The 143,647-nt window shown below is 44.5% G+C and overlaps 4 protein-coding genes across 10 annotated transcripts; 2 read left to right on the forward strand and 2 right to left on the reverse strand.

The window, feature by feature from the left end:
- The first annotated feature begins 4,968 nt into the window (after positions 1-4,968).
- Positions 4,969-12,838, forward strand: PLEKHF1 (pleckstrin homology and FYVE domain containing 1). Of its 3 annotated transcripts, XM_049806676.1 has the most exons (3): positions 5,001-5,056; positions 9,887-9,961; positions 10,501-12,838. In XM_049806676.1, the coding sequence occupies exon 3, from the start codon at positions 10,513-10,515 to the stop codon at positions 11,332-11,334; it is 822 nt and encodes a 273-aa protein (XP_049662633.1). In that variant the 5' UTR covers positions 5,001-5,056; positions 9,887-9,961; positions 10,501-10,512; the 3' UTR covers positions 11,335-12,838. The 3 variants fall into 3 exon arrangements, with proteins under 3 accessions (XP_049662632.1, XP_049662633.1, XP_049662634.1); XM_049806675.1 differs by lacking the exon at positions 9,887-9,961 and having other exon boundaries at positions 4,969-5,056; XM_049806677.1 differs by lacking the exons at positions 5,001-5,056; positions 9,887-9,961 and adding an exon at positions 5,356-5,889.
- A 16,242-nt stretch (positions 12,839-29,080) lies between these two features.
- Positions 29,081-52,641, reverse strand: C7H19orf12 (chromosome 7 C19orf12 homolog). 3 transcript variants are annotated; one of them, XM_049806681.1, is made up of 4 exons: positions 41,427-41,445; positions 38,039-38,202; positions 33,159-33,335; positions 29,081-30,480 (listed from the first exon to the last, which is right to left on the reverse strand). In XM_049806681.1, the coding sequence occupies exons 3-4, from the start codon at positions 33,316-33,318 to the stop codon at positions 30,215-30,217; spliced, it is 426 nt and encodes a 141-aa protein (XP_049662638.1). In that variant the 5' UTR covers positions 33,319-33,335; positions 38,039-38,202; positions 41,427-41,445; the 3' UTR covers positions 29,081-30,214. The 3 variants fall into 3 exon arrangements, with proteins under 3 accessions (XP_049662638.1, XP_049662639.1, XP_049662640.1); XM_049806682.1 differs by lacking the exons at positions 38,039-38,202; positions 41,427-41,445 and adding an exon at positions 52,558-52,641; XM_049806683.1 differs by lacking the exons at positions 38,039-38,202; positions 41,427-41,445 and adding an exon at positions 40,985-41,043.
- LOC126041256 (uncharacterized protein F13E9.13, mitochondrial-like) lies at positions 42,124-88,641 on the reverse strand. Of its 3 annotated transcripts, XM_049806673.1 has the most exons (9): positions 88,584-88,641; positions 88,297-88,372; positions 87,000-87,082; positions 79,687-79,867; positions 71,966-72,116; positions 69,657-69,784; positions 63,448-63,543; positions 62,482-62,598; positions 42,124-44,622 (listed from the first exon to the last, which is right to left on the reverse strand). In XM_049806673.1, exons 2-9 carry the CDS (start codon positions 88,367-88,369, stop codon positions 44,582-44,584), a joined length of 870 nt encoding a protein of 289 aa, XP_049662630.1. In that variant the 5' UTR covers positions 88,370-88,372; positions 88,584-88,641; the 3' UTR covers positions 42,124-44,581. The 3 variants fall into 3 exon arrangements, with proteins under 3 accessions (XP_049662630.1, XP_049662631.1, XP_049662629.1); XM_049806674.1 differs by lacking the exons at positions 42,124-44,622; positions 88,297-88,372; positions 88,584-88,641 and adding exons at positions 53,849-54,774; positions 87,508-87,880; XM_049806672.1 differs by lacking the exons at positions 42,124-44,622; positions 62,482-62,598; positions 88,584-88,641 and having other exon boundaries at positions 62,652-63,543; positions 88,297-88,453.
- A 636-nt stretch (positions 88,642-89,277) lies between these two features.
- Positions 89,278-102,066, forward strand: CCNE1 (cyclin E1). The gene is made up of 11 exons (XM_049806671.1): positions 89,278-89,362; positions 89,476-89,566; positions 89,833-89,901; positions 96,494-96,636; positions 96,717-96,852; positions 97,675-97,821; positions 98,664-98,759; positions 99,129-99,263; positions 99,355-99,466; positions 99,552-99,709; positions 100,528-102,066. The coding sequence occupies exons 1-11, from the start codon at positions 89,349-89,351 to the stop codon at positions 100,648-100,650; spliced, it is 1,224 nt and encodes a 407-aa protein (XP_049662628.1). The 5' UTR covers positions 89,278-89,348; the 3' UTR covers positions 100,651-102,066.
- The last annotated feature ends 41,581 nt before the right edge of the window (positions 102,067-143,647 follow it).

Here is a 143,647-nt window from a genome sequence, read left to right on the forward strand (position 1 = left end):
AGCCCAAAAGATGTAGTACTCTCTCACACCATGCTGCAAAATGCTTTCAGCAGCTTTTTTAGACACTTTTTTTTTTCCCCACATTAATTTCATATGTTTTTTCCATTAATATTACAGCCCTTTCTGCACTGAATACCTGCACCTTCTCACAGTTCTGGCATTTCATACTCTCTTACCTCACCTCCTTCTCACCTTCCCCTTCCATATTTTGACTAGAACCTGCTCCTATTACTGGGGAACACTACTCAGAAATAGTGGTCTGGCAGCATGCCAAACCTACCGCTTGTTTGTCAGTGCATACTCACCTGTCCTGCTCCTCTGAAGAGAACAAAATTCTGAGCTTTCCCTGTCGTATGTCCCCATACTGGGCAGTTCTTGGGTGCAACCTGGAGACTCACAGCAACTGACCCACTTGATCAATCCACTCAGAAAACAAACACAAAGCTCATGCTGTTAAGGATGAAAGAAAGCATGGGTTAGTGACACAACGTGAAAAAAATGAGACTAGGTAATCCGGATAAAAAACCAACCCTTTTCCACTGAAACAATGCAACTCCTTCCTTGCTTGGACCTGCTCACTTTTCAGCCACAAAATGCCCTTGCTACCTTCACCCCAACAGCCTACATGGGAGAAGACACAGAGCTGTCATTAGGCACGTGGCATTGGTGCTCTGGGAGGCAGGGAAAAGGCTGCCAGTGTGGGACAGCAGGGGTGTTTCTGCACCACAAAGCGAGCCGCATTCACTGTCCTGGCAGCAGCAGCTTCCCACTCACCATTTCACATGCCTAGCACCAGAGGTCCAGCATGCCCTCCTGACATCCACCATGCTCCTGGACACTCTGTGCTTGACCCCATGAGCGTAAATCAGTGTATCTGGTTTGCTCATGGTTTTAAGTTTCAAGTTTTATCGTGTCTCCTGCTCACAGTATACTCTATCATGCAGAATGGTACAAACTGATGACATCATACAAAGAACACTGCAGTGACAAAATACCCGGAGTATTTTACAGTTAAGAAAGGGGATATAAATAGAACTACATGCTGATCCAAAACAGAAATTAAAACTCTTACCAAGCTTTGGATCAGATCTTCTAACCACTTCTGTGATTAGAGTTACAGACCACTGTGAAGAGAACAAGCTATTAAAACTGAAATTGGCTTAGCAGGGAAACCCCTAGCATTCCTCTCTCCCACTGTATGTTTCACCACTGCTATTTATCACTGAAAATTAAGAAGGAACAAGCAAAATACCTTATGCCTTCTCAGCACTGAGATCCACAGACAACTGCCAAAGCTTAACACAAACACCAGCATACAGCCTAAAGATAACATGGATTTCAAATCCTTGCTCGTAGTGCTGACAACCACACGCGTGTTTTTTACTGGGGAGAATACATCCTCTTCCTTATTTTTCCTAGAACCCAGAGCAAATATTTATTATGTATTTATACACAGCATTTAAAGTTAGCCTCTGCTGTTTACCTTCTTGGTCATTATTGGTGTTCAGGACTTCAGTTTCAACTCTACCTAAAGGCCATGCACAGCACTGCACATATGTGACTAGAACAGGGCTGAAGGTCTGAACAGGGAAGGCAAGGCACAGCAAACACAAAGGCTCCTACAATGGAAACTTTCAACTTTAAAATCTGCAAGCACTAGTGGTTTTATGCTCCTTGCACGACAGCTTTTGTAACAATCACTGAGATTTCTGAACTGGGACACGACCCTGTGGTGAGACACACGGGGCCGTGAGTCAGGAGCTCTGGGGGATGTTCCTCAGCCTCCCAAGTGACTCACTCTCAGCCAGAGCCCGTTGCTGCTGAAAACAATAGCAAATAACCCACTATTCCTATTTCAGTGATCAAGCTGCGTACCACCACGTGTAACTCTCCAAGTTTCAGTTTTACTCTCCCTGAGAAGGGTACAAACCCTCACACGGTTATTAGAACTTATGCTGCACTTCAAGATTCTTAGAATAAAGTGCTGCACACATGCCAAGGACAGCAATGCCGTTGCAAAAACAAAAGCACATTGACTGCATATTGGTTCCTTATGCAAAAGGCAGAGAAGCAAGCAGGTCGCAAGGTTGCTTTCAGGAATATTTTCATCACTGTGACAATTGTTTTGCAGCCAGGCTCCCAGGAACAACTCAAGAAGTGGGTAACTTCCCACACATGGGCTGAGAGAAGCCCTGAGGATGCAACAATCCCCTGAAGCAGGTTTGTCCGGCAGCGGTTTCAAGGCGTGTGGACTAGTAGTATTTTGGAACATGACATTCTGAAGTTTCAGTCTGTACTGACAGAGCCGAGCAGAGCTCCAATTTCTGCATCATCAGACTTGGAAGCACCTCATTTTTAAAGCACACAAATGATGCTGGTAAAGCTTCAGGGACACAAATCAATCATGGCAATTCATACATTTCTAAAACAGGCTGATGAGCTGAATCCACCGGGAGCCAGATCAAGCAAACATTCATCCCTCCATGCACACCGCACTCTCCCAGAGCATAGGACAGAAGTTATTCATGCTTACAAGTAACCTGTACAATAAGTGAATAAGTCGACGTGCGTTCATTAAGTAACAGGCATATTCCAAGCTCAGTTCAGTAAAATCTCCATAGCTAAGAGCTGCTTTGTCCACTCATGAAATGCTCCATGTAGTCAATTAGTTAAAATCACCGTCTATCCTATGATCACGATGGGTTCCTAACATCCCAAACTGAATCTCAATATTGAGTTTTATTCAAAATAATTTTATCAAATGTCTGGGTTTTTTTTAAACATGCACTAAACATACACCGAGCTCAGAATTTAACAGATGTTTTTGTTACTATTATAATCTGATCTTTTCCTGCAGGCTGTTGTAGTAATTTTGCCACTAGAAGATAATAAAAAGCCATTTTCTCCCCTGCAGAGCTTACCTTTGGCTGACTCAGCTGAGCAGCTGCAGTTTCCTTTACTTGCTTTGAAATTATTGCATCCCAGTTGGGCAAGATACTTCTGCTACTGAGAAACAAGTGGTTTTGGAGAAAATGCCAGAGGCAACAGATCAGACAAAGTCTCTTTACCTTGCTCCAGTTGCATTAAAAGCTGGTAATTTGGGCTCAACACTTTTTCAAGTGGTCCCACAAATGTTTTGCTTTTACAGCCAGGAAAAAAGAGCTCCTAAGCCTGCCTATCAAATAGCTCTTAAGATTACTGGTTAAACTCTGAGTTTGTATCTCATTCAAACAAGGCATTCAAACAAGGATTTAACAGCTTCCAAAACAAACAAAATACCAACAGAAAGTCAGCTCTCAAGTGCAACTGCTTAATACTTCACTGCACGCCCAGCGTGTACCTCGAGGCTTCCCTTGCCTCGTGCAGCAGTTGCCTGAGCACACCTCTGCTTCTGACTGAAGAGGGGGAAAAGTAGAAACAACCTTCAAATCCCAGGCTGTTTGGCTAACCCAGTGCTACATTTGGCCGACATGTAATGATTATTGCCCAGGTAAGCATATTGAGAAACAACAACAAAAATAAAACAAAGTACTACATCTCAGTGATAAAGACTATGGATAGGGTAACATGAGAGGAAATTCAGAATAATTTTAGCATGTAGGGGAAAAAAACAGTTTAAGAGTAATAATCTGTGGCTGGTTAGATCTGAACTATTCTGGCAGCTGAGACAAACTGACATACTTAGTTCAGTGCTTTGTATATTTAGTTAGCTTTACCTAAAACAAGCATTTTGTCGAGGACTAATTTCTCAGCTGGGCAGATGTCCCCAGACCTAGAAGACTGCTCGCAAGGCAGCCAGGACGGAGGCGGCTAGTGCCCAGGCTCAACACAGAACAGCTCCCAGTTGTGAGAAATGCTCTGCAAAGGCTCTGCCCCTCCTTCCACCGACAGATGACTCAGTCCTGCTCTCACACAAGGACAGAAAAGACCCCATGCTAAAGCCCAGCAATAACCTGAAAATCACTGTTCAGTCCAGCAGCCCGCTCTCTGCAGTGAGCTTTCTTCTCCCAGGTTTTCAAAAGTCTGTTGACGACCCGATGGACCTCTCTGTAACCCTCCCTCATACACTGCCAGGGAGCCACCTACTGCAACTAACTTAGTCCACGTCCTCGTCCACCTGCTCATCTGACACAAACATAAAGCATGAAAAAATAAGGTCTCGTGGAAACTCTTGTGACTGCCCAAGCACTTTAGCTCTAAAGCGCACCACGAGCTTCCCAGCCCACATTATTATTACCAAAGAAAACGAAAACCTGGGAAAAAAAAACACATTTCTAATACCTTGACAGGTCCATCAGTTCCCATTAAAAATAGAAAAGCTATTACAGAAAGTGAGCAAGCACCTGAATTATAGATCAGCGCAGGCCCGGGCAGGTGGGGACTGTTTTACAGCACCAGGCAAGGGCCAGAGCTCGTCTCTCCCACGCCTCTGGCTGGGGACACCCGCCGAGGAACGCCCACGGCCTCTGCTCTCCCGTCCCGCCACCCTCACGCCAGCGACACGCAGGAGGGGCGCTCGGCGGCCCGCGGCAAAGCAGCCACCGGGGAGACACGGCCACAGCAAGGGACGCCCCGGGAGTATCCCCGCCGGGCCGCCAGCCCCAGCGCTGACGGGGCGCCGCCCGAGGAGAGGCGGCAGGAAAGGCCCAAAGGCGCCTGAAGGGCCGCACGGCCCGCGCCGGCCCTCTCACAGCCGCTGAGGGCCGCGGGCGCCGCGAGGCAGCCCCGGAGAACGTCGAACAGCCAACGGCGCTACCCGCGCGCCGCGCCCCGCCCCGCCCCGCCCCGCCCCGCGCGCCCCCTGGCGGCGCCCTGCTCCGCCCTCCGCCGCTTGCCCCGCTCCGCCATTGGCCGCCGTCCAGCGAGGGGGCGCGGCCTCCCCCCCCCACCCCCCCACCCCACGGCACGCTGAGCCCCAGCGGCGCCCATTGGCCGTCGGGCGCGGGGAGAAGGCGGGGCCGCGGGAGCGCAGCCCGGGACGGCGGCGGAGCGGAGCCGCCTGGCGCGGGGCGGCCGGGGAGCGCTCGCCGGAGGCGGCCGAGGCCCTTCGGCGGAGGTACGGGGCCGAGCGGGGCTGCGGGGAGGCTCGGCGCGGCGGCTGGGCGGGCAGCTCGTGCGGAGGGGGAGAGTTTTGGAAGAGTCGAGGGTTTCCACCGCCGGGCCGGCGCGGCGGGAGGGGAGCGGTCTGGCGGCTGCGTTCCGCCGGTTCGCCGCTCCGCCCGCCGCAGGAGAGAGGGGTGGGGGAGGCCGTGCTCGCCGCCGGGAGGGCTCGGCCCTGCGGGGCCCGCGGCGTGCTCGGCCCGCCTGGGACCTGCGCCCACCCGCGGGTCTCCCTGCTCGCGGGGGAGCCGGTCGGCACCGAATCGCCCGCCGCCGCTCTGCAGCACCCTGATGTCTGTGCATGGCTTAAGTGCCGGTTAGAGTGACGATTTTGGGGTTTTTTTTAGAAGGCACTCTTTAAGTTACCGAGTTTGACGCTGTACCAAAGCCACAGAAGTTGATCCCGCTGCCGAAGTGTAAGAGGAATCGCCCAGCTTTGGCCCTGCATCTCTTCCAAAAGGCACGGGCGCTTGCAGGCGTTGGGAGAGACACAGAATTAACCTCTTCCCTTGGTGATTACCCACCCTCGCCAGCGAGCCTGTGTACGTCATTTGTCATGAGCCCTTGTCCAGCCCGAGCGTCTAACGGGTGGCCTGACCAAATGCTGTTACGTTAGTCCTGTCGCCTCCAGCCCCAACTCCCGAGAGTTCCTTATGGAGGTCTCTTCCCTATGGCTGCTCACCAGGTTGATGCTGATGAGCGGCAGAGCGGGGAGCAGGAGGTGCCTGTGGAGTACCACCTTGATGCGCTGCCTGAGGACGTGTGTGTGCGTGGACGGAGAGGAGGGGGGTGAGGCTCATCTTTAGTTTCAGGTTTTCCTTCTGTACAAAGCTGCTTGGATGCCTCTGAGCCTGGGTGACACATGCAAGAGCCACAACTGAGCTTGGGCTACCAACTGCTGGTTTTGGTAGCATCAGGCTGAGCTCCTCAAAAGCCACTACTCGGCTGTCCCCTTGTTCTGGCCCTACGTGCCGCAAGTCCTGGGCATGCTGAGCAACAGTGGCAAGAAGCTCAGTAGCTTGGTTAGCCCAAATCCCGCCGGGACTGGTGGCATTTCTCAGTCAAATGCCTAACGTGACAGTCAGTCCCAAAGTGTACATGTACTGAGTTGGGTTCCTCATGAGCACGGCTGGAAGGGGCTTGCCAGAGCCTGCCCCTCTTGCCCCCAGTGGCCCAGCGGTTACAGCATGCTGGGAAAGAGGGAGAGGCAAGTTGAAATCCCCTCTGGGAGGAAAAGGAGAGGAACTATGTTTTTCTTGCTCTAAATGCCTGCTCAGGCTAAAACATGGCTACATCTTGCTTACTGTGCTTGGTGAGGAAGAGCTTATGCCAGCTGTAACTCCAGGAGAGACTTCCCAGCTGAGCAAAGCAGAAAGAGCAAGTAAGGGCGAGCTGCAGAGAGAGATGAGGCTTCGGGCACTTTCTGCTGGCAGACCTCAACAGTCAGATCTCAGTGCGCCGATACTCATGGACCATCCTTGCGTGGATACCAAGACTGTCAGTTCTGTTTGACAGCAAGAATGCTAGAATCAGGTAGAACAGCTCACTACATTGCTATGCCTAAGCCTTGGATCCATACAGACTTGAAAAACATACCCTGGACTCGTTGACCCAAGAGCTTAAGTTGAAACGCTTTGCCTGGCATGCATCAACATGGCTGTTTATAATCACAAGTGAACAAGTGCTCATTGTTAAAAGATGTGGCTTGCTTACCTCTGGAGTGGAGTGCCAAATAGCATTTTTTTTTTTCCTTTGAATATCAGTCGTATTCACTGAGTATATATTCATTGCATAATATTTGATCACATGCAGAACCAACAGATCTTGATGAAAAAAACAACCCCAAACTTTGCCATGCCAAAAACTCCCATGAAGAGTATCACGCCACTAAAGTACATCTTCCCGCTCTCATTTCAACTGTGTAAGCTTCTGCAGCACGTGGCACACGTGCAGACGTTTCACTTGGTAATAAGCACCGTGACCCTGCTGACCCAACAGGACAAACTTGAACAAACAGGAAAAAAATATTTACCAAAATGAATAAAATAGATTAGAATTTATATCCTCATTTTTATATCTCATCACTGTTGTTCCAAAGGGCGGGGCTCTCACCTCCCAGTAAAGGAGACTTTACCAAATTCACATAGTACTTCCATTCCAAAGCCAAACTGAGTATTATTTGCAGTCAGTCACAATATTAACATTAAATTGGTTTGTATGCCGTTACTCAAGCTGAGCGCTATCTAGAACTCGGGGCAGGATTGATCTTGCATGTGGTGCGATGAAGCAAGTCACCCTCTGCAGATTGATGCTCGTCTCCCCACTAGCGGGAAAGGGAGCTCATAGAGGGATAGAGTTAGTTGTCCAAGTCTAAAGGTGGGCGATGTGCATCCCAGCCCTCCTGCTTTTTTACTGCTTAGTATGTGTTTGTGCTGTTCTCTGGCCATTTATGCTTGACAGGAGAGAGATGGAAGAAAAACGCTCTGCTTTTGCCTCTCCGGGAAAACTCCTTCAGGAAATAACCCTGGGCTAGAGCAGCAGCTGACACTTTTAGTCTTAGCAGGGAAGATTTTCCCAGAACAGAGTTAGCTTTTCTTTGGTTAACTCGTGGCATTTTAACAGGGTAACAAACCAGAGGGTGGAGGAATAAGGACATACCCTGCAGCTGGAAGCGTGATGGGTAATGAGAGCTCACTTTCATTTCTTTCACGTTGCAGGATTGTGTCCGTCCCCCATACAGGCCCTTCTCCCTTTGCTCCATGCAGCAAGTCCAAGTGCTTGCTGGCCTATGCAGGTGCCCAGATCAATGCAACAGCTAAAGCTTTCACAGCAGCAGGGCTTGCACTCCTCTTTGAAAATGAGCTTATGTTTCCTGGCTCTTTGCCGGCACCATCTTTATATCTGACAAAACGTTTTCATCTCCACTGGGATCCGGTACATGGAGATCCCTAGAAATTACGAGTAGTGTCAGGTACCACATTTGCTTGAGAGGTTGGACCATGCTTCTAAAATACATAAAATAAAGGTAAAGGAAGCAGGCTAAGAGCTGGGGCTCCATAACCCAGACACATGAGGAAGCAAGACTGGTGGGAGCAGGATTAACTGCGTTGGTTTATCCCACTTTGGTACCAAAAATTCTTGACGGTATTTTGTTGCATTCACACCAAACTTCCCAAGCTGTAATTTCGGTTTTTCTTTTTCCTTTATTATTTCGTGTGCTCATCTTGCTGTTTCACTCAAAAGCTCCTCATCCACGGAGTTGTTTGTAGGAAACCCTGAGAGACCACATCCCAGGATAGGTGAGACTCCGGGTATTCGTAGTTAGGGAGTTTGGTGTTCAGCTGTGGACGACCGTATGCCCTGCTTGTTTGTTCTTCAGCCTAATTTGTGTATTTAAGAGGGAGAGAAAAAAACTACATGCTGGCGTTGTTGTAATTCGGAATAGATTGGAATGTAAGTCCTGCAGCAGAGCAGCTCCCTTCCATGTGCAAGCCCACTTGGGCTGACAGATGAGGGAGCAAGTAATAAATCCCTTCGCACACCTTCCGTGCGTCCGTACTGAAGCGGCAGGTTGGCTGGGGCATTGCCTCGGCCACGGCTGATGGTGTCAGGCCCCTGGATTCCCACCAGCTGGCTGCAGCACATCCCCCGGCCGGAGCATTGCAGTTAATTGTAAATTGCCCTCCACGCTGAAGTGAGTGGATGTGCTTACCACTGTCCAACTCCATCAAATCCATTCCGGTGCTGCAAGGCCCTGAAGACAGGCATCCTTCCAGAAGGAAGCTGGAGGCCTTGGAACCCTCCCTCTAAGTCTGAAGCCAGCTGTTCGGGAGCACTGGCCACTCCACACTTCTCTGTGAAAGCTGTTTCTGCAGGGTGGGTCACTTCAGTTAGGTCTTCCCGGGGCTGAACCTGCATCTTAGCTTTGTGCCTTTGTACCCTGGCCCGGTCTAGAGAAGAAAATTCTGGCAGCTCAGAAGAACTGACCGGTCTGTCTGGCAGATAGCTCAGGTAAGAGTTAGATGGCACGTAGCAGCCTTGAGCAGCGGCTCTGTGGTTTCCCTTCTGGCGTGGTGAAGGGCAAGGGCAGAATGTGAATCGTCATTGTCCCAAACACACAGGACCAGGCGTGCTGTCCTCCTCCCTTTCCCCTCCAGCCTCCATGGCTACAGGGACTATGGACAAGGAAAATGGGGAAAATGGTGGAGGGCAGCTCTGCATTAGCGATTCTATGTTCACTAGCGATGAACTGCTAACAGCAAGCAGGACCGACACACATCCCTGTGATCTCGGAGCTGCCTCGTGATGGCTGAGCTACCTCGCTGGAGGAGGAAATGACTCACGTTCCCGTGGCCGGCCAGCCTTGGGGCAGCACCCCAGTGCAGGAGGGGCTAGGTGCAACGAAAAATCGAACTTACGGCACGGAGCGCTTTCCTTACTGCAAACTACCAATAGCGAACGTTTGCTTTTGCTTCAGAGTTACCCTTATCTAGGTTTTCCTATTTAAAAAAAAACCCAAAAACCAACAGACTATCGAAACCCCAGATTGTATGAGGAGAGCACGGAGCTGGGGGGAGGGATGAGCGTGCTGCCTTCCACTTCCCCTTCAGCAGAGGTCAGACTATTTTCAGAATGATGTGGCTTGTAACTGGAAGCACCGGCAGCCCCGGCTTAACTGCGGTAATAGAGGAAGCGCTTGGTTTGTGTGGGTTTATTCACGTAGCGGGTGCTTTTTTACTTTTTTTTTTTTTTTTTTTTTTTCCTCCCCCCCCTTTTTGTCACACAGCGAGGACCAGTGGGAACAAGTGATACCGTGCTATTTTGTTCCTGCCTCAGCTGTGGCCCAAAATGGCATTGTGAGGTGCGTGTGTCTGTAACTAATCCTTGAGAAAGCAGGTGTGCAGTCAGAAGCGGGAGGCTTGCTCCCAAGACCACAGATATCCTCCCTGAGCCTGTGTCCAGCCCAGCATCAGTTAGCCCCCAGCATCAAGAGGGATAGAAAGGGAGGGGTCCTGGTACCCTTCAGCTGTCACAGTACGGTTACTCCTGAACAAGTACTTATACCCACCTAAGAGCAGGTTCAGACTAACTGGCTTCCTTTACAGTGGGCATGCAGTTATACTGGTAAAAAGCACAGCTGTAATGGAAGAGCTGGCTCTGCCTTCAGGGGCTTCCATTGCTGCGAACCAAACTATCCCAGTATAGACCGGGCTGTTACAAAGTGGGGTCAGAAAGTTTGAAAATATAATTTTAAAAAGTAGCAAACTAAAGTGAGGAGTGGTAAGGAGATTACTCCTAACTTTAGGTGGCATTAGGAGCATCTCACCTGTGCTACTCGGCCTCACCCCAGTGCAGATGTTTGCAGCTTCACCACTTCCTTCTTTATTTTCCTCTCTTCAGAGCAAGCTGGAGATGGTGGACCACCTCGCAAACACTGAGATCAACAGTCAGCGCATTGCTGCTGTGGAAAACTGCTTTGGGGCTTCCGGACAGCCCCTAGCCGTGCCGGGAAGGGTCCTTCTAGGAGAAGGGATTTTAACCAAAGAATGCCGCAAGAAACCGAAGCCTCGCATATTCTTCCTTTTCAACGACATCCTTGTCTACGGCAGCATAGTCATCAACAAAAGGAAGTACAATTCCCAACACATCATTCCCCTTGAAGATGTCACTTTGGAGACACTGCCAGACACCTTGCAGATGAAGAACCGCTGGATGATTAAAACCTCCAAGAAGTCCTTTGTGGTTTCCGCGGCCTCCCTCACAGAAAGGAAGGAGTGGATCAGCCATCTGGAAGAGTGCATCAGGCACCTGCTGACGAAGACGGGCCGGCAGCCCTCCACGGAGCATGCAGCCCCCTGGATCCCCGACAAGGCGACGGACATCTGCATGCGCTGCACGCAGACCAAGTTCTCCACGCTCACCCGAAGGCACCACTGCCGCAAGTGCGGCTTTGTCGTCTGTGCAGACTGCTCCAGGCAGAGGTTCCTGATGCCCCGACTGTCCCCCAAGCCCCTGAGGGTGTGCAACCTGTGCTACAGGCAGCTGCTGGCGGAAAAGAAGAAGGAGGCGGAGGCAGATGGCAGGCAGCTGGAGCCGATCCGCTCTGCCATCCCGGGCTATGAACCCTCCAGCGGCGATGACAGCGACAAGTCTGACGACGACAAAGCTGACCAGTGGCCAGCAGACACAGCGTTTTATACCTCAGAAGTATCTTGGTCATCTTTCCATAGCTGACCTCCCTGGGAGTCGGTGGCATTTAGACATTAGGAAGCCAACTTCTGGCCTCCAATGCCTGTCCTTCTTGATGTTTTCTCTGGAGGCCGTGCCTAGGAAGGCGGATCTTGGCCCAGGTGTGTGGTGTCTGCTTGGGGAGCAGAGATGGGCTTACCCCTCTGAGAACGTGTCTCATACAACGCGAGCACAGAGAGCAACAGCTCAGCGAAGAGCACGGACTGGGACAGAGACCTGCGGATCAGCCTTGGCCAAATGAGCTCACCCTTCAGTGCCTTAGTCTTTCCGTCTGCAAAAACAGAGCAATACAAACTTCTTTTCTCAGGTGCTTTGAGATGGGCTCTTGGGAGAACAAGGAGCAAGAAATCCTGGGATTAAACACGCTTGCCCGCTAGCGGTGCGTTCCTCTGTCATGGCAAGAGGCACTCTGGATGCTGTTTTCCATCAGCATGGCATCTGTGTCAGAGATTGTCATTGCAAGCGTGCCAGCCTGTGGGGACAGCTGCTTATCCCTGCATGGTAAAGTCGGCACAGGCTTCCCTTTCTGCACCCAGGTCTCTCAGCTTTGGAAACACTAAGGGAATGGTGGTCAGAATGCAGGGAGCTCGTACGAGGCTCGGTGTGAGCAGCCTTAGCAAAGCACTGGAGCATTCAGCACTCTCGCATGGAAAGAGGCCATTTTGGTGGTACTGGGCCGGGAGGGAGGAAGGAAGGAGAGGGGAACGCAACAGGTAAAGTTATACAGAGGAGTGAGATAGGAAGGGAGAGACTTACTGCAGTTGACTCAACCAAGTGCAGAGCCCCAGATCTCAAAAACAGGCCGTTCCACCAGATTACCAGCAACTTGATGAACTCAAGCCTACCAGGTAAAAGGACAGCCCAGGGAAGACTCGTTAAAAGTCTTGAAAAATCCAGGAAAATGCTCCACATTAAGATCCTGTGAAGTACAGCACTTCCACTTCCCTCCTGAGCAGGAGCCCAAGGCATTGAACGCTCACTTGTGGGCTCACCTCGTGTCTATCAGTCTCATGAGTCCAAAGTTAAGGTCCTTTATGTACCTCCAGGACTGCAGCCCAAGGCTTTACTGTTAACTTGAGATCAACTTTGAAGTTCAAACTAAGTTAGAAATAAACCATGTTTATTCAAGTATTCTATCATAATGTAGCATGGGAGTAAATATACTGAAAATCAGACAACAGCAATTGTTTTGCAGCAGACATTTCTACAAACTCTGTTACTACTTTTAGTATATTTTTGTACTGTGTATTTTATGCTCTGGAAAAGGAACACGGCTGGAAGTACACTGCCAAAGTTATACACTGTTTCCCTACCTTGACCTGTTCCAAACAGTGTATTGCCTGCCAGATGGCCAGACTTAGTGTTTTTTAAATGTCAGTTAAAAGTAATCATTCTTAACTGTCTTTTGTAAACTGCCACAGTTCCAATGAATTTGTATTACTTGACTGTGTGTGAATAAAGATATGGCCAACAGGAAGAAGCCAGGAAAGTATGACAATAAAGCGTGTTGTTATTTAACAAGAGTCTTAAACGAGAGCTGGGATTCAGGCCTGGCCAGCCAGTGTGAGTTCTGTCTCCTCAGCCGTGGGGTGAATGCTCTGGGTTTCTATTTACTGCTTGAAGGTAAGCGCGGGTGAAAAAAAAGTATGGCCAAATCTGATGCTTCCTTTCTGTTTATACCATGTTATCATCTGACTGAGTTTTCCCAAGTCTTTCGCAATCCCCTGCGGTAGTCTGTATTAATTGAAACGGTATTTTTCCGGTGGGGGCACAGCTTAGAGTGGGTCAACAAACCTTATGACCTAAGCAGATGTTTGGGGGTTTTAAAGCAATAAGTACACCAAGTTCTGTTTTCTCCATCCTTCTCCAAGCTTAGTTCATAACTCTGTGCAGCAGTGATTGTTTTTATAATGCCTCCCACCCACCAGAAGGGTGTACATGCTACGCAAACACAAAATGACCTTAAAAATAAACAGCCATTAGAACGGTTCACAAGCCAAAAATAGCCCAGCTGCTGAATCCATGTCCATAGCTGGCATTTCAGTTCCCTGCTCCTGAGGTGAAACTCCCAATTTCTTCCTAGTAACTGGCTCCAGAAATGTGTTCCAGTTTTGAACCTACTCCTTAGTTCTCTTAGAGATCAGCTTTTCTTTATCTTAGTGTCCAAAGGTCTTACTATTATCAGCCCTGAAAGAGTTATGAATTGTTTTTATCCGCTAATGAAGGACAGACACGCCTCTAGCAAATGCCTTCTTGTTGAGAAAGAGCTTTTCTTGATCACAGCAGGAAAAAAAAACCAAAACACAAAAAACAAACAAACTCCACCAAAAACAACCCAGCCCCTTTCTTTGGCACATGTTGTACTGTAGTTGGTGGCCTTTCTGGAAACGTACGCACCTTCCGGCAACTGCTGCATCCCCATTCTTTACAGGAGGTGGGTATGGAGAAGAGTCAAGGGTGGAAAAGCTGCAACACCCTTGTGAATAATTGAGAATCAGGGTGACTCGCATCACATACACACACGGCTATTTTTAAACACGGTGTTTTGGAGCTGAGGAAGTACGCATGAGCACTTGCACTTCCAGAGGCTTCTTACGTGCACGCTGCATTGTGTGCGTTACAGTGCCTTCTCCCAGAGCTTTCCCTATTGCTAGCCAGTTGCTCGGTGTTGCTCCCAGCTCTCCAGCCGCGCAGGCAGCATCAGTATCGTGCCGCAGATGCTGCCAAGCCGGGAGACCCGGAAAGGCTGGAGCTGCCACAGGTTCGAGAAGACATTTCGCATGGAAGCCCCAAGTAACCTAGCGACTCTTAAACTGTTAATGCATATGGTAAAAGGAGCCTGCCGAGGAAAACATGGGGAAATTTAAACACAGCTTCTCCTCCACCTCCTGTACTTTTATTAGCCAAGCTGGGGAGCTCAGCACTGGGATTAGAGCCTGGGGCTCTTGGCGTCTGGCCTGCTAACACATGGGTTTTACATCACGAGCTGTGCTGTTACAGTCTGGCCTGGAGTCTTCCAGCCAGATTCTATCTCCAGAGCTTTAATGGGGCATTTCCTGATGGTTTGGGTTTTTTCTTTTTTGAGCTAAATAAATGTCTTATACCAGGGATTCATTAAAGTTTGCAAACCCGTGCAACTAGAAAGAGCAGTAGCTTGGCTGCTCACTTCGGAAAAACATCTGCAGGCTGGGGATTTTGTGGGGGTCACATCCTCCTCCTGAAAGGCTCCCAAACATGATGTGTGGGGATAGGTTGGCAGAAGGGGTTCCTTGCTCAGCCCCTGCCTGATGGTGTCACGGCACAAAGGGCAGAGCACCGTGCAGCCGCACACCAGCCTTGGCACTGCCTGACCCCGGGGTGTGCTGGTTCAGGAAATCAAACTGGCCAGAAGCTGCTCCTTCCATTCCCTCAAGCAGAAACTGGAGCCCAGGCACTTTTAGAAAAATGCAAACGTTTTTTGGCCCTCAGCAAAATGGTTCCTTTTAAGCTGCGCATACAAGAGCCAGGGGACAGTCCCAGTAGGTGTCAGGAGCGAGAACACTAGTGCACTGAACGTGGAAAGCAAAACTTGAATGTTAGCATCAGACCTGCTGAAACTGCTGGGGATTCTCCAGCAAAGAGACAGGAAAACAGAATTAAGGGCAATGCAGTGAGGCAATTCTCTTCTGCTCTCCAAAGTCAGTAGGAAGATGAGGAAGAGGATAGCCCTGCTGTAGCAGCCAATCACAAAAGTCAAAGGAGAGGTAACAGGGAGATTTGCTCTGTGAATAAGCTGAAAAGAAAGGATCAAGCAGGTTCAGTGAAACACGTGCTCCACCATCCAGAGACGCAGCCAGGGCACACCACCAACTCCAGAGCACGGTGCTGACTCAGCAGTTCACAAGCTTCGGCGGCAGCAGGGTGAAGCGAGCCAGCTTCTCAGTTGGAGTCTTGCTCCCAGTTACTCAAACACTCAGTTTTTATCCAAGCAGGAGTTCTGGCTCTGCCACAGCCCACGGCCTCTTCCGACTCACTACTGTGGCAAGGCAGTTTCTCATGTTCCTCAGCCTGGGATTTTTGGTTAGCAGGAGGAACTGAGGAGCACAGATGGTCCCAACTACTGCTGAGCTTTGAAGCGGTGTGTCTCCAACAAAACATACAGGCTTCTGTTTCTGACTCTTTCTACTCCGGGCCATGGATCTTTAAGAAAGGTGTTGGCAGGAAGAAGATGTTACACTCCTGTCACTTCCGTGGTGACAATATGGCAAAAAAGCTCCAAGAAACCCTTGCCTGAGACCGGAGCGCCAGAGATGCTCTCCAGAGCACGAGGGGAGGAGTGCTGCACTCCAGGGAAGCACAGGCTGCACACCATGGTATAAAGCACTGAGCAGGGCAACACACAGCCAGGTCTGCTTTATGTTGCGTGTCACAGGCAGGAGAAACCCCAGTGCTACACACCAGTATGGGAAGGAGCCTCTCCTGCCCACGCACTTGTTTGTAAAACCTCTGAACAGACCCAGCAGTCGGTGCCGCAGTCCCGAGGTGGCAGCTGGAGGAGACGAGGCAGGCAGGGAGGCTGTGGTTTTGAGTACTGGCAAACACTGAGCGACTCCCTTTGAAGTTGGCATTTGACTTAATTTCCAGTAAGGCCTAGAAATGCAAATAAACGATAAGCAGGTTTTCCATAAACCTCTTATCGAGAGGTTCACGGCCACGAGTGAGTTACACAACCTCCCCCGTTTGCTATTGTAGGAAGGGCTGAGAAAAAGGAGGTGGAAAACTAGATAGGAGGTTTTGCTTTAGCAGGGCATTCTCATGCAGTGCCCTCGCTTGCACGGTCAAACTACCCTGGGGCAGAGCATCTGCTGCTGGCAGTGATCCTGCTGCCTGTGATCCTGCCGCCCGGCAGTGATCCCGCTGCCTGGGCTGCCCCACGGAGCAAGGGGACGCTGCGCCCCTGTTTGAGCTTTGTCTAGCCTCTCATTTTTTTGTCCTAAACACAACGTGTTTGGTGAGAACCTTAGAAAAAAAACAGATTTGAGAAGGAAAAAGCATTAACTCAGGGCTAGACAGGCCTCTTTAACAGACAGCAACAAGAAAAGAAAAAAAAATCACACGTGGTTTTTATCAGAAGAGTTACGTATAAGGTAAAACCAGACTGTTACGGTTTCATATACAAAGAATCTTCCAGAGACACCAGGGGGAAAAGTGTGATACCGAGGCCTCTCTGCGGATTTGTTCTCCCTCCCGTTGAAGCCTGCAGGAGGAACCAGTCCCCTAACACACGTCGCCACATCGGTATTAGCCTGTGATGACCGCCTTACGGAGCACGGCCCAGCTGCGAGAGGGCAGCGAGGGCAAGCATGTGTGCTGGGAGAACCTCTCGGCAGCCTGGCTGAGCTGCACGTCACCCTGTGTGCGGCACACCGGCTCTGCACAGCGCCGGAGCTGCAGAGCTAGCCCCGTGCCCTGAAGCGTGCGCAGGAGAGCAGCGCTTAAGGGAGCACCCCTTACAGTCGTCCTCAAATGGCTTGAACGGCTCATACTGTGGTGCGAGCTGGCAAACCAAAACCACAAACCAGAGCCACCAGCACCCAGGTCACAACTGCCTGCTTGCCATCAAAGTCTCTGACTTGATGAGCATTTGCTCAGCAGCAGGTTTCAGGCAAACCAACTTGAGACCCTAGCTCCTTCCAAAAAAATGGCCTTGAGCACACTTGTTTACTGACCAGCCTCTAAGAGCCAGGCAGCTCAGCAAAGTTTCACTGTGCGTGGCTTGCTTAGTCCAAAGGTCTTTCATACACTCCCCTGAGACTTCACATGCCCCTTGCAGCCCAGCTGTGCTCCTCAGCGGTGCCCAGAGCAAAGCTCTGCAGTCCAGCCCCTATGGCTGGGCGCACAGAAGCAGGGGAGCTGCCCCAGCATCTTCCCCCCACACAGCTCCGGCGGCAGGAGGGAGCCTCACACCACTTGCAGGCGTGTCTCCTCTGCGAGGAGAGGCTGTTTTTCACCGGCTTGGCAGGATCCAGCTGCTCTCCCTGGCGCTCTCCTAACACGGCTGACTTTACTGTATCACCCCAGCAGAGCAGCAGGAGGAGCGCATTGACCCTGCAAGAGCCTCTGCAGCAGAGCTTTCCCCTGCAGTTCATGCAGGGGAGACGTCTTACCCCCCAAAACCTCAACAGAGACAGGCTGGTGTCAATCAAGCCCATCCCATGGCTGGGGAGGACTTGTCCCGCAGGGTATCAGGCTGCAGCTGCGTTTGTTCATCTTACTGGTACCATGTTCAAGGCAGATACAACGCCAGCAGGCTGAGCAAGCCGCTGTATCTGTGCTGGGTCCCAACAGGCACTCAGGACATCACACGCTGCAGCCATCTGTTTGCAAGGAAACAGCCTTCACGACGAGAGGTTCTACAAAATCCACTGGTAAGGAGCTACGGTGTTGATCTAGGGAAGATGACAAATGGAGACTGTCACACTTTGCTATTTCAAGACTTCAGCAGTAGCACTGCTGTCCCTATAATACAGCAGTTAGAGGTACGTTACCTGCATAAAAACAGGGTCTGTAATGCAAGCTGGTGTAGCCCCCGAGCAAGGGCAGCCCCTCACAGCACGCCCCGGCGCCCAAAGCCAGCCCCTCCTGGAGCAGCAGCGCTGCAAGAAGCCTGGCAATCACTAAGCAAGCATCCCTCGCGCCAGCTGACGTTCTCTCTCCTCAGGGACGTGCAAGAGCCAAAGCCCAGCACACGGCTGTGTCACAGAAGGGATTCTAAAGGGTATGTTTGCTGATTTAGTCCTTACAAGTTAGAGACAGACCGGTAAAAATAGGGTTACTCCTCCACACAGCTTCCCCCTGTTTCAGCACCCTCACCGCTCGGGAGAACCATCCGGGCAACCCATGAGCCCCCGGGCTTGCAGGTCCCCTTCCCCTTGGGAGATGGGGGAAGGGTCCTGCATTAGAAGCAGGCAGAGGAACTGGTCGTTACCCGAGCATGAGCAATGCCGCTCCCCAGATGCAAGCTTTCACAGGCAGCTCCAGAACCAGCTGTGGTGTTAACAGCTGTTTGGAGCGCAGCAGGCTGATGACCTCCAGTACAGCTCTGCCTCCCACCCAGCAGCACTTGAACTTTCTCCTCCCTGCTCATCCTCCCCCACCAGACTTCGTCTCTCATGTTTCGGAGGCTAGGTTTTCCTGGGGACTGCTGGCCCAGCTACGCCGGTGGGATGCACGCTGCGACGTGGGGCACGCCGGAGCTGCCCGACCCACAGCACAGCGGGCAGGGCATCCCTCTCAGCTGAACAGCCCTGCGCAACAGGTACCTCTGCAAGCTGGGGGTTTGCTGGCTGCAGGTTTGGGAAGTACAGTGAGATAGGGGAAGAGAAGGAGCTTTTTTTTGTATATAAAGTTTAAATCAGTTCTGTGAGAACACTTAAACTTTCAAAAAGAAAACGCGAGGAACTTTTCAATCGGCATATGGCCCATGTAATCTCTCTCTGTAAAACAACTTTCCCTTCTACAAAACAAAGCAATATCATGACCGTATCTTAATACAAGTTCCACTGTACGTGGGTGTAAATAAAGGAGATTTACATTTCCTTCTTTAAAAATACTGTCCAGCGATTTGGATTCTGGTGGCACGGAGTCATCTTCTGCTTGGTGCAAGCAATAAAGACATTTGGTTTAATTTTTAAGCTGATATTGCAATTCTGAGAACATGAAGTAACTGATTGCAACTGATGGACCAAGAGAGATGAGGGTTTCCTACCCCTGCTTAATTACTTGTTTGTACACGGGAAAGCATTCAGGGAGGAAGGCTCCACTCCTGAGCGGGATAAGAGGCACAAAGGCAAATGGGCAGGTCTTCCCCTGTCACAGGAAACCCCTTTTGTACAATACAAAGCGTGCCACACTGTTTTCAGAACACGATTGCTTTGGCAGCACATACGTCGTATTTTACTAGCAGTAGCACATATGTTGGCACAGCACTGCAGAAATTATGTGCTGCGTGTGCTTGGGATAACATAAGAAAGCAGTCTTAATAAAACAGAGCCAGAGTTCACCTACCCCAAAATCATGAGGAACGGCGTGTAAGAAGCACTTACAGAGCGACACTTCCACTGCTTTAGTCTCTTGTCAGCCCATGGTGAGAAACTTCTCGAGGCAGTGGTTGATTCTGGACCAGTGCATTTAATGGTCCTCGCTGCCATCAATCTGCCTAATCGCTTTCTGAACACACTTTTGTTTTGGCACCTAGAGCATCCTGTGCCAATTAGCTCCACAATTCCCCGTTACACTGTGTGAACAAGCACTTCCCTTCACCTCTGCCGGTTCGGTGGGTGCACCCTGCCTTCTGTGCCATGGCACTGTTCCTCCTCTTCATCTCTGCACCATTCACAGCCTCGACCAATGCTCTCCCCATTAGTGTCTTTTCCAGGTTGAACAATTTTAAACTAGCCCATCTCCCTTTACACGGATGCCCTCCTATACCGCATTATCCTCTGTATCCTTCACAGCTCTCCAATGCTCTTTTTGGCTCCAAAAGGACTAACCAGAGTGGATTGACCAGGCTGCACGGACTATTCCAGATGTAGCTGCTACCTGGATTTATTCAGTGACCTAACAACGTTTACTGCCGCCTTCTCAGTTTCCTTCCTCATCTGTCCTAACCTTCTTGTTGCTTTCTGACCTGCTGCCAAGCACTGACCTTGTATTGTCAGAAATCTGTCCACAGTGACCTCAAGCTCTTTCCTGAGAGAAAATAGGTCACTTGGAGCCCAGCACTGTGACTATATAATCAGGGTCATCTTTCTTCTGGTGGCATTTACCGATACTAACCAATACCTACCGTTCTACTGACCACTGGCTCGCTCACATCAACGCCAGCAGCTGACAGCAGGCGCAGGAGTGCTGCGGGCAGGTGGCTTCGCTGCCCGGAAAGGCTTTGAAACCTTGCCCATAAAGTAGAGCATTTGCTCTATTCCTCGACGTGTCAGCACAGCACGGTGTGACCTTGGGTCCTGGTTTCAGCTGGGATAGAGTTAATTTTCTTTCTAGTAGCTGGTAGAATGTTTTGGATTCAGTATGAGAAGAATGTTGATAACACGTCAATGTTTTCAGTTGTTGCTAAGCAGTGTTTAGACTAAGTCAAGGATTTTTCAGCTTCTCATGATCAGCCAGCAAAAAGGCTGGAGGGACACAAGAAGTTGGGATGGGACACAGCCAGGACAGCTGACCCCAACTGGCCAAAGAATATTCCATACCATGGGACGTCAGGCCCAGCATATAAACTGGGGGGGAGTGGGGCCGGGAACTTTTGCTGCTCGGGAACTAACTGGGCATCGGTCGGCAAGTGGTGAGCAGTTGCATTGTGCATCACTTGTTTTGTATATTCCAATCCTTTTATTAGCATTGCCATTTTATTATTATCATTATTAGTTTCTTCCTTTCTGTTCCATTAAACTGCACTTATCTCAACCCATGAGTTTTACCTTTTTCCTTCCGATTCTCTTCCCCATCCCACTGGGTGGGGGGGAAGTAAGCGAGCAGCCACGTGGTGCTTAGTTGCTGAGTGGGGTTAAACCACACCACCTTGCTTTCATTTGCGACCGACACACACCAGTACAATACTGTAATTACAACACTGTGCCAGCAGCACAGAAACTGGGACTCTTCAGTTAAGCACAGCAGTGCCTGGGTTTAACTCAGTGGCACTGGGACTGCATCCTCCGGGCAGGGTTAAAAGGCGGTGGAGGCCATAATATGCAAGGATGGAAACTGAGCTGCTGCAAAAAACACTTGGCACAAACACTTGGCATCGTGCTGCTTTGCATGAATATTTGAGGTTCCCAAAGATGCGCCAAGGCTAACCAAAAGACACGGGGCAGCTTTGAAGCTGGCTCAGTTGTGGGGGTGTGAGCGGCCAGTAGTTAGTGAAATGATTTCCTGCTTGCTATCTGAAGACACCATCCAATTTTGGTTTATTGCATAACAATACAGTACAGTTAAATTATGCACAGTAGAAATACATACCTTTGTCGCAAGGCTGCGTGGCAGCTTAATTAGTTAGTATCAGCAGAGCACTTTGAAGACGTAAAGCACTATGAGAGTGCTCCTTATTATCCTCATTGCTACTTATCATTAGTGGCACAACGTGAAGGCTAATCTTCGCCCTATACTCATGGGGGATGTGCTGCTGCCATTGTCAGCAGCCCCAGTCCCGTGGGGCCGGGCTGGAGACATGAAAGCCTGAAATTAGGATTAGACTCAGCTGCAGTACAGGCTCCTGCAGAGTTAAACTTCAGAGACGACAGAAAGCCTCAAGTATGCAGGCAGCTGCCAGGCGATGGGAGGCTGTTCACTGTGGTTATGGAACAAATATTTTTATACACAGATTCCTGGAGAGAATGGCTGGGAAAAAGCAAGCAAACCCCTTTTATGGAAACCAACAAAATCAGATCCAGGACCCTGCCTCGCCAGTGCCCTATTTAGCTTTTTATTACTGAATTTGTTCCTGTATAAGCAATTAATAAACTGCAGTTTGGTCAAAGTCTGCTGCGTGAACTTTAGCTCGCCGACAGGCACAGAGCAGGCAGCTAACTCCTACTGATACTCCAGCAAGTCTTTCGCTTTAACGTAGTATTTGCTGAACTGTTTTGCCCTGTCCCCTGCTTGAGTAATTTGAAGCAGTTGCTCTTGCACTCCAACTCTCCCAAGCCCAAATATTACATTCAGCTGCTGTGTCTTTTGTATCCTTCACTGCTCTAAAAGGGAGCAAGTCTTTAACTTAGGATTTTGAAAATCTGGTTATCTAGGACTTAAAATGAACCTGGAAGGGCAAGGTAGAAAAGTTAGGTGGCCCCCTCATTCTGGCCTGAAAGAGTAGGATTCTTAGAGCCAGAGAGGTCTGAGTAAATGCAGATGGCAGTCAAAAGTCAGAGTTGCCCTGGCCTCCTTTCTTCTTGCAGAAGACTTCCATTGGTATCAAGCAGAATTGCCTGCTGGGGAGAGGGCAGAAATCTAGAGGAACTATCCATTAGCATAGTTAGCTGGGCAAGAACAGAAAATAACGTTGGAAATCCACACAAATATCAGAAGAATGAGCTTACCTACAGTTCTGCACCCAGTTTACCCACTGGATCACACACTTCAGCAGCAGACATGGATCTCCTTCAGCTGGGAGGGAATGCTGATGCCTGGGGAAGTATAGTGGAGGCTAAACACACACCTGCCCCAGCTCCGTGATCTCTCTCACTGGGAACCCTCCTCTCTCTGTAAGTGTTCAGGAGCTGATTCTGACTCAGCTGGGTGAGTCTCCAATTATTTTGTCATAATAGCTCAACGCAAGGAGCTGTGGAGGGAGCTGCAGTGGGGTGAGGTAAAGATAAGACCTTCGAAGCTTTTGTTAGATCAGTTTTGACCCCAAATTACAAAGATTATTCCTCACATCTCATTGACTGATATAGAAATAACAAACCCTTCATGCTGTCTTCAGATTACACGTACAAGGGAATATCTGAGAGTGCTCTACTCCGAAGCAACATGTCAGAGCACAGGAAAGATTTAATTTCACCCTAAATCACTCGTGCCTGCTGAGGCTGAGCAGGAAATAAGGAATACAAAACATTTGCATCCTGTTAGACACTCCTGTGCAGGGTCTAATTAGTTAAGGTCAACCACCAGTGTAAGTCTTTCATTCCCCTGCAACAAAGAAAGTAACTACATTTCACAACCTAGCAGTATCTCTTCATCCCGATTGCTGTGAACCTGTACTAACATTTACTACCTTCTTCCTTCTTCAATGCTCATGTCCTGACTGCAGGATCAGAGAGTGGTTAGCTGCATAATAGTGCTATTACATTTTTGTAACACGCCATTTCCTATGGATAGATTGCAAAGTGTTTAACAAAAAATGCATTCAGGAACGAGATGGGAAGTTACTCAAGGTCACCCAGCAAACAAGCCGAAGAGCCAACAAAGGCGATACCTCTTTGGAGACCCAGCAAAATGGGCTTTCCACCAAGCCATGCTGCTGTACCTGCTGACAGCTGAAGCTTTGTCTTTGTTGGAAGATCAGCAGTGACACTAGTTGAAACCACACCATTTTGAGAGAATTGCAAAGGTACAGATGTTCAAATGCAGCGTCTTTACCAAATGTTCAAGGGTGTAATGTTCATGTTTGCCTAAATCCTTCTTGCTGAACAGTCATCCAAAGAAATGAATGCCTTCATTTTTGCAGACTTCAGAATAATTTTATATATTTACCTCTTAGGCTCTTCTGGAATTCATAAATCACACTTAATGAGAAATATTAGCACACACTTACTGCAATTACATGATGAATGTTTGATTTCTGGCTTAGAGCCTGAAAAATACATAGATTTCTGTGATCTCTAGAAAGGTAAAGATGAAACCTCATGTTTTAATTAGGAGCTAATAGTTTTAGTTCACTGCAATGCAAAGGCCTTTGGTTTTTTAAAAGCTTTCCAACCCAGCTCAAAGTCTGCTATTCAATTAGTTTGGAGTTATACATCAGCTGGTCAAGCAATGACAGCCTTTCTGAGAACCTAGTGCTTTCTCCGTAAGAGCTTTTGCATCTTCTGGGTGCACCGGTGCTGGTGGAGACTGAGCCCAGCAGGTCCTACCGCTGCAGCTAGGCAGGATTAAACCCTTGAGTCTGCCTGTATTTCACTAGTGAGCACTACTGGAGCTGCTGCAACAGGAAAAACTGAATTTCCACATGAATCAGCATAGTTTTTGACAGAAATTTTGACTGGTATAAATGCTGTATGACCAGAGGTATGTGTATGTGAAACCACCAGAACAATTAAAGAGAGGTGATACTAAGGGATACTGTTTCATCAAGCAGAGGAATGTGTTGCTGCTGTCAAGCCCTGGAGGCCCCATGCTGGCAGCAGCAGCCTACAAAGGAATGGCAGCCACTGGCTTCCCCTGGCAAGTAAGGACCCCTGTACAAAGGGTTGCTGTATTGGGTTTGTGCGGCAAGGTTTTGGTAGCAGGGGAGCTACCGCGGTGGCTTCTGCGAGAAGCTGCTAGAAGCTTCCCCTGTGTCCGACAGAGCCAATGCCAGCCGGCTCTAAGACAGACCTGCTGCCGGCTAAGGCTGAACCCATCAGTGATAGTGGTAGCACCTCTGGGATAACAGATTTAAAAAGGGAAAAAAAGTTGCAGGGGTCGCAGAAACGGCAGCTGGAGAGAAGAGCGAGAACATGTAAGAGAAACAACCCTGCGGACACCAAGGTCAGTGAAGAAGGAGGGGGAGGAGATGCTCCAGGCGCCGGAGCAGAGATTCCCCTGCAGCCCGTGGTGAAGACCATGGTGAGGCAGGCTGTCCCCCTGCAGTCCAGGGAGGTCCATGGTGGAGCACATCTCCACCTGCAACCCATGGAGGACTCCATGCTGGAGCAGGAGGGTGCCCGTAGGAGGCTGTGACCCCGTGGGAAGCCCACGCTGGAGCAGGCTCCTGGCAGGATCTGTGGAGAGAGGAGCCCACACTGCAGCAGGTTTTCTGGCAGGACTTGTGACCCCGTGGGGAACCCGTGCTGGAGCAGTCTGTGCCTGAAGGATGGAGCCTGTGGGAAGGACTCATGTTGGAGAATTTTGTGGAGGACTGTCTCCCATGGGAGGGACCCCACGCTGGAGCAGGGGAAGAGTGTGAGGAGTCCTGCCCCTGAACAGGATGAAGCAGAAGAGACAACATGTGATGAACTGACCGTAAACCCCATTCCCCATCCTCCTGCACTGCTGGGAGGGGCAGGTAGAGAATCTGGGAGTGAAGTTGTGCCTGGGAAGAAGGGAGCGGTGGAGGGAAGGTGTTTTGAGATTTGGTTTTATTTCTCATTACCCTACTCTGGTTGATTGGCAATAAATTAAGTTAATTTTCCCCAAGTAGAGTCTGTTTTGCCCATGACAGTAATTGGTTGAGCGATCTCTCCCTGTCCTTATCTCGACCCACAAGCCCTTTGTTATATTTTCTCTCCCCTGTCCAGCCGAGAGGGGGTGAGTGATAGAACAGCTTTGGTGGGCACCTGGCGTACAGGCAGGGTCAACCCACCACAGTGGCACAGCACCCCCTCCTGCCAGCAGCCCACAGAAGACCTCCTTGAGAGAGATGGAGACTGTCTCCTTTGGGAATGTTCTTCCCCAGCAAAGCCCTCCATCGGTGTGGGTGTGCAGCCCTGGAAGGAGAGAGGCTGTCCTTAGAAAAACTGCCCGCGTAATGCTAATCCGTGTTACTTTTCATACTGCAGTAAGAGGTGAGAGCTGATGTGACAAAGATGATGTAAACAGGCTGAGCCACAAGCCACCAGACACTCCTTTGTGGCGACCTCAGCTCTGAGGTTCAAAGCAGTTCTCTGCCTGACCACCTTTCGGACAGATTACCGTGGCTGGCTAGGTTCTCGCTGCCAGCTGTAAACTCAACATCAGCCAGTTAACGGGACCTCAGGACTGTTCTGCTTTTACAGTTCTTCGTGCACTCTGGAGTCAGTGGGTCAATACAGAGAACCCTCTTCCACAGCAGGATCTCACCAAAACCCTGTAAAACCTCCAGTTAACAAGAACTATAGCAACTAGTTAGCCAGTGTCACAGGCACTGTGGTGTGCCACCGTGGTGCACCACCCTGGCACCCTGCTCCCCACCCTTAGTTCAAAGCCTCTGTTGCAGTTCTTCTGCTCCCCGAGCGGACCAAGCCTGGGAGCCTCTGCGATGCTGTTGGGAACGGGACCTTTAGGCAGTCTGTGCTGTGACAGTGACTAGCAACTTTTCACAGCCAAATACTCCTTCGTCCTGCAGGGTCCGCATGTCCGCGTGAGCAGCAGTTACACGTGGGCCAGTCGTACACGAGAGGTGAGCACCGCTCTAAAGGCTGCGCAGGTAGAGCTACTACAGGTGCAGACTTGAAGGTGATTGAACAAAGAAATGCAACCTCCTAAAAACCAAGCAATTATTCTTTACTGGCTTGCCAATTCACCTGTGGTTAATCAGTCCTTGCAAACTGGCTGCTGCTCAGCTCACAAAATCCACTTGTCCTTCAGTAATCATGAGGGTAAAACTGCCCTCCTCTGCCTGATTGTGCATTTTCTCACTATAATTAAATGTGACATGCAGCTGCAGTAAATATTTGTGCAGTCACAGCTCACATATGATAATCACCAAAAACAACTTCATCAGGGAATGTATATGAATTCTATCTAGTCTGTAGCTAGGCTGATATTTGTAAATTCATTAAAGCCAGGAATTTAACAGACCACTAGCAAAAAAAGAAGTTACCCCTACATTTAATGGAGAAAGATAACTGTTATCCACACACTGAGGCAGTCTCAGTAAAATGAATTTAAGAAATAATCTCTTTGCCACTAGATGGCATATCTCAATTACTAATCTATGTCTGAATTCAGGATTGCTTTTTTTCTTTAAAAAAATGCCCTCTCTTTGCTAACACAACACTTTACAATCATGCTTGCTTTCTATTTTTAAATCAGACAGCTTAAAAAAACCAAACCACCCCACCACATAGGAAAAAAAAAAGAATTTTTAACTAAAAATACACCATCTGCCAATGAAAATCTAGCTTGATTCTGTCACATCTATAACCAAACCAGGTTAATAACCAGAATCACAGATGGTTTCTTTATATAAATATGTACATCTCCCCATAGTGATTCTTTCAGCTGCTTCCCAAAACTGCTGGCACAGTGTTACCTCGTTTCCTAGGCAATAGCTGTGCCTTACACTCAGCCCTGACATTATGCAGCTGGAATGGATTTCAGAAGATGCCATCCCCTGCCTGTGGCTGTTTCCAGTACCAACAAGGGATGCAGCAGCAGTGGACAACCATGTCTCTTACCCAAGAACAGCAACAGATTGATATTAATACATTGTCATGCAGCTGGTCTTTTCCTCAGATGATCAAATCTGCTGAAGTGTTCTTCTAACTTGCCCAAATCCCTGCATAAGGCTACAAACCGAATATCCTGGTGATCTCGATACAATAGCATAGGGCTGTAGCCAGAGCAATAAAGGTGGAATTTGATCCTTCTGCACCATTCAACAGTATGAACCGACAGAAGCCACTAAAACACAAACAAAACCATTGTGGGGTGCCACGATCATTCTTCCCCAGTTGTTATGTATTGGGGTCTCCTCAATCAGAAGTGGTTATTTCCCAATTCTCCTATGTCCAAACTCACTTGAGATGAACACTTGTGCTGGGTTCTGTTCTTGTTCTACTACCAGCAGTGAAACATGTTTCAGACCAAACTGCAAACCTATTGCTATCACTTTGAAAATAGGTACGTGCCATCTGCCAAGAAGTTCCATGATCATCAAATCTGTTAAATAATGATACACAGAACAAACAGTTCAATTCACTTCCTGGTTCTACTTCAGTCATCTGAAAATCTATGGAAGTTAAATTTATTATAATGACTAAAAGCATGCTACTCTGTGGCACAGAGCCTAAAGGTTCCCGGGAGCTCAGGGACAGCAGGACTTAACATAAGCTAGACTGGCCCATGCAGAACTCTGAATTACTTGGACCAAACTTCTATTGGTACCCATATGACACCAGCCCCCTTCATAAAACAGTAAAGTCTGAAAGATCGTAATTAAAACCAGTTTATCATTTCTAAGCGTGTAATAAAAAGCATTTGAAAGAATACCCTAAGAAAAAGAGTAACGTAAGAGTCCAGGCCTAGGACTCACATAGTTTAAGCTCCATTCATGGCTATGACACTGATACGAGTGATAAAAATCAATTCATTACCTACATTTGAGCTCCAGTTTATGAATACCTGTAAAGTAAGAGTCACGATAGATGTCTGAAACCACTGTGAAATCTGCTAATGATCTGTTTAAATACTGGATACTGTCATAAATTCATTGAAACCAACATCTTTCCTATGGCCTCCTTTACAATCAGATGTCAGGTTCTTTCATGGCTGGGTTCAAACAGCTGACTATAAGAAGCAGGCTCCATCCTACTGTATCATTCAATCATCTGCTGCTGTTAGCAGTGTGTTATTTTGGAAAAAGTGAATTTAACTTGTGAAATAACCAGAAAATTGCCAATAGAAGTAACTGCCTTCATAAAAATAGTATTTTAAAATGGACATACAGAGTACGTAAAGTCTTAAAAAGCCAGTTGCAGTGTGTGTAATCTGTCAATGAAACTGAACAAACACTGATCTCAATCATAGAATGGTTTGGGTTGGAAGTGACCTTAAAGATCACCTAGTTCCAACCCCCCTGCCATGGGCAGGGACACCTTCCACTAGACCAGGTCGCTCAAAGCCCCATCCAACCTGGCCTTGAACACTTCCAGGGACAGGGCATCCACAACCTCTCTGGGCAACCTCTCTGTTCCAGTGCCTCACCACCCTCACAGTGAAGAACTTCTTCCTTACATGTAATCTAAATCTACCCTCTTTCAGTTTAAAGCCATTACCCCTTGTCCTGCCAGGCCTATTTGAGGCTTGCCATTATGAAACTATGACAGGGTAAGGAATGCGCACTTACCATTCACTTCCATCTGTCTTTCACGTCACTGAAAAAGTGTTTTCAAATGATGAGAAGAACAATCACTGCCCTGCACTGCAGGCAGGAAAGTACACTGAATTCATTAATGGCAAATTGCACCTGAAGAAATAAATTAATCAAATGTATACAATAGCAACTTCTGAGTTTAAAGCTTCACCTTTTAAAACTCAACTTCGAGAAACCTCACCACACACACACACAGATAGGTCTTTATTTCAGGGGAAAAATTAAATTATCAGAGCAGTTTCTTGTTTTTACATGCAAAAGAAGGCATACCTGCACATTTTTCTACTTACAAACTTGTCTTACAAGTGCCTTGAAACAAATGGTGAACAACTGGCTGGGATATTCAGCAACATTGCATTTGGAGATAACAGTGTTAACTGCAGCCAGCATGTCATCCCACACCACCATGACCACTGCTGCCAATTGCTGGCTGACCAGTACAAAGCTGCCTTCTTCCCCAAACTTCAGTACCCAGTTCTTAAAGAGTTCATTTACTTTAAAGCAAAACACAGGCCACTATGATGCTCCTTACGAATATTTTAATGAAAACAGAGGACCAGCTGTTCAGATTCAGTCAAGAAACCAATGCTGAAATCACAACCCTAATCCTAGGGATAGTACAAAAATGGCAGACTCAGCTCCACATTTTTTCATTTTTTTGAAAGTGTATTCTTGCCATGCCTTCCCATTCGAGGACACCAGAAGCTACTGATTGTGCACAGTTTGTTTACTTGTTGCTTTAAATCTTGTTTAGGCATTGGCTTCACTTCTTACAGAAAGGAATTAAATAACTCAAGAATTACAATAAAAATGCAACAAATAATAAAGTAAGGATTGAGATCTTTGAGTTCACAGTAGAGTAACACACTTTCTTATAACTTTCTTTTACAGGACTGAAACAGACAGTACGTAAAATTCTTCAAAGTGCCCTAGCTACTTTGGCACCTATATGTCATTCACAAAAGAAAATTAAAGCACTTGGACAAACAGGATTAGATCTCCTAAATAAAACACAATTACTTTGAAAATTTAGTGATACATTAGTGTAAGAGAAGCATAATTCCCTTCAGTGATTTTTAATTCAGTCCTAGTGCAGAGTAATTCAAAATTACATAGCAAATCAGTGTCAGGTTAACACAGTAATCTAGCACTATCCTTACAAAACAAAACAAACAAAAAAACCCAACCCCTAACCCCAAAATAATACTTAGATCTGCCCACATTCATAATTAGTACCAATAACTAATAACTGCTATGTTGAAGAATCACAATTGTCAGAGTAAAATTCATTACAGTGTAAAAAGCCTGCTCTGGAAAGGTTTATTCTCCATATTGTATATCTGCTCTCAGCTCTTTGGAGAGGTAATTTATCAGCACTGCTGTCAACTTCTGCTGGAGACTAGCATTTCCCATTACAAGAGCAGTCAGCTGAGCAACATCAGTCCAGTCTAAGCGCCTGAGAATAACAACGGCTTCATCATAGAGTTTCTGCTGCTCAGCAGGAGGCAATTCCAATAAAATCTGAGGCACTGGCCTGAACTGTCCAGTGGTCATCCAGGCACCAAGCAATCCACCAAATGCTCCTCCTAGAAAAGACAGAGAGACGTTGCACTTCACCAGTTAATGTTTAAACCTGAAATTCTATCCACAGCCTTCATCAACAACGTTCCCACCTTTATTAGAGATCAATGCAGAGCTGCATAAGTGTCTACTTTAACTAGGCTTATACAGGGCGTTCAAAGCACCAAGAAGGATTTTTAAAGCTTTTTACATCCACAGCAACCGCAAAGGAACTCTTTACACAATCAAAGCTAATAGCTTCAAGCTAGAAATCAGCAACAAAACAACACTCCTTAGGGCACTGGTCTCTTTAGGATAAGCTCCACTACTAAATAAAACCATGCCCAAGGAAAACACCTGACCAACAATTGCCTTGTCAGTGCCATTAACACATAATCTCTGGCGAGAGATTCCCAGACTGATCCAAGCTTTCTGCTTCTGAAGAGCCACACATTTGCAGCCTCCTGCTCCCACGAAGTCCACTCCTCAGAAGTTGCTCACAGTGACCAAACCCATCAGCTTCCTGGGGTTAGGCACATTCATGCTTTCATCTACCAAATCAACACCCCAGCCAGCCAAGAAATGCTCTGGTAAATAGAGTGGCTCCACGTCATCAAGATAACACCAGAGCGATCCTCTACAGCTGACATGATTGTGGCTGCTGCTGAGAAACCAGCCTTGCAGTCCCACAGGGCTGTTGTCTTTCAAAGAGTTACCAGTCTAACTTGCAATACAGCGCTCTCCGACAACAATTCACACGACTGACAGGGCTGCCCAGAGACACAGACATCCTGGTGGAAGGAGAACCCTCACAATGGAGGGATGTCAGAACTGACCCTGCCTCCAAAATTCCCACCTCAGTGACTGCTCCTAGAAAGTCATTTATGCACTCACAGGGATGCAGTTTTTAATTAGACAAAAATTCTGTAATTTGCAGCTTTTACTCAGTTGGCAATTTTTCCCATGATGCCACAGAAATACTTGAAAGCCTACGACAGCTGAATTCATCTTCAAGGAACTTTTATGAGAACATCAATAACTGATTTAGGGGCACTTAATGCAAAAGCCACTAGAAGTATTGATGTCTAGGTTCCTCATCTATTAAGACAAGATTTGTTACATCATCACACTTTTTCCCCCCAAGCAACACACCCACAATCCATTCTTCTCAGAGGAAGCAGTCCTTAGAAAGCATGATACGCTGCAAGTTTCGCCAGTGACTGCTGCAGATGGACGGTAACTCATCCTCTAATTCTTGGTGCAAGACAGCAGCAATAAGGACAATCCCTGCTACCAGTCCTACACCTACCCAGGCTGTTTGTGTAAGTGAAAGAACACTTGATTGCAAATGTCCTTGTAACTGTCCTAAAACCTACTAAAGACCCAGGGTCATTTACCTTTGCAATTTTATAAGTTAAATGGGGGTCATCTGATTTAGTTGCACTGTATTTGGGACATGGCTTTTGGTATACTTAATACTTATTATTCTTATTATATATACTTATTATTGTATACTTTTGGTATAGAATAATAGGTATACTTGTTCCAGTGCCTGCATCAGTGGCTGAAGAACATTGAGCTTGACTGGGAGATGTTACGAAAGCTTAAACAAAATGAGAAAATACATTCAAGAATAACTTCAGTGTTTCTCATCATCTCACTCAAGAACGAAGCCACTTACTTTTTACTTTTACTTCTGATTTATAGCTTACAAATTTCTTACAAAAGCTTAATTTCACTTGTTTGTTCCTGATAACTTCAGTCATAACGTTTGTCAAAATATTATTTTTTGCTATTAATTAAGCTCTGTACTTGTATTAGGAGTGAACACACAGCTTCATTTTGCACTTTCTGTTATCACTCCTCACATATTATTTCCTTATTTTTTGTAATGCAACCTTGCTTATCATCACGCAGGCATACTGCAATTCACTCCAATACAAATAAGCCCATGAAATTGCTGGAACTCCTCGCAGGAGTAAGGAGCATTCAAGGACCGAGGCCCACATGACTTCAGTGACAAAGCAGCTTTCAAACTAGACAACTCTTAATTCAAGAGATACAGAGGAGAGACAACTCTTTACTATTACACTCTGGCCTTGCTGTAATTTTCCATACAAGGAAAAAAAAAAAAAAAAAAAAAAAAAATCAAAGCGACAGGGAATAACGAATTCCAGAGGAAAAAGCCAAGTTCACCAAGAAGGAAGCTCCTTCACCCCTGCCTTACCCCTCTCCTCTTCACTGCTCCACTGCAGCGCTGGAGCAGAGCCCACACTAACAAGCTCAGAGGCTGTTAGTTTGCTCTCTGTTTTCTCCCACACCTCAGACACTGGTGTACCTCAGCAGATGGGAACCAGGGCTCTACCCATCAAAGCAAATGATTTGTTAACAGCTTGTTCAAAGGGTTTCAAAGGCGCCTCTATCTCAATCTCAGACCTCTGTATGGCTTCCCGTTTGCTGCATAGGAGTCAAAATCAGCAAGGCCACTATCACCCTAGAAGGAAACACTGGCACATGCCTTCCTGATGCACACCTTGTTTCTAAAAAGTCAACATATAAAATGGCATCTTGTTAAAGCCCAGTTACACAAAATCTCAACACTGCAAGCCCCTTTTCTTCAACCCATACCTACTGCACAGACTTCCTAGTTTCTCCACTCAGGGAGTTAACCACGCTCTTTGTTCCTACAGCAAAACACACTTACCTACAGCGATTCCAGGTGGACCTCCCATGAGACCCCCAATAAATGCTGTTGCACCTGCCAGCAGTGCTCCTCGACCAGAGTGTTTGACAGCAGCTTTCATCCCTTTCTCTTGAGAGAGATGGCAGAACAGTTGCATCACATCATCAACATTGATGGGCATCTTGGCAAGTTAAGATCCTGGAAAAGATGTTTTAAGTTATCTTTTGATTGCTGCACAGGGACTAAATCCTGCTGCTAAACGAATTACAGGAAAAACGGAGTTCAGGAGTCTGTGAGACTAAAAGGACAGAGGCACAGTCTATACAGGAAAAAAAAAAATACCCTTTCACTTTCTTTTTAATTTCTGGGAAAACCAAACCTATTTGCCAACAGCTAAACGCTTCTTAAACTGTGAATTAAACTACAGGGTAGACCAGAAAAATCTGGGTTTATTACAAATTCAGAAGACCAAACAACGACAAGTACCAGCAATGAGAGACTTAAGAAAGTTTCTATCTAATTCTAGAGTACACTGCATTTGCCTCAAGCAATTGCCGCATGTATTCAACGTTGCACACAGCTCCGGAAAAAAGGCAAAGCAGAGCCTCACTCTACAGCAGCTAGCAGATTATAATGGACAAATCTGTCAGGTATTCTCCCATTGTCCTAATTCTTGCCACAAATGAGTTGTTTTCACGTATCAGTTCTTCTCCCCATTTTGTAACACGCTTAAACACTTCCATGCTGATTTCTGAAGGCAGGAGGCTATCTGTAGCAAGCAAGAAGAGTCTGAGGAAGGGAACAGATTTCAGGAGTCAGAGAGACCTGGGACTGGGAATAAACGGGGAGCTCTGGAGACAATGCATCAGAAATGCAGGGGCGTATGTGTACGGCGCTCAGGACTCGGAGCAGACACGCGAGATGACTCTCACGTGTACGAGGAGGTGGAGAGATGGGACCTCAGCCCCCTTACACACAGTGACAAGTCCCCAGCATGGGGCAGGTACCTGGCCCCGAGAACGATCCCTCTGAGACCAAACCTTTTCCACCTCGTTCACCTGCTGCTGCTGCCTATCTAAGCCCACTCATTTCTGTAGAGGCCCACCGAGAGTGTGGCTACCCATGGCTGCACCACTGACAAAAAGGGAAGCAAGGCATGCCCGGGAAAAGGTTCCGGCCCCCAATCCTGCAGGCACAGGAAACCATGCTATTGCACTGAACACAACACCCAGAAAAGGGACATGAACATGACCCAATTAAAAAACCAAACCAAAACACTAATACAAGGCACCTTTTTGGAGTTTCTGCATATTCAATACTCTTTTCCCAGGTTGCTTGCCTTGTCAGAGCAGACAAATCAGGAGGTGTAACAGAAGCAAACATGCCTGAGTTGCAGGTGTCAGCAAGTGTAGTGAGCAGGAAAGAGGCTGCATGAAGAAACAGTACAGCCTCTCTGCTTTAAAAAGGAAAAGATTCTACCTGAAGAAAAAGATTTTACCCCTTATTTGGCACCTAATGTTTGCTTGCTGTTAAGCCAGACACTTGAATCCAACTTTTTAGAAACAGTTACTATGCTCTAACTTTTCCAGACATCCATCCTGCAATCTCAGAGAGATATTTGCAAAAATGCTGACCCTTCAAAATAACAGCTGAATTCAAATGCAGCTCTGCTTGAGTACAGTGAAAAATCCATCTTTGGCTTTCAGTTTGGCAAAGCAAGTGCATACTTTTGACTTTAACAACTATTTTAATGATAGAACAGACAAGAGATACTAAAAATATCCTCATCTCATGTTGCAAAAGTAGGTTCAATACTAATGAAAGATACTGATTTGGACCAATGAGATCAGAGGAAAACCCATAAAGGGAAATTAAGAAACTCCATCCCCATAGCAGAGTTGGAAGAGCGTTCAGTAAATAAGGGCCAAGCACTGAACAGTAAGAAAAAGCTTGCTTAATAAGAAAATACCTTCCATTCTGCACACCAATCGAGGAAAGGGCTTGTGGGGGGTTGGGGCGGTGGGAGGGGAAGAAGCATTCAATAGGATTAAAAATATAATCACATAGACACAGAAGGCAGATTTATTGTTGTATATGTAACGTTAGCACTATCGAACAGAGGAGTGTTCAGTTTTCCAGCCTCTAGAACAGTTTTTATCCCAGTGCGTGTGCAATACTTTCTCAGCCCAAGCCAACTTGTCTTCAAGTCTTTCTTGAATAGATCTCCTCAGTGCAAAGTAAAAGTGGAGCAGTATCACACAATTTTTCATATTAAAAATTAACAACTGTAAAAGTGAATGCTTTCTTCTGCACTAAAATTGCTGACTCCAAATCATCTATGTCACTGCAGTATCCAAGCACTGCTGACACTAAACAAAAATCTGTTTTTTGGGAAGGGACCACATATGGTCCATAGCTGCAGAGAGGCACAGTAGGAAATTCATCAAATAGTTGCATTTCTCTCACTACTTCATTCATCTTCATGCCAGTCTAAGGAAAATATCAAAGTTCTCCATTTTACTACTGTTGCTTTTGGGTTTTTGGCAGGCTTATGACACAGCAGTGCATCAGAATGGCAGTGTGTGCTGGTTAGTGACAACAGAGTGACACGCTCTGCTTCCAGAGTTATATATTATCTCATTCAATATGATTCAAGCTCAATGTAATAAATAAATGGCTGCTCTCTTCGTCCTAGAGCAGCAGGAAAAAACCCCCAAAATATACAATTGATACAGCTGACATTACCAAGCCTGGTAATGTTGGAAAATGAGAAGATTTAAGTATTTGTTTTTACCTTCTTAACACAAGGTTAGCAGACTGCCACTTAGAGTAACATTCACACCAGCACCAAGAAGCCTCATGTGCTGCAGGATTCAGTTCTTCCCCTCAGTGAGATGGGAACTGATTCGTGCTTGTCCTGCACCTCCTTAGCATGACCTCAGACTAGGCCAACTGCCTGAGTGCTGAAATGAATTTGCTGCTTCTTTCTGGACTAAATCCAGCGAACGTCTCATACAAAGCTCTTCAGTATGAAGGCTCTGTGGCATGGACGGGCCAACACAAGTTGGAGAGCTGACAACACAACACGGTGCTCGCTGCAAGTACTATAAACTGCTTTCCCCCAATCAAACCGACTGACTTGCACAGTTTCCTAAACCAATCTAATTGTAATATATGTGAAACAATATTTTCTGAGCAAAGAAAACCTGAAGCTGAAGCATCAGGTTCCTGCAGTGCACAGAAGCTGGCTGTCCATAGAAAGCCACCAACGTAACTCTATCCACCACACTGCCAATACTAGGAAGTTTCCTTATGGTGATGTGGCACCTTGAGCAGTGCAAAGGTAATCGGCTACTCTTGGGTTTCTCTGAATAAACAAAACTCTTTAACAACTAGATTCAAAGTGCAATTGGCTTAAGAGTGAAAAAAACCAGACCATAATGAAACAGGAATCACACTGCTATCTGGTGGCATACAAAGTGTGGCGAACACACGAATTTGTAATAACATATTAGCCTCAAGGTAAAGCAGAAACATACTGGAACTCAAGCAATTTTAAGCATTTTTTCCATAGTAAATTATCTTACTGCTTTACTCCCCTCACAACTTCCCCAAAGGGTATTTCCACTCACAAAATTAACACTTACTCAGGTTTTTTTAGCTTGATTGAAGAAGGTTCTTGGCACAGCAAAGCCATTCCTGCTTAATTCCGAATGTGAGCGTCCCACTCAAAATTCTCAAAGGCATTACAAGGACCACTCACTTTCTCTCAACTCTTGCAAGTATTTCTATGATCTCTTAGCATATTCACTATATTTTAAGTCCTGCAGTGAATTTAGTAAATACAGTAGCTGATGCACAGCACATACAAGTTGGTTTTTTGAACTGTAAATACAGCGCACTAGTGGCAGCCGTTAAAACAACCCATGTATTACAACACATACACATAAAGTAATCCCAGAGATTCCTACATTCAGCGCAAAGACACAGATGAGTGGACCAACACTGTGGAGATCTTTTATGAACTCACACCGTTACAAATTTCTTTCAAAATTTCAGGTTCTGATGAAGAATCAAGGTGCTCAATTAGACAGTTTTCACTGTGCATGTATTTTTTTTAACAGTACACTACAGACTATGAAACCAAGATATTCTGACAATAAAGTAACAAGTTGCAGCACAGAGACTCCACACAGAATTTAACCTGCTACTAGGATAAGCGGTCACAAAACCCAAACCAACCAACTAACTCCAAACCCACAAAAAAACAGCAGACAGACAGCTAGCTTTAGGCTGAGGAAATCAAACAAAAGGCTTATAAAGCTCTGCAGCTGCAAACCTCTAACAACTCTCACAGACTGGTAAGGTCTGTACGAAGCCAACTGCAAAATGCAGAGCACAAAGTTGTGGTTGACATCAATCTAGTGATCAGAATCACTGAGTGAGCAGAATAGGAAAATAGCATATTTGAAAACACCAGTGAACTACAAGGGAGCAAGAATCCTACCCCAGATTAAAAGGACCTGTAAGTTTTATGTGTCAGAGGCAGAACCGGATGACAGCCAAGTATATTTATCAACTTTGGTTGTGTAACTGATGAGCAAACAAAAGCGCACCTTGATTCTAGCACCAAATTATTTTCTACAGAATCCACCCAGATGTTAAGAAACACTAGGAATGTAAAATACTGGATTTGCACTAGTGGAGGGATAGAAATGTCAATGATATCCATAAAATTGCGCCCGGCTTTCAGAGGTGCTGAGTCCCCACAGCTCCTACTGATTTCACACGGCACCGAGAAAATTCAGCACTTCAAAAAAAAACCAAACAAAAACAAAACCCACAAGAGTTTTGGAAAATCAAGTCCCCAGAGACCAAGTTTTGTTGTACAACAGACCTACCTTTTTTGTTCTACTGCAATTCAGTGGCTGCGTTCCTCTACTCTTTGTGGTCTCCCCAAATACTCATCTGAGATACTAGACTCTGTACTTCTGACTAAATTAGATGATGCTCTCTCTTTCAGCCCAGGGACTGGGGAGCAAAGCGAGCAATGCTCCTGCTATACCTATTGAAAGAGAATGATAACATCATGTTTGTATTTGATCTTTGAACCTACAACCAACAGGTTTTACTAAAAAGTACATGCCTCTCAGAACTAATTACTTCTTAAGAAGAAAAATGCCATAGAAAGAATTAAAACAAAAGGATCACAAACATACCCAACTCACTGAAAGTCCTATTAATGCAAACAATCAAAGAGGTGCCCAGATTAATCTATGGTGTGAACCTCATTTCGGCTCTTTCCTATTCAACATTCCCATCTTATCATCCTACTTCCTCTTTCACAGAATGATGACTTCAGACAGGCAAAAGCCCTTTTATCCGCTGGGCTCACTGTCCCACTTACAGAAAAATGCAGAGCCTCCCAAATGTCCACACCGGCGATACTCTAACCAGTACACAGCCTGGCCCACCGCTGAGCTGTCCTCACTACTCCTTACAACTTCCTATTGAGTTAACAGGGTATACTCCTCAGCAAACATGTCCACAACGTGCATGTACATAAACCAAAACCCACCTACAGGACAAATTCCAAACCTACCAAGCAATGAAGACATAGATCTAAGTCCTCTTACCAGGAGCTAACTTTATCTTGGTGGACACCGTATGGTGATAAGCAAGAACATGGGGTGAGAATCTCCAACTGCTAGAAAGCATACGTGTATCTTCAAACTGAAACTTCAAGACAACAGCAAATATTTATGCAAGCACAGATGCCCAGGAGATAACCCAGGACAATTTCTTCTGTCTCAACTGTATAGCAACAGCTCTATGTGTACTGCAACTTTTTATAATAAATATGAGATCAGCACTAGAGCAAAACCAAACGCAACTGAGACAGACTAAAGAACACAACTTCACGATCAAGAGTGTGGACAAAGCTCAGACCTGATGACTAAACAGGCCAGAAGTTCATTAACTATTTCAATAATAGCTGCTGGACGGGCAGGGTATCAAGATATTCCCATCTGCAAAGGAGGACTGTCTCATCACTGGTCCATATGCACACGGGCAGCTTGAGTAGTAGCATTTATGCTCCTAAATCATCACTTCCTGAAAATCTTACCTTTAGAGCCCAGCCTAGTATTAAATATCTGCAAAGCAGGTGGTCTGATTTAAATCATGATTGGCATCAGCAGCCAGTAAAACTTAGTTTAAATATACCAGTTTTAACCCTGCTCTGCATTTGCAATTTTTAGTTATTTTGCTAAGGAAGGGTTCATTCCTACTTATTGCTGTAAAGATTAGAACATGCGAATTACCATTCTTATCTCAGTATCTGGTACTCTTCCTTCCAACTATGAGGATTCACTACACCTACAAACGTTTATTGTAATAATATAATTACGTTGCTGACTATACATTTCTTCAGATGTTCAATTTTTGAGTTTCAGTTATGTTAGATGGTAAGAAAATCATGTATTTGCTAGACAATCTGAATCCATTTGAAATGCATAAAAGAGCTTTTTAATATTGTTTTGTAAGAACTGTGACCTTAAAAGCGTTGCTTACTTTCTTCTTTTGTGTATTTATCAAAGCATGTAAATTTATCAAAGCATTTAATTGGTTTATTTAACAGAAGAGGTAACAAATCTACTCATTATACAAACAAACTACTTCTAGGAACCCAGGGGCTGATTTTACAAGGCTCTCGGATGCCTAAAACCACAGTTCAGTGGCAATTATCTCCTTCCATTGAGATTAAAGGAAAGTTGGCACCTACCCTGTCTAGGTACGTGGGGTACCCTGCTTACCTGGACTGCTAAATTACCAAATATCTGCGGAAGACTAGCCGTAACTCCTTCAGTCCTTAAATGTTTTTTAGACCTACTCAATGTCTTTCTAATTTTTAAATTAAGGGTGGATTTTTTTTTTTTTCTCATTTCCTAGCCAGGTTCTCCATTCTGAAGGCAGTATTTGAGAAAGTTAACAGCTCGCTTGCATCAGCTAGCGGATACTGAGCCCAAACCAATCAGACTTTCAGTTAAAAAAAGAAGAAAGAGCCGACACTTGGAAAACACAAACGGCAGAGGTTGTTCCCCGGTAGAGATGCTTGGCGCAGCACACTGCAGTGGTTATCTTCGAAATCTGAACGAAGCCGGAAAATCAAAGATGCTTTCCCTGACTCACTACCGAAACATAAACTTCAGCTCATTAAAATTAATCAACATGTTCTGAGTGTTTTAAAATTTATTAAAATCTTTATGACTAAAATAGGCTGAGCATAAAATGTAATTATAAACTCTCTCAAACAGCCGAAATTTAATTACACTTCAGATATTTTTTATTTATCTTCCTACAACGCCCATTTCAGGTTTACTATTGCTGAAACGATGATACAGCCGCAATGTAACTTGGGGGGGGGGGAAGGAATCGGACGTTAAAGGAGAGTTCAATCCGGTCTCTGTATGTTTAAGGCTCCTCTCGCCGTACCCTACCGACGCCCTCAAATCCAGGGCCCCCAGCGCCGCTCCCGTCCCCTGCCGCCCTCCCCGGGACAGCGGCGGCCCCGACACCCGCCGGGGCTGTGGGCCGCGGCCCCCCGGCCCCGGCCCCGCTCCCCCTCCGCGCCCGGCCGCGGCGGCCGGCCTTTTCTGGAATCTTCCCGGCCGCCGCAAACGCAAAGCCCCCGCTGTCGCCGGGCCGGGGGTGTGGCGGGAGCTCCCCTGGAAGCGGAGGGGGGACAGCGAGCGGGCGCCCGCCTGTCCGCCCGGGAGTGGGGGGGCTCCGCACCGCCGCGGCTCCCGAGCCCCGCCGCGGCCCTTCCCTCCCTCCCGCCCGCCTACCTCAGCCGGCAGCGCGCGCAGCGCCCGGCTCTCCCGCAGGCCGGGCAGGAAACGGCCCCGGCGCCGCCGGGGGGGGGGGGAGGAGCGCAGCGCGGCCCGGCGGAGGCGACCCCCGCGCTGCCTCGCCGCCTGCCTCGCCCTGCCTTGTTCGCCTCAGGGCCGCGACCTTGGAGGCTGCCCCGCCAGGGAGCGGCCGAGGCGGCGGCCGGGGCGCCTTGGCAGCGGGGCGGCGGCGGCGGGCCTCGGGGAGCCGGGCCCGGGTCCCTCCCGCGGGGAGAAAGCGCGTGGCCCGGAGCGGCCTTAGGCAATAGGCGTCGGTGTGCCGCCTCCGTCTCCCGGCTGCCGCCGCGGCGGCGGCGCCCCGAGCGACGCCGGCCCCGGCCCCCCCCCCCCCACCCTCCTCAAGGCGTGCGGTGCGCCCCGAGCCGCGGTGCTCGCTTACCGGCCCGGCGCGGGGGTCGGGCGCGGTGCGACCCTTTTCCTGGAGCTCGGCGCTCGTTTTGGAAGAGCGCAACGTGCCCCCGGGCAGCATCTGCGGCTCCCGTGCGCGGGCCGACACGGCCTCGGTGAAGGACGTTAGGAAATGTCACCGTATTTTCAGGTGGGCTGCTCGGGAAGAGGACCTCCCGATCCCAGCTGAGCTACTGCAGTACGGGGGGGGGGGGGGGGGGGGGGGGAGAAAGGGACTGCCCGCCACAGAATGCTACCAGGCCATCCCCGGCCCTGTGTGAGGATGTCATCTGAGAATATTTTCGCATGTTTTTCATCCAGCTTTATTTCAGCCATCAGCTCGGTCACGTGCAGCCTGCTAGCCTGATACAGCACCATATGTAAAATCAAACGGGCTACGCGCTGAAGCAGCGTCCAACAGCTGCGTCGCATATGGCTCTTGAAATATCACACTGTTTCTTAACACCAGTACAATCTTTGGAAAGTTACTGCCTAACGCTAGAAATGCTGCCGTTTCCCGAGAATGGATTATTAACAGAGGTTTTTGCTTTTGTCAACTAAGCCTTTATTATGATTCCATCTCTGATTTAAGGCAAACCACCTCCCCTCCGTTCTTGTTGAGAAGATGAAAAAGCAGGATGAATAAAAGGAGGAGGAATATAACTCTCAATTTTTGTCCCTTTCCTGTGGCTGCGCTGGGGACTTCTTAACCTCCCCATGCTTTATACGATCACATAAAATAACTCTCTGTGTAACAACTCAAAATGTTACAGGTCTACTGGTGCTCTTGATTTTTACGATTTGGATGTAAAAAGCAAATGTAATTCCTGAAATGAGGAAAGAACCAAAATGCCATGTACATTTTAAAAAGTAACACCCCAAATCCCAGCTGTGAGCAGGAGGAAAATTAAAAGCAATGAAGTCCGCCAACCGTCGAAGGAGGGAGTTTTTATCACTCTATCCCAAACTGAATAATGACTTCACTACCCCGGTTAAAAATAAACACAGGTTATTAGGGCTGCATCCGCAGGTATTTATTAGGTCTATTTCTTCCTATAGTAGAAGTTACTAAAATGAAAAGGTAAGATAACAGCGCAGAGTGTATCCTTTAAGGATGTACACGCTGCTGGAGATCACACTACACTCTCAGAGAAATTCTGACTCTGTTGAAGTCAGTGGGAATCTGGTTAACGCAGTCAGCTGGATTAAGATTTGATTCCGTACGTGGTCACCAGCCAGCATCTGATGGCGTACCTGTTACTCTCCTTGGTGAGCGTTAACCGATGCACATGAATCAGCACACCACACATTCCACCAAACATTCTGTCAGTTTGGGCTAAATAACAGCGACGAAGTCCTATTCTTGGTCTTGCTGAAGCAGCAGGACCCGCAAGCCATTTTCTCCCAACCGACCACGTTTGCTACCCGGCGGGCTCCATCTGGTGGCTACCCTCACCTCGCCATCGCAGGGGTTCGGCTACAGGCTGGCCGTGGGGGAAAAATGTAATCCTAAATGTGAGATGGGACAGCTCTGCTGGCTGTATTCTTTTTTTACAGGGTTGCACATTCCGGCTGGATCTCTCCCTGTAATTCTGGCGGCGTGTATTTATGCATTTCAACATGCACTCTTAACAAGTAATTAGTACCCGAGATAAACGTTCACATGCTTTTTAAATTCTAGGAGCTCGTGGAGTGAGAGCGGTTCAAGGTGGTCCTGCTGCAAATCGGATCCTGCCAATAACCTCACTGTATTCACTGCAGTATGCTGGGCTCTTACGAGTACTAGGTGTCATTGCTATTCCTATATCGTAGTTCTCTTGATCCCCTTCATCAGCATTGATTCACTATTTAATTTCCTTTATCAGGATGCTTCACATCTTTTTCCTCTTCAGGTTACTAAGAACTCTACACTTTTAAAAATTGAGAGAAAAAAATTCCCTTTCACCCCCCAAAATCCCCAAGTCATCTGTCAAAAGCAAGCATCAGAAATCAATCACCATAGCAATGGTGCACTGGCATTCTGGTTTGATGAGCCACTTGGCAGATTTCTGTCAAGCCCTTTCCTAACATACAATAAAACCCAAAATAACCACAAGCCAGTTCAGCATGTCCTCAGCGTGCTAGGTTCACTGCATATTTTCACAGCTTTTGACATACTAGGAGATAGGCCAAGGGGCACCAGGAACAATTTCAGCTAGAGATGGACTGTTGCCACCAACAGAATGATTCATACTGGCTTTCAGCCTGCTCCTTACGGGGTCTCGAGAAAAAGCCCATCAGGAGCAGGCTCAGTCTGGAGGAACTGTCCAGAAATACCTGATGCAATTATCTGAAATACCTATTACCTTCACAGAAAACCATGACAGGTTTTTTTAAGACAAGGCACTTAATCTTGTTGGGCAGAAAAAAACCCGTTTCTCTAAATTTTCTTCTGTGCCAGATTCCCAGAGAAAACACGAGGGTTAGGCAACTGTATGTGACAAACTTAGTTTCATCATTTCATCTAGCTGCCTTTCTTTTTTTTTTCTTAAAATCTTGAAATTTCTTACTACCACAATGGCAGAAAAAATTCATTCAAAAGTTGAGGCGTGTGCAAGTAGTATAGATCAATTTGCCTAAGTTTGCAAAGCACATAAAAATACTCTTGAGATTTCCCTTTCGTGTCAATGTGTTAACTTGGATATGGGTGAGGATGGTTTAATTTGCAAAGTTACATCAAAGCAAGAAGAAAAGAGGAAAAAGGAAGAAATGTCATGTGTTCCCCAGAATGGGTGACAGGACTGGTCCACAGAAAAGAAAGGTGATGGAAGATGTAACAAAGCAGGTTTCTAATCATATCCATGTTTAGGAGGGTAAGAGATTTCCATCCGTTCCCCCAGAGGTCTGGGGAACCCTATGCTGCAGTGAAGAAAAGCTGCTTTGCTTATCCCTTTCTAACATCTAGGGCTCTAGATAACCTACATCTCTCCCTAGATAACTAAAAAACTCCGGTATGCATGCTCTTCTAGGGTCACGGGAATAACAGCATCTGTTCTGAAAGTGTCTGCCACTTCTGCTTCATATTTATATTTATAATTTGAACCTTTCCTTCTTGACAATAATACAGTTTTATAACTTCTAAGTTCCTGATATTACACTCTGGATTACCTAGAAGATGGTGAGCTTCACAAGATCAAACAAGGCACAACCTATATGGAAAGAGAAAATGAATATAAAAGTAATGCTATAGCATTTAAATCCATAAACAAAGCCACTTAGTAAGCGAAATTTTGCAACTGCAGAACGGCTGTTTAAAAGGAATGGTGCTTTTTCTAGAACTCTGTACAATGAGAAAAGGCAACATTTCTAAAACCAGGAACCTAACTCCGATTTTCATCTGTTAATACTCTTCACCTCTGTGCATGCAGGTGTAAATAATATAGTAAAAATGACCAAATCACTATAGGAAGACACAATAGCAGGTTACAGAGATCCACTACAAGCAAAGCATATGCTTGATGGCAAATCTTCTCCCCATTTCCTACATTAGATATTCATCAGGGTCTGACTTCTAATTGAATGCAAATAAAGGATATAACAGGTTTTTGCATATGAAGTGAAGATATAGAACATCTGTCTCTTCACAGCCTTTCAATGTACCTTATGTGACATTAAGCAAAGAAGAGGCTTGCCTCATCAGCTTGTAGGAAACAGTTTGAATTTGAAGAACAGTATGACTGAACTAAATCATTCCACCGCTGCTGTAAAAGGTGCTTCTTTGGTCTCCCTGCACACTCTCAGGTGATAAAATGGTAAGTTGGGCAAAATCAGTTTCAATGCCAAAAAGATGGACTACTGGTGCAGAAGGTCACAAAACAGTATTAATTGCCTTATATCATCTCAGTCTTGAAAGATGATCCAAAAATACAGGCTGCGGAATAAAGCACACATTGCTAGCTAGCACTATCCAAGTGTGCTGTTAAAGGTATTTAAGGCATACCCTTAACTGCAAACAGTACACCTATCTTCTGCTCTTTTAGACTCTTATTATAGTAGTCATTTATGCTAGTTTTTTTTACTTCCTCAGCAGCCTAATTCAGTAATTGTGTTTACTGGTACAGAGTAGCCGGTTTGTGACCTTTTCAGAAAAAGCTACAGCAAATCTGAATGTGAAAGTCAGTGTCCTGAAATGAGTTTACATGTTTATATGTTATAGCATGTATGAACACTGAAGCGAAAATAAAATCCTGGTTAAAAACGTAGCTAGACAGAATACCTGCAAGCTTTCCAGACAGGAGCTAAAAAAAAAAGACAAGTCTCCTAAAACAGCTTCCTCCATTCATCACTCTTTTGCAGAATGTATCTAAGAAAAGTGCATCTGAGCTTTCTTCAAACCTCTAATTAAAGGACATACATAACATAGGCAAAATTCAAAATCAGATCTAAAATGCATATTGTAAATTCAGTTAAGGAACAAAGCATTCTAGTGTCGAGGATGGAAGGATGACATTTGAAGGTGTCTGGAATAACATCAGTGATAGATTTCTATGCTCGATACTATTCAGTGGCGTGAGAAATCTGAACCATAACCTGGTGCTTGTGGAGTCTGAGAATAGTTAAGTGTTGAGCTACACATAATTCTGGCCCCAAACATACAGTACTTTGGAGATGCAAAGAGTAAGCACAAAGAAGCTGACTTAATTCCCATCAGAATCAAGGGTCCTTGGCTGACTTCACTTCCAACATTAAACCAACTTCACAGGTGCTGAATGAGAGCCCAAATTTTACAAAGCTGTTAGATTAAGTTTCCTGTTCTTCTGGGAACACAGAACAATTCTCTCCAGCCTTCTTGGGTCTGAGTTCTGATAATGTGTCAGGCAAAAGGGGAGCTCGCAGTCAGCTAGGTAGTAGGGTGGAAGGGAAGAGGCCAGCTTGTACAGATTGCACTGCCCCATTTTCTTTTCTCGTGTGCTAGGTTGGAGCATGGAATGGAACTGGAGATGGAAAGGTGAATTTGAATCACTCCACAATGATGGACCAGATTCCAAGCTTCCAGAAGTCACTGCAAATACTCAAATGTGTTACAATGGGATTTTCAGAGTTACACATTTTAGCATGCTCTATTTTAATACTGCCTCCTGGGCCACCTCTCTGCTTCACTTGCAGTCACAAGGGTGTCACCATTTAGGATCACACATAATGCCTATGTGGCTACAACAGGGTTGTCTAAAGAGCAGTTGCTACGCTAAATGAAGAGCAGGGCAGTGTTTATACCATACTTATAGTTGTCCTATAACATGATCTAGACTTTGGAAACAAAAAGAACTGGAAACTCTTTGCAAACTACAAAGAGGCCCTTTGCTGGCTTTCTGCAGACCTCAATTTGGGAACAACTGCCTTAAAAATGTCATAAATGACTGTCTCAGGAGTGAAATGATGTGCACTCAAAACAGTAATGGGCATAATTTATGAAGAACAGCTAATACCAAATGGCTTTACCTACAACAGTGTGCGTATACACAACCATGAGAGACAAGTGCCACTGGAGCAGAGGGCATTGACCAAGCAGATAACTGAACGCTAGAAAGGGAAAGAACCGGGCAGCCCCTTCTCTATGGTAAGTTCCAGGGGATCCTTCATTCTGCCCTAAGTAGACAAGCATTAAGTTCTCAAAAGTCTGTTGAAAAGACTCACAGCAGGATGTGCCACTCTCTATACCATGGAAGAATAAAAGGCTAAGATTTTGCTGCAATTATAATAAACAACTGTCCTTAATTTCTGTCAAACAGTAGATGTCTCCCTTTGCCAGTGTTTGAAATGTGTGTAAAATGTTGTTAGGGTACACATCCACAGCCAGCATTATTAGTCTTTTTTTCAGCCTACGTTCCCATCATGCCTTGTAGAAAAATCCATGGGGGACGAAAGATAACACTGAGTCCAAACCCTGAGAACAGAGCCCCATGAAAGCAACAAATTATAAACTCTACTGAAGAGATTTTCTTCAGAAAGATCACAGGTCTCATGCTTTAGTCATGGCCCGTTCCTTTGCCAGCAGGTTCAGAGAGAGTGATCTGTGAGAGCTAAGTGATTTCTTTCAAGTAGCTGCTCACGGTGACTACAGAAACCTCAAGGATTACAGTGCACAAACAATGGGAGAAAAGCTGCTTCAAATAATACACCCAGACAATGGAGTTGCCATTATGGTAGCAATGCAAAATATGGACAGGGATTTAAATGAAACGGGTGATATCTGTATACTTTGGAGGGCTCATGTGTGCCAAATTTGGCAGTGTGAGTGTTCATATTGCTTGTTGCTCCACCCCTTGAACAATGAGGCTAAACCCCATACGTGCAGGAGTTGGTAGAGCACAAGCAGTTTTGCTAATCGCACTGCATGCAAAAGCAAAAAGACAAAGGCAACTAGTAATGCTTAGACTAGCATTGGGGAAATAATTAAGCATGAATGAAATATTGTATGTGGATTTGAAATGAATGTTCTTGGAAACAATTGTGCTGTTTCAGTTGTGCTGCTTCCCCCCCCCCCAAGTTTCATGAAGTAATTTGCATGTCATTTAAATAAATACCATAAATTATTGCAAACTTTTCGGTTTTATTTACATAAAACAAAATGCTCATTTCCATTATTGTTTGGATCACCTGACAAGAGGGAAATGCAGAGGTCTGAGAGGAAACTTGTCTCTCCCCAAAATATTAAGAGATTTCTCATGCGTGAGTGAGCCAGAAAGGGAGGACCCCACCTTTAGCTTTGCCTCACATAGACAGCTAATGCTCTGTAGATGTAACAGAGATCCAGGATTGGATCTTTCAGCTGAGCCAAGCTGGAGCTGCAAGCTGGTTGAGGGTACTGGTGTATGCTGCTGCCTTCCACTTGTCAGGCCTTCATGGCCCTTCATGAAAAGAAGAACAGCCTCAGCACTGCTTGTCTGCTGGCACGCAACATTCACTGGCCAAACCCGCTTTTTCTGGGATAGCTTAGTTGTTTGGGGCTTAAGCACACACAGTGAACAATGACAACAACAACTCTACAGGCATACTGAACTTGCACAAGCCGCTTAAGTGCTCGACAGCATCTGCAGCGGATATTCGGTACAGCTTTCACATGCTGAGAGGTTAGGACACTTAACTCGCATCTCTGATGGATTCTCTGTTTCTCTTTGAGAATTCATGAGATTTAACTTCAACCACCGTAACTGACAAGGCCTACACTCTGATGCTCATATTGTTTTCACTTCCATTCAGTGTTATCCACACATCGCCAATTTGATTTTGCCTCTGATAAATATTTGCCTCCCTTCTTGACTATATAGTTAAACTTCCTTCCCGGAGTCCTTCTCAAACCTGCTTTCTCCTCTCACCCTATCAGGGGACAACAGCATCCATTTCAGAACCCTTGCCATTCTGTGTATTCACATAATTAAAAAGAAATCAAATGATTGAAATACAGATCCTAATCCAGAAAAAGGTGAGTGCAAGGTAGCCTAAAAAGTTAGGTAGGTGCACATCCTTCTGCAGGATCATACGGGGCCTGTTGGCCACTGAAAACTAAATATAAGTACCATCACCTGAAAAACCAAGTGACCTAACGATCTACAAAAGGAGGAACTGAATATCTAGCATAAATTTTAATGTTCTGGCCATAAGACAGTAAATGATCATTCGGGCTTCTGACCTGTGAAGACTGCCTGCAGGTTTCCTCCGCAATACTTTATTTACATCTGGTTGCTCTTTCCATGCTCTCTCCAGTCTAAAAGGGAACCCAACAAATATTGTCTTCTCACACAACCCTGGGCTGCTTTTCCTCATGGTCTTTTGTAAAATACGTCCAACATTACAGATTGCAAACCAGATGAACTCATTATACAGATGTTCTTTTCACAAAAGAATATCCTGCAGTCCAATTTCTAAGGCTGTTTTTTGTTTTGTAAGCCAAGGGATTCAACCTGCTTCCCATCTTGGATACAAAGGCATTTATTTTCCTGGACTTTGCTTAGTGGAGTCCTAAGTTTCGCTTCACCACAAAGGAAGTAAAATTGACTGGGTCTAACTTCATGATTTCCAGATATCACTAGGGTGTGCTGTAGATCATGAAATTTCAGTAAAGCACAGTTAACAGGGAAAAATCTAGCTGCTGTACTAAATATTTTAAATTAGTTACAAACATAGAAGCGACTCAACATGGACTTAAATTCCTTTTAAAACAACATACACACTCACGAGAGGTAATACAACACCCTAAAAATTTAAAACATTTTTGCTACACAGGCTTGGTAAACCCAGTGTGGTACACAACAGAGAACTAACTAGAGTCAGGCAGATAATCACACGCTTGAACTGCACACAGATAACTAAAATCCAGGCATGCAGTGTGGTGGGAATTGAAAAAATGGGACTAGAACCAGTATCCATAACAAACCAGGTAACAAGCAACAATGGACTTTTTGTGGAAAACTTTCTTTGAAAAAAACCCCTATGAGACTATTTAAGTCACTGAAACTCACAAGGGTAAGGCCTGGGAATGCAGGGTCAGGGGCTGAATAGTAATTATTTATACCAATTAATGCATATGAACAATGGTGAGGAAGTTCCCAGTGTGGGTAACAGTAAGCCTGAAGCAAATTCATCACAGGAAACTGCACCTGTCAGGTATCAGCTCTCAGCACAAGGGTGCCCAGCACGGAGTGACACCGGGAAGGGGACCGCAGCCTTTGGAGGAAGGAGAGCGTCAGCTCCCAGCTCTTGGCTTCCACCCGCTTCCAGCCCCTGCAGGAGGTGGGAACCCTTGCTACAACCCACACCCAACCAGCTGCTCAGCTCTTGAGAGGAAGCATCTTCCTGCTCTTGTGCCTATAACCATCAGCCTAGGAAAGAAATGTATATCCTTGGCACACCCTCCTGTCAACTCCCAGTATAGTCATGGAGTGGTGGTGGGATAAGGAACCCAAGCACAACAAGGATGCTGAATCAGAAGAGTTTCTAAGCGCACTCTCAACTTTAAGCATATATTTACACTAACAACCACAGACTCAAATGCAAATTTAAAAACAAGCACCTATTTAAACACTAACAAAAGCTTAAATGATCTACTGTGCTGAGGCCCTAACTGTCAAGACACAGACACTCTGCCATAGTTAGCGGTAACAGCAAACAGAATTATCAAGTGATGCTTCAGCAGGCTGTATGAACTGAGTGTGGTAGTCTTACACCATGAACCACATATTCATTATTATAACAATTTGTATTACTATTTGTAGCTTCTAGGGAACCCCAATCAGGGCTCTATTGTGTTACAGACTGTACAAGCACAGAAAAATAGGATGGCTCTTATAATGAGTACATCACAAGCCCCGCTACCATAATTAACATTGATTAGCATCGATGCAAACAGCATGGGAAGACAAAGATTGAGCCAGTTTGGGAGCTGAGGTACACTCTCACCCTTTAAGGTGGCTCCTCTGGTTCCCAACTGCAGAACAGAGAGAAGGCTGTTTCAGTGGGGAAGGCTGCCGTCTCCAGCACTCCCAGTTAGCAGCTCCCATGAGCACATTCTAGGACACAGGATTCAAAAAGGCATCTTTGTCACTTACTAATCCAGTCTCTGTTGCAGGCAACTACATCACACAATCCTGCCCTTAAAATCATCAAGAACCATTACAAGCCAGTTAAGAATGCTTTTTCTTCCTACTCAGGGCATACATCTCTGAAAGCATACCACATTGGCTGGAACAGTTGGATTAGAATGTGCATCTACACATCAACCTAAATACTAAAGAAAGTCTACTATTTGCTGTCACAGATCAGTATTAGTGTGAAACGCAATGGCTAGAATTGACCTATTCTAAACAAGAATCAGAGTCAGACTTTCAGAGTATGTAAATCTGCTGAAGTCAAAACACCAGTACCAAACCTACTCTCTTATGCCTGAATGGGATATCTCCCCTGCTTCCCCAAGCCCCCCTTCGCAGCATTTGCTAGTCTTCTCCAATACTGCTGTGAAGCTGTATGATTGCAACCACCACAATCAATTCTAATCAAAAAGGACAGTTGGCAACCTCTGAGCTACCTGATGTATTAGAAAAAGACGCAAAAAAGCCAGATCCACTTTAAATGAAATCTCAAAAGAGTGACCTTAATGGCCATGGGATGTGGAGCTGCACCTAATAAACTTCCTCCTTCCAATATACAGCCCTTGCTACATCTATAATTATCATATGCATCTTCTCATTCCAGGCCCACGGCATTTGCTCAGGTTTGCCTTGGATACTAAAGCCGTTTTTCCTTTTCAACTGTAGGAAAGAGTAGACAGCTCTGTAATGCCAGCAAAAAAAGATAACATTTTGAAATGGGTAGTGTGAAATTATAGGATTGAATATTTTGATTGTATAATGAAACTACCTTTATTAAACAAATAAGATTCAAGACCTGAAACTTTCTTATGAACCATCCTCTGCCCAAAATGTTTCTGCGTGTTTTTATTGCATAACCTAACAACATACAGCCACCTTGGATTTCACTTTCACATCCAGTATCATGGAAGATATAGCCACAGAAAATACATTCACATTAGAAATTTAGATCAGTTCTCCATGACATCACTCATGTCACAACCTAACCTGCAATCTGGTGTATCCTCAGACTCGGTGCCTATCTGAAGAATTCTTACATACATTAAACTAAACATATATGTAAATATTTGCAGAATTCTACTGTAGCCACAATTTCAAATGCAATCCAGGTATGCTTACATGCTCAACTGCAGTTAGGTTCTGGTGTTTTGCTACTTTTTGCCATTCTGGTAAAGTTTCTTAATTTAATTTCTTAAAAGATACTTCCTACAATTCCACTTACAGGGAAGTGAAAGATAATTCTATAAAGCCTAAAAATAAACTTAGATCTGCTAAAAAATTCATCATTTCACTCCCAGGCTTTCACTAGCTGGGCTTGTCTGCTTTAGGTTTGACACCCCCGAGAGCTACAAGCACAACTTATGAAGATGAGCAAGTTTACATGAGAATGATGAAGAGATCAATTTTTTTAATCTTTACTTTGCCAAAATACTGTCTGGGGCACTTATTACTAGAAGACATTTTTGGCAATTTCTCACTCACTTTTAATACCATACTTACGTTATTTGTAAATTTGGAGAGGTAATGTCCAAATACGTACACGTGTCTACGTGTACTTCTTTCAGGTTTGCTCATTACGTTCATTAAACTATTTAATTCTCAAGGATGTACTGGAGATACAGTGAAGACCCCCTGAACACCAGTTAAGAATAAACCTGTAACGAGAATAAATTACACACACATATCAATTGCTACAAGTCCTGTAAGGAGAGACCTTTCTACATAAACATCTGCTGCAGAATTAAACCTGACACATTAATAAAAGCCCTCCCCACCCAAATAAAAAAATGGAAGTATAACAGTCACCCGATCAGTTAAAAGAATAAACCTTTTAAATAAATAAATTTGCGCTACACCAATTTATGTCACTGTGGTACTTAAGGCGAAACCTTTTAAAGGAATAGATTTACTGTGCATACAGATCTCCACTGGGTATGTGTAATTATGCAAAGGAAAGGCATTACTTTTAAAGTGGATGAATGGCTGATACTTTTTGATTTACTGCTAGAAACAGAAAAATGGTAATGGCATGAAATAAGCATTTGCAAAACCGTTTTGGCAGACAGAAAATGTTTGATTTACCTAGGGCATCCATCAGGTTCTATACTTTAGATCAAAGTAGATAAATGGAAAGGCAAATGGATATTTGGGGAAAAAAAAAAAAATCTACAGCTTTTCTGTCAGCCTTGCAAGTAAGTTAAACATTTGGAGGGGGGAAAAAGCCCAAGGCTCTTTGGATGGAAGGACATCATGATTCATGACTGCTCTGGCAACTACTTTCTGTATTTACCTGGAAAGATGAGAATGGCATGGAAGTAGTTGTAGCTTTCTCATTCTGGGCCTGATTCTGAGAGGTGATTTGAACGCAACTGGCAAAGCTCAACATTTCCATCTGACACTGGAAATGGATAATGCATACCCTGGGTCATATTTTCCCCTTGACTCCAAGTTGTTCACCCTCTTTTTCTCTCCTCTTCTGGCTTGAATTCACATTGGTGAAGAAAATACGTTTCAGTCAAGACACATGTACCCCAAAAATCTAAACTCACTGTCTTCTCAGATCCTTTTCAAATCTGTGCAGTAGGAAAGCACACTGAAGGTAGGACATGTCTTACTGGACAATCACCTGTGAGAAGTCAGAAGACTGAAGAACCAAAAATCAGCTTCTTCCTATGGCAGAATTCTTCCTAGAGGTTCCCAGTGAAAAGCATGATTTCTGAGTGTGCCATGATCCTGTTCTGAACTCCTCCTATACTGAAATGCACCACCAGGAGCTGTGTAGCGTATGCATTGTGTCAAACCCTCAGAGCATCACTAGACCTGTGGTACATGTGTTGCACAGATGGTCTGAACATGCACAGTAAATGCAAAATGTTTGGGACACACCAATTTGTTGTGCTTGTGAAAATCCACAGGAGGGCACATACACAAGAGCCCCAGCCACATCAGATTTACTGAGCGTGCACACCATGTGCAGTGGGCATTTCCAATAAGTGTCAGATTTGCTATACCTGCACACTAGAAAGGATTTGCTCATGTGCAAGAAAAGGCTGGGATTATTAGACATCTGGAAATCTTGACAAACATACATAATCCTTGAATATAACCTCTTGACAAAATGCCTAGCTGGGAAAGGACACGTCTGGAGAAATTCAACATACGTCCCTCTGCCCGCTCCATCAGGAAATAACGCAGAGTAGGGTATGGCCTTTCCAGCTCTCTCCACATCATTATGAACATGAGCAGCAAATCCATCAGCTACTTCTGCATCCATTTATTCTATGGAAGGGTTGCCCAGCTCTTAAAGAGGCCAAAGAGCAATCAAAACCCACACTTTGTGCTCAGACAGGTAAAAGAGCCAGCAGGACTTAGAATTACATAATACAGAGAGCTGGCTTCTCTCTAGGATACTCATTTCATACGTTTATCACAACAAAATTAGCAGATACCTGCTCCTGCTCACTTACATGGCCTATATTTTTTAACTCAGTAGCTTACCTTTGACCACTGAAATACTAGAACAGCTTACCCAGCAAGGTTGTGGAAACCCCATCCTTGCAGATATTCAAAACCTGTCTGGACAAGATCCTGAGCAACCCGTTCTAGCTGACCATGCTTTGAGCCAGGGGGTTGGACTACATGATGCTCCTTCCAACGTCCACTGTGCTGTAATTCTGTGGTGAACATCCTTCCCTTCAGTTTTGTAGATGCACTTGCCTTCCAAGAAGTAATTCATTGATCATACCTCTACCATAAGCCATGGTTATCACTACATACATAAAGTTCAAAGACACTGTGTTTGTGGAGCGGCCAAATCCTCTGCAGTGATCTGCAGCTATCAACAAAAAAATGACCAAAAAATATGAAGTTTTTATCAACAGAAGAGACCAAGGGGATGATGCTAGCCCTCTGCTGCATTCCAATATCTGTGACTGGTAAACAGCCCTTATACATAAGGCTTTACATACACAGCTCCACAGGAGAGATGAAAGCCAACGCATCTTCAGACCAGGCTCAGCAAGCAGCACCCAGACCTTTTGTGCCTATATGCCCTCCAACCTCCCCGCCCCTCTCCCCAAGCTTATCTTTAGCTATGCGTCTCTGAAACAGCAACTCTGCTACAGACTTCCACATACATAAACTCTTAAAATCAAGACTCAAGACTTAAGACCACTAAATGGAGGATGCACGTACATCTATAACAGTCAATTGTAACTATGTGACCTGAAGAGTTGTGCACATCCAGGGATATCTAAAAGTTATACACTTTGGCTGTAGAAAAAGTCATTGTAAACTTCCATGCAAGGAATAACGTAAGTGTTAAAATATTGAGCTAGAAGTAAGGCCAGACTGTATTTCTTCTCCTGTAATAAATCAGCACTATATGTATATATTAAATCCAATCCCTTGATGTGTCCAGTTTCAGTGATAAAAACTTAGCGAGCAGGGCAGAAGTTATTGGGTTGAGATCGATATGCTTGCTTGTTGTCCTTGATTGGCAATAATGTGACATTTTCTCCTTGACTGTAAGAGGCGCTTTTGTGATTTGGGAGCATAAAGAAATTCTGTACTTGACAGATTTATACAGTAGGAATACGCTAATGTCCTTTGACCCGCCTAAGAATAAATACGACCTACCAAATTGTCATTTTTATGGGTATTTACAACTGAGGCACTTTGTAAACCTAAGAACTAATATTTCCCAAAGGAAATCTGTGCTCTCGAATCTTGATAAATTATTGAAAAATACAAGCCACTACCAGCCCTACAAATTTTCTCTTCTATTTCTCCTATTTTTAGTTACATAGGAGTTGTCAAAGCAGATTGGACCACTGATCTATTTCACCAGGTATGTTGCTGCAGCCATGGCTAGTGCTTCAAAGGAATCCTATAATATTTTGGCTATTTGATCAAGGCTGTGTAAAAAAAAAGTTCTTTCCTGGAACTTGAGGGTTTCAGTGCCCGACTGAAATATTAGTCATATAATTCTTTAAGTTCTCAAATTACTATTAGAAAAGTATTACAAACTGTAATTTCCACAGCCCAAATGCCACCAGCTGCATTTGCTCTCATGAATGCTTCAGCTGATACTTTAAACAGACAGTGCAAGGAGTAAAATAGACCATCACAGGTCACCCAAACTCTAGTGCTCACCACCTCACAGGTGTAGTGCAGATAGTCTGTAATTTAATAACACGTTACGGACCAGCTACATCCCTAGTTTCTCAATTATGCAGGCCAGGCGACCCAGGAAGCCTTCACTTGATTGCTGTATCTCAGCTCCACTTCATCTCACCTACCCACCCACTTGCCGCATAAATTTCTTCCACCACCTTTATGCTGTCTCTGCCCACAAAGACTCTCAGAAAAGACTAACTACTTGCAGAGGAGAGATGGAAACTAATGAGATGAGGACCTCTGCCCTTCAGAATCTTCCTCTGGAAGATGGCAGTGCATGACTATACCTCTATAGCTTGGTGTTAAGGAAACAGAAGTTTTTGACCTGAAACTGATTATTAATATTGTCATCCATAACAGAATGGTTGAAAGCTATTTCCTTTTATCCTTATTCTCCAGCTGAAAGTTGACAAAAAGTCAGCACTATTCAGGACAGTATCTAAGACATGAGACTTGCAGTATTTTTCCAGCAGAAGCTTATTGTTTCTCCTCTTGGTTATATCCCCGTACAACAGTACGGATCCTCTCAAAAGACTTTCAACACATCAGATTTTGACTAAAGCATCATGACGTGGCACTCTACTTTTACTCCATTTCTAAGGGCAGCTGCTTTTCTATTTTTCTTTGCGCATCTGTGGACAACAAAATCTTTTCTCTATGACAAGAATGTCTTCATTAAGTCAGTTTCTGCCTTCAGCTTATTCTTAGTTTTCTGCATAGTATAATCTATGTATATGCACAAGAAAGGCTTGAGAGGCAAACTGAAAAAGCAGGAAGCTGGAATAAACAATGAGGCAGGAACTGCAGCAAACTTGAGCATCTTTTCTTGCCCTTACTGTGCTGCCTTCCTTTTCATCCCCATTTGCTGTTCAATTTGGGATTCCTCCTACATCTGTATGAAACATGATTTCAATGGCTTCTGTTTTATGACCTCATTCTGATAGCAGTATGACATGGCAAAGCTAATACAGTGACTGCAGCACAAAGTCAAACAATTCTGAGTTTACTATCTTGAACACTTAATTTCATATCCGATTTGGTAAATTCAGATATTTAAAACTTCTTGTACACTTAACTTACTTTTACACTTAATGTTGTTCACCAAGTAATAAAGTCCTAAATACCCACGAATTCATCAGCTCCTACTCCCTACACTGGATATCCCATCTCCCTTTGCACAGGTAGTAGGACAGAAGTAGAATTTGCATTTTAACACAGCAATCCACGCAACCAAACAGCATCTCTGTACCATTCATTTCAAGGAGAGTGACATCCTCTGGAAAAAGAAATTACAAAACACCAATGTTTGCTGTCTGACACTGAATTTACTTTGTGAAACAACGAAAATTTGACAGTGACAGGAAAGAGGGAAGTTAAACAGAGAGAGAGAGTAGTAGTTTCACCCCAAATCATCAAAATCCCTTTTCAACATCTTGAAAGAAACCTACGTGTTAATAAGATCAACAGATTTTTAATCAAGATAATTACCCTCACACATCATCTCCTATTCTTAAGTGTTTAATAAGAAACATCTTAGGCTCTCCTTACCTTTACTACTTCTAGATTTTCAAACTGTAAGCAAAGAAACAGACTATGTTGTGAATTGCAACCTTTTTGCCTCATGTGGACGGCTTTCCTATTTGCACTGCAGAAAGACTTTTTTCTCCCTAAAATTATCTGTGCATTTAAAGATTGGGGTGAAAAAGCATCTATTACTCTCAACACTTCACTAGACACCACCTGGCCTTACTTTCAGTTCAGCTGCTGCCTCTGCTTCCTCTAGTTGCTGTAGATGTACAGAGGCTGACAGGAATGAGCGACGGTTTTCTGTCTGTGAGCAAAGCACAGGGAAGAAAGGGAGTAATCTGTGAAGGCTGGAATACTTCAGTGCCCCAAAGGCACTGGTCTGAGATAGTGCGTAGGCAAGTAGTAACTTTGCCAGCTGAAGAATAATCCAAGGAAAGTATTTACTAGGTCTGCCTGGATCTGAGTGAGTGAGTGTCAAGTCTTTTTGATAGATGAAGTCAGGAATATGAATGCAGTCAGGAAACTGACTGAATGCAACATTTTCAACTTAATATTGACCAAGTATGTACTTTTCAATAGAAGATTCCTAACCAGTCACCATATGAGAACAATGTGACCAAAGTTATCAGTCCTAACACAGGTCGTTAACAGACATCCATCCCAAGGGAAATAGGCTTTTTATCCCTAAAACAAGTGTCCAAGGGATCAAGTAATTCTTGTCAATACGAGTTGAACAACAGTTAAGAGTAGGGGGGGAAAAAAAATGGAGAGAAGTTCCACAATGCCTCAACATGAACAATTTCTTGCAAGTCTCAGTACAAGCACTGGTTCTTATAAAAGCAAGGAGCTACCTGGGTAGGTTTCCCTGACACCTCTAAGGCAGAAATCCAGCTCTGTCTGTCTCTGAAGGATTTTAAGTTCTGATGGTATTTTTGCAGCTGGGACCACAGAGTGGAAGGGAGGGTCAATTCTACTATACACCATGGCATGTTAGCCCACAAAAAGTATCTTAGCCTAATTCTCCGCCCTTTCTGAACAATATATTATTTAGGTTGCATAGATAAGCACTGCAAATGTGCAAGAAAAAAAAGCCACAGACAGTTCTGCTCCTAAGCTCAACTTCTAAGTTCCTCAGCACAGCAAACACTGGCTGGATATTAGGGCAAAGGTGCAGGAAGTAAGTGAAGTTTTTGTAATGCAAACCTTTAATGGTTTCTTTTTGAAGATACATCTCAATCTGCCCTTAAACCAAGGCGCTGTGAATTCCAAGCCTGGATTTTGCTACAGATATCACCCCCTATTGCCATAATTATCCTGCAAAACTTCAGCTTTCATTTAGGAAAAAATGTCTCCCTAAGCACACATACCAGCAGAGAGGATCTTGGAAACATAATCTAGGTGTGAACTCAGGGAGTCTTAACTGAAGAGGCTGCAAACAACCTGAAAGCACAGCAAACATCCCCATGCGCTTCTTTCAGGAGAACCATGCAACGTAGCAATCTGTCATGGACTTTCAGATTTTGCTCAAGTCAAATATTTTTGTTTCCTTCCCACTTCCTGCTCTGCCAGGACCTGCCTGCAAGTCCCTTATATTCCTCAGTTTTCTCCCAGTGAGGAGTTTGTTGGAAGAGGTGCAGTAAACAAGAACTGGACTCCCAACTTGTAATCAGGCAGTCTGCAGCATCAAAATAATGGGATTAAAGAACAGCCTAGCAGCTGGATCAACTGCCTAAATGACACAGGGAAGAAAATCTCTCAAAATTATCTCTAAATCTTATAAGCTCACATATTTTCAGCACCGAAATAGGTAAAAACCCATTTGTCTTCTTAGGTCCAGATAAAAATATTTAAGTTTTACGAATTGAATGACTCTTTATTAAGATTTCTACATTGATTTAGACCACAAAGTCTATTATTACCTGTGAGTTTTATTTATCTATAATTTCACTGAAGAGACCCCCATTTTACTAGATGTCTTTTCCTGTGCTAAAGGTGATACTGAATCTTCATGTAAAGTCATTTTGCTACAAAACCAGACACTTACATTCTCTCCGTTGGTTTATAAGTTAACAGCTAGAACCACATGTGAAGTTCAGGTGGGCACATTAGGGAACTGAGCGGTGGGCAATTACTGCTATATTTTCACAATCTATTTTAAAAGTTTTTTCTGCACACCACAGAATGGACATGAGTAAGTAACTATGCAAGAGCAAAACCTGCGAGAAAGAAGAGATCCAACAAGAAAGGGAAGCCACTGTCTGACATTTTAAAAGGGCAAATCGAAAGCAATCAACACCCAACAAAATGCTCAATGTAGGATGAGGTGATAGCTTAGGATATACTTAGGATACTGTAATGAGGCTAACAAGTGCTGTGTGTTTTAATGTAAATTAACACAAGATAATCTCTTCACATATTTAAGTGATGCACTTCAAATTAATTAATACATATTTAATAGACGTCTTCTTGAACAGCTGTTATTTACTTCTGGAGTTTCTACACATTAGCACTGCCTGCTTTGTTCTGCTCTGAAGTTGTTCATGCTCCAAAGTACTTTAACAACTTGGGCTGTATAAAAATTGAACACTCTTCCCAAAAGAGACAGCCTTTCTGATAACTTAATAATTTTACATTAAATATTCAAACACTTTCTGAACAAAAGGTCAAATTCTACTTACAGCATCTGTGTGAAACAGGCAACCAGATGCTTAATGCTGCTAGACAAATACTTTCGGCACAAAGAATGATGAAGAGTTGGTGATCAGTCACATTTCCAGGCTTTAAAATCAGTTTTCCTTTACTTCTGTTCCCTAAATTCTGCACATACCATTCATATGTAACAATATTGACGTAAATTATGGCCTGTTTCTTCCATAAGCGTTACACAGTGGTGTGTTAAATGAAATCCTGACAGTGAAAGTGCTGTCTACAGTATTCACTCCGTGTTATGAGTATTTTACCAACTCATTAGGATTTTTGTCTGACAAAGACTACTGCGTATGACATTACTTCATTTAGACCTTGCATACAGCATTGAAATAGTTCTCACTTACCACCCCTTTTATTCAGATGAAAACCCACTCAAGTCCCAGTCACTTCTTAGTTTTTAGGATGTGAATGAGTAGAAACCAGTTCAAGAAACATGCTGGTGACACATTATATATTTTCACACTCAGTGATGAATGTGACTTTTGGCAACCGTAATCAGTTTCTTTATACATAATTATCATCACTGAACAATCTTTATCAGTGTATCGGTTGCAGTTTTCAGCTGACTACTTGAAGGTGTTTACTCTTCTTATGGCACTAGAGCACTGGCTAGCGCTCACTGCTTACATGTCAGCTTTTCTAGCTTACAGGTTTACTGAAAATAACTTTCAAAATTGGTATCAATTGTATTAGAAAATAGCTGTTGGGACAACCATCATTAAATCTTCTGTGCAATGATGCATGGAATTATATGCAACTTGTGAAAGGCCTGAAAACAGTCCTAAACACACAAAGGTGAAAAATACGTACTGATGTAAGCACAGTGCTATTACTGATACCTAAATTCATTCTTTTTATTTAACGTGGTGTTTTTCAAAATAAAGAGGACATAAATTGGAACTAATTACTTGGGCTAAATTAAAGACTAAACCAGATCAATGCTTACCTGGTAAATATGCTATGGGTGGATGAGTGTGTAGAAGACAGATTTAGAAAGCACCTTCACTGTTGCACTGCCTATACCAGCAGCTTGGAGTTAGGGCTGCAGAATGAGGAAGAGGACCTAAATTCCACCCCCCCCCCCCCCGCCCCGAGAGTGGCTGATGCAAGGCTGGGTTAGCTTTCAGCTAGAATCAGTCTCCCGATCTCTATGAGGCCACATGAATGCTCCTGCTGGCACGAAAGAAATGGTGGTGTCAAGTGGCTGGGACAGAACTGTTGGTTTTGATGGAAGTCCAAACACAGGTCACATTAAAATGCCTGTGTAAATGTGGACTTTGAAAAGGTAGTGCTGGCCATAATAAACAGGCACCTGAAAGGATTTCTATGCATTGAAACTTTGTCAGCAGACAAAATGCAAAGTTTCAATGCACTGAAATCTTTTCCAATGCCAAGTTTAGGAGGAAAAGAGAGAAAAGCAGAAGAATGCCAAGGTTGTCATAGGGTCTAAAGAATCTCTTTTTCAGGAGGTCAGCACACCAAAGACATTTCACTGCTTTTGATGGGAGTCATGTGAGAGAGAGACTAGTCTAGAAAAAAAGAAACGTGAGAAGACTTTATCTCATGCTGTGATGTTCTGGAATCACCGTTATGTTAATGAAACTAAATTTCTTGAAAATCTTTTTGCCTTTGGAAGGAGGATGTATCTTTTGTCCAGAAAAGCATGGGCACTCTGCCAACTGACACAAAAAATGTGTTTGTATACTTGCTTTGATATCTACAACATAACTTTAATTAGCATCAGCAGAAGCCTGATCAGCAGAAGCATGCATAGATGTCATGGAAAGAGAGAGAGATCCCAGGAGACAAACTTAGCTCCCAGTCCCAAGGAATGAAAACCTATGCCCACATTTTATACAGCCATGACATAACAGGTATTCTTTGGGTTATTTTAAACTTCCTTAGAGCTAAAAGATCAAATTCAAAGGGAATCTCTTACAACATACACATACACACACCGTCATGTTTTTCCTCTACTTTTTTACAGGAAAAATGAAAATCTGTGTTTACCTGTCAGCTTTGGTAGAAAGGTTTCCATCACAATTACACCTTGTGTATTGGAAGGAACCTGGCAGTTTTTAACATCACTAATACTAGTCTGGAGAGGTACAAAGCTGTAGGGGCTTGCTGAAAAATAACAATAAACCTTTATTAAAGTTTCCAATTTTTGCAAAAACATTTTGACTAAATTCCAATTCTACTTAAAATGTAATTAAATATTTACACTTATTCTCTAATAAGTATTGTAAGTAAATCAATTTCCCAATTATCTTAAATTTTTGTATGGTATACAATTACTACATTTTTGTAATAAATGCACAGTTCTAATGAAAAAATAATGATCTTGAACTTTAATAGAGCCCTTCATTTCAGGAGATGAAAGTGCTGTACATTCATTCGTTTATTATGTCTTACAACCCCCGTGTGATGTAGGTACTATTATCATCATTTTACAGATGGGGAACCTGAAAGGCTAATTAACTTGTCCAATTTACAATACTCTTAGCTGTAAACTTAGGGCATCCTATTGTACTCACAGGCAAAACAAAACTCAGCTCACCTCTGATGAATATTTACTACAAATTCTTTAAACTCCATAACCATTTTACTTATAGGAGAGAATGTATTACACAAGCATTTGGAGAGTTGGTTTTGCATTGACGATGGCTTTGAGTGCCACAGAAATGTGCTGCCTAGAAACAAACACCAAAGCACCATTTTATAGTAAAGTGTCACCGTGTTTCCCAGCTAGTTATGGAGATGATGTGCGTTTTCATTTAATGTTATTAGCCATTCAAGCACACATTTGTGCTTTAATTCTGTACAATGTATTATACTGCACTTATACACACACACACAAAAATACCGTTTGCTGACAAACTCATTCTCTCAGTTTACTTATGTGTTCCATAAATTTCTTTACTCGGTCAGGATCAACACCATTTGCCCAATAACCTTCTTTCTTGAAATACGAACCAATTATTAGAGCATTTGCATCCAAGTAATTCCTCACATTCTCCAGAGTCACTCCAGACCCAATCAGCACAGGAATTTTCACAGCATGTTTAACCTCTGAAGAAAGGAAAACCAAAATTAGGGTTAAGTCCCATCTTTGAAACTCTATCAAGACTATATATAATTTGCGTCATTTTTCAACAATAAAGAAAGGTGAATATCAAGAAACTCATCACCATGGTATTTCTTACTTCTACTATAGAATGAAACAACTTCTCTAGAAAAAACACCTTTAGCTCTGAACAGCTGTTATGAAAAATCTCACTTTTATTTCATTTTGCATTCTGCTGCTGTATCAAACGCTGCAGAAGAATATTCCTGGCCACATATCAAAGGATGGAAGATATGAAAGTTGGGTCTTGGTACCATACCTGTACCACTCTTTATTGTCAAGGAACAAGATTTCAGCAAGATTAAGTTGAATTGACTGGCAGAGAATGTACTGGATTTTAGTATATTCCCTCATAAATTCATTTTTATTCCATATCCCTGGTAAGATGAGATGCTAGATGTAGGAAATTTTTGCACAGCAGGACCAGACCCTTTTACTTACTGTGACTGTTACCATCACACTTAGAGGGTCCTTTGTGCTCGAGGTGCTACACATACGCAGAAAGGAGCTATCGTTTACCACTGTGTTACAGTAACACCCAGTATAGATTCCAGGCAAACCAGGCCCATGGCCTTGAAATAGGATTTACAGATGCTGGAGTGACCATGTGGGCCGCCATGCATCATGTGGAATCTTAACTATGTTCTCTATTTCCCTCACCTTAAGATGTGAATAATCACCTCCCCCAGTCTTTCCATGAAGTAATCGAAATACAGCTACAAAAATAAGATGCCATTCTTGTTTCCATTCACTGTATCAGCTCAGATTCTTTTTTGCAAGTCTGGTGAGATCGTTACAGCGGCAGAATATTCAGCTGAGCTGTGCTCTTTACAATTCTTCAGTCATCAGTTTAAATCACAATAATGGTAGCTGGACTGGTGTGTATTTCTGCCAGGTCTCCTTGCTGAATTTACGCTATGTTGACAACTAGTAGAAGATCTTCAGTGAAGAAACAAGAAGGGCCTTATTCACAGGCAATGGAAAAGGAACATGCTTTCTGCTTCATGATAAATTTCAGGGACTCAGAAGTAGGAAAGCAAGCAGTGTTCATATACACTACATTGATAGCTCCAGCTAGTTTACCAGAAAGCAAAAGGTAGTACTGATAAAGACTACTTCTTTTTCTATGGATGGCAATGGAACAAAAAAGCCAATTGTTTTTTCTATATACAGTACGTGTTACTTAATTATCTGACCCTTTACCTGGCTCTAAAAGGAGAAATAGACAAAGTAATAAAACAGGGCTCAAAATATTACAGATCCACTTCATCCCTCATGCACAGGGGTGGATTTCAGTCCATGGTTCAGGTGATCACATTCACCATGAAATGCATGTGTTCTGACAGACCTGACAGTACAGAAACTGATCTATGGCTCAGTTACCATAGTTCACGTTTTTTAGAATAAAAACAAGAGGGGATGGCTGTTTTGATCATGGAAAGGTTCCCCATAGATAAATAAAACTTTATTAGAGTATTTTCTGCACGACTTGGGTCAGTACTAGCTCTGGAAAAAAAAATAACTTAAAAATTCCAGTTCAAGAATTACTAAGCATTCTTCTCATCCTTTCATTTCAAACTGGCCATTCTAAGAGTCACTCATAGGACTGGATGCTTCATCCCTTACTTACAGAAATGTTGTGAGGCATTATTTCTGACCTTTAAAAAGTATAAACTACTTTAATTGGGGATAAGTTTATGTAAGATGGTTAGAGCTTGAAGTAACTAGGGAAAGCATATATGCAACATATAGAAGTCTGCTTCAAAACACTGTTTAAATGAAGTTTCATCAGAAGCCTAACTTATTAATTATGCTTCAGGGAAGACTAATTATTTATCACCTTCCTACTTCACCAAAGAAAGGGGATCTATTAAAATGCTCTTGAACCTCTTTTTAGGTCACATGCCCTACCATTTTTCCATCTAGGAACAATAACTCCTTCTTACAAACATTTTAACACAAACATAAAGCCATTCCACACAGTCCTTATTGAAAATTTTAAACAAATCAGATGGAACATGTATATATCTAATAAAAACTATAGTTATTTCTATGCATATTTTAAATTCTTACAGTCATCCTGCTTACAGCAACAAAATAATTCATTTTTAGTTATTTATAGCATTATTACTGAAATCCTGTTCTAGAAAAATCAGAATTTTATTTATATAGTATCTACGTTCTCTTAGAAATATCATATCTGCTTTACATAGATACCAATGCATAATTAAGGTGCTACAACTGACCGCAAATTTGTGCAACAGTACTTTACTGTATTCCCTGAGGAACTGCGTTCCAAGTCAATATTTGTTTTTACAACAAGTACATAAGGCACATTAGCAGGTAGTTGTTTTGTAATTATTTCACATCAGCAGGAAAAATGTAGAGCCAAATAATTAAACAGAAAATGATCATATGGGTGTAAGACAATAGCTTAGCCCTACTAGGCAAAGAGTAAAAACCAGTGAAACCTGAGACTGCTGTGAAACTATAAAAAACCCCAAAGCTTTCCAAACTAGCAAGGTATCCAACTCCTGCTGTAATCCATACATGACACATGGAGTCCACACACATCTCCTGTGCTGGAGATTTATTCAGATTGACAATGTGAAGAATGGCAATGGGAGTGCTCGGTCTGCAATGAGACTGGGTTACCTAATTAAGTATGCTACAGATGCTACTTTTAAGTCATTTCCAAGCACATCAAGGCCTAAAGTTGATTAGTAGAAGGTGATTTGTCTATTGGCTGTGTTAATACAAATTCTAACTTGTGAAAGAAAATAAAGCAACAGCAGTGAGATATGCTTTTGCATGGCAATGTTCAGTCACTGTCAAGATACCTCTAAACACAGAGATTTGCTTTAAATCTCTCACTTTCTTGGCTTTCTTCTTCTGACTATATTTTTTTTTCCTTTGACAGAAAGAGAAAAGGAGACAATTTTGTGATGTTACAGTAACAAGATCTTAAAGTTTACATAACTTGCACATTTCTCTATTTCAATAAACTGTAACTAGAGGGCACTGTGCTCTTTCTTGTGACAGCACATCTGCAGATATGTCTTTAATAAAATCAAATGAAATAGTGCTTGGCTGCAAAGCACAATGAAAGCATTTGAACTATGGTATGCACAAGTTACATGAAATAAAGGCCAAATGCTCCTAGCTTGAAAACAATGGCGAAGAGCAGCGTAAAAATAACCACCACTGTGCCAATAACTTGCTCAACTACTCTTCAACAGCTTTTTCATATGCAGTAATCACTGTACCGTACACAACGCTATGTTTATGGTAATGCTCTACTGTAACACATTTTAGTTTTTTTAATTCAGAGGACTTTCTCTGTCATTAAATCTGACCAGATTCACATCTCCCGTTTATTTCTGCGGGTACCGCGAAGGCAGCAGCCTCTATTTTGACCTAAACGTACCATCAAAAGGTAAGAGGGTGAACCAGTCTTGATGCCCCTTTTAGAAACAATAACTAAGGTGACAGTCACAGCCAGCTTTCAGGTTTCAAGATGTACCCTGTTTTCCACTGGTTACTCAGTTGAGGCTATTTGCTTTGTTCAAACAGTTAACTAAGCAGTCATTATACAAAGCTTTGGTCACTTCAAATACAGACTGGATGCAAAGCAGGTATTTCAGCAGTTATACCCAAAGAGAAAACCTGATAGATTCACACGCTCCGACCAAATAATGTTTCACAATGTAGCAAGCCGGAACAAACTTCTATAACCTCTTAAATGAAAATATGGTTTATTAGTTAATTGTAATTCAAAACGCTCAGCTATAATTCCTGCTCCTTAATAACCTGAAGTCTGATTTTTAGACCTTGTACTCCATCAACCACTGGTGCCCTGGTACACCCAGGGAGCCCTGGAGCAAAGCCTGCCAGCCTCTACACGGAGCGATGCTGATGGTTGCCTACAAGGCGGCAGCGACACAAACTACAAACAAAACCCTACTGAACACAGTTCTCTGGCTTGACAGGGAAACACTCATTTCCCACACCCCATCACAAATCAGTCAATTCAACACAAAGACAAAAAGGCAAAAAACACTTCTATATTACTGCACAACAAAGCTGAAAAAAAAGACATGACAAAAATCTCATCTGTCTCTTGGTTCTGCTTTCAAGAGATGCTTTGCAGTGTGATGAAAGGTGCCCAATTGTGTGTATCATCGTAATACAGCACTTCCAGGGCTGCATAAATTCGTGAAATGCAAAATTTCACTCACATCAACACCAACTTTGTAGACTGTAGATCTGATTCCTTTTAAGAATCTGCTGACATAGATATGCCTAATTTGTCATATCCTTATACCCTGGAATATTGATTTTTAAGTTCTTCTCCTAACTGTTTTAAGCCAACATCCTTCTCACGAGAGGGCCTGCTATCATCCAAAATGCTGTGACCTAAGTAAAATAAACCCGTGATGTGCAGACTCTTGCTTTCATAGCACAAATCCAAACACAAAATCAATGTGTGTACTTCATTACAGCTGCTAACTCTGACTCATTTTGTTCTTTGGACCCAGAAAGAGAAAAAGACAGAGACTGACATGTTTGTTCACATGAAATAAAAGCAGAAGCCATGGTGCTGTCTGCCTGGAGTCCTGTGATAAAAAAATCCATGGGCCTAGAGGTCTCTGATGCAGGAAACCAATGGAGGTTGCATGTGCATATGTGAAAGCAGAATTTAACCTAGGATTTCGCCCTAAGATTTATCAAATCCTTTTTAAAAATTATTTAATCTGCATTAAGAGCAATGGGGACATTAATTGCAGGCAGGGATGGAGCTCTAGATTAATGAAATTTTGCAGTCTCTAAAATATGCCTAGCTTTCAGGGTCAGCTGTTCCATGTATCATCTTTAGTTTACTATACCAAAAGACCCAGTGTTCTGGGGTTTGGGTTATACCCAAAAGAGCTCAGTGTTCACACCAAGCCATCATTTTCTTTTTAACATTACTGATTGAAGCATAGTCATTTATAACCTATTATTTGGCAAAAAGTTTACTACGTATGAAATAAGAACCCATTTTGACAAGTTTAACATCTATTTTAAATGCTGTTAAGCATCTTAGGTAAAACCCTGAAAACACTGAATGATTTCATGTTATTTCAAAAGATGCTCGAGGTCCAGGTATCTATGGGAAGTAAAGTATGTTTTTCACCCTGATCAGCCAACGTAAGTTGAATACAATACACTCTGCACTGGAACTTCAAAACATGCTAAGTTAAAGCATGTCAGCAAAAGTAAAACCTAAAAAAATACACATTCTATCTCATGTAGTGAGACCCTCAAATACAAGCCATTAATCTAAATTAAAATCAGTGATGGGAATTAAATGCCCTCATGACAGAACTTTAATTCTAGCATGGGAGCAATCCAGTTTCATGAAGACAGCCCAAACTTACGCCAATATGAAAATATGAAGAATTATATAAGACTTTTGCAAAGGTCAGAACTCATAGGTCAAACGACTCTCCCTTGATAAAAAGTCCACGCCATTTAAAAATTATTTTGATGTAGCATCTTTCTATCTACCAATGAACTTGTATTCTTCCTGAAAATCTTCTAAGCAGTACTTTTCCTGGTATTACTGTTTGGAATGTTGCCTCATCAAAATGCCCCTTTATTGCAGGACTTCCATTTTCATTGTGGAAGATAAAAATGCTTAACTCTTCAATGGAAAGATTTATAGTTAGTTAGTTTTCTAATACGGCTATAAAGTGGCTTTTTTCTTATATTAAGACTTTTTAGAATGGAACGTACATTTTTAACTTTTTTCCTTCATTTAAGCCTCACCATCATTCAGTGTTATAAAAGCTTGAAATAATTTTTCATTTTCGTCCCGCCAAACAGTTGTTCAGAAACACACAACAGCCAATCTGAATAGCACCTCGATCGCATTAGTTCTGCCGCATCAAATCAAACCCCACAGCAGGAGCTTCTTTTCTTTCCTCAAGGAACAGCGGATATATAGATTTCTTTCCACATTAATCCAGAAACTGATTCACTGCCTGTTGTCCGACCTTCGTATGACAGCTCTCACCTTTCAGCTCCTGAGGATCTGCGGGCAATCCGGTAGCCGTGCCAGTCAGTACCACCCCATCGGCCAGGAAGAGCTCGGCAGCCGAAGCGGTCTCGGCCACGCTGACATCTGCCGTCAGAGCGTGAGCACTGTAAACAGCAGGAACGTACCCTGTGGTTACTCTCGGCACACACAGTCGTTATCCATCTTGTTGAATGTTTAGACTGCATTTCCTCATCTTCCCCGCTGTCAGAACAACCAAAGGCAGGCTTTGTGAGAGAGGGCAAGTGTCCTGTTTTAAATTGGGAAGTAAGATTGCAATATGAACAAGAGGGAAAAACCCAACCTTTTCCATCAGGGAACCATAAATTGATCGGTCTGTCGCTCGGGGTCTCCTGTCTCTGAAGAGCGATTGCTAAGTGTGAACCACCAGGTGTCAATTGAGACAGCTGCTTACATGTCGAGCACCTGTATTTCAGAAATGTTGAGCACACAGAGATCTCTGACTTCAAGTGGGAGTTGTGGATGTGCAGTCATTCATAAATCAGATTCTGTTGCCTAGAACAGAATTAACACCCTCCACGAAGTCCAACTAACAGAAAGAATAGTTATTACCTACGATATAATCACAGGAATCATCTTACACAGCAGTTACAAACATCAATTACCTGCAACCTAGCTTTTCAACAGCAGTCTTTGACACATGGGTGACGCGCTTTCTCTGAAACCTATAGCAATAGCAGCTTTTAATTTAAATGATTCTCAACTTTGAAAGAATTCCAGGCATTGCTGGCTAAACACCTGACTGTGTTGTCTCTATATTTCCATTTAAGTAGAAAACAATGGCTACGGCCAACATGTTGCACTGGTGAGCGGTGATGGAGCCAACCTCTTTGCCAGATCAGCCTGGATGGACAATGAATGCTCTTGAGGGGATCCATGCTCTGGCCATATTCAGAGGCAGCACGTGTGGGCGCTGCGTTCCGCTCATGGTGATGGATGCAAAAGTAGTACACCAACTCCCTTTCTGCAGCTGGAGAAAGGCTGGCCTAAGTACCTAATACATACAATGAGGTTGAAACAGGGCTTAAGAGTAGTAGGCACCCTAAAACTAGAATGTGGAGGGTAGCCGTAACACAGCCAGTAGACTACAAAAATAGTTTCTCCCCATTTAAAGAATAGGAGGCTAGCAGCTCTCAGTGGCAGGCATATTGTTCTACACTAAAAAACTCAACCAACAAGTCCTTTAACATTTCCTTCTCAGCTTATGAGTCTGCCTGAAACAAACAAAAAAAATCTTTTCCTTTCTTAAAAAGGAAATTTGAACAACAGGAAGTATAATCCAAATACCAACTCATCAATTGTCAAGGCAAAGGAAAAAAAAAAAAAAAATCACAATGCAAACAATTTTTTACAAAAAAGTCTAATGCGATGTATTTTTATTTATATATATACACATATGCATATATAAAGAAATCATTAGAAAGAAACCACTCTGAAGGACCGTAAAAGCTTAATTTGACCATGCTGCATTGTTTCCTTTCTGTTTTGAAATTTATTACCTGTTTATTAGGTATTTAAGATCTTCCAGACTTGGTTATTCTCATGATTATCCACATACTACACAAAAACATTTTAATTAGGTTATTTAGCATGTATAATACATAACACCTCAGCAGTTCTTCTGGGGAAAAAACCAAAGAGTGACATCTAAATAGCTGAAAGTACCATGTGACAGTTATGATAAAGTATCAGCAGAAAAGAATTGGATTCATCTGTCATAAGTTCCTTCTGTTTGATAATCATAGAACATAATCCGTACATAGACAGCACTGATTTAAGTAGAAGAAACCAGTATTATTGGCAGGAAGGAGGGAAAAGAAAGAATAGCTTTTTAAAGTGCCAAAATATTATGATTTGGATGCTTTTATAAGGCAACTGCTTGCATAACTAAAAATAACCTTGGATGCCTAGCCTCCAGAAACAAAATTTCTTTAAACATAGTAAGCATATGCACAAGTATACAAAATCTCACCTAATAATACCAGATGCAAAACTTTTACAGTCTGCATTTATAAATCCTGAAGGTTAAACAACTGCAAACTTCACAGATGGAGCAACCTGCAGCTTACAGGTGCAAATTTATTTTTAAACTTATCCCCTAATAGTACTGCAAGACCTTGCTTGAACAATAAAGTTCTCCATGTACCATTAACTTTCCTGACACTAAATAGGCATTAAAAAAAAAAAAAAAAAAAAAATCAGAAAATGGAGAAAAATACAAGATCATTATTACATTCATATTTACATAAAATATTGCTTGTATTTACCTATGTTTCTTTTTAATGTCAGCAAAAATCTGAATGTTCTCTGCTCCAACTTGTTTTCTGTATCGTAGCAGGTTACCTGCACAGGCATTTATAATCCCTTCATCAGCAACATGAGAAAACACAAACCCTTCAGCCCGGATAAAATCAAGACCTGAAAAAAGAAATAATTAGCATATCTTAGCTAAACCTGAAGATTGAAAACCAGAAATACTAAAAACAAACAAAACCCCACCTTATTGCCCCTCTTACTTGTTCCCAACACAAGTTGTTCCATATGCTTTAGGACTAACCAACCTTGCTTTTCCACATATTTAAGTTTTACATTCTTTATTTTCACCCATGTTCTCCCCGACTTCTGCTTTCCATCTTACTGCCTTCAACGCCGCTCTCTCCCATAGAGCCCACTCGTTTTCTCCCTATCCCCATGGTTCCCTTCTCCTTCTCGGCTCCTACCAGTTTGTTCCCGCGTGGCTCAGAACAGTTCGGCACCTGCATGCCCTGCCCTGCCTCTTGCCATGCCGTGCCAGTGGGCATGTGCCAACAGAGGAGCAAGTAGGTCAAAACACAGCTCCTTTGTCCTAACAATGCATCTTCTCTCCATGAAGGGTCATTAACTTGGGTCTCTCCCCTCTTTCCAGATACTCTTTCATTGCATTACTTTCCCAACATCTATTCCCCTGTTAAATATGCCTGAAGTTGGCCACCAGGTCAGAAAGCATCGAGGACATGGACATAGACTAGGGCCAGCGTTAAGTCTTCTTTCTTTAGGAAATTAGGCAAGAAAACACAGTCTGCGACACTTTATATACCACCTGTTTGACTCTCCATCTGAATGTAGCTTGTGTTTTCTACACAGCACCACACGAACAAATTACTTCAAGAGCCGTGCCAAAGGTAAAAACAGATAAGGTTTGGGAAGAGTGAAACATTTTCCACTGTACTCTGAACTTACTCCAACCATCAACTCCACCGTATCTTAGCAACATGGTGTCCACCATATTCATTCATTTTTTGCAGTAGGAAGGTTTTGTAGCATGTATACTTAAGCGCAAGATTATGAATAGCGATGACTTCACGCAGCCCATTCATCTACTCTCAGGGAACCCCTACACAGCCTTGAAATACCTCTGTGTTGAAATACTGAAACCTTTGGCCATGGTGTAATAAGCCCACAGCTGTGAGGCGCGAGATTGCGTTCTGACTCCCTTATCGTATTCCCCTCTTCTCTCCAGTCTTTCATAGCCTTGAAGTCTATTTCACCTGTCATTTAACATACGTGTAAAAGCTCTGCTCCCATCTTATCCAGCTTTTGCTGTTCTTCCAGTTTGCTTTGGAGGTCTCTTCCAAGCCCTTCCGAAGTTCTGCTGCTGCCCCAGCTTTGGAGTCAGCTGCATTTTTAATTAGAGCTGACGTGATACCAAAGAAACCAATGCAAGTGAAAGCAGCCATCAAGAATGCAATCCCACCCACCAGAGAACAGCTTAGGCAACAGAGGCCTCACCTTAGCACATTTCAAACACAAACATAAGTGATCTTTAAAATGTATTTACCAAATGACAAGGTGCCTGTTTATTTTAAAATTTCAATTTCATTCCAAAAGCCCTGAAGTTGCAGAAACAAAAGCTTATGCCTGATAGAGAAGAGCCTGTATTGCTTAGCAACACAGACTCCAGCTAACAAGAAACATCACAGATGGATGCCAAACCAAATGCAAGCTGTCCTGTGCCTTCAGATTAGTAGGTGAAAAGCATGGAGTATTCTCAGGATCCAAAGATAAGAGCGTGCCACAAGTATAGTTACAGGTGCTAGTAGACATTGGGTAATAAACACAGTGCAAATAGCTAGATCGAGATTTCTGCATCCAGGAAAAAAAGCTATAGGTTCTATTTAAATCGCCCAATTTTACAGTACAATTCAGAATTAAATAAGAAAAATTACTTCTCCTCTAATCATAAGACTATCAATAAGTCTAGAGATATATTACATTTTCACAGCAATCATAATCTCTAACTCAGGACAGGGGCTATTCATTGAGTAATTTCATTTATTGAAGTCACTGCTTACATGTTGTTTGTTGATGCTGGGTTTGTGTTTCCTTAACTTAGTAATTTAAGACTTTCTGCTGCACTCTCTATCTGGATTTTTGGGGGCTATGAAAATACAAATTTTAACCAAGTGTAATAGGTGCAGGCACCAAATCATTACCCTTCTGTTTTATGAAGCCATAATCAGATTCTGCCACTGAATTCATTTTTACGCTCATAAAATTGTGAGAATGATACTATTGCTTACTTTCACATTTGACATGTTGAAAAGTAATAGCCATTTAATAGTTAATAGGCAGTCCCATTTCTGACTTACATGGGAATAAAAAAAATTTGTAATCTCACTGGAAAACAAGAACAGGAAATTTCCAATGAAGCCTAATAAACAGAACTTCAAGACTGTATTAGGAACATGGAATCAAGTCATCAGCTGCTGCAGGGCCTGCTCAAGCAATTAGAGCTTGTCACTTTTTCAAAAGTTAGTGTTACTCCACTTACTTTAATCTTACTTGAACAGCTTTACCTAAACAGCTGTGAAGGTCTATCAACTGCAGAGAAAAGCTTTATTTTTTGCTTTCCTTCCCATGATAATTTATGATTAAAAGAAAAAAACGACAGACTGAAACACTTCTTTTGCTGGGTGAGAAAATACCGCAAGACTGAACTGATGGAGGAAATAGTACTTTTACTTTGTCCATCTTAAATGCTGCAAATGTGCATATCGCTGCATTTTAACACCCCAAAACAGTGAAGTGGATGCAACCATTGAGAAGCTTTTTCTCAGGTACGTTCCTTCCTTCAGTTATAAAGTCAAAAGGAACTGGGAGCTAGGATTTACTGCTTTCACAGAAATGGGACCTGGCCTCTGCAAGGCAGCAGCTCCTGAATTTTGGACTTCAGGCAAACATCTCTGCCTTTACATAAAGGCAAGATGCCGCAGGTTACTTTAGTGGTGGTATCTTGCTTTACATGCACAGTAAATCCCATCTCCCAGCTCTTCTTGCCTTCCTAATTAAAAAAGAATCCGAAAGACTGATTTTGTGCTGAAAGTGAAAACTCAGAGGAGTATCGACTTTGCCTGCTATTGACACTAGAGGCATACAGTCTCTGTGCTGCGAAGACCCTTTACCCGCTCAGCACATCGTCGTGCAGCAGCTCCTTCCATGCTCAGCATGAATTGCGGGCCTGGGAGAAGCATCTTCAGCAGAGCTCACAGCAGAGTCTGCAGCACTCACTGCCTTGCTCCACAGCAAGCTGTGGATGCTCCCAAGGCATGCACACCCCTGCGGCAGTTCTCAGCTCAGCTGCCTCCCCCCACCACTGCATTAATATGGTGGCAGTAAAAAAGAAAATCAAAAAAGCAGTATACAATTCTGCCCAATTCTATCCCACCTTAAACAGTATCATGAGCTGTAGCATGTGAATTCCCATGGAAGATATCCCTGCTTGTGGGTGACGGAACGGAATGGTCTCAGACAGCAACGCTCTATTTATAAAAGACACGGAGACATCTGGGTACCTGGGATATCTTCTGATACGAAGCCTCACTTAATCAGCTACCAACTATGTCATTATCATTGATGAAGACCAACTCAGAAATGGGATTTCAGTAATACGATCCTTAAAGGAAAAAAGGGCAGTTTCACAGTCAGGCAGAGATGCAGCTGGACTAGACAATTATCTTAAGCCCCTTCCAACTGAGCTATTCTATTGTAAGTTTATGAGATGAGAGAAGATAAACTTAAAAACTGAGCCCTGATTCATGAGGAGTGTAACACAGGCTCACCCAGGTGTAGCGAAGCTGCACTCTACAGTAGACCCTGCAGTCCTTGCTCCCGGGTGCACAGACTGAAGCTCTGGCCAGAACACAAGAGCATAACTTGCCTCTGGCCCATGTGCCTGGGGTTCTCCACCCCATGGAGTCAAGATACAGCAGGAAGGGGTACCTGGAATATCAGAAGCGTTCCTGTGCATCACTACAGAGATACAGCTATGGGCACTATTCTATGCCTCAAAGATTAGCAGATGGCCAGGCCGATATTCCACAATGGCAATTTTTCTTGAAATCCTTCTTCTCACCATTAACTTTGTCTCCATTAGGTTAATGATGGGCCAGTTATTTATTTCCTCTCAATCACTGCTACACATCGGTAACGGAGAGCATGCAGAATGTACAAAATAATGGAGTATCACCAGCATCTAGTCCCTGTATTATAAAGGTTCTGCATCTCCCCTGCAAAGACCTACACTGATAGATTAGAGCCAAGCAGAACATCTCACTAACATAAAAAACCCACACAAATAGCTGAGGGCTTTTGGGCAATTCCTTTAGACACAACAGTCCCCTCTAATATGAACAGTGCTTCATAATTAGCAAACTTTCAATAAAAGAAAAGGCATGTAATTTGGAAGTAGATCAACAACAAACAACATGAAATTAACACAACGGTTAACTTCAGGAAACAAGACACACGGATAAATAAGAAAACCAAACACTATGCCTAAACCTGACCCAGACTTAGCGAACATATTGTGGACATTCCTGAGCACTGAGAAATGATAACCAGTAATATTTGCTAAACAAAAATAAATAAGAGAGCATTTGTATTTTTTTTATCTCCTCTACAAATGCTCATAGAACCTGCTTATATACATCATTCTGTTTCAACCTCAAGCAGATGTAGTTAATTAAATCAGAAACTACAAACAGGAAATTATACACCTCTAAAAACCACATGGTACACCTGTTAATAATGAACCAATTGAAAAGTAACCCTAGCAAACAAATTCTGACTTGCTTCTCCACAAAGAGCATTTTAGGGAAGAAGGAAGATAATACAGTCTTTGGAGGATGTAATTAAAATGAACTATTAAGAAGGGTTGTTTTTCTGAGAATAAGCATTTGAGATTAAGATGGCTTCCAGTCAAAAATATAAATACAAACCTGTACTATTCTGTATTCTCTCTTATGTTTTCCAGTCTATGGGTCCTCAGGGACATTACAGTATTTTAAACTAAAATGCCTACATTAGAAGAGTATAAAAGTTGAACAGCAAAGGACTTTTTTAATATTAAAGAAATGTGTGACATGAATCTCCCCCACTATTTGTGTATATAATGACATTAATGTCTGAGTGGCCTAACACTGCCATATCTGCCCTTGGGAACAGAGGGAAATCGGGCAGCTTTCAACATAACCTTTTGAAGTCAAAAGCGAAAGCAGAAGATCAGACACCGTCATGATGGTTTGTGGGGCAGATGGAGGGGGAACACGGGCAGGAGGATGCCATGGCCTGCTGGATGGATGCCCTTGGGCAACCGCCTCCATCAACCCACAGCGGTGGACCTGCCCGTGCTCTGAACCAAGAGCACTCGGCACTGGTGCAACTGTCTGCAATAACCTTCTGGAGCTGGGGAGATGTTGACAACAACTGTTTTGGCTCAATAGTTGTTTTTTGATAACATGCGGAACTGCTTGTTTCTGTCAGAAGAGCAGTTCCCTTTTTCCTCAAGATCCCCCGCTATTTTCCTACCACTGCTCCGTGCCTTTGCTGAAGCACCCAGCACAAAGATGTTTTTGCTGTCATTCCTTCCTTTAGGTGTCTTAATTGAATAAATAAATGTTTCCTAAAGAACCAAAACAAATGACAAAAAAAATTCTCAACGTTCTCAGATGCCTCATCCCCTGATTTATGACTTTTATTTTCAGATTTATCCAATACGTTGTCAATATGCTAGTAAAATTCAGAAATTTCATCTGTTACTATTTGGCTACCCACAACATGTTTATTAACATAACCACATGTTGGTGATGTTGAGCTCCTTCTAGTCACACTGTAAACCTGCTGATTTTTTTTCCCTCTTTACAAAATAAAATCATTATCTTCACCTAGAGACCACTTAGGATTTCCTTGTGCAGTTCTCTTCAGAACAGTTATTTCTACCAAAGATAGGAGTTTCCACAGGGAAAATGAAATGACTGCATAGTAGCAGGAGATGCTACATATGCTTTTTAGCTAAAACACCTTCAGCAAGTATTTTCTGTAGTGGAAGCATACAGGGCTTGCTTTATTAATTCCCACCTATGAAAACTGTATTGACATTAAAGACACTAGTAAGCTGCTACAGAAAAACTACTCAAAGATTTCCTACCTATAAAGTAGCACTCGCTTTACTATGGTTTTGCTTAAAGTGATTCTCTTTTCTTTTTGCTTTCCTGTTCAGTGAACTTCAGACAATCATTTTTAGAGAAGTGCAATGAAATGCATTAAAACACAGGCCCTTCCAAGCTGGTGTTCTCCAGTTACAGAACAAATAGTGCAGAACAGCAGTAGAGCTGAGCAAAACCCAAGCCCTCCAGGAATTCTCTCCCTCATTAATAATTGCTGAGAAGAGAAATACATTGTTCCCACACTATATCCTTTATTTAGTGATCAGTTTTGCTCCTAAAAAGATGCATAAGTCACTAACAGTTCGACTACTGCTTTTAAAAATAAGATGTATAAATACTTTTGCAAATGCCTATGTACCTCAAGTATCCTACATGCATACAAACCCTAAAAGCTAAAACTGGATTCTGTTAGCATTTTTATTTTAGGTTTTCATATAGGTTCTACTGCAGCAATAAAAATCAGGTTTTGTCAGTTTGTCAAGTAGCTAGACACCTTGAAAATGGGAACTTCTGATTTTAAAGCACTCCAAAGTTCTGAGTTCAAAACACATCTACTAACAAGAATTCCCCCAAGAAAAAAGGAATTTAAGACTTTTAGAACATACCCAATGTAATTAAAACTGTCATTGCAGATAAGTTAGCCTACATTATTTTACCTGAAGTATGGTTTTCAATTAACACCAGCATCTCTTAGTTTTCCATTCTTATGAAATTCTGCCTGTTTGTAAAATTTGTACATTCAAAAATGGGCAATCTTCCTGTAATCGCATGCAATTTGGGCAAAAACAGGCATTAACCCTCAATTTATGAAGTATTTAGGAAGTACAAGCCTTCCATATTAAACCAGCCTCCATCTTTAAATCATGGAATGTTACATATGAAAAACTAAAATTGCTTCAGCAAGCAGTAGGAGCAGAAAGGTTAGCAAGTCTAGGATTCATGCAATAAAGATAGATTAATTTATATTTAATTCTCCCAAATGCAATTTAATTTTAAGTAGTTTGGCTAGCTGTACACTCAATTTTTTGTTATTAATATAAAAAGTTTCATTCCATCCATTCATTAAAAAAAGGCAATGAAAACTTAGTTTTAACGGATACCAGTAGTAGCAACAACATATAATTAGATGCTGAAACAGGCTGCTTAACCACAGTGGGTTAAGTTGATCCTCAAATATAATTTAACCGAAGTAAACAGAGTTACACCAAAGGTGGCTTTTAGACATGAGTAGGTTTAAACTAATCATTATATTTAGACGGGCTTCACCCAGAAAGCTGCAGCAGCAGCCTTGGGATTTTTAGCTGCCTTCAACTGAAGCAGCGTGCAAGTATCATCTATTATAATCAAGGAGGCATCTTTCTCAAAATGTAATTTCTGCTTTTTCAGGGTACAGTGAGCTTTTCATGTCTCATTTTTCATGGTATCTATGTTAGTACAATGCACAATTTGCAGAGAGTAAATGCCATAGCAAACAACAGTAATAACTGATGCGTCATTTCTATTACCTGCAGCAAGAGCAACGGCTATCGCCTGTTGATTTGCAGCACACAGGATCTGGACACCCAGCGCGAGATGGGGGCAGGTCTGTCTCACTGCAGCACTAATGACTGTCATTGCTGCAGTTACTTCAGGTCCAGGACATACCGTGTAAGGAAGATCATGCATGTTTTCTACTATCAAGCCATCCTGTGGAGATTATTATAAAGAAATATGATTAAACTGGGAAAAAAAAGGAACTTAAAAAACACAGCTAGTTTACCATTGCACTGTTTTGTATTAAAAGACACATGAGTTTAAAGGTTTTCCTTCAAAGGAAGGATTATCTACAGTAAATTGTGTTGATGCATACAACCACTTATAAAAGTGCTTTCATCAACAGCATGGTATTTGCAGGGAAATCATGAAGAGAAATAAATATGATTTTAATTATACATTCACCAATTTGGTTTCCTTTGATCCATCCTAAAATGTGAACTATGGGCGAATGAGTTAAATTGTATACCTCATTAAAAATAGTGTAAAGTCAAACTTCAGTTATCCGACTGGAATATAGGATATTGAGTATGTTTGGATAACGGAGGATTTAGACATAATCAAGGCAATTTTCAACTCAATTAATGTCAGAAAATAAGTGTTACTTTGGATAAATAAAGGAGTTTTTTGTTGACTATTCTTGTGCCTTTTTGCAGTGTTCTTAATACCATAGTATTAACTATTGATATTTCTCCCATTCCGGATTCAGAATTAACTTGAAGGAAGATATTGCTATTTATTATCTACTACACCTCTCACTCCGCATGGACATACTCTTAGCAAACAATAGAGAGATGACAAAATACTCTGCTGATATAATTGATAACCATTTATTGAAAATCTTTGTACATTATCTGGTACCTTGTACTTTTTCAATCATTGTATAGTATATACCAGAAAGTTTTCAACTGCAAATCATATATAATTTTGTCAAGGACTAATAACAAAAGTACAGCCTTGAAACATATTTCAAGCCTTATGTTTTGCATTTGCAGTGAGAATGTTTAAAGAAGCTAGAAATTTCTCACCTGCTTCAATCTAAAAATACAAAAAGTTTACTAGACAATTAATTGTATATATAGAAAATAAATTCTGCTCGCTCTCAAGTTTTATCACACATCTTAATCCTTTAAAATTAGAGCTTTACATTTCAAAGATACTGTAACTGAACCAGAATAGAAGGAAGAACATTTTGGGGGGAAAAAGTACAACTAGAGATTAAATTAAGAAGTTTGGTTAATAATAATGTAGAGAATCAGGAAGGGGGAAAAAAAGGTTTCCTTTTTTAAAAACTTTCATATGTAACGCTTCTTTAATCTTTGTTGTAGTGTAGAAGCCCTTCTGGCAGTAAAAGATAAGATAGTATATAAAATGCACTCAGCATTTAATGGCTGAATTACAGGGTAAGACACAGACATCATAAATGAACACCTAACATGGAGGATGGAGAAAACTGATAAAGGAAATAATCTGGTGGAACAACATGGTCAGTCCAAGCACACAACCTACATATACGTTCAGTGTGCTAGGGTACAGCTGCCTTTACCAAATGACTTACAGATGAGTATTTAAATACACAAAATACATGCCACCTTAAAAACACACAACCTATTAATGGAAAAAGTGATCTAATATTATAAGCATCCAACATTAGACCTATGCACTATTTGGTGCCACTCACTAGCATATTTAATTACAGAATTCCAGTCCAGGAAAACCTCAAATAAGCAAAGGAAAACCAGCTATGACAACTAAACAAAACATCTGTCCTTGATTTTGTTTCTACATCCAATTCAATGTATAATTTAACATCAATACTTTTCTACCTGTGAGGGAGGTAGCCATATGACAAAGATGACAACCAGTCCTCAGAAAACCCACAGCATTTTCAGAAATGAAAAAAAATCACAAACTTTTACTCAGTTTCTCTGGAATGAGGTCAGGACTGGTCCAACAAACCTGAACTGACCAAACGGTCTTGTACCTCAGGCACAACTGCTGAATCCTTTGTGGCACCAACAGAAAGAGAAATCCCTCAGTCTTTTGCCCTCTGTACACATAAATATATTAGGTCAGTTTAAGCACAAATGCAAAGTTGGTCAATAGTAGTATGTGGCAAAAGGATTAACGTAGAACTATGGTATTTTAATACAACCAAACTCAAAAAACGCAAAGAACCCTCAAAACCAGATAACGACTTGGAGCCACAAAACCTGGTAGCCCTTGGTCCTTGGCTCAAGAACATTCTACTTGGCAGACTTCACCAAAACCTGGACATCTGGGAGACTCCAAGCTTATCATAAGGGCAAGGAAGGAGCTAGGGTCTGCAAATCAGAAGCCCCAGGCTTCGAGGCAGTCAAGAATCAACATCCATAGGACACACAGGAAGAAAGGTGTCTGGGAATGGGGCTTCAGATGCTCAGCTCCTGAAGAGCCGTGCCAGGAGCCAAGAAGGCAGGAGAACGGGCTGGCACAATTCCACAGGAATTCTGCAGTGAAACTGAGCTTTCTATGAGTTGCCACTACTTTAACAGCTCAGGATTTGCATAAAGCAAATTATTCCATTAGATACATTAATGAATGAATTCATTTAAAAATTAATTTAAAACCCTAGCCATACTATTGTGCATAAAAAGTATCTCATTGAATTCTAGTTCAAAACACAGGCATATGGGAGGATTCCCACATTTCTCTCTTCTGCCTTAAACTTACTATACTCACTTTTCAGCACTTGTCTCTTCCTATGGCCTCCAGGTCTACAGTTACAGTGAATATTTTTGGTATTACTTTAATAATGTGTTATTCTTTTGGTACCATCCATTAGACTATGTTCTTTTGCACATTATGTTTTGTTTAATTAAAAAAGAACAACATATGTTCTGCAATACAGAGAGCTGAATTACAGATGCATTAACTCAAAGCTTTCTTTCATATTTTATATAAAAATATAACACCACAGATTTCCGTGTTTACTGATTTGATATGTATATAAAACAGGCTCCAGTACTATCAGACAGCTAATTAAAATGGTGGAAAGAAAACAGTTACGCTAAATTAAAGTTCTTGGAACTTAAGCTTATAGTTTAGAAGTCTATGGGAACAGCTACGCTATTACACCCTCCAAAGCAGAATTTATTTGGATAGTATGAGATAAAACTCTAGCAAATACCTTTCGTGTTCCTTTTCCATTGAATATTAAGATGATTTAAGTGTTGCTTATATATATTAGCCTTATCATACACAATTCTCAAACAATATATTTCCTTTTTACTTTGAATGACTTCTGAAGTGCTACATGTGTGCAAAGTGCCTCTTGTATCACAGTTAGCTACTGGAAAATAGGTCATTTAAAGAGCTCTCTGATTATATAGAAAAATAATTTTCTTAGCTTTATTTGACTTATAGAAATGACCTCTTAGAACACTTCAGCCGCACACACACGTATCACAGCAGAAAAGCCTCAAAAATATACAACACTATAAACCACAACAGGTGTAACAAGCATACAAGTTTTAACTCAGCACCTACCTAATGTAACTTTTACCTAGGGCAACTTTAATGCCAGCGTTTCACCTAACAGAAGGGCTTTACCTACAAACACATGCATGCTAATACAAACCTTTGCAAGCTTAAAACAACTACTCTTTCCTACAGGAAGAAAGGGGGGGGGTTTGCACCATACCCATTAGTACATAGGCTCAGGTATGTACTAGAACAATCACAGCTTTTCCCACCACCACGATCATGTGGCCCTTATAAAGGATATCAGAGGCCTTTGTAAAGCATTTACTTGCTGTGTCTGGTTACAGCTTCTTAGCAATTCCTTTAAAACCTTGATCTCCAGAACAAGAGGTTACTGCCTTAATGTAGGTAAGTAGACATCTTACGTTCTCCTGTATGTACCACAGGAGACAGCTGTCGGGAGGTTTGTCTGCTGCTTTATTCTACTGTAATATAGTTAAGATTTGAAATGTTAACCTCTGTAATGCAAGTGGTAAGTACCTACATGTTTCTATGCAGAAATACTAGTTTATTCCATCTCAACTGTCATTAAACTCCAAGTAATTTGAATTCTAACTATCACTGTCATTTTAAGAGTAACAGGCTTGAAACTTTTCATTTTTTAAAAACATCAATTTAAAACATATACTAGCAACTCCCCTTCCGGGTACAGAGACAAAAGAAGGGTCAGGAGGATCAGAATAGCAATGAATGCATCTCCAGAGACAGCACTAGTAAAAGAAGCAAACCTAAAATTTTGCGTGGTAAGCACCACAATAATATTTGCAACTCAATGTAGCTTTATAATTGGGTTGGTTGCTGGTTTTTTTTTAAAGATATAGTTTTACTTAGGTATCTCTTACTGTCTTTAATGTCAGCTACTCGAGTAGCTACAGCTAGATAACAGCAACTAGCAGTAAAGCGATCTGTATCAATGAAATTAGACGGAACTTGTGCTCCATTTTCTGCCTACAAAGTAAGCTTCACCCAGGCTAAATGGAATGAATAAAAGTTAACTTGAATATATATTTTGCATTTTTCTTAAATAAAAGCAGATACAAATTGCAGAGATCATGGCTTGCTGCTTATAAAATCTTGTTTAGGGAACTTCATTGTTTAGCAACACACAAGTACAAGGCATATACATTTTGAGCACAGATGGCTTCCTAGCTGAGCACTCACTTGTTTTCATTACTGTGCTCTAATATCACAAATCTTTCATATTTATTATGTTAAGCTGCTAATGTGCCAGACAAGTCACCTTTTTCTGAATATAGGATTTACTTCCAAGTGCAATGTGTGTTGAGTGAACAAGACCATATACTTTATTTTTAAATGTTAACACCAATTTGAGCAACTTGAGACAACATGTAAACATCTCCTAGCAGCAAGATGGTTACGTATCTTCTTAAAGGCTAATGTAGGCAGCACTTGGAAATTCTGGCAGTAGAAACATCTGTGGAGAAAAACCACTTTTAAGTTTCTAGCTCTTCTTCCACAAGAAAAACAGCTTAACATTTCACTCTGAGTACTGAGGGGGAAACCCAAATATATTCCTGTTACAGAAGCAGGATAGTTAGTTTGGAAGAGTGGTGGTATCAGTGCAAAAGCCAGGAAGCTCCTATCACAAAAACTTGCATTTCTCTTGAAGTACCAGGAAAAACTAAACAAGCGAATTGCAGAAAGTTAGGCAACCATACTGATATTTATGCAAGCTCTCCTGATTTCTCTGACATTTATGGCATTAATAAAGGATTTGTTTGTCATATTGCTATAACACTACTGTGTACAGACCTTTAGAAAGAAGATTGCTGTGGAATGTATACTGATGTTCTTGTGACTTCTACAGGAGATAGACTAAGCATAATTTTAAGCCCTGAATTTGTCCAAATGTGTAGAGAAATAATTGCATTCACCTCATCTGTCTACCTGAGAGGTAAGTTTAAAAATATATTCAAGTTCAGAGAATGCAATGCAGTAGGAGAAAAGGTAAACAAGTTAGACCTGGAATAGCAGAATTTACTACAACTATTGAAAAGACGGTAAAGTATAAAACACAAAATTTTGTGTTAGTACTCATTTTAAAGCTTGTCTTAAAACTGTTCTAGCTTTGTGCGTGTCAGCAGTGATAGTAACTGCTTTTGTACCCTCCCTCACCTTTCGGTATACTTGGCATTTTCTCCCTGCTGCTAAAGGTTTCAATGTTTAATTACTATGTAAGGGAAATGGGTAAACAAAGCACTGGAATGTGGGGTAATGGCTTTAAGAATTACAGATCATTTGTGTAACCACTTCCTCTAACACAGAAGACGGAGACTAGTACTTGCCACTCTTCTGATGTAATCAAATCATGTTATACCTCATGTTGATTCTGTAACTGTAAAGACAAAATAGAAAGTCACAGTACAGGATACAGAGCTATTGCACACCTGTTCTTTCAACAGGCATGAAAAGGAAGAAAACTTACTCATTCTGTACAACTTGCAGCTAGCGATTATTCTAACTGGGTGGACATCTTGCACAAACTCATCTGGTTCATAGGCACTGAAGCCCACCTACTGAAACATCATTCTTCCGCAGTGCTGTTTATCCTTTCAACAATTCTGTTCTTGGGATTCTTTCCCAGTTTACCCTAACTAGCGCTCTGCCCATAACCCACTCAGTGTGACTTGTCTTCCATTTTGACCTTGATCTTCTATAATTTAGATTAAGCTCTTGCATTCAATTCTGTTCAGTCTGTAAAGTATCATTCCAATTTATGCCATTAAAAAGGTTTCAACTGGCTTGTTATTAAAGTTTTGTAGAAAACCAGCAGCTCAGAGCAGTGACTACTTGCTTATTTAAGGCATTTTCAAACTTCGGACATTAGGACACCACCTTACTATGCCAGAAACAGTACATAATACTGTAGGCAGGTCAAAGAAAAAGCACATCAACACCTGAAGATGAGGTGCAATGAAATGTTTAAAACATATCTGACCTTTCAAAAGGACATACACCCTGTTAAAATCTACTGACCTATGAAGATTACTACACCACTTTAGGTCCAACAGCAATTCAGTTGGTAGTACTTGCCTCTGGCTGAGACTGGCCTTTTGGGCCTTCTCTTCTAGATGCGCAAAGCAGGCATGCTTGCTGCTGGGGGTTAGGATAGAAGGGTTAAAGAGGGCAGAAAAGGGCCTAAGCTTTTTTTTTTTTTTTTTTTTTGGTCCCTGAATAATCTGTGCTGTTTTGGCACAAATGCAAATGTGGGGTGATCCTGCACCCTACAAGTGACTGAAGTATGCATGCGGTGCCTCCGCTGTGCAAATGGTATTTCTCCATACCTTAATGAAACCAGTGTTGTACAGAACTAAAAATACAGTGGCTTGTCAGACTGGATGATGAAGCATTCTACAGCCAGGTACCTAGAATGTCAGCAACCATCCGTGGTGCGGTCAACTTTTCTCCTCCCCCTCCTCGTCCGTCCCCCCCCCCCCCCCCCTTAAATTGACTTCATTCTTAGAAATTGGTAGTAATTCAAAATTCAACTTAAGCAACTTGAATTACACAATTTGAATCTAAGCTTTTTCAATTGTTTTGGGTGCATGTGATACTTATTTTAGGTTTTGTAGTCTACAAGGCCTACTTACCGTATTGAAATAAAAGATGTGGATTTAAACATCTTCCTAAACCATGTGGTTTAAACTGCTCTTGATGAATTATAGACTCAGTTTAAAATATTGGCTATGCAGAAGCAGCATTGTGTAAATGCTGCCATAGGAAGAAGGAAACCAAAACTTACAACTCCAGCATCCTTGTAAGCTTCTGCCTCTTGACAAGCTTGATCAATGATCTGGGTCAATGGAAGAGAACTTCTTGGTGTCCCTGCAAGAATAATGCTGCTTACCCCAGGGCACGTACAAACCAAAACCACATACAGTTACAGCTTTCATGTAGCACAACTATAGCAATTGGCATACTGAAATAGGGTGAAACAGGGTAAACTTGCTAAAAGGCTGCAGTATCTCCTTGCAACGTGCCTTAGTGGCACCTCTTTGCTTAGCTGAACTTGACAGATCTGCTGTAACCATTCAGCTCCTAAATCTAATTCACAGCTTGAGGGATATCTGCTAAAATCTCTTCTTGCACCAGATCTACTCTTAGCTTGTTATTCCTGTACTTACTAGAGCTTATCCTGCATTAGTGATGCTCCACCCAATACAACCTAGGGCAACACCACCCTCTAGGTGCGCAGAAGGCCTATGGTAAACAACAGCCAATTTAAAATCAAAGCTATCTTAAACCCTAACCTGCACGGCTGATGGCACCTGATCTTCGGTGTAAGAGCTTCGTGGCAGAAATGAACACGCGTGGATTTTGTCGGAGTTCAGTCAGTTTCCCTTAAGATCAACCCCAAAGCCTTTTCTGATACGTGGGTTCCGAAAGCCGGGCACTGAGAGTCTGACATGGGGACTGCCAAGAGCTCCCTGACAACTCTGTTAGACGGTCTGATTTCACAGCACGGGGAAAGCTGGCCATAATGCCTGGAGGCTGCTTCTGGGAACACGTGGAGCACCAGCTGGTCAAGGGGAAGGTCAGCTGCTGTAATTAGCTCTGCTCACCCTGAGCCCCGGCGGGACAGGTGGATGAGGAGGTCAGGGTGGAAGAAACCCTGCCTCTTGTCTGACCTCCCTGTTGCCTCTCAGGACCCACGAGAGCTCCACCCGAGATCTACCCCGTGCTTTCCTTGCCGTTGCTTCTTGAAGCGCAGCGGTGGAGAGCTCGCCAAAGCCAAACCCTTGCTTCCTCGCTCCGGCTCCCTCCACGGAAGCGTCTCCTGCCTCTTCTACCCCTAGAAGTGTGTGTGTGTGTGGGGGGGGGGGATGCCCAAACCTGTGGCACTTCGCGAGGGGCCCGCAGCGGCGGTTGAAGGGACCGGCTTCCCGGGGAGCGGGCTCTGCGCCGGGGGCCGCGGCCGGGCTAACGGGTGACGCCGACGAGAGCCCGGCCCGGCCCGGCCCGGCCCGGCCCGGCCCTGTCCCGCCGGCCGGCCGTGCTCGGCGGGCGCAGCGCCGGCGGGCCGCCCGGCCGCCGCTTACCTGGCAGCGCTCCCACGTGCACCACCCCGACGACCGCCGCCTTCAGCCGCCCGAAGAGCCCGGGCGGCCGCATGCCCTGCGGGGAGGGAAGGAGGGAGGAGATCAGGGCCGGGCAGCGGGGGGGGGGGGGGGGGGCGGACAGGCCCCGGCCGGCCATGGCGGCGGCCCAGCCTCCCGCCGCCGAGAGACCGGGCCCGGGCCAGCTCCCGCTCGCGGGCGGGGCGGGGCGGGGCGGCCGGGCCCCTCCCCTCAGCTCCCTCGGCCCGGCTCGGCTCGGCTGGGCTCACCTCAGCTCACCCCGGCGGTGACCGGCGGCCGCGCGCGCTGCTGCTGCCGCCGCCGCCGGTGCCGGTGCCGCTTCCGCGTCGGCGCCGCCGGCCCCGCCCCCGGCCCGGCCCCGCCCCGCCCCGTCGGCCCCCGGCCCCGTCGCGGCATCCCGCGCCCCGCGGCGCCCCGCGCCGCTCCCACAGGGCCCGCCGGCGGCTGGCGGCGCCCCGCCGCGCCCCCCCGCAGACCCCGCCCCGGCCGGGCGCCGTCCCCCGGCGCTGTGCGCGGGGCCACGTGTGCGGGCGGGCGGGGAGGCGGCCCCGCGCCGCGCGTTTAAATGTCCCGCTCGGCGCGGGCCGCGCTGTGCGCAGGGACGGGAGCGGCCGCGCCGTGAGGCAGGAGGCGCCCAGCGGAGCCCGCCCGCCCGCGCCGCGCTCCCGCCCTGCCCTGCCCCTGCGCCCCGCCAGCGCCTCCGCCGGGCACCCACCCACCCACCTACCCGCTTGCTGGCTCGCCTTCGGCCGGGAAGGTCCGGGGCGGCCGGGCGCGGCGGTGAGCGAGCGACTGCCTGCGCGGGCAGGGGGCGGCGGGCGCCCCTGCCGCCCCTCCCGGGGTGCCCGGCCGCGGGGCGGGGGGAGCCGGCGGGGCCGGCCCGGGGCTGCGGCCGCCCTTTCCGCGCCGTGCGCCCGCGCCTCCGCGGCCCTTTGTGGGGGCTGGGGCCCGGGCCTGCTCGGCCGCTCCCCGCACGGCGCTCCGCTCGCCCCGACCCGGCCCGGGCGGGCACCATGCGCCGGGAGAGGTGAGTCTGCCGGCCCCGCCGCGCGTGGGGCCCTGTAGGCCGAGGTCTCCGTCGGGCACCCCCGAGGAGGCTCCCCGCGGCCGGGGCTCCCTCAGCTTCTCCTCTCTTGGCAGCGACTGCGCGGAGGAGAAGGCTCCCGCCAAGGGGGACGGGGCTGCGGAGTGCGCCATGCGAGCCCGCAAGAGGAAAGCCGATGTGGCCACGGTGAGCGAGTGCGGGCCCGGCGGCCCGCCCGGGTGCCCGCGGGCCAGCGCCTGGCCCGCCGCCGGGCTTGGCCTCCGGGCCCTCGCCTCCTTTTGTTGGGTGGCGGGGGGCCATGCGGTGGCGGTGGTCGGGGTGCTGGGCGGGCGGTGGTCTGCTGCTGCTGCTGCTGCTGCGAGCCTGAGGGACCGGCCGGGTGCCTGTCGCGGTGGCCGGGCATCGCTTGTCCCGGGGTTTGTACTCCCGAAACTATGCGTTCCTTTCTGTAGTTCCTGCAGGATCCTGATGAAGAAGTTGCCAAAATGGAGATGACTAGAAAAAAGCAGTACGAAAACCAGGTAACCAGCTTGGCTTTAGACCGATCATGCTACTGTAATCTCGGTTAACCCTATTGTTATTTTGCAGCACCTCATTGTTATTGCGAACGCGGTGCAACAGAGACACAGCTACCACGTGCTGTATAGCAATGGGCGAGGGGGACTATCAACCCCGGCTGATGAAGAGCGCAAAACGCTTCAGGGCACGCAGGTTGCTTGGCAGTCCTTGCGAGAGATGAGGCCTGCGTTGGTCTAAAACTTTACGTTAATACTTTGGTATATCCATCTGTCCTAGGATTGCGAGGGTGCGCCTTACAAAAGCCTTCGTACGCGTTTAGGCCTACGTGGAGGGGATCTGCGTTGACCTCTCTAGAGAGTCGCAAGGATACAGGCATGCGCTTACATGCTGTACCTTGCAGGCCAAAGTGCAAGACGCTTAAGTGTACAAACAGAATCATCTTTTGGGATGATTCTCTTTGCAGTTCTGTCTCTGCTTACGTATCGCCTGGGAGAGAGGAAAGATTCCCCTTTGCTTCCACCATCGGCTCCATTCCTATTGACAAGTGTCATTATCAGACTGACAGAGAGTATGAGGTTCCTGATTAGAACTTTGAAGCTTATACTAGATGTTAACGCAGTAGTCAAATAGGCTTCATTTCTCTGCAGAACAGAGGGATTATTTCTGTAAAGTCACTTAGCTGTGGAAATCAGGCCTGCAGTGGAGGCTAGTAGTGACCATTGCTGGTTTTCTCAGTAAGACGTTTAGAACGACCCGAGTTAGGAAGTCAAAACTAACTTTAGTAGTGTCTTCTTGCTCCCTTAGTGCCCCTCCTGTAATCATTGAACCTGAGATGCTATTGGTATCTCTATTGGATGCTCTGTTGGTATGTGGTATTGAAAGCATGATGCTTTAGTACATTGAAATGCCCACTCTAAATAAAATGGAGAGTAGCCTGGTTTTTTTGAAATAGGTTTATTCCCCTCCCTCCCCCCCCCCCCTTTTTTTTTTATTTCCCCTGCATGCACACACATGCTTGCTCAGTTACTGTCACTAGGACTTCAGCCTGTTAATGCACATGCAGGGCGATGCTTAAGCTGCAAAAGTCACGATCAGGGAGTACAGACCATACTCATTTGGTACGCAAGGCTATGCATAATGTGACACATCTAACCAGAAGTGGCAGCTGGAAGTTCTAAGACTAAAGTGCTACCATAACAGATGGGCATCATTGTTTGGAATGGCCTCTGCTTGTTGCAACTGCGTATACTAGTTATCAGTCAACATATTAAGCAGGGCTCAAATGGTGAGCATTTAATGAGGGGATCTCTCCTTCCCTTCTGTCTTTCTTTTGTGTGGTATATTAAACTAATTTCTCACTTCTGACAAGGAAGAGCTGCCTGTCCTTCACCACAGCACTCTCCTTCACCAAAAGATTCAGTGTGTTTGAGCTGAGCAAGGGCTTCTCGTGCATGCTTATTGCATAATAGTAAGGTATTGTTAAAAAAAACCTCAACAGGGACCCAATTTTACCTTCTTCCAGAAAGACAGTGGAGAGAAAGTTGAACTATATTTTGTGTACATTGACCTTCGACTTTGAAAGTGGATAAAGACTTCCAATTTTTGTGTTCCTGGCCTGATAGCCATTCAATGTTACTTCAGGAATGATAGGTAAATTAAAATTTAGATAATTTAAGCAGTAGGCATCCAAAATACTCACTTGAGAATTTTTCAGGTTAAGCTCAGGTACTGGTGGGATTTGGCCCTTTGATTCTGTAAACCACAAATGAAATGGGTACCTGTGTTTCTGTCCCTACACAGAGAAGGGTTTTTGTTGTGACAAAGTAGCCAGATTGTTACAGATCTGTTTAAAAAAGCTAACATTTGGCTGCACAGCAGCAGCTCTTCAGTCTATGGTGTGACACAAGCTATTCTCTGATATAAATTGCCATGGGCCACTAATGAGAATATGTTTACGGTTCCAGCAGCAGTATAGCAGGCTTGTATGATAGCCAGTGAGATAGTTATTCTGTTGAGGCACAACGATTCTAAAATGCAAGTAGCTATAAATCCACTGCAGCCTATACCACGTGACTTCTACATTAAATAAATTGTTTACTGACACTACTTTATGCACAAGGCAAAATATCATAGTCACATCCCACTTTACGGCATCTTCATAGTCAATTCATTAGTTTGCTTCTGTTGAACATAAGGCCTGAGTTCTTAATTAGGATGCCGTTACCCTTTATGTGTTGAAAGGGTGGCTATATCATCAGGTTTGTGACAGCAGAGTATTGCATAAATTCTGTGTTTGATTTTAGAGAACTGGCACTGCTGTAATTCTGCTAGCAATTCTCATATTAATTCTGGCTGCTTTCTGTGGACAGATACACTTCCAAGGCTCCGTGTAAAACAGAATTCATCTAGCTAGTTTAGAGTCATCCGTGGAATTGTGGTACAAATTACGTGGCCACCTCCATCTATAGCGGAGAATTGAATTTAAAAGTTAGTTTATTTAGATGAAACTAACTAATGTTTTCATGTGGAAAGAAGACGGAGTAAACTCTCAGGAAAGAGTTTTGATCAGTTTCTCACTAGACATTTTTCCAGAATCTGGTCTTACTGTTGTCAAAATGTTCCACCTAACTGGTTTGAAAATATTGTCCAAAAAGTTTCTTTAACTAGTCTAGGTTATCTTTAGAAGATCCAATTAAAAAAAAAAAAAGAAAGAAACACCCCCCAAAAAACAACTTAAAAGTCTTCAGACAAACAAAGAATGTAAACTATATCCAGGTTGAGAGCTTGACTTGGCCCAAATCTGAGGCAGGACAATATCCAGACTCTTTAGAAAATTAAAAGTAGTAGAAGCTCCTATGCTGTTCAGAAAGAATTGTAACAGCTTAATAATGGGAGTTGCTCTTCTGTCTCCTATTTATTAATTCCAGAATCCCTTTGTGATGGCAAAGAAAAACCCTATACTTCAAACTAATGCGTGTGAGTGAAAAACGTCTAGACTTTTAGTCTTACTGATGGGCAAACTAAGGCTGCAGTCTAGTAGTTGATATTGATATGTCTCTGCTAGGAGGTGCTGCTTTTTAGGGTGAGACAAACAGGACTGTCCCCCTCCTGTTCCTCTGCCTTTGATTTCCACGCTGAAAATCCTCTGACCTCGCTGTTTGAATGCAGCTCAGGGTCACCCTCTTCCTCTGCTTTCCTGCTACCCTCCTTGCCCTGGTCTGTGGAAAGCTTGTTGTGGCTCCCAGCTCACACTGAGATACCCCAGTGTCTCAGCAGTTTGTATTCTTAGGTGTGGCTGCTTCACTGAAAATTCTGCCTGTAAACAACAACCCCAGTGGTTGCTGCTGGCTCCATTTTGTGTCTGGCCTATATGCCTGAAGAATGTCCAAAAGTTCTGTTTGAATGAACGTTTGATATATCAGTGAATGACAACATGCTGCAGAAACCGAGGTGTGTGAGTGTTTGAGCTTTAAAAAAAAACCCACAAACTACCTCTGAACTCCTAGGTTTTCTTTTTTTATAGCTGTATGGGCTTGACTGCTCTGATGGACTTCACTTACCTTTTGCCCTTCTTGGTGCTCCTCCTAAGGAGCCTTCTCATGTCCTCAATTCAATTTCTCCAATCCGTATCTAGCTCTCGGGTCTGAGGTAGAGATCTGTATCTCTGATCAATTGTTCTATTCCTGTATCTGGAATATTACTGTGGGTGTCACCCACCCAAGCTTTCTTGCTGGGCTCTATATAGATTTGAAGAGGCAGTTTTCCCCATTGATTTTTGGCTTGTATCCTACCCAGCTCCTCTTTGCTTCACAAGTAAGCCCAGGACCGTAGGATTTCCTCCATTAGGCTGCACAGATTCTCTGTAACATCTGTCGCTTTTTGGCAGCTCTCTGCTTTTGGGTTGGCTCTCTGCAAGCCCAAAGGAAGCTCTTCATGGTTTCCTCGCACCCTCCCCACCTTAAACGGTATATTTTTTCAGTGGTGGCTCCCATTTCCTAACAGTTACAGGGTGATGTAATGCAGTTTCTTGATATTGTTTCTTAGTTTTGGTTGAATGTCTTGCTAAATCTGCTTTAAAGACTCAAGAGTCTGATTAACATGCTCATTCCCTCAACCAAAATCCATGCCAGAGCTGTAGGGTTCCCTCACTTAGGCTAATTCAGACTCCTGTCTCCCTGGTAGCTTCTTGCTTTTGAGGGCCCTGCGCATTTGTTTTCCTCCTTGTCTCTAGTGAAGCTGTATCTTTTTCTGTTGCTTGCAACTTTTCCCCAGTCGTCTTGGTAAGTGATATTATCTAGTCAAAACCTTTGTTTTCACTTCTTCTCAAAACACCTAAGAGGCTTTTGACCCTTGGTTTGTGTTTCCTTATAGAAGATTGGGTGTGGTGAAATCTCCTAAATCAATTGTTGTTATTGCTGCAATGTAGCATGTGAGGTATCTGCTTTGGTTGAGAACTCGGTGGAGCAGACGCCTTGTTCTTCAGAAGCTGCTGGTGTAGTAGGCACCTTTAAATAGATATTAGATAATGTACTGCTTTTTTATTGGTTTGCTGATTAACTGATAAGGCAGCACTTCCCCAAAGGCTGTTGGCAGCTGGGCTTGCCATGTGGTTTGGAGGACAAAGTGGGACTAAAGTCTAGTTTTGAGGGAGGACAAAAATTAACTTAAAGCAATGCTGATGTGACACTTTTATTCAAAGTTTCAGTTCATAAGAAATCTGTCATTTTTAAGATAAAGATACTATTCTGTCTTTTTGTCTTCCCCCAACCAAATTAAATTGTGGCATGGCTGGGTATGTAGTTATGCTAGATTTGCATGTAGAACTCCAAGAAGAAAAACTACCCATCTGTGTGTCAGTAACTCAAAGTACAAAAAAGTCTTAGCTGTGAGTGAACTGAAAAATGTGGTTTTTGTTTCATCAAGTCAGTGGTTTCTGTTTCTGAAGCTGGTGCTAGAGAGTAGCCATTTTGCTGGAAAGTGATGTCATTTGTAGCAAGTACAGGGCAAAAATGAGGTATGGAAGCTTCTTTGCGAGAGGCAAAATTTAATGTAGAGGATTTTACTAGTTAGCACCTAATGATTCTTCTGATATTTTTTTTAATATTTTTTTCCTTGAAGCACATTAGGAATCTTGTTAGGGAGTTCTCTCCTTTTAGTGCTGCAGAACAGATCAGTTTGCAGCAAGATGGCTGACTTCACTGTTAGGCAGAAATGCCAAATTTTAATTTGCTTAGGCATGATGACATGGGGCTGGCTTTGTATTCTACTGCAAAATAAAGCAAGTAGTATTTTCCTGGGGAACTGTGTGAAGCATACACCAAGATCTCATTTAACGGAGTTAGCCAGGAGAAAAGTAAACTTCAACTTAAGTTCTGGTCCAAATAAAAGGATATGACGGGTGAAGTGACAGATGTCTGATGTTTGTAGACCTTGGTAAAATTCTATATATGAAATGGTCAACTTGATATGTTAGTGGCAATTGCTTAACATGTACTTGCTTTATTCTGAAAACAATTGGATCATAAGTGCCTTTTTTTTTTTTTTTTTTTTTCATCTTAGCACTGCAAGATAAATAAGAAAAATTCTGTAAAATACGTGTTTTGCTGTGTTCATTGTCAAGGGTGCTTTGCATGGAACCACAACTTCTGGCCTTGCATCTACATATTCCTTACCAGAAATCCTGACCTTGTATTTGTATAATTATAATCACAATTGAGTTTTAAAGTTCCATCTGCTTATTCTTTACCTGAAGGCAAGCATCTTGCTTTCACGCAAAATATTTTTGGTAAAAACAAAATGCAACGTGACGATAGGAGACTCTGACTTGGATATTCTTCCACGAAACCGTTGTGGTCCTTCAAAAGGAGAACAGGGTAAATGTTCTTCAGCTTTAGTTGCAAACTTTCTCTACTGTGAAAACAAGCAGCACCCCTCTACTCAGCACTGGTGAGGCCACACCTGGCCTACTGTGTCCAATTCTGTGCTCCCCAGTACCAGAGAGACTTGAACATACTGGTGGAAAGAGTCCAGGCAAAGGGCCACTAAGATGATTAAGAGACCAGAGCATCTGTCCTATAAGGAAAGGCTGAGGGAGCTGGGACTGTTTAGCCTGGAGAAAAGAAGGCTAGGGGAGATCTTATCAATGTATCTAAATACTTGAAGGGAGGATGTAAATAAGATAGAGCCAGGCTCTTTTCAGTGACGCCCAGTGATGGGACAAGAGGAGACGGACACAAACTGAAGCACAGGAGGTTTCCTCTGAATGTCAGGAAATGCTTTTTTTAGCACGAGGGTGACCAAGCACTGGCACGTGTTGCCAGAGAGGCTGCGGAGCCTCCATCCTTAGAGATACTCAAAAGCCATCTGGACATGGTCCTGGGCCACTGGCTATAGGTGCCTCTGCTTGAGCAGGGGAGTTGGACAAAGTGACCTACAGAGGTCCCTCCTCATCTCAATGATTCTGTGATTCTGTGCAGTTTAAAGAGGGTAATCATAGTTTCTGTCATAGTTTCTTGCCAATGTCTTGTCTTCTATTTACAGCTAAAATGATTATTTAAAAAGGCACAGTGTAAAATCTTGTATTTCATTTAATAGCCATCCTGGGATAACGTTCACAAAAATGCCCATATGCTGATTCCTACTCCAGATAAAGATGATGATCCAGTTGGTGTTGATTACTCTCGCTTTATACATCTAAGTGTTGTTCCAACTAGAGCTTCACCCTTACCAGTTCTAGGGTAAGTGTGCCATTTTGCTGCTGCTTGTCTGCCTTCCTTTTGTCCTATGATTTGAGACTAAACATATTGATCTTTCTTAGTTGGGCAAACAGAGAGGACGTATGGAAAAACATGATAAACAAAGAAGAGACATATGTAAGGGATAAACTTTATATGCAAAGGCACCCTCTCCTGCAACCGAAAATGAGAACAATCCTTCTAGACTGGCTAATGGAGGTAAGCTTTTCAGTGCTTGTGAGTATTTCAAGTGTGCTTTTCTTAAAGTGTACTAATAACTGTCATAACTATGTTTCATGATGTTTGCATAACCCATTTAGCACTAGACACTTGTCTTCATCTTAAAGTTTGTCAATGGCACCAAACTTAAGAAGAGAATATATAATGGGTTGAATTGATGGTGTACAAATGGACAATTTATTCTGATACTCATTTAGACTGATTGCGGATAATAATCAATTTGTCCCTAGAGCTCCACAATGTAATAAGCTTTTTAAGGTCATGCTGCAGATAAAAGCTGCAGAAATTATTGTGAAAGTGACTGAAAGAAGGAAGGTGTGGTGGCTTAGAGACTACATGCATCTCACAACCTCTCTATCTGTTATTGGCATGTAGAATGTACTACAACTCTGTATGCAAGTCGTCTTTGCTGTTTGGATGACTTGGTGGCATAGTCTGTGTTCTTAATTCTGAAGTGCTTGTGAGAATTTTCTCTTTTGAGATGTTGGGATGATGCATCTTTGTAAAAACAAGGAACTGATGTTCTGACATTGTTAGAACATGTGCTTGCATTTCCTAAAAGGGTTTTCACTCTCATATCTTTGTTTTGGGAGTTACTGTAGTGGCAGTCATCTTGTGTCAAAGGAAACTGTTTAGCTCATGCTCTTAGTTAACATGTTACTTCACAACAGCAGTGAAGCAGAAAGCCAATATGAATTTTATGTCTAGCTCTTGCCTTTTGTTTTTTTAATACATCTGTAGCATCTGGTTTTGACTCTGTAACACTGTTCTTGACCTTTGTAATCTCTGATGTCTCTCCAGGTTTGTGAAGTCTACAAGCTTCATAGAGAAACTTTTTATTTAGCACAAGATTTCTTTGATCGGTTTATGGCAACACAACAGAATGTTGTAAAAACACTATTGCAGCTTATTGGTATCTCTTCTTTATTCATAGCAGCAAAGCTTGAGGTAAGTATCTCCAGCTTTACTTAAACATAAAAATGTGAATGGACAGACAGCACACTTGTACATTAGACGCGTTTTGGCAGGCTTTATGGAGTTTGTTTCTATGACTTTTCAGCTGGGAGGCAGAGAAAAAAAAAATATTTTTTTTCTTATTCCAAAATTCCCCCTATGTTTTTTTTAGAAGTGGCTAAAATTAAGACTAGCTAACATCATAGTATATCTCTCTAATCTTAAAAGGATAGTCTTCTCAGAGAGAATAAATGTAAAGTTTTAAATTGCAGTTGCTAAATGAGTTTTTGGCTGGCTGCTGTATGCAGAGATGACTTGTTGCAATTCTGTTGTCAGTGGTGTACCTACTGGATGATAGTCTGAGCTATTCTTTATTTACTGGAACAAATTGAACTATTAAAATACATAGCGCTTTTTAGGTTCTTACTGTTTGTCTTTTAAGAGGGCTATTATTCTTCAATCTGTTCTCAAGCAACAGATAAAAGGCCTTTTCTTTAGGATGTATAAAAAAGTCTTGATTATGATACAGTCTCAATGGTGCTCTAGTCAAACATGTTATACTGATCCATCAAAAGTGAAAGGTGAAGGCTATGAGCAGGAAGGTTGAACAAGGAATCTATATATTAAAGGCAGAGTAGAACACCATGAGTTAGGATGGGGCGTTGGTTCTTTTTTTTCTTTTTTTCCCCTCTGTTTTGAAATGCTGAAGTAGTGGTGGGTTGTTCTTTTTTGTTTGGTTTTTTTTTTTTGGTTTTTGGTTGTTTGGGGTTTTTTTAAGCATATGAGACTAGTTACAACCTATTCCACAAATTAATACTTGATTTCCTATCTTTCAGGAAATTTATCCACCAAAGTTGCACCAGTTTGCTTATGTTACAGATGGAGCTTGTACAGAAGATGAAATCCTCAGTATGGAATTGATCATTATGAAGGTAATATTTCAAAGTGGAATTAGTTCTACTTTAGTTTTTAAAAATGTATAGCATAATCAGACTAAAAGCAGAGAGCCTCAGTTAATCTTATGTGCTGCTAAGAGGCACAATTTCTCTTTCTAATTAGAAAACAGTGTTCTTTAGGTAACAAGTGATTTAAAGCATCCACCAGTATGTGCATATTACAAAATTAATCATTCCCCCACCCTATCAGCAGGAGGAGGTACAGGAGAGGATTAGATTTGTGTGTTTCAAAAATGCCTTGATAAACTGGAATTACAGCTTCTGATCTGGAGTAAAAAAAGTTGCGTGGTTTAAGTTAGGAACTCTTTATTAATACTGAAGTCTTGTGCATGTCTGCTCTTTCAGGCTCTTAACTGGAACTTAAATCCACTGACAGTTGTATCATGGCTAAACATTTACATGCAAGTTGCATATTTAAATGAGCTTTATGAGGTATTGCTGCCACAATATCCACAGCAAATATTTGTACAAATAGCAGAGGTAAGACTGATTTCTTCCTTCAAATACTATTTCATTTGGAGAAAAAAAGTGTTCTTGTGATAGAGTTATTAAACAACTTGTTGTCTTGTAGCTCTTGGATCTCTGTGTGCTGGATATTGGCTGCTTGGAATATACATACGGAGTACTTGCAGCTTCTGCTTTGTATCACTTTTCCTCATCTGAGTTGATGCAGAAAGTTTCAGGTATTGGCATTTATAAACTATGTCTAATGTGTTTACAAATGTTAAGTCTTCATTCAGGCAGATAAGCATGTGTCTTGTCTTACAGGTTATGAATGGTGTGAGATAGAGGAATGTGTAAAATGGATGGTTCCGTTTGCAATGGCTATAAGGGAAGTAGGAAGCTCCAAACTCAAACACTTTAGAGGTATAGCTCCTGAAGACTTGCACAATATACAGACGCACATAAACAGCTTGGATTTGCTGGTATGTATACGCATAATGAACTAAAAAGCTGTCTGTAAAATCTCCTACATCTTGTTTCTTCTTTGGTTAGAACACACAGTAAACTTAAGTGAAGCATTATCAGAGTGAGACTGAGTGTATGCAGATGATAAAACGCGTAAGGTTGTATTCCAGTTGCAAAATTCTTGGGACAGAGACCTGACTTGTTCTGTATTTTGTTTAAAAAGCCTCTCATGTCAAACAGCAAATAATTACCCTAGAAATCGGAAGCATATTTCTACCCTTTAAAATGCTTCAAGTATTGTATGTTAGACCTTTCTCTATAGAAGTGCAGGTAATACAACCTTGTCCGATGAAAAAGAGAAAATAAAGACTGATCACTTGAGACTGATCTTGTGGGACTTATGTTGACAGTGGTGGTTGACAAGAAGTTGAGCAAGAGTGGCTTTTAGCATGAGAAACTTGCAGAGGATCAAAATCTTGTCCAACAAATTGTAGTTAATGTAAGCTATCGGAGGTTTTTTTTCTATTTAGGTTATTTAGTTGTAGTAGAGGTTAAAGCTCTTCATATTCAGTTGCTTCTGGATATTGCTTTCTTGAAGATACAAGTACCATAACGCTGATATCGGATTCCAAAAGTTAATACTGACCTCTTGGGGTTTGTATTCACTAACTATTGTGTACTGCATGATTTATCCGTTACTTTTAGGAGGGTTAGATACAGATAAGCATTTCCAGATTAGCAGTCTATCAAGTTATAAAACACTGAATTATATTGATCTGTTGCATAAATAGACCAAAGTAAAAATATTTTTAATCTCCTTTTTCTGTGCTTTCAGGACAAAGCTCAAGCAAAACAAGCCATATTGGCTGAGCAAAATAGGACTTCACCTTTCCCCACTGGTGTCCTTACACCACCACAAAGTAGTAAGAAACAGTCTTCTGGACTGAAGCCAATATGACTTTAGAAACTGTTGACAGACAATTTTGCTGAAGTGCCTGTTCTGCTGGTTCTAACTCCTGCTCCATTACAGAAATGCTGCCAGTGAAGTACATAAGCTTTTATGGAATCTGAAAAGGAAACCTTAATTTTTTTGTGCCAGAAGAACTTTTCTATTTGAAATATTTTTATTGAACATTAAAATATTTTAAAGAAATGGATCAAGTACACCAGCCACTTAAAAGAACACCGAAGAGTGCTCCAGATGCTGCTACGGAGGGTGATGCTTGATGTGACCAACTGTTCAGAAAAAGGGCTTGAAGTTTAGATTAGTTACTGTGCCTGTTTGTCCTTTGGATAATCTGCAGTCATACTGTCCCCTGTTGACAAATGGGCAAAAAGTGCTGTGGAAGACAACATTTCAAAGCCTCTTTTTCAAATGGTTGGCTTATAACTTGATGCCTTTTAAAAAACTCTTTATTGTAAATGCTGCTATGTCTCTGTGTATCCATTTTTAATAAAAATGCTGTCTAAGACAGCTGGTTTTATGTATATTCCTATTTTTCTTTTAATTATGGTCAGCTAAGGTTTTTCAGACTGTGACCGCTCGTAGTGTGGGAGTTGGGGATGAATAATGTAGTAACTATGGCTTTATTTATTTACCACTACTGGCTTATCAATTAAAACTTCCTTTTTGGATACTAAGATAATATTGTCATGCTGGGCTACTTGGATTTCCCTTAGCCAGATGCAGGTGGCTAGGGAGGGGATAATAAACATGACAAGTAGGTGGAGAATCCTTCCACAACACACTTTCTAATGATCAGTGTATTGGGAAATTGTTGAATCAGATTGTCTGGATTGTTATGCTTCATAGCAAGAAGGGATCAGTGGGAAAATCCTACCTTTTCTTAAAACATAATCATTTAAACTTTGGGATTTTGGCATAGTCTTTGACAACTAACAGTCTTCTGTGCAAAATTGAATTCTGGAATGGTGTGTGCGTTTTTACAGGAAGAGTTGTCCTTGACCTTTGCAAGGTCTGAGAATCTGGGAAGTCATAGTAAGAAGTTTTCTGGAAAGTCATGGTTCTAGAAAAAAGGGGAAATAGAGAAATAAATGTAAAAATGGTTGCTTGTTTTTCTCATGATACTCACTTTGAAGGACTGTTCAACAACACTGAAAACTTTTGTGAGACTGCCAGGATTCATCATGTCCTTCTGTAGATAACGTAAATGCTACAACACTTACATTCCAGGAAGCTCCTACTCTGCTGTTGGTTAATTTTTTCTAAACATTAGTTCCCAGCAAGGCTGCTTTTTATTATTGTTGGGTTGGTTTTTTTCCCCTAAGTTATTCTCCCTTTTGTTCTTCCCTTACCCAGTATTCTGATAAATGTTAAAGCTTTAATGTAATAAAAATGCCTATGGTAACTAATGGTAAGCAAATTATTTTATGTTGCTGACTTTTTTTTTTCCCCCTTGCAATGAATGGTTATAAGTTCTGTGCTAACAAAACAAGTCTGTTAGCTGAACAAGTTTGCTGGTGCCAGTTCAGAGAGGATTTAATTTCTCAGAGAACTACATTTCCTAGACAAAAGAATATTATATTTACCTATTATTGAAAAAGTTTCTAACATGGGAGGAATTGTCTTACATGTGTCTTACATTTTGGTACTTTGTCCTTAAATTTAGAACACAAAACTGGGGTGTGGGGAAAAATAATCCTCCTGAAATGTAGTCTCTAGGCTTAATTCCTGAATCACCAGCCAAGCTTTAGTACTAGTCTTTTTGCTGTACTTTTCAGTACTTAGTACATGTTTCATCTGTTTCTAAAAAAAAAAAAAATAAATATTTAAACTGTAGCTGGTCCCTTATAAATGGGGATTGCATTTTCTTTATGACTTTTAACTGTTCAAGAAAATATGCTGTAATAATATCACAGATACGATGAACTCTAACTTTCAGCTTAAGCTAAATATAACCTTCTGGTTAGTACCTATTCAAGGGTGGATGCAGGTGTTCATGTGTTCTCAGCTGTGTGGGAAACCTGTATCTGAGAGACGCATATTTATCTATGAATGAAACTGTTCAGATAACAGGTCTCTTTCTAAATTGGATCTCTTCTTTAGATAGTAATCCTGCTAATTTTTTTTTTTAATTCCCCCACCCCCCAAAAGGTCAACCTGCTTTGTTTCAACGAGAAGCAGTCTGTTCAGAGTGCAGAGATCAACCACTTTTGCAGCTTCCCAGGTAGGAATGCAATTGCACGCTGGAGATCCGGTACTTTCCAACAGGGGTGACTTAAACCTTATAAGAGCTATTTTCTTACTTTCTCATCTTTATCTCATGCTTTAAGAATCTTTGTTTCTGGTTGACTTGCAACATGTGTGGATACTTATGTCTGAGTGTGCTGTCTTTCTAGGGTAGCTTGAAAAATTGTGTACTTGTTGCCATACGCTGAAAACCATTTTAGGGAGGAACAGTGTAGTTAATTTTAAGGAAGATAGTTGTTCCTATTGGAAAAAAACAACCAAAGAACCAACAACAAAAAACACCCCAAAACCTCAACCCCAAAACAAACCCAAGAGGGAGTTCCCTCTGTGTTTTTTTTTTTGCCTGAGGATCCTATTCTAAGCTCTCTCTGGTCCTGGACCAGGCTGGAGGCAGATTCACGGCAGGCAGGGAGAGAAGCAGATGGGCAGTTCTGCCTAGCTAGATAACAGAAAAAGGTTTAGCGTGTTTACAAGCGGGCTGAAGTTTGTGCAACGAAGATGAGCTAACGTCGAATAATACGTTCCTGCAAACTCTCCAACTCGAAGCGTGTTTCCCAGAGAGGTGGGGAGAGGGCTCCGGGGGCAAGGCGTGAGGCTGCAGTTCCCGCTGCGGGAGTGCGGGGGGCTCTGGCGAAAGCAATTTAGCTGCGTGTTGCTGCACACTCCTCAGCTGGAAACTGTCTCTCCCTTAATAGCTACAGCCCAGCATAAAGCATGCTGCAAAGTAAATTGAATTCTGCAGTAACCCAGGTGGCATATGATTACCTTCCTCCTCCTGAAAGGTTTGTCATAACTATGTATCAAAACTTCACCTTGGCCTGAAAGCTGGGGGCATCGGAGAAACTTTGAACAAGAGAAATGAATCCAGTGCTAATTTTGTATTACTGCTACTACACAACTGAAGGTTGCTGGCTGGGCTTAAACCACGACAAGGTCTTAGGTCGGCGTCTCCCCTTGGTTCTCAGGAATTACAACACGAGGGGTTTTATTACATCCCTGCTTGCACGAGGTGGGGGTAAGCAACTGGCACAAGTTCAGGGGAGCGCTTGCACAAATATTCAGCCAGGCATCCCACGGGAGCTGCTGGCCCTGCAAGCTCTTGTGACCTGGCTCATTTTTCTCCTAATTCCCAAGTGCCGTTTCCTTCACATACAGCATAGCTGGCTTGTCTCACAACTGTAGCAGCCTGAACTCAGGCAGCTGGGTAAAATGCTCTTATTCGACTAGGCTGTGAAGTTGGACCTTGGTGCAAGCGTACGGGGCTTACGGCAGCGTCGCCTCTTGCGGGGGAGGCATCGGGGCACCTGAACTTTGGCTTGGGAATTGCCAAAGGCTACAACTGGCTTTCCTCCAGACTTTAATGGGGGTAACACCCCGTCAGGGTGCTGAAAGCTTAGGTAAAAGTCTGTTAGGAAATACTCAGGGGGGCAATGTGCAGTGCAGCAGCGGAATTGGCAAGTGCACAGGTTGACACTGGATAGACCTGCTTTACCTTGTCCGCTGGTGTCAATCTTCCCCTATTTTGGGAACACGCTTCTTCTAGGTATTTAACAACATGCATTGAAAGCATCAGATTACTCATACCCTCATCTTCCAAACCTTCCTCCCCCACAACCCTCTCCCCTCAAAGGAAGGGAGACGCTAGCACATACTCTGAAATAATACAGGTTAACTCAGACTCTGTCTAGCCTTGAATTTTTGGGGGATGAAGCACAGCTCCTCCTTGCTGGCAAGGCTGAGGTCAGCTTGACTTGGGCTCTTGTAATCTTTCTGGAGAGATCTGCTCAGACTCGGCACGTAAATAGGGGTGCAGCTCCATCGTGTGACGCCTGTGGCAGAAAGCAGCATGGCTCTTCTGTCCTCTTCTGGTCCTCCTGCCCTCGCCCCAGCCAGCGTCGCCTGTGCTGCAGGGTGCAGACCTGCCGAGGGTGGGGTGGGCAGTCAGGGTGGAGCGACCTGAGGGGTTTGGGTTCTCTTTGTGTGTGTGTGTCTGTGAGATGGCAGGAGGTGATGATTACATACAAATATGAGAAGACTTTAATGTCCGTTTCTTGCCCTTCTAGCACCTGATTTCTAGCCCATTTGTGAAACTTCTGTGCTTTGAAGTTAAGACTCCGGCAAAGAAGCCACTTGGCTTGAGGTGTTGAACAATATGCATTTTGGCGATAGGCTCTTTCAGCCATGCTACCTGCAAACAAGTCTCTTTAGGTCTTACCTTTAAAGTACAAAATCTGTTTCTTTCAAGTTTTGAATTGTCTGCTACTGACACAACTTATACTTAATCAAACATTTAATTAAGACTGCAGAATATTGCAATACTACATAATCTGTCCCCTTTCAGTCTCTTGAAATAATCAATTCATGCAAAGCACAAAAGGGTAAGATTGTATACGAAGCTTTTTTATTTCTGTTTATGATGAATTTGAGATTCTGAAAAGAAATAAAATAATCTTTGTAGAGTGAATAAATCCAGGGTTTTCGAGACTCTGCAGACTGGCGTGTTTGAGGACAAATTAGATCAAATGGCTATCAAGGAAGGAAGGAAAACTTTTCTGATCTTTGGTGGGGGGCTTTGGTCCTACAGCTGCTGGCAATTCAGAGGAGCAGGCTGTCTATTGGAACTGCATATCTAGGTGAAAACTCATTTTGTTTTACTGAGCTGAACATGCTCTCATGTAACTAGTATAGTAAGAAAGCAAATGTATTTGATAATGTACTGATTTTTGGTGTTTCAGCAGGGCTGCAATAATATTCAAGGAAGAAAAATATGAAAGGCCTATTTCTGTTTGGCTTAGGATGTGTGATCGCCTGGGATATAAGGAAAAATGATGTGCAGAGCCTCACCCTAACCATCCTCTTGCCAGTGAACCCTGGCCGGGTAGACCTGTTCTTCCTCTTCCCAGGCATTTCGGTTAAATACCTGCTTGCTTGAACTGAAGAGGCTGCTAGTGACATGTGAGGGGTTGAAAATCCCCTACTCTTTGGCGTAAGACTAAGGCCTTACTTCTACCAACTCTGTACTCGAAGCCATGTGCACCAGCTTCTGTTCCAGGGATGGAGAAGAGCCTCCAGTTGCCCAGCAATACCTTCTCTTTGTTTGAAGGGGAAGTATTTCCTTTATCAGCATATTTTCCTGTGATGTATTATGAGTCTCAAATGTTACATTTCTGACTTGGGCTTGGCTAGAGAAATAAGGGTTTAGTTGCTTGCTTATATTTCTATGAGCATCAGAAAGAGGAGGAGCTAATGTGTTTACGGACAGTGGCTGTGCTGGGGAAATGGTTCTCTACATCTAAATGCACTTCATGTCTTTCTGGCAATATTGCAGTTGGTCTTCACTGTGGGTTTGTCTTTTTAAAAAAAAAAAAGTATTCAGCCACACATGTTAATGCACTGCTAAGCTAGAAAAGCAAAATCAAATGATCAAACATTTGGTGTTTTACAAACTGTGTACAGTAAAATTCCTTGAAACTGAAACGATACTGGGTTTAACCATGAGCTAAAAAATTTTCCTGACAGAGAAAAGCAGCAAGCCTAGACATTTTCTGGAAAATCATGCAGCTAAAGGTCACACCACGGACATGACTTTTCTGGTACTAAAAGCATATCTTGGTATGTCATGTTTTCTTCCATTGGAGGAAGATTCTTTTATTTTCAGTAGGGTCAAGGGTCCAAAGTAACTTGTGTACCAATGTGAGCTTTCAGAAAGAAACCACCATGCACATTGATGGTGTAAAAATGTGAGATCCACTAAGTCTGAGAGGGTGAGACTGCCACTGGTTAGCATGGGCAGGCAGCACACACCGCTGTGGACCTAGGATTGTTGCTTTTTTCTTAAATACAGATGGAAGAAGCCTTATGTGGAACTAAAAATAAGTGGTTTGGCTGGAAATTAGGCATTCACTGCAAAGAGAGTAAATACGTAATAAAGCTGTGTAGGAAAGGGTTTGGGTTTTTTTCCTCCCCACAAGGCAAAAGTTGAAGCAGGGACAGCTGTGATTTGCCAGGTTATCATGTTCAGACTCCAGTTACATGAACTTACCTATTGCGTGCCCTGTGTGTAACTAGGATAAATGGTTTGAGCGTTCTTGGACTGAATCCCAGCGTAACAACATCAGGCAGAAAAGAGGGCTATGGTGCTTCATTTTCTAATTCTGTGTAAGGTGTTTGGATTTTTTTTTTTTTTTTTTTGAGGGGGGGTACTCTACTGTGATGCCGGCCTCTGCAGCTCAGTACCTCAGCCCAGGTTTTCTATGTTAAGAATTACTGACCATGACAAGAGTTAAAAGATAACCCTTTTTTATTATTTTTTTTTTTCACTCCAATATTCATCTTCCAAGTACTTACCAGATGTTAATGTAATAATTGGACTGTACAGCTCACAGTAAGGTTTGGTTGTTACACTTTGGTTTAAGGTTGATCTGAGATAAACAAGTTGCTTTCTCACCTCAGCTAGATCTGCAAAATGTTGCTTTCTGATGTTCGTAAAGCTAATGTTTCTGGGCTCGCAGGAGGTATCCCCTCTTACCTATGCCAGAATGATGATGATGTTATTTGGGCACAGTAGAGGGCAAGTGAAAACGTTTTTACATCTTGGTTTGGGAAGTCCGGTTGTCAGCCACAGGCTTGTGAGAGCGAAGAAAAATGTTTTCATTTTGGCCAAAAATCTTGCAGTGTGAAGAATGCTCTGAGGAAAGGTTAGTTGATCCTGTGTTGTTTTATTAGTATGCTGGGCTTCAGTCAGGAGATTAATAATGGCCACAGACAGTGTCTCTTCATATTAAAGTGTCTTCACATGAGTAGTTTGGGTGAGTGCAAAAGGACTGCAAGGCACAAGCAAGCTGTCTTGTCTCGCCCCAACTGACAATGAGTCAACACTTTACTATAAAGAAGAGACAGTTGGTAACGGTCATTAACATAACAAAGTGCCCTGTAGATCACTCCAAATTCATCTGACTGTTTTTAAGCAAATGTCTTCCCCTGAGAAGTGGCAACAAAACAGTTTGTTGAATGTTTCGCTGCCTGGGCCACCCTGTTCTGCTGGGAGTGGGAGAGGTGCTCGGGTGGGATGGCTGGTCCTGAAACCTCCTAGTAGAGGATGGTATTTGCTTGCAGTGACAGTGTGCTGATTTTTTAAATTTTTTAGCCTGATTTCCTACCAGAACTGGATTCATGGGGGGTTTTTTTTTGTTCTGTGTCCCCATCCCCCCCCTTCTCTGTCTGTTGGCTTCCTCCATCGGACAACTTCAAGAAGATCTGACTTCTGTTAATATAGGTAAGAAGAAAAAGGAGTCAGACGGGCTGCTGATCCTCAGTGTGAAGGAGAGGCACGGGCTCGGCCACCGCACTCTGTGCTCGGCCAGACCCCTGGACGAGTGACAGCGAGGGCTCCATGCTGGCAGGACGAAAGGTGGGAAGCAAGAGCAAAGAGGGGAAGGAGGAATCGGGGGTGTAGCCCTGGCAGCCATGATGTACATCTGGCATTGAAGGGGGATGAGTAGAGGCCCACATTAGCTCCAAGAAGGGAGGAAATGCCATGCACAAGAGCGTGTCTGGTAGTCTGGCGCTCATGGAGATATTTGCTTGCCTTCCCTACGTATCATTGCGCTGGGATGATGCAAGAAATGCACTGGTTGAACGTACCAAGAAGCCAATGCGCGTCTGCCCAGAACAGCCCGGTTTTGTCATTGCTGTAACTTGCACGTGCTCTTAAACTACGGTAAGACTACAGGTTTCTCCTGTGGTTTCTGAGGGCTGCCTGCCGTTGACAACGGGGCCGGGGTGTGCCGGCAGCCGCAGCGGTTTTGGATCCTCCTGCCGCCAAGTGGACTTTGGTCCCCAGCAGCCTGTCTGAACAGAAACCCTCTTTCCTGGGACTGACGTAAGGGAAATGTTCCGCTCCGGAGAAGGTCAATCACGGGAGTCTAGGACGTGTTTCTGGCTGGCAGCTGAGTGGCACTGAGGGTAGAGATACCAGAACAACCCAGGCGGGGGCTAGTTTTGACAGGCGTTGCTTCACTTCTTGTAACCGCGTACCCGGCTTTGCTGAGTGCTTACAGATAGGCCATCAGCTCGAGGGCAGCTGCAGGCACGTGGGACACGGGGTTTGGGATGGCTGTGCGTGTTTTGGGACCTGTTGCTCACGAGCATGAGAGAGAAATCCTCGACTATCCCCCAGCTGTTGGCGTCAGAGGGAAACCGGAGGGACCTCTTCCACCTCCGCCTCCGTCCACCACGGCCGGGGTAGCCGTGCACGGCGGGTGGTCATCCTTCTGGGCTGCGGGGGGAGCATGAATGTATCCCTTTGTGCAGGGCCGCGCCGGGGGCCGTGCGCTCCTTCAGGGATGCGGAGAGCGGGTTGGAAGACGTCCGGGTGGGACCTGGCTGGGAGAGGGGCCGTGGAGATGGCGGGCGCAGCTCAGCGGCCCCACGCTCATTGACTTAATTGGGGCCGCACCACGGGGCTGGAGGAACGCAAGATGGCCGGGATTCTCACGGCGTGGGGAGGCTCGCCGGCGACGACCGGGACCCGGCCAAATCATTAACGTCAATTAAGTACAGAATGTGTAGATTACTGACATGTTATTGTTAGGGCTCTAAAGGAAATATAATTAATAAAACTCCCCCACCCACACCAAGAGGCAGCCCTTTGTGTTCCCTGTGCTTTCCCCTGCCGGCAACGTCTATCTCCTCCCGCAGCCCCACGCTCCTTTCAGCAGCCTCGGACAGCATTAACATTTGAATTAACATAAAATCACTTTCTGAAATCTGTTAACATTTATAATGTTGCTGTACTTTGCCTGATCATTGCATTTTTTCTGTTGGTTTGAGCTCGGTGAGTTTTTTTCAAGTGATAACAAACATAGACCTATTATGCTGCAAAAATCGCATATTTGTTTAATGATTTCCCATTGGTATCTTTGTTGCTATGAACCAAAGCATTAAATAGAAGCTAGCACGTTAACGCTGTGTTGTTCTACATAATAAATTTGAATATCCCCCGATGAATATTTTTAACAGGGATTTTTTGAATAAAATGCATACGTGCCAGGGTATTAGTAATTACTTAAAATTGGGTTTTGACATTTAATGTTGACATCTAAAATATTTCCTTTAATTTTTGGTTGCCTCTGCAAACAGAAATGATGGCATTCGTCCTAGGGAAGGCTGGGTGGACAAACAACATTTTTACTCATAATGAAATGAAAAGCAATAAAGAAAATGTGCTAAATGTCAACAGTAAAGCATATCTTCTCTTCATGTATTATGAGGAGAATATACCCCAAAATGCGCGTACACACACAAAAATACTTTAAGTGACTTAATATGTTTGAATATTAATGGTTTGAACGTTAATCCATTGCAATGGTTCCATTTTTTGAAAATTGACTATTTAAATTCATTATTACCTCAATAAATTCTCTATGGTCACTATGGTAGCCCTAGTATGAAAAATAATCATCATAAATCTGAATTTACAAAATACCTCCGAAATTGCACAGTTTTGCCGAGAGAAACAAAAGATGAAGTGTATATTATTTAACTCGATATATTTTGTCCTTGCAGGAGTTGCTTGTCTAAAAAACCAGCAGATGGAGTCTGTTGGAGGACACGAGGCGGTAGCCTAAGGAACCAGCTCAATTTCGTAGTCGAGTGATGACTGAAAACTTTACCGTGTGAGACGCAGCCTGGAAACCTCTGCTAAAGAAGTCGGTCAACGCTGAAGCATCCGCATTTGCGGAAAGCAGCTTTGCCGGGAACCTGGGTGAGTGAGTACGGGATCCTGTGCCCCTGGTAGAAGGGATTTGGCCGGCAGCGGCCAAAGACGGCTTGTACCACCGCTGCTTCTTTCTGCTAGATGGTGGAAAAACCAACAGGGGCCTTCAGTTTCAGCACAGCCAACTAGTATTTTTCAGTGTTAGCAGCTTTGCATTAAACCGCACGGCAGTACAAGAGCACGGAGGTCCGGCGGGGCGCGGAGAGGCGTGCTTTTGGACACGGCCGCTGCCCTGGGCCCCACGGAAGCTGTGGCCTTGCTGGGCGAGCATTGCGGGCCTGGCGGAGCGGGGCGGTGGTTTGAGGGTGCGGGAGGGCCCCGGGAGCCGCCCCGCGGCACAGCCGCACTGCAGGGCAAAGCCGCTGGGATGGTCTGAAGGGAAAATGAATGTCACGCTCTTATCTTTCTGCGCAAGATGCTGTTCAGTGCCGCAACGTATGTGTAAAGGCAGGCTGCGGTGTTTTGCGCCAGAGAGCATCTCCATGGACGCTCGGGTGCGGGAGAGGTTGGGGCAGAGCCCGTGCGCCAGGCTCAGGTGGGGCGGGCAAATCCCTTACCCCTTCTCTTCTTAGTTTTTACAATGCTTTTGTTAAAGTAGTTACGAGGAAAACCATGAAGCACCTCCACACCTTTGCATCCCTGAGTGTGTCTCATTGTGCATAAATACATGCCTTTGCCCCTGAATTTCCTGGGGTTTTTAACAGGGAGAGGATTTTTATTCGCAGGCGTCAGTGATTGCTGGGAAGTTCTTTGGACAGGGTTGGCCATGTGGACAGCAGCGTGGCAAAGCAGAGGGAGAGGAGACGATGTGGTGGTTTCTGAATGCTCACCTGACACCTTGCCATAGCAGGAGAAGGGTTGTGATCAGGGGCTTTGCAAAAAGGCCAAAAGGCCAGCAGGGCCTGCGGGAGAATCATGGGCATTGCTTGTGTCCCAGAACTGTGGCACTTGGGGGTTACGCAGTAGTAACAGCAATTTTAAGCAGAAGAGGGAAGACTGATCCACCTCTGACTTTTTCCGTTCCCAAGACATCTATTCCTCCTCATCATTTTCAGCTCATGCCCCCTCAAGGCATCTCTTATCCATGCCTGAAGATCCTTGTGCAGGTATCTGGGGATGTTACCTGCTTTTGAATTTCTTCGGCTGCATTGTCACTCAGCTAATGGCCTTCAACAGAAGTAGACATCGGTGAGGCAGAATTTGACAAGGCTGATAAAATACTGACACAGGTAAATCGATGAGAAGTTTTGCCGTTATTACCTTCTCTTTCACCCGAACTCTAATGACCAGAGTAACCTCCGCATACTGTCTTAAATAAACGATGTATCCAGGCTGCTCAGCCACTCATGTTGTGCAAGGACAAGGGAAGAAACTAACTGACTTTCGAGTCTTTCACAAGCCCTGAGAACGGCACAGCAACACGTGAAGGAGCGTGCCCAGGCAGTAAGCACAGCACAGACACCCCCTTTCACAGGGTGCAGAGTCCCGACCTGTGTATGCAGGGACCGATCCTGGAGTGCCCTCGCCTAGCTCAGAGTCAGGCATCTCTGTAGGTTTAGGAGTACAGCAATGGGATTAGCTTTGCTGCTAAATTCTCAAAAAGCCGAGCACCCTAACTATGAATTACAGCCTTTCCTTTCATATCTGCAGCTGAGTTTGACATGTGTAGCTGCAGCTGGCCCTACCTCTACAGCTTTATTTGATAAATCTGATTGATGAGGGTTTTTTAATTCCTCTCAATCTCTTTAAATTAAAAAAAAAAGAGAGGGAGAAGTTGAAAAGAGCTGTAATTGCAAGTGAGCACTATAGAAACCTACAGCCAGCAGGCACGCTTCAAAGGAAACAGGGCCAGCCCGGACCCTTTAGTTGCTGGCTAGCAAGGGCTTCAGATGTGCCTGCGTGGTGACTGCGTTTTAATTTTGATCCGTACCAAATGAGCTTAATTGGAAGATACTGGGGGTTTTGATGCATACGGCCTCTTCAATTTGGCGAGCGGAGGCTGCTGTTAGAGCAGACACCAGAGGTGGTCTCCAGCGTGACAGGGGTGGGTGTCGGGCAGCTGGGAGTCCCCTGCCAGATTCCCCCAGTGCAGGCAGGTGCAGCCCTGCCTCCTCTCCTGCCTGCGGAGCTGGGGTGTGCGTTTGGCCCGTAACAGGGGAAAGTTACCCCCTCCGGGAGCGAGAGACCCGCTTGGTGCATTTAAAGGCCCGATGCTTGCAGGGCAGCCCACCTCTCCCAGGTCCTGTGCTCTGAGCATCCCGGGCAGTGGGCAGGGACACGGCTCTCCTCTGCGCTCCTGCGGGAGTAACCGCTCTGTGCCCTGGTGTCCGCTCACGTAGGGATGCGGCCACTGCCCAGGCTTCTGGGCACGCATGGCCAGCTGCCTGCAGGCCCTCCTGCCGCTGCTGCCTGGGTGCCCCAGCCCTCCGTGCCCGAGGAGGGGGACGCAGAGAGCAGCAGCGTCCTCCTCTGCTTTCCCACCACCTTCCCCAGCACGCTCCCCTGCATGGCCGGTGAACTAAGCACCTAATTTTCATTAGTGGCGATGCACCTTGCACCTAGCTCTAAACTAACAGAGCTGTTGACTCTGATCGGCAAAGGTACTAAATTCCAGTCGGAACTGAAAAAGCAGGTACTAAACTTACGGAGGCAATCTGTTTAATTCAGCCACGGATTAAAGCAACTGATTTATCATCTTTGTATCTTTACAAACACTAATCCTCAGGATGTGGGTCTGGACCAACTCCTGTGTGTTTGGAGTCTTCTCTTTTCATCCGACCGGGACAGATTTGAGCTGCGAATCTCCAGCTATTGCCCTTGAATAGCTATCTCCTCAGAAACAGGTTGGGTTTTTTTGTTCAGCTGATCAATTCTAGAGGATGATTAATTATTGTGTAAAGTTAATTTTGTGTTTATTGGTTTGGAACATGAGAATGTATCCCTTTATTTCCTGATCCTGCAAACACAGACCGTAGCAAAGCATTATTGTTTTTCACCGACTTCTGCTGTGGATTCTCGTGTGGCTTTTCTCAGCCTGCTCACTGAATTTAGTCCTTAGCTCACGGTGTCTCCACAAGACATTATCTATCAGTCCATATATCCGTGCTCTGGAGAAGGTATTTAACATTTTTCTGTTCTAATTTCATCTGACTGAAGGTTGCATCCAAACAGTCATTGATTGTTAAGATAATTTGTCTTGGAACATACAAAAAAGATGCTTCATTCTCTGTTACTCGTTCTGAGAGTTGATTCAAAAGGCATGAACATCGGCATTCCTCTGCAGCAGGAGTGACCTGTGTCTGCTCGATGTATAGCAGTAGTTAAAAAAGCTAATAGTATGTTTGAACTAAGAGTGAGAGAGAATATGAAAGAATATTATAATTGTGCGTAAAAGAAATTTCTATAATTAAAAATTGAATTCTCTGGCATTGGAGCAGAAATAGCAATTTTCTACCCAGTGAAGCTCCAAATTATTTTAGAGGGAATTAGATGTATGTTCCTGGACTGTGATCACTGAAAGATTTTTTGATGCTAAACTGTATCTGAATATTGGAAAGAGCAAGCTGTGTTGTCCTCTCACCTGCTGCTAGCTTAGAAGTGGAAACATCAGAGACAAAAGTGTCATAGCTTTTGGATTTGTTACACAGTTATGTTCTTTCTTCACGTGATCGTAACGTGGGAAATACCTTCTATAACCACTGTGTATTCTCATGCACACTTCTCTTCCACTGTGTTTGAGCCAAGATGGTGATTGGCTTTCTATGCAGTTGAATCCTGAGGAGCTACTTTTATGGGTTAGGAGTTGAAAGGTGCAGGAGGCTCCTGCTACAGGACAGACAGCTCTGTGTGAACAGAGACGTGCAGAGCAGGCTGCATGGTTGGGATGCGAGGTACCAGTGTGTCCAGGAGCTGCATGGCCTGGGCATTCCCACACGTGCCACCTCAGAGTCCCTTCAACACAGTAGCAGAACTAAAGAACCTACCCCCCCCCCCCCCCTTTTTTTTTTCTTCTTTATTTTTTCCCGTTTGTTCAATATAGGCTCGTACTGTAACCAACTGTTTCAGCATACCCCCCCCCCCCCCCCCCCCCCCCCCCCCCCCCGCGTTTCTGGCTTTCCCAAACCTGATCTTCTGCATGCCAGGAGGCTGCCTAGATGGGCTCTGGAGATAATGGCAACAAAATATTTGGGATGTGTGTATGTGCTAGCACTGGCACTAGGTTGCCCTCTAGTTTTATTTCCACTGCAGTTCACTGAAGGCTCTTGCCACCTAGCACAGGTTTGTTGGAGCAGTGCTCCCCTGTCTTCCAGGCTGGGAGCCTCCTGTGGTCTCACATCAAGTATGAGCCCTAGGGTAAACTGCATTCGTGTGATTCATTTTACTGAATGGGGGAAACGTTCAAGTGAGCGCTTGCTCACGTGAGAAAATATCCTGGCAGGCTGGCTGTAGTCAGGTCCCATCAGTACGGGGTGCTGGTGTAGCTCCCCTGGGCACAGCCCAGCATCCTTTGGAGAGGTGGCGGAGGGACTGGCTCCTCCAGCTGAGCTTGGCTATGGTGTGTTCGGTGTAAATCATAAGAAAGGGATCGGTGTTTGCCTCCATTAGCTCCAATATAAATATTGCTGCTCTGCCCTCGCTATTGACAGGAAGCGTTTTTCTGCTTGGCAGCCCAGTGCCAGGCGCTGACAGGCTGTTCCAGTGTGGAGGCTGCCTGACCCAGCCTTTGACCTGGTGCTGCGCAGAAGAAGGTTGAGTTTGTGCTTAATGTACTGGGCGGGCACCCAGGGGAGCTCTGCAATTCCCAGTTCTGCCACAAACTTCCACTGTGACCTGGGATAAATCATTTAATCTCTCTCTGCAGCAACTCCCCTTTGGGGGAGAGAGGTGGGAACAGCAACAATAGCCTCCTTTGTCTTGTCTGCTTTAGGGCCGTATTTTAAAAAAACTGTGGCACCAGACATCTTCTATTTTAAAGGGCTGCCTTCCCAAAATAGGTCTGTTTTTACTTGGCACTTAACACCTAAAGCCACACCTGACCAGGGCTTGCACCTAAGCTGGGCTATTAGGGCTTTGCTGTGATGCAGCAGGTGATAAAGCACATTTCCGCAAGAGCCCTTCGGTGCTTCTGGTCCCTTCGCCTCTCCCCTCACTGGCTGTGCTCTGCTTTTCCCAAGGAAACTCTCCAGCTGTCCCGGTGTCCGTGTTAAAACAAGAGACAGCCAAATCCTGCCCTACCTAGCAGCGTGGGGAGGTCAGGCGAGGGAACATATTTTACTTGCAGAGCTGACATAATTGTTTAGAGCAAACAGACAGCTCAACATTTTTGCTAACTTAGAAAATCTGGCATCTTGGGAGAACGTGTTTGGACTCAGCAAGGCCATTTTCACAGGCAAAGCATTGTCATTAATCTGCATGTTTGGCATTGCTGCTGGAGAGCCTTCTTTTTGCTTTGAATGAGATGTATATTCATTGACTGAAAGTTGCCTGGTTTTGTTTTTATCCCGTCCGCGTGGTTTTGATGGGGTGGGATCTCTGTGCGCAGGCAGTCCGCTCTCCCAGCTGCACCAGCACAAAAGCTCTGGTCACTGCTGCTGGATTGTCAAGCAGAGTGCGAGCTGTGATTGTATCAAGGCCAATGCAATCATATCACCTGCCAGTCTGGGGAAAAATAGGGTCTAAATAAGATGACGAGTGAATGATGTGGTCGGAATTAAAAGGATAAACAGCATCTTTCCTTTAACGAGCTCTGTTTAACATGTGAGAAGCCCCCACATGCTTTATCTGTATTCTGACCAGTGAAGAGCCTTACCCAGACTTCATACAACAATTCATCACGGCCGATTTGTGCAAGGCATATTTGAGATGTAAGATGTGTAACTCAACCTCTTTTATTCCCTCATTAATTTTCTATTCTGCCTGAAATGGGTTCTTAGAGTGCTCATCACCAGGGTATGAGCGCTGGTGAAAATGGGGCATCAGGATTTCTGCTATTATTTTTGTCACTGTGGTTGGATAAAGGGGCAGATGTACAAACACCTGGGCTAGGCAGGCTGGGTGTCCTGAGTCACCAGCACCTGCTTCCACCTGTGACTGCTCCTGTGCATGTGCAAATCTGAGAATAAGGGCTGATTGTTGCCGTATCATCGACAGCGCTTCTAAGGAAATTGGTGGCTGAACAATTGGAGTTTGAAGTTTCTAGCTCATGTTGATGCTTTCGAAGACCTCACCTGAAAGTGCTTGAAGATCTGGTCTGTTTGGTCAGCTTGCATGCACGTCGGCTGGGCTGTGTATCTTGTGCAGATTGGCTTTTCTGCTCCAGTTCTTCTTTCCCTTTCAACATTTCTATATGTGCTTCTCACTGTGTCTTTGTATTGTGTGCTTTATATATCTTTCTGCTGTGATATGTATTAACTACTCAGACTCCCAAGGGCCTCCGAAGATGAATGGCTTTATCTATAAGATTCCAGTAATAATCCATTTGTGTATGAAATGTGCTCTTCAGTATTAGTGCATCACAGAGGGTTGGCATTGATAGCTGCAGAGGAGGCTATGGGCAGCAGCTGTGTTCTGAGCTGCGCCTCGGGCTCTCCCGGTAACTCCTGACAAGTCACTTAAATTCTTTGCAGTTCACTGTATCGAAAGGCAGATATCACTCAGCTTGCCGGATGCGCAGGGTGTTGCGTGGCTTCCTGAGCTAATACCTGCAAAGCACTCCAGCCTTCGGGGAAGTGCAACTGGTAAGCGCTTACACTCCAAGCAGCGAATCCAGGCACCTTCCTGGGAGATGCAGTGGTGTTGGTGTAAGAGGGCTCGGTGACACTAAGCATGCTACGTGAGGGTGTTAGAGAAGAGTCCCCCTCTCCCACCCTCCTGCAAATCCCCAGCTGGGCTTTTCCAGTTGTTTCAGGTAATGCATGTAGGAGCATGGCAGCTCACTGCAGCATGCAGTGGTATTCTCCAAGTATTGTCCACTGGCTTCTGGTTTAATTTCAGATTATCTTAGTCCAGGCAAAAAAAATGCAGTCTGTGCCAATCAAGAAGTATAGAGCACACAGTAAGTACAGTTCAAAAGCTGCATTACCCTTATCTATTAGTAATGATCAATTAGCGTGAAGGTCAGTGGGCAGCTTGGAAGTGAGTCAGATAAGAAGGGCAGAAGGAGGATTTGAATGGAAAGGAAATTCTTGATTCATATTCGGCGTTTAAAGTCGTAACTCTGTAACAGTGGGGGCGGAGGGTAGCGTTAAGTAGGCCTGCTGTCACACTGACTCAACCAGAGTGTAAATCACGGTGGAGAGAGTGCTGTGGCTTTTTCCTGGTGCTAAAGCATCATACTGTACCACAGAAGGTACTGCAAGTTGCAAGAAGTGCTCCTTGCCCTCCAGCGCACCCTGAAAATCCCTGGCCAGTTTGGCCCCCCCTGGCATGGCACAGCACCACGGGGCTGGTGGCTGCTGTCAGTGCCACCAAAAGCTTAAAATTCTGGTCCTTGGCTTGCACCACCATGAGTGGGACTGGTGGTGAAGGATGGTGCGGGACAGAGGCGGGGACCGCCACCGTCCCCTGGGCATCATCTGGGCAGGAGGCACCGTTCAACGCAACGTTAATGGCTTTGGGGGAAGAAGAAAAGACGACTTGTGACCAATTAATTAACTTGCAAATTTTGCACAGATGATCCAAGTGTGCCACATTAAACGGTAATTGGCCCTTCCCAGTGTGTATGTGCACTCTGAGATAAATAAAAAGGTATTAAAAACCATTACTGAGAGTTACATGTGCACACTCGGGGTAGTGTGGGCCTCTCAACATGAGGATGTGCTGGAGTCTGGTCTCTGTTGTGAGCTGTTACAGCTCAGGCAGAGATGACAGGGCACATAGTTGTGGTAGGCAGCATCATAACGCGCTGCCTAAATGCTGTCTTTACCCTCTCAGCTACTTCAAGTAAGTGTGCTCCAAATGATTTTCTCTTCACCCAAGTCTCCTTCTGTGAAAGCAGCCAGCAAGCTGCTGAACAGGCAGGTTAACATGGGTAAGAAAAAGAGGCGGGTGTTTGGTGTAACACCCCATTTGAAGGAGAGGAGAGGAGAGGCAAGGCCATGCCTGGAGGGACAGCGGGGTGCTTCTCCTTGGTTCCCCTTGACTCCCACGGTGGCTGCAGGGAGAACGCTGCTTTCTGCTGCCGGTGGCTGGGGCCGTGCTGTGGGCAGCCCTGGTGTGGTGGCTGCCACCACCGCCTCAGGAGGGGACTCGGCCCCAAGCACGGGAGCCTCCTCCCTGGGCCAGGTAAAAGGGAGCTTCCTCGGAAGTTACATCAAAGCTGTTCCTGAATATAAGAAGTGATGTCTGAGGCAGCTTCTCGGGATTAAAACAGACAAGCGAACTGTGGCGCTTGCCACGAATTTCAGGCAGTATGATACGACCTTTCTTGTTTTCTCAAGTTTTCGTATCCCAGGTTTTCACTGCTGCTGTGGGGCAGGTTGGTGGATGGGTGAAAATAAATCTTCCACTTTTCGGTGTGTGAAGTTTATTTTTGCTTATTTCTCCCATGCATACGTACGTATGCATGCAAGCCGAGGCTCAACAAAACGCTTCACCTCCTTCCACGCTGGGTGTGTAAAGGAATACGCGTGCACTGTGCTTCCAGCTTCTGTTCCAGAAATACCATATGTTCTGGCCTGCGAGCTTAAAATACCCTGATGAAGTGATGTTTTAAAGCATGAGAGCACTACATGCAGGGTTTCTTCTCTGCTCTCTGGAGGCTAATTAATCCCCTTAAAATAGAGAGATAGTAGTGAAATAGGTGCTCTTGGTACCAAGCAACCGCACTGCCTGTTGAAGATGATGAAACGTAAGTACAAAAGAGAATAGGTAGGGGTAGGTTAAAACTGGTGTTCCTGCCTCTGACAGTTTACTTTGATGAATGCTCTCATTCACTCAGCTTCACCATTTGGATCCTGCATAATCAGAGATAACAGGCGGATGGTTTGCATGAATAACTAAGTTTGTCATGTTTAATTTTCTTTAAAAAAAGAAACAGCAGTTGCTTTACCCTCATCCTTCAGGCCCAATACATATTTATAAATTGTCAGGAAATGAAAAGCCTTTTAACAGCACGCAACAAGCATGCAAAGCTACCAGGAGAAATAACTGGGAGAGCAGCGAGCGCGGGGAGCAGAGCAGCCCGCTTGCAGCTTGGGCAGGCTCACCTCGCTTCGCCTGGGAAGGTGGTGTGGGCAGAGGATGCTGAGCAGGTTGTCTGAATTATTAGGATGTGTGGCACTGATATTTGTTTTGTGTTCTGCAGGTGGTGTCTTCTGACAATTTGACATTGTGCAACGAGAAGCATTAAAACCGAGCCCCACCCCCCATTTGGCAGTTAGCTGGTAATTCAGCAACTGACGGTGCTACTTAATATTTGATAGGGTGCTTGCTTTATAGTGCCTACCCCATCACTGACAATTTCTTAGCACATATAGAAGGTGCAGCTGGAGTTTGCATGGAGCAAAATGGTGGAGAAACGTCTTCTGCAGCGCACTGCTCCCGGCAGCCGTGTCGCCCCCTCCAAAGCCGGTCCCAGCTGCCCCTGAAGCTGCGCGTGGTGGAAACATGAAGGTGAAAGGACCGACGCGCTCTTGAGATGGCTTAGATCTCAAGGACCAGCCCTTCCCAGCCCGTGCCAGGCATAGGTGCGGGCATCGTGGCTGCTATTGAACACTGCTAATGTTACAATTAAAAAAAATCCAGTCTTTTATTGAGCAAATGATTTCTGCAGGGAATAGTGTGATATATTAAAATGTCTGTGTAGAAAGCTCCCAAGGGAGAAATTGAGAAGAAGAAAGATTGGATCACTAAAACCGAGAGAGAAACCAGGAGTCGCTAATGTGAGGCTGAAGGAAGACGACCAAATCTAGTTAGAGGGTCTTCTAACCAGCATGGCTTTTTTCATAATCATCCTATCAAGATGATCTTTGCGATAGGCGACCTCTGACTTCAATACCAATATATATGTCACCGGACACAAATCCCTCAAGAGCTAACTCAATGATATTTCAAGTAAAAACTACTAGGCAGAAGCGCAATCTGATTATCGGCATGTATGCAGCCTGGGAGGCATGGAAGATCTATGAACGCTGGAGCTGGGGAGAAGCGTGGGGCAGGACCATGCTGAGCCCCATGCAGCGGTCCTGCTGGCTGGCCACCGCTGCCCACCCCCGCCCCCCGAAGTCCCACTGATGGCACGTGGCATGTTACAGCAGATCCCCAAAGAAAAGAAATCTTGAGCTGATTAGGGATCTCCTTGCTGGGTTTTCATTAGACTTTAGCATCATTTAAAATGATCTCAGAGTTGCTTTAAATTGCAACCAGTTTATCACCCCCTGAAAAGCCCTGGGTCGCTGGCAGGGCGGGTGCCGGGATCGCCCATTCTCCCCAGGGAGCGGGAGTCCCTTGGGCACTGCCTGTGCGGGCTGCGAAACTGCTGCTGAAAGGAACTGCGAATGCGTACTCGAGTGCGGTGTTCGGATTTAATGGTAAAAATGATAAATCTTACCAAAAATATCACTGAGACGAAAAGTATGCGGTGTTTGCCACTAGTAGTCATCTAGGGAATAGAGAATAATGAAATAGCAAATCCAAAACCGCAAGGGCCTGTAAAATGTTGTTTCCCTGCTAAAAATATCTTAAGGAAAAAACTTTAAAGCATCAGTCCCCCTCTTTTTATAGACCTCGCTTCATCCAAGCGCTTATGCACGTGCTTGGTTTTCAGCATGTGAGCCGTTCTGGGGATGCTATGGGAAGAGCACGGGTTTAGAGTGCTGGCATGTGGTAACGTTTGGCTGGATCAGCCCGTGGCGAACGCTTGTGGGAATCTGGCAGAGGGTGGGTGTGTGGAGCCTGATTCTCATTTACGCCGAGGCGGCTGTACACGGCTCCCCGGGCGAGCGGGGCTCTTGCAGCGAGCATAAGCGTGTGCGAATGCTAAACCATGTAATTAATTTAAAATCCCCTGAAGTTAACCCAAGATAGTCCCATATAGACATTATGGGGCTGGTAGACAGCAGGCATCCGAGTGCCGTGCCCTTGTCCTTCCCTGCGAAGGTGCCGGCAGGCGTCCCACGGCCGCGGTGGGGCTCTCCCCGGTCGCTGCCTTCCTGCCCCGGCCGCTGCCCTGTACATCACTCGAGGGGCCGCATCCCGCCCCTCCGCTCCGAGCATCTCATCTGCTGTCTGGACTGGAGAGCTTGGTCTCAAACAGAGACATTAACATTTCCGTTAATAGGGATCTCTGTGTTGCTACATAGTCTGAATTGGCCTCTATTACTTATTAATGAAGATCCAAAAGTGCATGTACTTAAGACCTTGCTTAGCTAAGGGGAGTCTTCTAGGGCCAATTTGAGTCCTATTTAATGACTAATGGCTATTGAGACATAATGTCCACTAAGCAGATATCACATCCTATTTAGTATTTAATGTTTAAATATTTAATTAATTAAACACTGCCAAATATTTAATTAAACGCCATCAGAGCCATCCTGACACTTCCACTATGCATAATGCAAAGGAAATCAGGGCTTTCCTTATGAGCCCCACAAGTAATGCAGATTCAGCCTTACCCAGAAATGGCTGGGGTCTGTGTAGCCAAAATACCTGCAATCATACACAATAGGGAGGGCTGGTTTTTAAAAGACTCTTTTTTTTTTTTTTTTTTTTTTTCCCCTCAAAATGAGCTGAGCTAAACGTTTTGTTAGTAAATCAGGCTCTGAAGTGACACGTAGGCAGAGCGGTGGTACCGTATGCTGCACTGCAACAAGAATGCTATGCTTGTATATTGACTTTTAATTATTTAAAAGTAAATGACTGCTACTTAGCATGGCATACCTGCCAGCAGTTTACACTAGTTTTGCTTAAATATTTACTCTGCTATTCAATAAAAAATGAGTCTACTGAAGCAAAAAATGAGAACCTACTGTATCACGTGGTCCCTCTCCTACCTGTGGCATGCCAACTTCACAAAGATTTATTCACAAAGAGATGCTAGATTTTGATGGGTTTTCTGGACTAAGCCAAAATACGGGTTTAAATTATCCAGTTAGACTTCCAGCTACAAACTGGGTCATAATTATCAGCTTTTGACATTCGTTTCATATTTATTTACAGAAACTTGGCGCTTAGAAATACAAAGATCTTTAAATCCCAGTTTCGAAATCTGGACACCCAGCAGGTACAGAAACATTTAGGGTTGAATTGCTTATTTGAATATTTTATTACCCAGCTCCATCCTCTGATGCGTGCTGAAGCTGCTAGGTCGTGTTTCATCACTCCCAGCCTGTGTGGGGATGTCTTATTTTAATGTTCCCACATGGGATCTCTCACTAACAAGGAATGTGGCTACCAGTTGGAGAAACCATTAAAGTCACATCATTTTTATGCTTGGATTCAAGCCATTTATTAATGAAATGAGGATACATATTTTGGGCCTTCTTTAGAGGATCTTACATGATCTTATTGGCTGCTCCAGCCAAATTACCTTTCACTGTAAAGAGCTGATGCTCCAGTTGCTCAAATTGGGTTTTACTTATATAAACAGGCAAAAAAAAAAAAAAGGACTCACACTGTCAAAAGCCTCTATTGTTAGGACCTTTATCTCTCAAGTTCAGCGATGCTTCGCTTTGTCCGTTTGCATTTATTGAACAATCAGTTGCCTGAACAGCCAGGAGTTTGCCTACATCTACAGGCTGCTGGGATGTTTTGAATTTTCATGTTCCCCTGCCCACCCAAGCAATAACCTCAAACTACATTAATTCCTTTCACTTCTGTGCTCCTTACAGTCTTTTAAACAAAGGTATATTGCCACCCAAGGTGGGGGAAAAACGGCATTGTGCCCATGCTTTGCCCAAAAAGAAATGTTAAAACCGAGCAGGATGGAGGGCTCATCTACCTCATTCAGTGTCATAGACACTTGATGGTCTTGCTCGATGTAAATCATATCTTTTAATTAACTTTTACTTTATTTTCATATGTGTACACATAACGCACCCCTAAACCATTTAAAGTGGGCAGTGGTCTAAGTAGCGGAGGTACAAAGGCAGCAGGGAACTGGCAGGCTGTGAGCAGAAGGGTGAAGGATGGGGACGGCGGGATGCTTGGCTCTTTGGGCTCGGTCCTCCCCGCCAGCGCTGTAGGGTCCTAGAGGCTGGGTAGGACAGGCGAGGGAACAAGGCACTGGCTACGGCCAGAAAGCCGGGCTCTTCAGCGAGGAGCTTCCCTGGCAAAGCCGGGGGCCGGGAGCGCTCTGCCGGCGCAGCGTGCACCCGCTGCGCTCGCCGCAGTTACCTGGGGACTCGGTCCCAGCTGCAGCCGAGGCCTTTCTGTGCTCATTTATTATTCAGCACGTCTTGACTGCTTAATTGAGGAGATGCGTAGCAGTCTCTATTAGCGCGTGAGCTCTTTGGGGGGAAAATCGGTGCGGGCAGCAATTCCACGTTCGCATTTTCACTCCTTCAGCCATCTGCCGTCACCCCACAGGTCCCCAGACACGGTTACCAGCCGCTGACTTTTGACGGTGCCCCGCCTGGGTTTGCATCGCTGGTCGTGCCTTGTAGCTGCAGCTAAAACCGGCCCCGCTGGTCCCACCCTGCTGCGGGGGCCTCCTGCCTGCCCGCTCGCTCGGGCCGTCGCCACACGGCCCCCAACGCGCCCAGGCCTGCGGTGCCCGAGGACACGGCTCCCAGAGAAGGGCGGCTAACGCCGGACCCGTTAGTCCCTGTACGCGCCTCGTGGGAAACACCGCGATTTCCCCCCCCGGCAGGCGAAGAACCTCTTTCTGCCCGTGGCACGCGAAACGGGCGAGGGACGGCCTGCGCTCCCGCGGGGCCGTGGACCCCGGCCCCGCTTCGCCGCCCAGCCTCGCGTTCGGGCCGAGAGCCTGGCGGGTGGTCCCACCCCACCCTGCCTCCCTCGGCGGACCAGCTCTCAGGGAGTGAAGATACGCAAAGGAGCAGTAAGGACATTTTCTCCCGTCGGCACAAGGCCTCAACGACGTGAAGTTTCTTATCGCACCGGCCAGCAAGCTGCGCCGAACGTGGCAGGAGAGAGTGAGCATTACCGGGCGGGCGGGCGGGCGGCAGAGAGGGGCTTGTGACGGGGCAGCGCTTCTGAGGCCGGAGCACCCCACGCCTGGGAGGCACCCCGACCGCCTGGAAACACTCCCCTGCCGCCCCAGCCCCGTTTCCGTCCCCAGGGGACGCTTCCGTGGCGGGCCCATCCCGCTCCAGCGTAAAACCCCCTCGAAGGCGGCTCGTCCCGCGGCGGCCTCCTCGCCCTCCCGCCCAGCGCGGCTGCGGGCGGGAAAGGCGCGGGGCGGGGCCGGGCTGTCCCGTCCCGTCCCGTCCCGTCCCGTCCCGTCCCGTCCCGTCCCGTCCCGGCAGAGCCCCCGCCCGCCGCACGGCCCCGACGCCGCATTGCAAAGGGTCTGCTGCCACCTCGTGGGCCGCGCCGAGCCCGCCCGAGCCCCGCCCGAGCACCCGCCGAGCCCGGCCGAGCCCCCGCCGAGCCCCTCCGAGCCGCCGCCGAAGCCCCGGCCGAGCCGCCGCCGAAGCCCCCGGCCGAGCCCCCGCCGCGGGGCGCCCGCCCGCCGGCGCTGCGCCCGCCCCGCATCCTCGCCGCGGTATCCATCCCCATCCTCCCCGCCGCACCCGCAGACCCAGGCCTGCACCCGCGCCGCTGCGTCCCCACCAGCCCCAAAATCACAAGTTTCCCTTGCGGGAAATTCCTGGCTGAGCGGCCTCAGCCAGCAGAGAGCCTCACCTGCCTCTGACCAAGCCACCCCGTCCCGCCGTGTCCCCGCACGGGCACCGGGAAACGCTTGGTCTCTTACGGGATGCTGTCTTCCACGCAAATAAGAGTTTGGGTTTCCATCCCCACGGAGTGGGAGCGGCTCAGGGAGGCACAACCAATGTGTCCTGTAAAACAGCTGGTGCAGCTGTGGGTTAGGATTCTCCACATTACCGAGGCTAAACAACAAGCTCACTATGTTTAATATCAAAATACAAAGCTTAAAAACACTTCACTCATTTGGGGCTCATCTCTTCCCCCCCCCCCCCCCCCCCCCCAACCCGTGTGTGTGAAACGCTACTGGAAACACCGTGGTTTTGGCCATATAGGTTTATGGACAATGATTTTGTGCTCACACGACGACTTGAATCAATGTGTAGGTGGAAAAGGCCATTTTTCTCTCCACAATTTCAAAATGTATATATTACATTTCATTGTCTCACATAAGATTTTATCAGGCATGTTGTTTCCACTGCACATCCTGACTTAATGCAATGTGGCCTACAAAAATTAGTCATAACACAGTACATCAGCCAGGAAGAGACAAACATTTCTATAAACTGCATGTTCCATCAGCGCATCGGTGCAACCTATGGGCAGATGGTTTTGTCCAAATTCAGTGGAATCACATGTTTCCCAGATGGCTCCATGTTCACAGATAATGTATTCCCATACAACTCTGACCCGGACAGGGGTCAGACTCAGTCTCAAAGGAAAGGTATATTAGTAACAAATGTGCTGCTCTTTCTCCCTGCCCCATTTCTGAGTGAGCACACTAGGAACCGTTGGACAGAAACGTCCTTAATCCTAAAAATAGGCTCTAGAGTAATTGAAGATCCACTGCCTGTTATTTTGACTTGTTGGTTACCGGCTCCTGTGATGGAGCACAGCCCCGACCGCGCCGGGTGAGCAGGGAGGACCGTGTGCCGCAGGGCCCATGCTCACCCCGGGCTGCCGCAGCCCCGGGCGGCCCCGCCAGCTCCACGGACAGGGCGAGCGCTTGGTGGGACCTCGGCCTACGTCTCGTTCCCACAACGCCCAGTTGTGGACTGGGACAGTGCTTTCCATGCACAGTTCTCGCCCTCTGCCGGGTATCTCCAGGCACTCACCCGCTCTCCAGCTTTGTCCCCCCATTTTACAGAAGCAAAAAAACCCAAGCTGGTGAGCTGCTCTCATCATCACTTGGCACTGCGTACCCCATTTCCCAAGGAAGCTGGGCTGGTGCCCCAGCAGGGCCAGCGGGATGTCCGGATGATGCTGGGAGGGGACATGGGGGCCGGCAGCTGTGGCCCCCCGTGCCCAGACCCCCCCGTGCTGTGTCCTGCAGGTCAGCTCTGCTCCTTGCCACGGAAATGACTGTCAGTTGATCCTTCACTACTTCAGCGATGCCGATCAGCTTTTGAACTGCTGTAAATGAGGCCAATCAGCATTACTTTCGTTTCATTACTTCAAGAGCTTACTCATAAATTTCCTCTTATCCTGCTTCCCCTTTGGTCTGGAATTAGCCACAGCACTTGCTACGAGCTGCTGTACCCAGTTCTCCTCCACTGGAGCTGTTTGATCTTTCCTAGGTTTAGTAATCAACTGGCAAACACGCCTTATCTTGTTTGACTTAAAGCAATACACCTTCTTGCCCGTTTTTCTCTGCATTGGATGCGCGGTGCTGCTGGGGAAGCAGGGGACTAGCTGCGGCACTTAACTGACCTCAGTATAACACGGGAGAGAATTAATTGGCAACGAGTCCGTAAAATAATTAACAACATCTTTCATTTAGCTGTGTGAATTTTATTACTTGGATGTTAAAAATGGGGAGGATGGATTTCATTGCAGATGAAAGGGTGGTTCCCCCTGTTACTACCAAGCAGCCCATGGCTCAGTACGCAGCAGGGATGGGTTTGACAGCAATGCTCTTCTGGGGTAAAAACCAGCATGTTCCTGAAAAGGTACGACAGGAATGTAAAAATATTTCCTTTTTTGCACCATTTCGTTGGCATTGGGGCAAGCTGAAATAAGGTGAAGGACGGCTCCAACCACACTCCTGCGCAAAGGAGTGCCCCAAACTGTCCCTGACTTGGATGGTTGGTCCAGGGAGCTGCAGCAGCTCCTCCAGCCAACAGCAGTTAATTAAAGCCAGTGTGGGTGTAAAATAGTGGTAACAAATGCAAAGCCCTTCAAATGTGTTTCTCTGTCAGGAGAGAGCAGAAAAGGGTCATTTTCAGAGGTATTTTGCCTTGACTTTCCTGATACAAAAGTAACCCAACCTGCTTTCAGCAGAAAGTGAGCAGCAACTGCCTTTTTAACAATTAATTCTTCATAAAATGCAAGTTAAAAAATTATTTGCTTTCTGATGTTAGAATTCCTTTTAAAGGATTGGTGAATAAAGTGAGTATTAAAATTACTGAGACACGTAAAAAGCATCAGGGCAGAGCCTGAGCCTGAGGCTCCCCGGCTGCTGTGGGCAAGGCTGGTACCCACACTCTCCAGCCTCCATCCACCTACCCTTTTGGGATCGGCCATTTCCTAACTAAACACAAATGGCTCCACCTGCCATAAATTACAGACTTTTCTGGGGATGCTTAAATTCATGGCACCTGGAAGAAAGCAAAGCTGTCCACAAAGGAGTCCTGTGCTCCCATGGGCCCTTTTGGGGTTTGAGCTCTTGTTCTATACCTCTTTGTTTTGCAATCCCTGCCTTGGAGTAGACCCAAGGCAAACAATTATTGCTTCATGCTGTGCTAGCAGCTGGAGAGGTAAGGCGCGATCTCATCTTTTCTCTGTGTGGATCTGCAGGGGTCTTCTGGGGCAGGAAAGCAGCAAGTGGGAGCCTGGTGCTCACGGTGTGTGAGGATTGGCTCTGGTGGTATGTCATCGTGACCGGGAAGTTTCCCACCTTTCTGCTGTTGTAATGTGATGGTATTTCCCCAAACCCCCCTTTTTTCAGAGTGACGCAATGTGTGGTGCTGGAGTACAGGCTGAGGGCTCTGCCAAGCTGAGGCTTGCTCTGGCCGTGCTGCTAACCGTGTGCTCGAGGGAAACAGCATTCTGGTGGCTCCCGTTTATCATATGTAAAATGGGGATAATAATAACCTATGTCACAGGGGTGTTGCAAGACTTAATTAATTAGTATTTGCAAAGAGCTTTCAGATAATTGGATTAGAGGTGCTATATTAACACAAACTGTTATTGTTATTATTTATTTATTATGTACTTGTAGAGTTCATCTGTGCAGGATGTTTTTGCTGGGTCTAGCTTGCAGATGTAAACAGAGGTGATTTGCATTGAGTTAAAGGGAAGCAAAAGAAGGAAATTCCTATTCCAGCTCTCACTTGTGACCTCCCCAAGGCTAACACGCCCCCAGAGGCTGCGCAACAGCTACAGGCAAGTTTTGAGTGGTGCCTCCTGCTGAAACTGGGAGGATCTCTACGTTTCTAGAAAATGCCCAGAAAATGGGAGGGGAAAGGTCCCACAGTTTGGGAGGCTGTTGTATGGCATGGTCCAGGTTTAGCTTTCCTTCCCAACTGCCTTTCAGCCCCTACTGTTGGGCATGGGATGATGTGGAAGGAGACTGATGCGGGATCCTGAGGCCTATGGGCCTGTCCCTGGGTGAGATTTGCAGCCCAGCAGCAGCAGGGCATGGGAAGTGTGGCGCTGCTATGTCTGGGGCTTATTGAGGTTGGGTACTCTGGATTCATTTTTTTAAGTTGGAATATATTTTTAGGGCTCACCTAAAATGGAAATACATGAGAATAACAGTTACGGTCAGGCGGAGGAGCACTGTGGGGTTCTGGCGCTATGGGAGCGGCTCCCGCCACGCTGGGTCATGGCACGACATGCACCAAATCTGCACTTGTTTCCACAAAATGAAGTTCTTGGTGAATATGTAAAATAAGCTTCCTAAAGCTGCTAATGCTTTTCCATCTGACTCCAGCTTCTCTAGGTAATTCACCCCTGAGGTGAATACTTGGGTCAGAGTTAAATACAGCTGCTTTGGGATTTTGTGGGTATGAAAACAGACTAATTTGGTGCATAAGTCATTTTTAGTGCACTAATTTCCTGTTTTACATGCAGAAATGGTCCATAAATGGCACAAAAGTCTTGAGGAAACTAAGCCTAAAGCATCTTGTTCAGTTAGACTGAATGCTGGAGTCTTCCTTAACAGCACATTATATGAAAACTCTCGGTGCTTCACTTCTTACTAGAAACCAGCAAATCTTTACGAGTTTATAGCTCTGCATAGGCTATTAGTTGTCTCAGGCTTGCATAGCTGTGTTTTTCTTCATTAATATTAGGCTTTTGTCCTTCTGATTTTTTTAAGAGCCCCATGTCCACAGCTGAAGATCTGAAGTCTTTCTTCATTAAAAAGAAACAAATAATACAGTCTGCAAATGAGGTATTGAGGAACATGGACCAGAAGCTGCTGTGTCTGGAGCCTGCAGCTCTGGGGTGGCTCTTCTGCAGTGTCCCTGGTTGCTGCTGCATCTCCTTGGCCCTGAGGCTGGCTGCCCCTGGGCAGGTGCTTGGCTCTGCAGAAAGGCAAGGCGCTGCCCTGCAGTGCACCCGTGCCCCAGCCACCAAAACTCCAGGCCCTGGATGGAAATGCACAAGTCTAGGCTCAAATCTACTGAACTGCTTCAAACTCGAGGGCTCAGTCTCAACTTCCACACCTATGGCTTGGGGTTCCCATTAACTGTGGGAACTTCTTGCCTGGAAGAAAGACCCAGGAGGGAGGAAATGTCCTGGGGGAACAGAAGTCTGGGAAACTTGTGAAAATGCTTAAGTGCAGCCAAGTCTGTAAGAAAAACTTCAGGATAAAGTTTACTCCTAGTTGCTGATGAATTATCAGCACAGGCAAGCCCTCGGCAGAGACCTGGGTTAGGATTTCACATGGTGAGATAAGCAGCCTCCTTGGAGGCGAGGTGCTGGCTCACCCTTTGGGTTGCAACCCCTTCCTCTCGCCTCCTGTGCTCTTGGCCGTGCATAGCTCTGCGCTTTCCCTAGCCTGCTGCTTAAGCTTTCGGCCGTGTTTCACGACGGCCTGCAATACCGATCGTGACGTGAGGGAGTTGCTGCGTGGATGGGGTCCTGAGGGTAGCACCAGTGAGATGCAGGTGTAGTGGGTTCGGGGGCTGGCTCGTGCGCCATGTGGGCAGAGTGGCAGCGAGTCCGCAGCAGGCTCGGTGTGCCCAATTTATGGCCACTTACATGTGAAATTGCTCTGATCTAATTTGCATATGCAGTCATAGTAATCGTGGGCCAATTAAACTTGTAGTTCACAAAATCTGGGCCTGAAACCTTTACAATTCTTACAAACATACTAATCTGAGTGTATATGTCACTTCATCAAATTCATGAAACCATAAATTGTTCCTGTCTGGCATCACCAGCTGCACGCGGGAGTTGCTGGGGCTGGGCTGAAGGAGCCATCGGCCCCATGCAGTGACTGGGGAAGATATTTTTAATGAGCTCTTCCCTATTCAAGGATTGAATCAGAGCTGTTAGGATGTCAGTGTAAGATTCATTGCAATATCTATGGGAGATTTATCTTTACTCTTCCATTTTTTTAAAAATGTTGTTGTCCTGGAGGAGTTGTTACAATGTCAATAAATGTGTCGTCTACATTTGTTAGTGCAAATGCAGTTATAAAATGTCAGAGATTTGTCTCAAGTTTTTTATTTCTACCTTACCATTGAGGAGCAGAAGTGGCTTTGAAACGGGCAGCGTGATGGGCTCATGGCCTGGTGGGGAGCAAGCCTCTGGCCACTTCAGCCCTGGAGACCCTGTTTCCCTGCTGAGGCTTGGGCAATGGGGCGTTGTGGGTCTCCAGCCCCAGGACGGGGACGGCAAGGGAGTGTGGGGGTGCTTTCCCTCGGCAAGTGGAGCCGGGTGCTGCATTGGTACCCTCCCTGGCATGGCACCGTCCCACTGGCTGCTCCCAGGAGCTGCCTCCTCCCTAGCTGGAAGCATCTTTAAGCACCCAGAGACCATTTGACCCCTATGAGAGTGGATTTAAGAAATTTAGTCTGTCTACTCAGCTTTCATCGCCCTCTTCCCAACCCAGCAAGGCACATGCTGAATACCTGATCCACCCTTCCCAGAGGACACCTACCATGTCTCCACCTACCCCTTCATGCAGTTCAACTTCTCTGGCGCATCCTGCTAATTTACCAGTGCATCTCTGAATAGTTGGTGTCAGAGCAAGGCTTTATCATAGCCAGATGCTGTTGACGACTTGAGGTTTGGCTTTTGTTCAGTGAGAAGAGCTCTAGCTATTGAAGCACTGAGTCTGGGGCTGGCTATCATGGAGCCAGATGGTTTCGTTCCAAATGTTTAAAATCTATAAATCTTTAATCTATAAATTCTGTTGCCACTATGAAAATGATAGGTTAAATTTTGCAATCCTCACAGATAGTTACCCTCTGAGTAGATATCATCAAAGATTAAAAAGTCATTATTTCTTGGCTTTTTATATATTTTTCCTTCTTTGTCATTTTTTGTGTAAGTTCCTACGGGGGGAAAAAAAAAAATTATTCTAAGCTCTGAGTTGAAGAACATCAGAAATCAGCTTCTCTGAACTGGATTTGAAAGAGTTTTTTCCAATGCAGTGCTCCTCTTTGGTCTAGCTGCAATGTTGAAGGCCTTGGTGTATTTGAGATTTGTTATTTATATTCCAGCCAACTGCAGATTTTATTCTCTCAATGATATTTTGCACATTTTGCAGAGAAGTGGTTACTCACTTCATTTCTACCGTTGTATTTCTGGTTTTAGGCCTGTAAGCAGCAATATTTTTCTTTCCCCCTTAAATCTTGGTAAGGGCTCTGGTGTGGTAGCTTGTTGCCTGTGGCTGACTGCTGAGGTTTAAGGGCACTGTGCTACGCCTGTCTGTCACCTAAGTCATTTTTGCAGAACAACATGGCTTAACCTTGGAGAAGTCATGTTTCTGCTCTGACTTGCTAGGCCAAGAGCCATGGCTGCTTGTGGGGGATGGCGCAACGGTCTGCCTGCCCTGCTGAAGGACTGAGCTGCAAAGTGCCGATGTTGGGATGTGCGACGTGGATATAGGGGCTCGTGGTTTTCCCTGCCAACGCTGCACTGCCCTGTCTGCTTGGTTTTACCTGGCCCATGCCAGTAAGCGCCTGGTGCCTAACACCAATGAGATGGCCCCTTCTGCAGGGGACAGTCCCGCTACGTAGCAGGTTGTACCATAGGCTGGGGGAATGCATTTCTGGCTGAAGAACACAACTGAGACCCAGGAAACCTGATGTTTTTTAAAGCAATCCCACTGTCTTGCCCCAAATTTTATACCTGATCAGTTATGGATTTGGGAGATGAGGAACGTCTCTTCTTAAAAAGAGAAATACTTGCCTGGAGGTTGCTAGGGGAGCCTGGAGTAGGCGGACTTGCAGATCTGACCTCTCTCCCTTAGTCAAGGGAGGAAAGATTTGTTAACCTGCACAAGGTTAAGTCTTCCAATATCAAACCATATTTCTGCGTGTACCTGAACTATCTGCTGCTCAATGACTGCTGCAGGTAGCACGAGTTTGATCAGCACCTCGGGGACCTAATGCTGGACTCCAAAATGCAGGAGTGAAACAATACAGGCCACTCAAAGTCTGAGCCTGAGAACTTAGCTGCAGTCATAAAACCAGCCTGGGCTCTCTTATTTGACCACCACATGGTTGCTTTACTTCTAATTGTGTAAATTTACATTTTTGGCTACTTAGGGGTGTGTAGCGTTTTGAATGCTGCATCATACCACAGGCCTGACCAACTCCTGACATGAAGCTGTGTGCCAAAACTGTAGCGTGGCCCAGGGCTGGGTGAGCAGCATCTCCGGCTGCAGCAATCTGCAGCGAGGAGAGCAGCTCCTGGGGCCCTTCACTGCTTTCTTGCAAAAACAGGGAGAAGCCAGTGATGCAGCTGAGCCTCAGGTGGCCTGGCAAAACCCCCCTCCAAAGCCGAGGCTGCCTTGCAGTAGCTGGGGATGTGCCCGTCCCTCCCAAGAGTGCTGCAGGGGCAGAGTCGGGCCCTGCTCCCATGCCCGTGCTGCCTGCCCACGTTGTACCATGTAGGGAGAGGAATATCTGCCTGCTTTAACCAGCCCCTCAAGGCCACTGCTTGCAACGAGCTCTTGATGCTAGCATTTTGCTCCAGCTTAACTTTAAAATTGTTAGGGACAAAGCTTTCAATGTATTTGCCTGAGCTTATGCAAATTTATTAAAATTAATGCAAATTGCAATCTATTGATTTTTTTAAAATGCTATTGGCAGGCATGAGTGAGGCAGAAAGACACTGCACTGATTTTTTTTCACTATCTTGCATCTTTTCAAGCACTTTACTCTTGTGCACAGTGAACAGAAGTGTCTGAAACTGTTTTATGCTGGCTTCGTAGAGGCCAGAAAGCTGAACCTCCGCAGAGCGGAGATAAATGGAGCCCAAACCCATTAACCATTTTGAAAATAAAGAGTATTACTGTCACCAGATCTGCGTATCTGTGAACAGAAAACATATGTGGAGGGGAGCAATTTGTGCTCAACGTGTGAGAACCAGAACAGCAATAACTTGTGTATGCTGAGCTTGGGAAAAATCCCAGGAGGGGAAACGGGCAGGGAGAAGGCTTCAGCAGAGGTGCACGGAAAGCCAACAGCTAAGGCAGCAGTCACGGCGGTTGGACATGGAGAGGGAGACCTGTGTGTCGGGAACACCGGCAGCTTGTTGCAAGGCTGGCAGCGGTGGCCAGGCACCCTGCTGTAAGAGAAGAGGCAATGGCTAAGGGCAGCCTGCCTGCTCCCTGGCCAGGGCACCAACCTGTGGCTGAGTTGCCCGAAACCAGGGCTGGGCATCTGAAGCAGACTAAAAGCGGCAGGGAAGCCCTGGGATGCAGGGGCTGTGGACCCCAAAGCAATGCACTTCCTTGGCTTGTGCAGCGGGAGGAGATGTGGCCCTGGCCCCCAGCTGCAACTTGTACCAAATGACTTAGTAGTTTATTTTTGAATTCCTTTTTAGTTTATAATAACTAGCCTGAACCTTGGGTTCTGTATCTCCTCTCCATGTTGTTTTTTGAAGTCTTTGTTATAGAGTAATAGTGTCTATCAATACCACATGGTTTTTATTTACATGAGTTTGTTACAGGATACACAGAAAAGGTGACTCTTGATATTGTATATAGGATCAGCAGGTTGGGAGGGTGCTGGTGGGGGTGTGATTGCTGCCAGGACTTAGCTGCATGCTGACGGGCATCAGCCCTGTGCTTTGCTCTTGGGTCAGTACACAGGGACGTGCTTAAAGCTTTTTATAATTTAACTTTAGTTTCTTTCTGTTTGCTTGAAAAACAGTCCTGTGTTTTCTTTATAAGGTGGAAGGACTTTTGCTTGCGGTTGGTTTGAAGCTGAAGGGCTGGAAGGGTTAGGGAGGTACAGAGCAAACCAGCCTCTTGTGAGAGTCCTCTCGAAAGTTGCAGTGAGAAGCCAGGCAAGTCTGGGAGGTCACTGGCAGAGGCCATGCAGCAAAACTCAAACAGCTGGAGTGGCTTCAGGGCTAATGCTGTGCCCAGAGGCTGAGCTCGGTGCGGGAGGGAAGCGGCTCTTTCTGCAGCTTTCCTGTTGTTACGTGGTGCCTCTCACCTTGACACCCGTTCCAGTCCAGCTTCTGCCAGGCGTGGCTGCGGACTGATGCCAGATGATAGGTGCTTGGTGACCTGCGCAAGTGTTGTGATTCGAATGCGTTCCTCAATGGATAAATATCCACATTACAACTTGAATTTGTGGTTTTTTCTTTTTTTTTTTCTTTTTCTTTTTTTTTTTTTTTTTTTCCTTTTTGGAAGTCCTTGTAGCAAGGCTTCAGGGGGGATGGGCACAGAAGTCGAACCTCTTTGATCTGGGTAATTGCCTTTCAGCATCAGGGGTGCTATGGGAAAGGGATGCTTGCCCGGTTTCCAGGCTGCACAGGTTCCCATACAGAGGTTTCATCATCACTAAACTTCTGGGGCAAACTGAACTCAAACATTGAAAAAAGGGAAAAAAACATAGGAGGCATGTCTGGTGTCCTCAGTGTTATAGATAACTGCTGGACATGGTGAAAATAACGTGATGAAGAATTGATGACCTCTATCAGAAATGTTAATGGAACATTTCTGTTAGAAGGGAATTACATGGTCATGTTTGTATGCCTTTTCATAGGAAAATATTTCATATTAATTGGCAACAGTGCAAATCTTAGGATAGAAAATGCCTCCTCATGTCTGGTTCTAGATAGAAACCAACGAGGTAGAGCAAATTTGTTGCTAACCTGCAGCTTATATAGTATTTCATTTATTGGAGAGTCTAGTTAAATCCTAAACCTGCTGTTACATATCCATTTATGGAGCAAACACTTGATGCTCTTCTACTGGTTTAATATACTATTTGCTTAATGGGCCATTGACATAATCATTTGATATAGAGCCCAGTCATACCACGTTACCAAGCCATGATATATTAATATAGCCACATATTAATGGCGGAGGGCAAGCATGTTATATTATTATCCATGACCAATTAGTTTCTGCCTATCTTAGGGACACAGTTATCTAGGTGTTAGTCTTTACGGGCCTGGTTTTTAGAAGTCTGAGTACTCCTGGCTTCCACTGAAGTGAATTGTGTTTCTTGATGGATCCATTATTCAGGGTTACTCATAGCTCTCTGTCCAATATAATCTGTGAGCATGTCACTGTAACTGTGTATTTCCACCTGCAGTTGGAGATTTTTATGTTTAATTACTGTTAACTGTTTTCTTCCATTTTTATCCAATGGATAATCAAATAAGGCTTTTCTTTCCCTTTTTAGCTTTCTACTTGATCAATCAGAAGTGGCCTATAAAGTCAGAAGGGACTGCTTATGTCACAAAAGCACGATGCTTTGCAGAGTTTTGTTAATATAGATACATTTATTTGCTCACAAACAGGGTTATTGTGCTACAGTTAAAATATCTAGTGTAGAACTGTACAGCAGCAAATATGATCTCTTCTGTCTTTCACCCCCCTCATGCTCTGATTATTAATAACAATATGAAAATACGAGGGACCAGCATGCAGATTCTGCTCTTTGTGGGATGCCTGCAGAATTAAGTGATCATTATAAATAGGAGGCAAAATTGGCATTTTATCTGTCTCATACACTGTAATTAAGTAGCTGATTTCTTCCTGATGTGGCAGCAATAGTGGCTATAGAGAGAAGGAGAAAGGGTAATGGTGGTCTTGATCAGTTCTGGGAGGCTGCCTTATGCAGAAAAATAAAGATATAAAGTATGGAAAGTGTAGGTGACAAGGGAAGAGTCAACTATAAGGACTAAAATAAGAGGTTTGATTCGCAGACAGCTTGACAAGGATGGGATGTTGAAACGTTTGGGTGAAAGAAAAAGGGTGGGACGGTCTGGGTGCTCCCAGCACGGAAGGCAGCGTGTATGAGTCACAGGGAGGACAGTGCTGGAGGGGAGGAGGAAGGAACTCAGATGAGCGATGAGCTCAGCTGGCTAGTTTGGAGCAGGTATTTTTAATATTCTGGACTGGTTTTAACATTAAAATTCAAATGCAAACATAAAGGAACAGACTTCCTGAAGAAAAGCAGGCAAATTTTCTTGGTAGTTGCTAAACAGTTACCAGAGAAACCACCGTCCTGCCTGTCTTGCTTGCTCTGATGGTGATGCCTACAGGGAGCACGCCGGCTGCTCCGCGTAGCAGTCCCACGCTTAGCCCGAGTGATGAGAGGCACCTCCTGTGTCTGTTTTCTGCAGTGTGAAGACTGTCCTGTGTTCCCTGCTAAAGTCCTGGCTGTTTTCCCTAGGGTATAATGGGGACTCGTAAGAGCATCTTTAAAAGAGGCTCTGCTAAGCGTCTTAAATTGCGTACTTGGATAATGTCATGTGTAGATGTACACGTTTCACGCTTGCTAATTCAGAGAGCGTTATTCATGCTGTGCACTGGATAATGTAAAATCCTGTAGAAAGTGTAATATGGGAGAATATAATTAAAACTATATGATGTGGCTGCACCAAGTAACCAAACTGAGGTCTTGAAGGAAACCTCAGCTTTGCCAGTTTTTAACTTTTCCTGCTTGATTTTTCTAGCACTATCATATTTATTTAATGCTGTTTTTTGTAAATAACTTTCTAAGCTTTTTAGGTGGAGGAAATCCCCCCCTCCCTTCCTTCCCAAGTTGTTCTGCATAGATAATGTCAAGAGGAAAATGTTATCAAGCAGGATCTGACAGCCTGAGGGAGGTGAGGCTGGTGCAGCTCCATGCTCCCGGGTCCAACCAGCAGCGAGGCTGAAGATGAATTCCCAGTAGGCACTTGCATACACCACATAAATATATATATACACACATATACATACGCGCAGACAGCTGGCAACACAGATCAGGCATGTATAGAGAGCTCGCGCAGATGGAGGCACCGCCAGCAGCTTTGTGCCGCTCCCCTCTCCGGCTGAGCTGGATGGGGGATCTGCTAGTGAGAATGAGAGTGTGTGTGTGTGTGTGTGTGTGTGTGTAGATAGATATATATATATACACACATACACACGAGGTGCAACCCTACAGCAGCCGTGCTCAGACATCTAACCTGCCCGGCAGCTCCCTTCCTCGGGAGCCCTTAGTCTGGGTTCCTGCCTGCCATCCTGTCCCCGTGCTCCTCTGGGCTCGTGATGGGCCGATGGCCCCAAGGAGTTGCCGCTGCAAAGAGGGGGCTTGGCCCCCTTGCTGACTAATGGAGGGGACACTGAGGACTGTCAGCGGCTGCTGGGCTCAGGGAACGGGGCTGGCCTGGGCCGCCAGGAATGCCTGCCCTCTGAGGTTCTTCCTTTCAGTCCCTGGGGACGATGGCATCTCCTCTGTTCTCCCCGAACCCTTCAGTGGGTCCTGCCTGACCACTGCACTCGCACAGTCCTCCTGGACCTGCTGTGGGATGGAACAAACGGAGTCCAAGTCCTTTTCGGTGAAGGGCCTGCAGGGGCTGGGGGAGGATTAAGGATGTGCATGGATTATCCCACTCGAACTTAAGACAACTGGCAGCCATATGTGTAAGCAAACAAAGTTTTACTACTTCTCTCTAAAAGGGATCGTTTTAAAAGCTTTATTTTCTTGCCAGTTGGCTAAGAAGCAAGCAAGGAACAATAGATTCAAGCTGAAATAATTTGCATTTATGATGAAGACAAGGAATATCTACCTTGCATTTTCCTAAAAAAGAAAAATTAAACCCCATTTTTAATTAACTGATAAACTATTAATCAAATTTTTGCAATGTTAGGTGACACATTATTCATTTAGGTAGAATGACTGTGAACTTAAACTAATCAAATCTGATTTGCCCACATATGCTTGATTGAAATACATTTTAACTAGCATATACAAAGAGAAAATCTTGGATTTCTTACCTAATCTTCAGAGTATACTGCTGAGTTAATAAGGGCAGTTTTTTTTAAATGAGACCACCATTTCTTAATCTGCATATCAAAATCAAGAGCAACTTAATTGCAAAACACATATTCCTGAAATCTAATCATTATACTGCTTTAGGGTATTTTATTGAAGCATGTTAAATTATGGACAGAATATTAATGATGAAGCTAATCAAACCCAATTAGTCACTTCTAACAATAGTCACATAAATATACAAGTCAGGTACTAAAGTACTGTAGGTATGGTTTTAAGTTTTTTTAATATAAAATTTATGTGCTATATATGAATTATATACTCATTATTTTTATTCTAGAGAAATCTAGGACAAGTAATTTCAAAGAAAACGCAATATGCCAGAAGACAATGGGACTTGTCCTTTAGCATTAGAACTGACACTCCTAATTTTTGAATATATAAATGCTGCTCTGACGTGAGGTTGATGGGCACTTGGTTAATGGGACAGAAGGGTGGATCTGCCCGGGCTCCCAAACGTGGGAAGACGGACGTGCACGTGCATTTTATTTCTCCCGCTTGTGTTGTGATTACCATGACCGCACAAACTAGTTGTCTATGTGAGCAGTCTAGTCTCATACTGCACTGTACAAGATTTGCATATGCCGCTATAATAATTGTAGTATATAATAATTACAGATGGATTGTGTCTGCATTAAAAATCAGCATCTTCCTTTAAGCTCAGATACAGCATCTTGTAGAGATTTAAGTGTAAAGCTTATCTTTATGCTGATTCCATTTGAGTGTACTTTGATATTGATATTTTGGGTGGCTTTCAGTTTGTTTCAGCTTCCTACTTGGTAATTATGGGAGGACAGCTGTCATCTTACTTTAGGCCTATCTTCTCTATCAGAAAAACCCACACAATGCAGGGGTCACAGATGACCTTCTACTGATGCGTCTTTTGAAAGATGATGTGTTTTGAAAATCCTTTTAAACTGCAACTCTTACAGTTTCCATAATTATTCAGGTCACATAAAAGAATGACTTAGCATATTTATAACCCCTTTTTGCACTTTCAGATTTAAGGACATGTATTTTCTAATTTGTAATCATCTAATTTTAAAAAGGGCTATCCATAAATAATAGGTATGGTTTTAGTGCCAGACAGGGAAGCCCTGACAGGATTTGTGATGCCATTGGTGCCGGTGGTTGTGCTGTGTCAGGGAACCGAGCAGCATTTTGCTCCTACAAGCTGTGATTACCAGGGGCTCAGTCAGGTCGCTTCTGTGTGGCCCCGCGCAGGGCTGTCACAGGCCAGGTGTGAGGGCCAGCAACGGTGCTGGCTGCTGGGCAAAAAGGGACTGGGAAGCCTCCCCTGCTAGATTTCAGGGAAATGGGTGTTGGGCGATAGGCAGGGAGAGCTGTTCTCCCAGGTGGCAAAGAGGGAAGGGAGAATGGCTTTCATACAGAGCTGTCGGGTACAGCTCCAGGGGCTGGAGCCCCGAACAGGCGCCAGCGAGGGCAGGGGACGGATTTGGGTAGCCCTCAGGCGACTCTGCGGTAGGGAGCAGGTCGCTGTGCATAGGGCTGGCTGGCAAACAGCTGTCCAGGAGCGGGTCTGCGGGGCTGCGCTGGCCTGGCGGCGGCTGGCTCCCAGGACGAGTGGCTGAGGCACGGCTCTTTAGGGATGCTGCATGTGCCACCGAGGGTGCAACTTGCTTTTCCACAGTGATTCCTTCTCCAGGAACAAGATCGTACGCAGGTGCTTGCGCTAGTCACCAACCAAAGCGTGCTGGCTCTTGTGTTGAGAAAACAGCTCTGCATCAGAGATCCAGGCAGTACCCCCAGAAGGTGCTGGTGGGGAGGAGCAGCCCCTGTCCGCCAATGACTGTGTTGGCAACGATCAATGGCAAGCCCTTGCAAATGGTCTGTAATGACACTGGGATCGGCAAAGGGTTTTCTCAATTCAGGGTAAGATCCGTTGAAATCCACTTCTATGGAAAGAAAATACTTCGGTGAAACAAAAGCTGCTGTTAGAAGTAGCACTAGAGCTTTAGATTTAGACAAGATATAAATTTCTACCTGCTACTCAACTCCAAATTGGTTTGTTGTAAATAGTGCTTATGTCCACAAAAGCAGGCTGAGACACCAAGGGCTATCCGAACTGATAGATGCTTACGTGCTTTTTAATGTGAGTGTATAGCTTTCTCCCAAAGGAATCAAAAGCTTTTGGCAAGTTTGAAAAGGGAGCTGACTGATACTGCGTTGTAAGTCTGTCAAACTAAGACTTCCTCTACTCCTTCGTAAACTCTTCTGGAAACCTGCCTATGCTCTAAAGGCCACAGGCTGTTTTATTCTATCTTTCATTATAAAAAGAAGATTGAGAAGTGACTCAATTATAATGTATAAGCACCTTTATGGGAAGAAAATACAGGGTACTAGGAAGCTTTCTCACCTAGCAGGGAATGTGAGAAGAACCAATGTCTGAAAACTGAAGGTGAAATTGGAAATAAAGCAACTGTTTCAAAGTACCTGCTGGAACTCTCTGCTGGGATTTGCGATGGGTTCTACCTGTCTTGGTGTCTTCAATCACAAGATATCTCTCATATTCTTTAGTTATGTAGATGCTGTTAATCAACATGTAAGTATTAAACTTAACGCAAGGGTATTTTGGTGGTCTAGTAGCTTTTGCTGTGTGAGTTGGGATAGCTGATCTAATAGCCCTGTCTTGCCTCCAGACCTATGTGTTATACTTCCTTGTCCATCACAGTTGAACTTCAAGTATTTGGTGCGGTCTTGTGAGTGCAAGAGGACATTACTGTTTCCTTGATTTTTCTAGCATTTCAGTTGCATAACAAAGCACTGTCCCAACCAAAAGAACACTTGCAACTAAAGAATTTGGTAGTTATTTCCTCTCATTCCCAGATAATATCTGGTTGCTCCTATTGCTGCTCCATTAAGAGTTAATTTTTTCCAAAGTCTGAGTTTGTACAATATTGCAAATACACCGCAGCTGTGTGTACTCAGTGGTGACTGCCTTCAGCCTTGCCTTTGCAAAAGGGACAGTGGCTGCCTGTGCAATCCCCTGGACAAGGGCGTATCTGTCTAGCGCAGACAGCTGAGTGTCTGTAGGTACTGCAAATCTGCCTTGGTGGGAGGGAGCAAATCAGATCATAGTGCAGGGGCAATTTGGGGGAAAATCTGCTTCAACAATATCTTACTATAATGTTTTATATGAATAAAATGGGACACTGCTAACTAGTTTAAGCTTATTAGCTGGGTGGTTATTACATCATGCCTATGCTGAAAATAAAAAGATCCGCTGCTCTAGCTAAACTACTTCAGCATGGCTTGAGTGCAGCTCTACTCCTGCTGTGTGACTCTTTGGACCCAGTAAGCTGCATATAGCGGTATTTGAATTCATCAGGGTTTCAAAAGAACATTAAAATTTAACAAGTACATTTAACTAAAAAATCTATATCTAAATAGCATGGAGGTAGTGATAAAAAGGAGGTAATTCAGGCTAAGATATTGCATTAACTTCCCTGTGACTGGACCTTTCAGACAGCACGGAGCCAGGTTGAAGTCACTGAACTAATGCCAGTTTCTTTACTCAGAGTCCGTGGAGCTGTGCCTCTGTTTAAAGGGGCATCTTAGCCTCCTCTTTGACTTTAACATAGGGGTTTTTTGACAGGTGAGTTTAAAAAAACCGAAACAACTCCAACCAAACCAACAACCCACAAAAAAAAAACCCAACCCACAAAGAAAAAAACACCACTTTTTAGGGGTTTTTCTTTGCTAGTACTACAAAGGTATTTTGCGACTAGAATCATCTTTCTGGAAAACCATTTTCCTCCCCAACAGGTCCACTGAACCTGAGGAAGAGCATGATCAACCCATGTACTACTCCAACTTTACCAATTACTTTATTAAGGTCAGTTTCTATTTCTGTAGTAAGTGAATTTTATAGATCTTAGGTGGGGTACGAGTTCTGAAATATTAGAAAAATACTAACTTCATGTAACTTTGCATGATTCCTTAAAAGTAGCTACTGCAACAAGAATGACAGCCTGTCCATTGCTACCTTCTTCCCACCTCATGCTGAAACACCTCCAAAGTGCTAAAGGAACAAGGCCCAGACCCCTTCAATTCACTTTAATTTCATCTGTGATTAAAAGCTTACACAATATTGTAGAATACTCTGCAAATACTGAGTCACCACAGTGAGTTGTCAGTTCTCCTATAAAAATTACTGAAAAATCATTGTTGTGTGATTTATTTCCCTGGCAGTTTATCTAAAAATAAAAATCGGACCCAGATTTCCTCAAAGCCTCCCCTTCTCAGCTGTTTCAAAACTGAAAGTTAATAGTGAAAGCTGCTGCCTGACAGTTTTAAATCCTTTTTGCTATGCAAGCCAGGGGCATGCAGCATGAGCAGTTCCTGGGGTGTGCGGGAACGGGTGAGAGCTCCAAGCATGGCCATCTGCATGGACTGTTCCTACCTAGCAGTTCTATACTGCTGTGTTTCCACATGCCTTTTGTCTCAGAAAAGCACTGTGGAACTGCAGGTGAAATACTGTGGAGCAGCTCCTCTTCTGTAACAGTCTTCTACTTGGTTTCTGGATGATAGCGAGGTTAATTAGGAGGCTTGGCTACAAAGAAAGGCTGGAGAAAGGTTTGTTGCTGCTTGGTGTACTGCTGTTTACAGCTATGCAATGAGTGACACATCCTCCTTCTGAGAGCAGGGAAGC

Source organism: Accipiter gentilis, chromosome 7 (genome assembly GCF_929443795.1).
Source record: "Accipiter gentilis chromosome 7, bAccGen1.1, whole genome shotgun sequence".
Lineage (NCBI taxonomy): Eukaryota > Metazoa > Chordata > Aves > Accipitriformes > Accipitridae > Astur > Astur gentilis.

Coding starts and splice junctions, on each gene's coding strand:
- C7H19orf12 (XM_049806682.1), bottom strand. CDS start 33,318: ATGCCCATCAATGTTGATGATGTGATGCAACTGTTCTGCCATCTCTCT. Junction 30,481..33,158: donor TCCACCTGGAATCGCTGTAG/GTAAGTGTGTTT, acceptor TGTCTTTTCTAG/GAGGAGCATTTGGTGGATTG.
- CCNE1 (XM_049806671.1), top strand. Junction 99,264..99,354: donor TATTTGTACAAATAGCAGAG/GTAAGACTGATT, acceptor GTTGTCTTGTAG/CTCTTGGATCTCTGTGTGCT. Junction 99,710..100,527: donor TAAACAGCTTGGATTTGCTG/GTATGTATACGC, acceptor CTGTGCTTTCAG/GACAAAGCTCAAGCAAAACA.
- PLEKHF1 (XM_049806675.1), top strand. CDS start 10,513: ATGGTGGACCACCTCGCAAACACTGAGATCAACAGTCAGCGCATTGCT.
- LOC126041256 (XM_049806672.1), bottom strand. CDS start 88,453: ATGGCCGGCCGGGGCCTGTCCGCCCCCCCCCCCCCCCCCCGCTGCCCG. Junction 87,083..88,296: donor GCACGTGGGAGCGCTGCCAG/GTAAGCGGCGGC, acceptor TTATTCTTGCAG/GGACACCAAGAAGTTCTCTT. Junction 69,785..71,965: donor GACATTAAAAAGAAACATAG/GTAAATACAAGC, acceptor TGCTGTTTACAG/TGCTCACGCTCTGACGGCAG.